At 35.9% G+C, this 144,179-nt stretch overlaps 2 protein-coding genes across 3 annotated transcripts; one reads left to right on the top strand and one right to left on the bottom strand.

The window, feature by feature from the left end:
* The first annotated feature begins 42,647 nt into the window (after window positions 1–42,647).
* Window positions 42,648–127,656, top strand: LOC131052476 (NAD-dependent malic enzyme 59 kDa isoform, mitochondrial). Of its 2 annotated transcripts, none has more exons than XM_057987130.2 (19): window positions 42,648–43,168; window positions 58,023–58,119; window positions 69,466–69,584; window positions 69,756–69,923; window positions 88,554–88,682; window positions 88,920–88,980; window positions 90,219–90,322; window positions 90,421–90,504; window positions 90,640–90,746; window positions 90,884–90,989; window positions 111,382–111,495; window positions 111,594–111,659; window positions 121,113–121,185; window positions 121,328–121,414; window positions 121,495–121,549; window positions 121,676–121,747; window positions 125,379–125,441; window positions 126,858–126,972; window positions 127,077–127,656. In XM_057987130.2, exons 1-19 carry the CDS (start codon window positions 43,019–43,021, stop codon window positions 127,146–127,148), a joined length of 1,842 nt encoding a protein of 613 aa, XP_057843113.1. In that variant the 5' UTR covers window positions 42,648–43,018; the 3' UTR covers window positions 127,149–127,656. The 2 variants fall into 2 exon arrangements, with proteins under 2 accessions (XP_057843113.1, XP_057843112.1); XM_057987129.2 differs by lacking the exon at window positions 42,648–43,168 and adding an exon at window positions 45,878–46,649.
* On the bottom strand, window positions 55,237–56,179 carry LOC131052502 (uncharacterized). The gene is made up of 2 exons (XM_057987131.2): window positions 55,858–56,179; window positions 55,237–55,757 (listed from the first exon to the last, which is right to left on the bottom strand). The coding sequence occupies exons 1-2, from the start codon at window positions 56,069–56,071 to the stop codon at window positions 55,582–55,584; spliced, it is 390 nt and encodes a 129-aa protein (XP_057843114.1). The 5' UTR covers window positions 56,072–56,179; the 3' UTR covers window positions 55,237–55,581.
* Window positions 127,657–144,179: the final 16,523 nt, after the last annotated feature.

Raw genomic sequence — 144,179 nt, 5'->3', positions numbered from 1 at the left:
ATCCCTTTTGCATGTTTACATTGCAAAAAAGTGGGTCATTGGGCCAGGCAGTGTTCGTCTAAGCCAAAGAAGGAATGAAGAAAGAGGAATTACAAGCCACTCTTAGAGAAGAGGGGTGCCCTGCCCTCTGATCCTCCTCTAGAAGGATTGTGCAATGATTCAAATGGATATGTTGATCTCTCTATCCCTCCCCCGATTATGGATGATGGGGTCTTGCCTGGAGCTGGTTTTATGATAGGGAGGCTACCTAGTTTACCATCAATTAGGATTCTTTGATGGTTGCTTCTATCCCTTCCCGGGTTCCAAGTCTATCCCTTTAGACTTATAAGGGATCCCTACCATTTGTTTGCTTATCTCACCTTCCTCAAGCTCACAAAGTAAGCTTGCTCACTATTTCCTTGCAGGGGTGCAAGACACACACACATGTGTTCTCTCTTTGCAAAACCACCCATCTTGTTTGGTTTGGCAAATACACTCCTTTCGATTATGCAATGTCTTAGTTTCAGGCGTATAGCCTTCTGGATCTTCTTCCAATTCTCAACAGATTCCTTCCCCCTGCAAGTTATCTCCTTCAAGTTACTAACACCTAGCCGGACTATCATCAAACTTCCCTAGGGCTAGTTTGCAGGAATAGCTAATGCCATCTCCTGGACTCTTACCAATAAAACCCTACTGTACATATTTGGCTATGCTTGACAATCTCCAATTATCATGTGGAGTCTCGAGTCAGATCCATGTGATTATTGCAAACAGAGAACAATAATTGAAAAGGAAATCTTTATTTACAAATTCCGAGGTTATGCATGGGTTCAAACCAGCAACTCACAAAACAGAGAAAAGAAGCTTTACACTAACAGCATACGAGAACTTCAGAGATTTTAAACACATTATTGCAAATCATGAACATAAAGTAAACTCTGATTGCAAACCATAAAATGGACTTCTCTATTGCATTTCAAAAAAAAAAAAAAAATCGTGTTCTCTGAGGCAATCAACAATCAATGACTCAACCATCAACCTCTTACTGATGCCTGTTGAGTCTTTTATAAATTTTCTCTTATGTTATTAACTTCTCCTATTGGATGAGATAAATATCATTACCAATGGTTTCCATTTGCAACTATCTCACAGGTTCCATCGGGGTAACATCCAAACAATGTTACCAATGTCCGATGACAACCTCTAACTTGTCACACTTCCTATTGGGTCTTCGGCGGAACACCAAAATGGGACTACCGATGACTGACGTCTTCACACTTTCGCTTCACACTTTCCATCAAGTTATTGTTGTAACATTAGAACAAAGTTATCGATGTCTGATGGTGGCACACACCACTTTGCACTTTTCTATCGGGCGTCGGGATAGCAAGAAATCCCTTCGTCCGATGGCCGATGCCTTCCTCCTCTTCCTGGGCGTTTCCATCGAAACTCCTATAAACATGTTAGCCTGATGGTCGATGCCATCTTCCTCCACTTGCGCTTTGTCATCGGGTCATCAATGTAACACTGAAGCATTCCTTCCGATATCCGATGACTTACTCCAGTCCATCCACTTTTCTATCGAGCGTCGGCATAGGTGAGAACCTTGCCTATCAATACCCACTACAACTGCTCCACGCCTATACTTCCTCATCGGGTCAATGGGGTAGCTTAAAAATACTCACCTCGATACTTGATACAACCACTTTGAAACAATCCACTCCCAATTCTTGCTCATCGGGTCATCGGGGTAACATGAAACCGTTCCCTCCGATATCTGATGACTCCACGCCATACTCTAGCGACCTCATTGGGGTAAGTCTTGCCGATCAGGGTAGGTCTTGTCGATAAGGAAAATCTCAAAAACTACCATAAACAACCAAACAAATGGACTTAGAGCCATTCCTTATGTATGTACATGACCACTGGAAGGTCTCAAAAGCCAAAACTGGTTAAGAGCATTCCAACCCTTAGGTGCTCCTGCACCATTTTACTTCAAATGTACCTGTGGCCCCTGCTCCTAACCCTTCGCTTTTAGAGGAGAATGTTTGGGAATCCCCTGTTGTGAATTCTCCTTATGAAGAAGGGAATACTATTAATGCTAAAGGGTTTGTCCTGGATATTCCCATTCAACTGGTCATTGATATGGGTAACTCTATTGTGGCGAAACCCCCGATTTCTCTCACTCTGGAATCATCCCAAGAGGACTCCTGTCCTTTTATTGAGGTCAAACCCAAAAATAGAAGACAAAACTCCCCTATTGGTCAATCTACTCCAGTCTCTTGGGGGGTTTCAACCAGAAATAGACAAAAAGCGGACTGTGAGTCAGATTCAAGGGGGGTGGGGAGGCCACCCAATGCAGTTAGTAGAGATAGGCAGAGTTGGGCTTCCATTGCGGACGGAGCCCAAAGAACGTTACCAGAAATGGGGATGGGATCCGGGGCCTCTCTTGCTAAATGAAAATTATTTCGTGGAATATAAGGGGATTGAATCATCCCCATAAGCATGATTTGTTATCTAGCTTGGTTAGGGATCATAAGCCAAATATTTGCCTTGTTCAGGAGACTAAAATACCTGGTAATAAAGTGGAAAAGATTAAATTGGCGATTTTTGGAGATTGTTGTGTTCACTGTGTTGATGCAGATGGTGCCTCAGGCGGTATCACCAATACTCTTTGGAATCTGAGACTGTTATGTGGTAAGGTGGTTCTCTCTTCTCCTAATCACATTGCTACTAGGTTCTATAATCTTAAAGATGGATCCTCCTAGATTATTTCCAACATCTATGCTCCTAATGGGAGAATTGCTAGGAAAGTTCTCTGGTCTTCCATTTGCCATGCTAGATTGCTTTTCCCTAATGAGAAATGGATTCTTCTGGGCGACTTCAACACCCCTCTCTCAAACTTAGAGAAATTTGGGGGCATGCCTATTTATATTAATAGTAGACAAGACTTGGCTGACATGATTAATTCTTTGAGCCTATTGGACCTGGATCTTATTAGGGATAAATTCACTTGGTCTAACAGATGCAGTGGGGATGATCTCGTTTAGGTTAAGCTGGATAGGGGCCTTGTCTCTCCTGATTGGATACAGAATGCTTCCTGTAAACGCAATGCCTTGACCCGATTAGGATTTGATCACTTCCCTATTTGTCTTTCGGTGACTTCGTTGTCTAGAAGAAAGGCGTACCCCTTCAGATTTGAGAAAATGTGGCTGATGGTGCCTGACATCCATGATAAAATTATGGAGTGGTGGAATATTGATGGCTTCCCTCTATTCTTATTTCAAAACTTTTGGCAGATCTTAAGCCTTGATGTGGTCAATGTTGCGCAAGAGTTTTTTGGGGCTCGCTCTCTTCTGAAGGAGCTGAACGCCACCTTCTTTGTCCTCATTCCCAAGAAACATGATGCCTATGCTTTTTAGGATTTTAGACCTATTAGTCTTTGCAATTCTATCTATAAAATTTTCACCAAGATCCTGGTGCTCAGGCATAAGAAATACCTCCCCTCTTCAAAACACCAAAATGGGTTTGTTCCTGGGAGGCAGATTTTGGATTTCGTTATTGTGGTTCATGACAACATTCACTCCTTATCTATCAATAAAAAACTGGGTTTTTTTTGAAATTGGATCTGTTGAAAGATTTTGATAGAGTCAATTGGATTTTTCTTCTTACGATTCTTAGGGCGTTTAGATTTGGAGATAACTTCATCCAGATTATTGATCAATGTGTGTCCACTCCCAAATTTTTTGTCTTGATCAATGGAGTTACCTCTGGTTTCTTCTCTACGTCAAGGGGCATTAGACAAGGGGATCCTTTATCTCCTTTTCTCTTCATTCTGATGAGTGAAGCTCTCAGTAAAATTATCCAAAGGGAAGTTAGAAAAGGTAATCTTTTGGGCTTATGACCCTCTTCTTAGGCCTCTACCTGCTCGCACCAACCATTTATGGATGGTACTTTGTTGATGGGGGAAAGTTTGGTTAAAAAAGCTAAGAATTTAAAAAAGAATCTGGATACTTATGAGAAAGGCACTAGACAAAAAATTAGCCTGGCTAAAAGCTCAATTTTTTTCTTTAACACCCCAGAGCACAGGAAAATGAAGATTGCCATGATTCTAGGGTGTAAAGTTGGGGTTCTTCCCGACTCTTATTTAGGTCTACCCCTATACCATGGTCCAGCCCCAGATTCCTTCTGGGTGAATCTTATTGATAGATTCTAGAATAAGTTGGCTGGATGGAAAGGTGATTTGTTAAGCAAAGCTGGTAAGCTCGAGCTGCTCAAGCCACGCTACAGAGCCTCCTGGTGTATGCTATGAGTTTATTCAAAATTCCCGCCAAAATTGTTGATAAAATGGAAAGAATTCAAAAAAAAAAATTATGGATTGGGACTGAAATTAAGAATAGGTTGCATCTTGTAGCTTGGAAATAAGTTTGCCTTCCCAAGTTCATGGGGGGGTTGGACATTAGAAATCTAAGAGATTTCAATAAAGCCTTGATGGCCAAGAAATTGTGGAGATGTCTTAAAGAGAATAATGAATGGATTGACATTTTCAAACATAAATACCACATCTAGGGTATCCAAAACATGCTGGAATCTTATGAACTTCCCAACCCTGTCTCTGACTTATGGAGCAATTTCTTTGGTTCCACCAATATTATTTTGCATGGTTGTAGATAGGTGCTGGGGAATGGTACTAAAATCAGATTTTGGGGGGACTGGTGGATTGGTCATGGCCCTCTTTCGGATTCTGCTTAGGCTCCTCCTTTCAAAGAATTATGTCTCAGAAAAATTGGCTCCTGGGTGGCTGATTATAATAGAGATGGAGCCTAGTTAGATCTCAAATCTGTAGATAATGATTTGATACCTTTGCAACCCTGGTTAAACTATATTCATATTCCTTGCTCCCATGTGGAGGATTAAGTGTTCTGGAATTTCTCTTCAGGGAAATTCAAGGTTGCTGATGCCTACAAGTTCATCTTCAAAAAAAATTCTCCCTCCCCCTTCGGGGTTGGTATCTGGAATAAGCTTTTAATTCTGAAAATTAACCTCTTTTTTTGGCATTTCATGCAGGGTAAGATTTCTACCATTGACAACCTTTGTAAAAGAGGTCTTCCCATTACTAACAGATGCTTCCTATGCAAAGAAGCGGAGGAAAATGTTGGTCATTTGTTGTTGCACTGCTCTTTTGCCATGGATATCTGGAGTTTCTTCCTTGATATCTGAAACACTAATTGGGTCTTCCTTGATTTCGTTCAAAGGTTGTGGTTTGAATGGAAGTATCCCTTCGACAATCAGGTTTTGGGAGTCCTCTAGAATGTGTCTCTTCCTCATATTGATTGGGGTATTTAGAAAGAAAGAAATAATAGAGTTTTTAGAGATTTGGAATCTCTTGCGCTTGTTGTGGCTATTAGAATCAGAAATGCTATTAAGGAGATTTTTCTTCACTCTTGCCCCAGTAGAAAGAACGACCATCCCCTCCCTACTCTCTTGGAGGAGTGGATACTATCAAATAGTGGCAAATTGGTTGGAATATCTCCATTCATGTGCACAAAATTAAACAGTGCAGACAAAATTTTCTATGGTATCCCCCCCTGTGGGATGGATCAAAACAATGTGGACGGGGGGACTAAAGGTAATCCTGGTCCGACTGGGTGTGGGGGAGTGGCTAGGAATCATATGGGTCTACTAATTTATGCGGTGGCACTCCCTCTGGGCACCCAGTCCAACCATTTTGCAGAGGCCAACGCTACCCATTTTGGGTTACACATGGCTAAAAGTGAAGGTTTTAGAAAGGTCTGGCTGGAATCTAACTCACTCAACATTATCAATTGTTTGAATGGGCATATGGATCCTAGCTGGACTATTGCCAACTTGATCAAAGATTGTTGTGATGTGATTAAAGAGTTGGATGAATTCAAAATTTCTCACGTATTTCAGGAAGGCAATAAAGTGGCGGATTTATTGGCCAATATGGCAGTGGGCTACGTGGCAACAAAATTGTGAAGCAATCGGGACTCTTTCCCAAAAAGCTTGTGCGAATTGGCATATGATGATACCATCCACTTGCAGTAACCAATGAAGAACAATCATGATTTGATTAATTTGTTGGCGACATGGTTTCCTTTCGATTTCCCTATTCGAAGATCTAGAAACTTCCCTTGTGCCTGGATTTTTTGTCTTCTTGTGTGGCCCCTGTCCTGCTTTTGTTTGGAGACTTGTCTCGTGTGGCCCATTTCTTGTTTCTATTTGGTGACCCAGACCATTATGGGTGGGGAAAATAATAGGCAAGAACCACCCACTTTTGATAAATGGAAGAAAAATAAGGAAGTGTGGCAGGAAATTGTTGATGGGGGAACGGTTCCCTTCGTGGAAAGACTCCATGGCCCTTCTCCTATGCTCACGGAAATGTTTGTCAATAGGTCGAAGAAAGGGGTTTTGAGGGCTTATGGTGCTAATTATCAGCTGGATGAAACCCTGGTGGCTACGGTTACGGGTTTGGCTATGAATGGCAGAAGGTTTCACAGAGACAGAAAAACAGGGGAGGAAGACATGGCGAATTTTTTTTATAAAGATAAGGAGCGTTCAAGAGTTAATAAAATGGCTGATGGTGGCTACAACAGAAAGGATCTTATGGCTCCCTCGGTGGACATGGCCAAGTTCATCATGAGGTACATTACACTTGATGGCAGATATGCTAGTATCTTTTCTTATCATTTTACCATCTTGAATCACTTTAGGCATGACAAATCCCTAATACTAATGTTCAAGATGTCTCTGATTCAGATATGGAGATGGAGGATAGTGGGAGTGCAAAACCCCTTGTTGACCCTGATTATAAGCTGGTTGAAGAGGGTGAGATGTTGGTCATCCTAGAACCCATAGCAGTAAGAACCCACCCATATGGGATACAAGTAAATATAAATCGACCAACAAGATTTCTAAAACTGAGCCTTATTCCAAAAAGAAGAAGTTGGTTATTAAAGACTATGCTCCCAAGACCCTGGACCAGGATATCAAATTGGACATTCCTCTTAATGTCTTGAAGGAGAAGCAGGGGACTCTGCCTAAAGATGTGGATAGTGGTTTACAGAAGGAAAGTTCTCTGATGAATCTGGTGATGGAAGCCACTAGAAGCTAGGAGAACTGCTAGAAGTGGGTGGGGAAGGAGATTGATACCCTCAAAGAGGGGATTAATGAGATAATTGATATCTTCGCTGATTCACCTGAGCTTAGCAAAACAAAGAAGCTCATGATCATGACCCAAAAGCTTTCCCATGATATCAAGGTTAGGAAATGTAAACATGAGAAAACAATTGAGAAGGTCGAGCAGTCTATGGAGGAGATCGAGAATAATCTTAAGAATCTTGTTGACATAAGCAAGGAGGCCATTAACAATAGTATGGAGGGGCTGGAGAAGATCAATGCCATTGTGGTGGAGTAAATATCCAATCATATTGACAGTGATCCTGATGACATTAACATAAAGAAAGATCTGGGCGGTGAAGACTCTGTTGTTGGTGGCAATAAAACTATGGGCCCTAGTTCCAAGACCAGAAGCAGGAGCAACAATAAGGGTACCTCCAGGTTCATTATGGAGGAATTGGAGGCAATCAACAAGGCTACCATCCAGAAGAACAAGGAGCTAGTGCACTCACTTAATTGAGTGTTTGTCTGTGTTTTGTTTTGTTGGTTGTTGTTTCTTTTTGCTTTTGTGTTCGGTTTGGGGTGTTCCCCTATTTTGCTATTGGTTTCAGTTTGATTGGGTGATGGCCAGGTTCTGTAAAACTCTTGGTTTCAGGTCCATGTAAAACCCGTTTATCTTTATCAAAAACATTGTTGAATATGAATCCCTCGTCATAGGAATTCACATGGTTATACAGTGGAAGATAACAAAATTACATGTCTATGGAGACTCGCAGCTCATTGTCAATTAGGTTAATATTTATTATTCCACCAAGGATGACAAGTAGATTCTCTACAAATAGATGGTTGAAGAATTCAAGTAATTTTTTTGTCACATAACCTTTGAGCAAATTCCTAGGCTACAAAATAGAGCAACAAATGTAATGGCGATTGTAAGATCTCTTCCAGACATGCCAAATAATGAAACTTAGTTTGAGTTTATAATCGAGTAATTGATGATACTAGCATATGATATCCCATCTTTTGAATATGTGTGCATGATAGTGGGCCTTGAATCCCTATGGTACAATGATGTATATGCATACCTGCATGACCAATACATGTCTCCTAATCTTTCAATAAATCAATGAAAAACTGTAAGATCTTTCTAGACATGTTATCATTTCCAACACTTTGTACAAAAAGAGCTTAGATGGAACCCTTCTTTGATGCCTAAATTTTTAAGAAGGCCAATTAGCCTTGAAAGAGGTACATGATGGGATCTATGGTGTCCATTCCAGTGGCCCTGCATTAGCAAACAAACTATTGAGAATTGGATATTATTGGTCGGTCATGGAGAAAGACGCTTATAAATATGTGCAAAAATTTAGACAATGCCAAATACATGGGGATCTAAATAATGCACCTGCCCAAGAACTCCAACCAATTACATCACCATGGCCACTCTCACAATAGGGACTGGACCTTGTAGGGAAAATCAACCTTGTCTCCTCTAATAGACACACGTTCATTTTGACAACCACCGAGTATTTTACCAAGTGGGTTGAGGAAATCCCTCTCACTTATACCACCAATAAGCAAATAACAAAATTCATTCTCAATTATATCATCTATTGATATGGAGTCCTAATGTGCATAGTTATTGATAATGGGAACCCATTCAAAAATAAAGAAGTGTGCAAACTTTGTGATAAATTTTTGATCCATCAATTTACAACTTCCTATTATCTTCAAGGTAATGGTCAGGCAGAGGCAACCAATAAAACAAAAAATCCTAAAAATCTTGAAGAAAGTTGTCAATGAAGCAGGACAAGATTGACAAATTCAATTAAATCATGCACTTTGGGCTTATAGAATAGGGTTCTCACAACTAAAAGGGCTACTCCATACTCTTTAGTCTATGGATTAGAAGCTATTTTTCCTATTGATGTAGAATTTCGATCCTTGAGAGTCTCTTTGAAACATATCATATTAGATAAGGATTACATAGTAGCCATACTAAAAGAGTCAGAATTATTGGATGAAAAAAAGATAAAGCGCCCTCAACCACTTACAAGGGTATCAAAATAGACTTAAAAGGAGCTAAAATAAAAGAGTCAGGGTAAGGTTTTTTGAACTCAGAGACCTAGTCCTGGAAGAAAATTAGAGAAACTTGGTAGAGTGAGAACGACCAGGTAAGTTTGAACCTAACCAGTTGGGCCCTTATGTAATAACAAGAGTAGTTGGTAATGACGCATATCATCTAGAAACAATAGGGAGATCCACTCTCAAAGCCCACTATCAACATGCACCTCAACAAATACTATGTCTAATTGTTGATAGGCCATATTTCTTTGCATTTCATCTGCATGTAGTTTCTTTCGAGTGGGTTTAATTTTGCATTGTATTAGTATAAAGTTTCTTTCAAAAACAAAGATGCATTCAAAAACAAAGATTGCATCGCATTTGCATATGGTTACATAGTAAGTCTATTCATATTTAATAGAATTGGCATATAGTTGCATCAATAAAATAAAGACGACTGTCAGAATTGGTCAAATTATTTCCATATGAGAAAGTCAAGGTACATTGCATTTCTTATATACTCATTTGTGTAGTGTTAGAAACTCAAATGTCGATCATTGTTGGCGTTGCCTTGTGGTTAGGATTTGTATTTGGTCAGGTAGAGAGTTCATTGTTGTTCTTTTCACAAAAATATATCAATTTCTATATCTTACACACATTAATAAGTTTCTCTAAGTCATTGTAGATACCTGGTTGATGACGGGGCTAGTGAAAATCTAAAATCTTACTTCAACGCCGCTATAATTGTCATACCCATATAAGTTTCATTACTTACAAGCCAATGCAAGGAAAGAAAAAAATATGCCTAACAATATATCCAAAATGAAGGCCAAAATAAAGGAAAAATAAAATATCAATCAATGTATTGAATATCAAAAGCTTGGCTATGGAATATGCAAGTAACTCCATTGGGGCTATGGACGCCTGACTAGCAATGGAGCAATATTTGAGAAATTACAGTGATAACCTTGTTGGGCCTATAGACATCTACTGGAAGTTAGGCTCTATCCATGATGCTTTTGGAGTTAGGATGACTCACATAGCTAGTCATACAAGATTCTAAGCATCGTCAATGGTCATAAGAGTTGGAATAAATTCAAGTGCACACATAGGCAATTGCAGACCAAAGTCTCCAGGATTACTGAAGGAGTCTTTTGTGTCTCCTTTTGTAAATCATAATAATCTGGTATGCTAGGTTGATTCATCTAAAGGTTGTCGAGAATGGAATGGGTCCTTATCTCCAAAATGTTCTACGACCCCAAATTTATCAGTGTGTAACAAAATGCCAAGTCACACAAATGTGTCCTTGTTCAAATACATGATTGCATTTCATTTATCATTTAGCTTTCCATTATTCAAACATTCGTACTATGTTAGTCATCATCATGTAGACATAGGCATAGTTCATCAATTATATTGCTCGAATCTGTAAACTGGGGGAAAGTCTTAAAAAATCCTAAAAATCTTAGAAAGCTGGAAAAATCCTAAAAATCTGAAAAAGTCATTAAAAAATCCAAAAACATTAAAAAAGATCAAAATCCAAAAACATAAAAAAAGAACAAAATAAAAAACATCGAAAAAGAACAAAATAAAAAAAAATGGGAAAAAGGAAAAAATTCAAAACATCGAAAAAGAGCAAAAGCCCTAAAAATAGAAAAATCATACTACAAAATCATCAAAAACATTCAGAAAAAAGTCTTGAAAAAAGCACTAAAAATTGAAAAACCCACAACAAAAATCTTGTAATAAAATGTCTCGCAAAGATCAAACAGTTAAGCAGATACCCAGTAAACACTTTGCATGAAGTTAACAAAGGTTAAAACTATCCTATCAAATTCTACAACCCTGTTAATCAAACTGTCTTATCAATCGTATCAACCAACCATATCAATCAATCATCATCTTGTCTTAAACAGGGAAGGTTACGCTCGAAATCAGACAGATTAGTCTTAAATAGGGTATTCAATCTCTGAGATCATACATTATCAACCATCGCATCAAACAATCAAAACGAAGGCATAGATCAAAATGGATGTTGGATTTTGTCCTAGTTAGTTTTTATCTTTTATCAATTGTTGACAGATCATGTTCCTATGCTACTCAAGGATGTCAACAAGTGACTAGAGGAGTCGGGAAGGCTCATGATACTTTTTCTTTGTTTATTGTTTGTGGTGTGAACCGATGAAGTTCAAGGGAAATGGTACCTTAGGTGTTTGTGTTGGTATGTTCATTTGACAAGTATCCTATGAAAAAATGTCAAGGATAATTATGCTTGTGACTATTGCACATACCTCAACCCTTGGCACTACACCCATAATGGAGGGGTTCACTCCTTATCGGCCAAGTGTTTGTTTCCACAATGAGATATCATTTACACTTTGGTTCCTTATACTATGGTTTACAAAGCTCCATCAATACATAATAAGGCTCAATGATGAATCATGTTGCACTAAATAAAATAAAGGCACAAGAAGTTGTGATTATCATCTCTTTTCAAATCAAATTTTGACATTTATCTATCATATCCTCACATCTATTTTTTTCTCATCTTTCATCCTTCTTTTACTAAAAATTCTTCTCATTTAGTTGATTCAAGCGATAGAAAGAATATTCTAGCACATTTCAAAAAAAATAATTATCATATAGTTATGTAGATCATTAAGTTGCATTCATCCAATCGCATTCGTTGTATTCATTTATATTCATTCATTAGTATTTATTATATAGTGACATTTCTCATATAGTTATGTTGCATTAGGTTACATTCATTTTAGTCAAGATTACATCCATAAATTCATTGCATATCATAATATAAGATCAACCCATAAATCATTGCAACAAGTATATGCACGATTACTCATTGCAGCTCATGTAGATCAAATCATTACATCATAGAAATGCATAAGTAGGGAAGCATACAACATATAAAATGCATCATCGAATAAAAATGCATCAATAAGCATATACTGCATATAGATCAAGCATCACATAAACACATAGATCATGCATAGAGAACATTGTCAAAACTACATATCATATATATATCTTGAAAACTAATAACATGTCAGAATACAATCTCATAAAAAGGCCCGAAGGCTCAATAACATGTATAAATAACAAGTGTCTCAACCAACACTCCCCCTATCAGATGTCGGTCTCGATGCCTAACCGCTCGATCTTGCCCCAGGATGACTTGGTGGTGCTTGAGGTGGACCCACAGCTCCTCCATTGCTAGTATCCCGAGTCGTCGATCTGCTCTGTGACCTATAAATGTGATAGCTAGGTATTCTCTAACCCTTAGGAATGATCATATCATATTGTTGTCAGTAATACATCCGATAAACTTATAAAGCACTGAGAGGGGGGGGTGAATCAGTGAAAGCAAAAGCAATAACACTTTAATTCCAGACCGATAAAAATATTTAACCAGTTTACCAATGACTTTGCATATAATCCTAAGTGTTATAAAAGTATTCACCACAAGCAAAACATTCACCATAACACAAATATTTATATGTGGAAAACCCAACTGGGAAAAACCACGGTGAGATGGAACTCACAAGTTAACTATCTGCAGAAATAGATAACTGACCGGTTAAGGTCTACAAAGGCTGTGTTAGGAGCAGGTCCTGTTAGAGATCTCAAGACCTATTAGGAGTTATACCTGGTTAAAGGTAACCTCAGTGAAGCATTTAGATCCACGTTAACGAATCACCTTGTTAGAGGATTTGTACAATGAAGCTTGTTAGAGCTTACCCGATTAAAGAATTTTATTGTTGTAGTTGTTAGAGAACAACAGTGGGAATGATCTAAGAATAGCACCTTCTACTAGTTTAGATCCTTTTTTGCACATACATTAATGTATCATCGACATACTCTGCAATTCCTTCAATAAATCGCATCCGCTCCAACTCATATCATAAATTGCATCTTCTATATCAAATATCTCATCACAATGTCTTTTTATAGATATTAGATTTCATGTTGGCTCCTGAACCTTGACACAATTTCCTAGGTTCAATGAATCTAGATAATCTTTCTTAACATGACACAAATCACTACCATAGTGTCGATTGATGGTAACGCATCACAATCAATGATATCTCATCACACAAACTGGGAAACCAGTTAGAACACCGATACCGATTATGTGTTGACCGCTTTAAACTCACACACCAATTCACTTGAATTTATACTGGATGATTGTTTCCACACTAATTCTTGACTTTATCTGCTGCATCTCAAAACTGGTAACTTTGGAACTGATCAAAACCGATTGAATTAACTACATATACTGGTTATCTACATATATCGGTTTAGACATCTTTATACCAGTTAGACTTCTTCATACATATGATACTGGTTAACAATACAATGACTCAATAATACTGGTTTACCTTAAATGGTATGCTAAGATGACTATGACAATTAGAACATATGTGTGCCATCAAGGACAACACATAAAGTCATCAAATATAAAAATCATCATCAAGCGAACATTCTCCCCCTTTGGCATTGATGGATATACTTAGGAAAATTTTTGTCAACTAAGTGTGCAAAAGAAAAATTGACTCCATGACATACACTTCCCCTTAACAATTGCATGGAATTACAAAAATGATCATTACTCCCCCTTACTCTTAAACTAATTCTACTCCCCCTTTGACAACAATGCCAAACAAAAAAGTAAAATACATACATTACATCAAAATTTGTCATCAAAAACTGCATATATATAGATATAAGAGTTTTGAAGTCTTTACAATGCAATTCTCAAGAAAACATCACTGAAATGAAACTTCAACTATTTAAGGTCATTGTCCCATGTTTCTTACAGTGTCTCAATGATCTCAACATGTGTCAAGATAGGAGTTGCAAACTCCTCTGGATAACATCAACTGTACTCATCTCTGGGGTAGCCAAAATTGCTTCACACTCCTTGTATGTTCTCTGTAAGATTTCAACCTTCAGAATTAACTGATTCTTCAACTCCTTCAAGGATCTGATCCACTTCACCTGTTCAAAATCATAAATTTCTAATATGTGTTGTAAGGCATCAACTGATTTACCAAAAGTTATTGCAGAGTCCTGTACCAGTATGTAAGCATCACTTATCCTTTCTAGTTCCTTCTCTATATCTTCTCTCTTCTTCTTTAAGTTAGAACAAAATAATGATATTTTAGATATAGTAGCCAAAATTTTACCTCTGGTCGCTATTTCGGTTTTCAAAAGAACTTTGCTCACCGTTAGAGCCACTTTGCCTTTATCTATCTCAACCATGAACTGTTCTCCCCTTTTCTTCTTGTAATCTCTTTCTGCTAAAGTATGAGTTGCCTCTTCAAGTGATTTTAGTTGTTCACTAGAATTAACAACTAACTATCCAAGCTTATCAATAGGGGTGGATAGATTATCTGTATCAGCCTCCAGTAGGAGACTTGACAAAATGTCAACAGTAGTTTGAATGGTCTCTGCTTCTCGTTTCTGCTCTTTCAACCTCTTCTTTTGTGCTTGGGATTGCATAGCAATAGAAATCTCCATTAATTCAGAGGCACTCAAATTATCCATATCTATAGGACCTTTAATACTCATAGAGTCCCCATCATCATCATCATCAACAACAGTCAAGGTTTTCTTCTTCTCCTTTGTTTTCTTATCTTCATCCTTTTTCTCTTCTGCCTTCTTCTCTGGTTTCTCTTTCCCCGACTCTGTTTATTCCTTTTGTTTTGTTGTAATGACTAGTGGTATGTGACTTTCAATATTATGTTCTTTTACTGATGGTGGTTGCATGTCCACACTTTGTTCAATAGCTAGTGCTTCCTCTATTTTATGTTCCTTAACCATATCTGGTTCCTGTTCTTTTTCCTTAATTGGTTCATTATTGGTACCAGTTGTATTAACAGTATCCTTAGTATCTTCAGTTTCATCAACTAAGAATATGACAAGTGGTGAAATAGTGTCACCCTTATCCTTGTTAGTGTAGACTTCATATGGTGTAACTATTTCTTCAGTTTCCAGTTCTGATGGAGCTCTGGTTTCAGTCTGATCAGGTTTATTGTGATAATTCTTTAATTGTTCATTCATTTTATGAATAACTTTGGCAACTCGATGAGTATCATCTTCTACTTCCTAAATTTTTCCTTCCAATAGTCCCAGTCTCCTTGTTCTTGAATGAAATTGTCGTTTGTGTTTAGCAAGCATTGCTAATAATTCTTCAAGAGGCAATTCAGGAAAGTATTGAACAAAAATTCTATCTACAATCTCTTGATCTTGATCAATGATCATCTTCCATTTATTTTCCAAACTTAAATTCAAAGAATCAGAAATTTCCTTTTGAATTTCTTGTGGTAACCAGTTATATTGTCATAGGTAATTGATTACCTCTTGTAACACTTCTTGTTTCTAAATCTCATCAAAAGAATCAAAAGAATCCTTTGCATTATTAAATTGCTTTATTTTTAATGTTTTCAGAGTCCTCTCAAAATGACTCATTGGCTCGAAAAATGTAATATCAATAGGCATATTTTGTTTAGGGATTTCCCCTACTGGTTTAGATTTCTTACCAGTTCCCTTCAACTTCTTCTTTTCTTCCTCAGACTTCGTTTCCTTGGTTTCGTCTTGTAAGATAAGATGTCTGCCTCTCTTCCTAGTGGTCGTCAGCTTCTTGGCATACACTTTAGATTCTCGTTCCTTCTTGGTTTGAACGCTCCTTGTTACTCTTGTACCAGTTGACATAGAAGTTGCTTGATAATCTTTGTTCTTTTTCCCTTTCACACTACTGGGTTGTGCCTGTGCAATGCTTTCTTGATATGTAACCAGTCTCTTCTCCTTTGTTTCCTTAGGTGATGCCAAAAGGTTATTGGCATAACCAATCAATAATTTATAGTTGACTTCATAGCTCATTTTCTCTATCTCTTCTTCTCTGGGTTTTATAGCCTCCATTAGGCAGAAATCGGTGGTCACTATGAAATAGATATCATTTTCAAAATGTTTGACCACTTCATCTGATAACCTCATTCTCATACCTATTCATAGAAATTGGAAATGTGTTCTTGATAGCCTTTATACTATATTTAATATGGGTTGAAACAGGTGTATCATTTGACCATTGAATATCACCAATACGTGGAATAAAGTTCTGAAAAATAGAAAAACAAACTGATCAAAAGTTTCCCAACCTTGAACTTTTGATTGTTGTCCTTCTTGTTCGATTCTTGATTTAATATTAGCTGACTTCACATTGCCTCACATAGATCATAATCTGCATCTTCCTTTATCATTTGGTAGGCAACATGTACGGCAGCCGATGGCACACTGTTCATTCGGCTAGAATGAAATATTTTGTAACCGATAACCATTATAATATATTTGACTGCTTCATCTTCAATGTTACTGATAGACATAGCACGACCATCAAAAGTGGTCTTTGTCAGTTCAATAACAGTATTCTACGAAATTTTCCCCAACTTAGGAACTTCATCGGTTTGACAGAATCCGGTCACAACATGAATAGCCTCCTTAGTGATAGTATGAGACTTGTCTAAATACATGTTTCCTCCATGGACGTGACTTAGAATGATCCTGATGTGCTCTTCCTCAAATTCATCATGAAAATAAACTGCATTGTGAAAACCTTTTTCATAAACCCTAATGTATTCTGGTTTAATCTTCCTGTTCTTATCGCACAAAGATTTCAACTGGGAATAGATTGCTAATGAACCTAAATCTTCAATCTTGCAATCTATGTAACTTGACATATCACCTTTAATCAAAACTCCTTGGGGTACCTACAATAATGCATTGTACGATTCTATTTTGTTCGGCCCCACTAACTCAATGGCTTCAATAGTGATAAAATGACTCTTTGTCGGTGTAGATGATGATGCCATTCCAAATAACTTTGATTCAAGAGAGGAGATTGACCAAATACCTTGTTTCCTTCGTGCTGCTAGGGTTTTCGGTTGCTCTCTCGCTTGCACACCTAATTCGCTTTTCTTTGCTTCAAATCCTCTGTTGATCAAATTTGTTCACAATCTGATGGGAATGCTTTGTTTTGCTCTGCAAGTGCTCACAAAATACTCTTCAAATGCAATAGGGTAAAAATGACAACGAAACTGCTTTTTATTAACTTTACCCACTGCATTTATTGCACTACCGATAGGTTGAAAAAACCTAATTACCACTTGACATATATGCCTTTACCAATAGGTATACTGACCGATTGATAGCAATATCAAAATTCTCATATTCCAACTCAAAATGCAAAATTTACTTACCATACTTTTTTCAAGGGGTCCAAAAATTGATTTACCGATATGGTCCCCCTAAGCTTGTTGAGAAGCTCAGTTTGTCGGTGTGGGATTCTCCACACTAGGTGAAGTATTAGCATCCTCTAATGCTTTGTAATCACTTTTCTTCTTCCAGATCCTATTCATCTCCACTCTGGTTTCTTCAATATCAACTATCTTCTTCCCTTTCCGGTCTGCAGAGTGACTTATCGGTTGGTTCTTCTTTGTTCTGCAAAACTTGGTAATGTGTCCTGGTTTATGACAATGATAGCAGGTCATTCCAGATGCTCTCCAAGGTCCTGCATTTCCCCTTCACGTTCTTCTTCTACAGTTCATAGCCACATGTCCAAAGTTGTTGCAAATTGAACAAGTCAAATTGACTCTCTTTTCCATCTCATAAGGACTAGACCGGTTAACATAGGGTCTTTGCCAATTTGTGTTCCTCTGGTCAGTGATATTCCTTCTCCAATCACCAATAGGTCTTGGATTCATGTGAGGTGTTGGATTGTTTGCTCCATAGCTACATTCAGTTGATCTATGCCCATACATGTTGCATGTATAATAATAACCTTCAAATCTTCTAGGCACATACCTAGTATTAGGTCTATAACCAATATTAGCATTAGATCTGCTTCTACAAACATTTGTAGTATGTCCTGGTTTATGATAGTTAAAGCAAACAGGTTTGTAAGCTTTCTTACCGGTAGGCTTCTGAGCCTTAGGAGCAGTTTTACCTTCATGCATGTCGCTCTTGGTACCGGAAGGTTCACCCTTCTCATATGTATTGTATCCTAACCCAGATGTATCATCTTTCATCCTTTGAGATTGAATCTATTCATCCAACATAGAGGATCTCTTGTTGAATTTATCAAGCTTCTCATTGGCCTCAACAAGTTCCTTTGTAAGATCTGCATTCCTTTTCATGAGGGTCTCTCTAAGTGACATTGCCAATTCAAGATCTGTCTGTAATGCTTCTTTTTCTTATTTCTCCTCATGCGAATGTTCATACAAAGTTGCATTCTCTTGCTTGATCTTAAATATCTCATGATATTTATCTTTGATCCGGTCTTCAGCTGCCCTCCTAGCTTCAAGTTCTTGACTCATACAGATTGTAAGTGCTTCAAGTTCTCTCCTTAGGTTAAGTTTCTCACCATTCAGTGTTTCCACTTCTTCAACCAGTGCATCAATGTTCACCTCTTCTAAAGAGATGTTGTCAGAGATCTCTAATAATTGCTATGTTAGTTCTTTCCTTTTTGCTTATGAAGCCTTGAATTTGCCTCTCAGGGTTTCTGGCTCATCCCTAGTTTCAACAAGTTCTCTAGCCATCTCTCTATAACTCATATCCCCCATAATAGCTTTAGGGTTTCCTTCCAAGCGGTTAAGCCTTAAGTAAGTTAGGCTCTTATACCAATTGTTAAACTTATAAAGCACTGAGAGGGGGGGGGGGGGCGTGAATTAGTGAAAGCAAAAATAGTAACACTTTAATTGAAGAACGATAAAAACATTTAACCAGTTTACCAATGACTTTAAAAATAATCCAAAGTGTTATAAAACCATTCACCACAAGCAAAACATTCACCATAACACAAATATTTATACATGGAAAACCCAACTGGGAAAAACCACGATGAGATGGAACTCACAAGTTAACTACCTGCAGAAATAGATAACTGACCGGTTAAGGTCTACAAATGCTTTGTAGATCTCAAGCCCTGTTAGCAGCTATACTTGGTTAAAGGTAACCTTAGTGGAGGATTTAGATCCAAGTTAATGAATCACCTTGTTAGAGGATTTATACAATGAATTTTGTTAGAGCTTACCTGATTAAGGGATTTTGCTGTTGTATTTGCTAGAGAACAACAATGGGAATGATCTAAGAATAGCACCTTTTGCTAATTTAGATCCTTTTCTGCACATACATTACTGTATCATTGACATACTATGCAATTCCTTCAACAAATCGCATCCACTCCAACTCATATCATAACTTGCATCTTCTATATCAAATATCTCATCACACAATGTCTTTTTATAGATATTAGATTTCATGTCGGCTCCTTAACCTTGACATAATTTCCTAGATTCAATGAATCTAGACAATCTTCCTTAACATGACACAAATCACCGCCATAGTGTCACTTGATGGTAACACATCACAATTGGTGATAACTCATCAGACAAACTCAGAAACTGGTTAGAACATTGATACTGGTTAAGTGTTGACCGCTTCAAACTCACAAACCAATTCACTTGAATTTATATTGGACGATTGTCTCCATGCTCGTTGACTTTATCTACTGCATCTCAAAACTCGTAGCTTTGGAACTAATCTAAACCGATTGACTTAACTACATATATCGGTTACCTACATATACTAATTTAGAGATCTTTATACAGGATAGACTTCTTCATACATATGATACCAATTAACAATACAATCACTCAATAGTACCGGTTTACCTTAACTGGTATGCTAAGATGACTATGACAATTAGAACATATGTGTGCCATCAATGACAACACATAAAGTCATCAAATACAAAAATCATCATCAAGCCAACAACATCGCCTCCTAAGTAGCACAAAAGAGTCTATCATTATGAGAATGTGTGACACCACCTAGAGAAACATACTAATCAAAAGCATCTCGAGCTAACTGAGCCCTCTGAGTGGCATCATCTTGCTCTCATCGCAACTGATCTCTCTCAACTCAGAGTCTATCCCTTTTTGCGGTCAATCTATCTCGCTCCTAGACACAACAACCTACTCCCGATGAAAGATGGCTTGGTCATCTCTCTTATGTTGTTGCTCCCTACCCAAAGCATCCTGAAGGCTATGTATCCGAGCCATATTCATCTATATATCATCATCCTCACCCCAATTACCTTCCTATGCAACATGTACATATTTCAACTCCAACATATTGGTATCACTCGAGCTATTCCCACCATCATCACTTGATGATCATGAAGTAGAATCATCACTACCACTAATAGACTCGGTGTGTCCATTGATATCGACCTTAGTGTCAACTCCTTCCTCCTCTAACTCACCTCCTCTCCATCCCCCCTCCATCTCCCTCACAATATCCTCTTGCAACATCTCCTCCCTCCTCATCCCCCCATCGTCTCCATCATCCCCTCTTTGCCACCTTCGTTGCTTAGTCATCTGTGTTGTGATCGAAATGGTAAGATCATTAAGAGCTATAGGCCTATGTCTGGTCCACCATGCATCACACTATGGCGTGATGTAGTACCCCTACTTGTTTGAACTCATTAGACTCATATTTTATTATTGTTTGTTTTCAGTGGATACATTACCATGATATGTTATTCAGATTTGTATGACATTATGCTTTATCTGGAGATGAGATGTATAATTTATTTGTAGTATTTTAGTATTTGTGATTTATGGCATTTTATGGATTATTGCTATGTACTGACATTTTACTTTATCTATGCAATGTGTAATTATATGTTGTGTGTTTGCGAATGTATTGGATGCAAGGGGACGATTTTCCTTCACTCATTTCAGTGAGATAGGGAACATCGTGATTCTCCTTCATCGGTGTGTATGTCGTGTTTTCTATATTGTATACATATGCATGTGTGGTTTGGTGATGTAGGATATTGCAGGTACAAGTACCGGGTAGGTGCAAGGTATCGTCTCCACCTGGCTTCACAGGTCTGAGCGTGCCTTATATTTTCTGATGGAAGTGGAGGAGATAGTAGTTGACCCTATTTTACTCAGTTACACTCGTATGAGTGTCGTCAGTTGGTCGTCTTGTTAGTTTGTTCGGCCTTCGTATTTTGTTGTTTGATCTTGCATGGGTAATTGCTTGAGTTTTGTTTAATTTGAGTGTTTAGTGGATTTAATTAATTAATTAAGTTTATGGAATTATCTCATAGTTGTATTGTTTATGCATTGAGATTATAAATTTAGTTAATTAAAAGAAATTATTAAATTAAGTTGCAAGCTGCATGATATTAGAAATATATTTTTATTTAAATGGAAAAATAAATTAGATTAATTATTTTTATTATTTCCTAAAATTTTAATTAAATAAATGAATAAAAGGATTAATTAGAATTAAAATATTGTTTTAATTCTTTATTTAGAAAATTAATTAATTTACATGAGAAAAGAAAAGAAAGAATAATGATTTTTAATTATTGCATGTTAGCTTATCTTTTGTGATAAATTTAGAAAAGAAAAGAAAATTACTATTATTCTAAATTTAGGTTTTTTGAGAAAAAACTATTGAACCTAGAATTTTAGTTTAAATAGGGGAATAGGTCTTTATTTTAGTTACACAGGAAACAGGTCAAGAATTTTAGGTGAAGAAAATTATTGGAAGTTTATTGAAAGGATTAGGGCTCTTCTACAGATTTCTTCCAGGAAAGCTATCCCAGGTTGGATGAATTCTTAGTTGTGGGTTTTTAGTAAATATTTCTATTTTTCTCTGATTGATGTGTGTGTGTAAAGTTATTGTCAAATACAAACCCTCTTCTGGTGAATTTGAGTTTTGTTTTAAAATCCATGTCTGACGTGTATTTCTAGTTTATGGGAAGAATGTAATTTTGAAAAAAATTAGGAAAATTATTATAGAAAATTCATCAAGATTTTATGATGCATGGAGAATTGCAAGATTTGTGAGAAAGGGTATTTACCTGAGAAATTATCTTCTCTCGTTTGATTTTGTTTTGGCTATGGCAGTTTTGTTTATAAATGGAATCTGTGTGAAATGGTTTTATTACCTTAAGAAAATAAATTTAATTATACATTAAATTTATTTGGGTTAATTAAATCTTAAAAAAATAAAAATATATATATATGATGAAGGATTAAATTCTTTGAAAATGGAATTATTGGAAAAATATTGTTTTTATTGAAATTACTGTTAAAATTTTATTAAAAATAAAAAATAAAATAAAAATTAAATTAGAAAAAATAATAATATTAAAAAAAAATTAAATTAAAAAAAAAATAATATAAAAAATAATATTAATTTTTTTTTTTAATTTATTAAATTTTGTGGGGAGGCTATGCCTCTACCCACGCAGCAACTACCAAAGGTAGCGGTTGTTGCCTTAGGGCAGCAACGCTACCCAAAGGTAGCAGCTGCTGCCATAGGGTAGCTATTTAAAAGTTTAAATTTAATGTTAATTTTAATTTTATTTTTATCTAGTTTTTATCTAGTTTTTTTTTAAATAAATAAATAAATAATAATAAAATAATTATAATGTGTTAATATATATATATATATATAGTTGTTTTTATTTTTAATTATCAATTTAAAGATTTTTGTTATATGAATAAAGAATATAGAATTTAGTTATTTTAGGAAAAAAAACTTATAATTTTAGATTCAATATTCATGTTGGAAATACATTAGGAGATTAATTCATATGTGAATTTATTTAACTTTATTGGACAAATGACAAGTTTATGTATTATATAGTTGTAAATTCTTGTTATCTGGAAATTCTTAAATTGCATGTTATTTATGCTTTTGGCTGTTTTAAGGAAAGATTGCCTGTAATAGGATCTTGCGTATATTGTGTTCTTAGTCAAGCTTAATTTCATTGCAATTCTGGTTGATTTGTCGTTGTGTCCTATGTTATTATTTCTCCTTGGTCAGGTGTTGTTGTATAACCTTATTGATGTGAGTCATTATGTGTGTTCATCCAAATGGTCAATCTTGGGTTAGTGATTATGTATCATTCACCTATGCTTTGTTAGGATTGTTTATGGTTGTTTGTTTCACCATAGAGTTCTCATAGAGAGAGACATTTCCTATTAGTGTTCTATGAGAGAGAGTGTCTTTCGAGCGGGGGTCGTGCCCGAAGTGGATGACAGGATAACCCGTCGAAAGTTAGTTAAAAAGTGATAACCTAATAATTGATTAGGGGGTGGGTAGAGTAAATATTAATTAAGATAAATGTACCTCCTGCATAGGTGAGTGCTAGTACAGGGCTCATAATGTTACGAGAAGGCCTGGAATGACAAACTTACCACCTTGTCTTCAGGAAAGGATTGGTAGGGTCCGCATGAGACTTAGATGGAACCGGAGGCTCAGAAGAGGTTACCAGGAGAAACCCAAGATGGGGGCCGGGACCTATGGAGGTTGTACCATGGTATCCATTGTAAGACATGCGATGACACTCTCTCCTTAGAATCACCAGTGTTTTGTGAGTTGAGTCACATGGATGTTTGCGAAGTCTTGTAGTTCTTTCGTACTTGTCTTACTTTGCTTGCTTGAGGGTTTTCTACTATCTCCTAGCACGGTGGGGTGATTCCATTTCGGGATCACATGGTCGGGTGGTAGTGCCACTTCCCATCGGATGTTCTAGATTGTTTCTTCAGGCGAGGAAAGGCTTCGTTGGTGTTTCTTGGTTCGTGGTTCATGTACTAGCTCTTGTTCGAGATTATTGTTCAGTTGAGACCTTGTGGTCATTGTATCAAATTTTTTTGTAACCTTAATATTGTAACTTTGTAAATCTGTGGCAATGTTGGAAGCCATGTATTTGGGGACATTGTAAATAGTATGTCATTGGAATGTATGTTATTGCTTTGATCTTATGTTTAAATGTTTTATGGAAATTGGATATATTGGAATAATTTTATTTTTTCATTATGGAATTTGGATGTATGTGTAGTTTTAAACTTAAGCATTTAATTTATCTAATTCAATGGACAATTGGATTAAATGTGGTGTTAATATAATCTACGAATTAATCTTCGTTGGTAACCCTTAGGAAATCATATGTTAGACTTTTGATGTGTTATTAAATGTGCAATGGTTTTAGTTAGTGCACTTAGTCTTTTAAAAAATAAATTATTTCACCCTTTAGTTGCCTAGTTGTGTTGTTTTCCTTTAGGATTCCTGGTGGGGCATTACACATGGTCCCTGGACTAGTAACCCCAACACCTCAACCCCACTGCACTACCCGCAAGTTGTCAAACTCCACAAAAGAAACATGAGGATCAATATCGTCTCCCTAATCACTCACCTCTCGAGCAATCCTAAAAAAGTAAGTTATCACCTTAGGTACTCCTTGTACCTATCCAAACTGCCTTAGTACACGACCAAGGAGATAGACCTCAATGATCTACCATGTCTCAACGGTCCTACCAATTGAGTATCACTACTATCTACAAAAAGGTAAATGTTGAGCATCATCCGCCTAGATGGGGCAATCTAAGTACGACCTCCAAATAAAATTTTGTAACACATCAATGTCACATCTCTACTACAAGGTATTCCTTGTACCCCTGTGTCTAATGGAAGTAGTATACCTATAAGTATAAGGCTCCTTAGCCCATAACTGTACATGAACAACTGGCCTAAATATGGCTATATGCTCCCAAACCCAAACCTGTAAGAGCGTAACACCATAGCTAATCAACTTGTAACTCAAGTATACAACATTGTGCATCTAGTAATATAACATCGCAAGGAGGCATAGTCCCCATGCATAGACTCGTCTGTCGACAATCATCCCATACAGTACTCTACCCCAACCAACCAAAAACCCATGACATCGCATGTTAGGAATCAAGGGAACTACTATAATACTGCAGAGAACAATAGTCAAATAATCATAGTCGGCCTCTATTTGCCCCCACCCTATCTCATAATGGATGGTCATGTGTAGATTCTCCTCAGAGCACTTAAAAATATCACACAGTGCTCCAACACTTGCTCTATGATCATAGACAACCCTCTTGCCGTGAATCAAAATATGCAAAATATGTCATACATCCTCAAGGGTGATGCATGCCTCAACAGTCGGAAGATGAAAAGTGCATGTCTCTGAGTGCAATCGCTCAAATAATGTTGTAATCAAGGCCATGTTGGTTGTAACCTTTGGAAGATGGAGGGTGTGATATAAAACCACATGACGAATCACTGCTATCTCCTTTGGAGATAATTGATTTCACAATGTGAGCCCATTAGGCCTATTTTGCCTAGTACCTAGAACACGAAGCATCTCCTGCAGTGAAAGGGCAACAATATAAGACATTAAAGTCATACAATCAGAAACATCAACTATGCATAACATTTTTCTTACATTAGCAATGAATGCCACATGATTAAGACTTTTGCAACACAATAATCACTCATGCAAAGCATTTAAGGCAAATGTGACATGTTTATGACTTGTGCGACATATTTATGACTAATGCAAAAATACCAGTCATATGCAAAACAAATAATGACTTATATGAAACACATATACGCACGCCCCACAGTAAATACTTATGCGACAAGTTTACAATGAATGTGAAAATATTGACATACTTATGCAAAAAGCTTAAAAAAGTTGCTCTTGGGCAAAATTTGGAAAAATTCAACAATAGGCAAAAAACGAGCAATTTTTTTAGAGAAATCACCATGCCTCCAGTACCAGGTGGAGGCTGGTACAATTGAACTCAATCATATAGGTGAAGTCAAGCTCTGAAGCTAGCCATCGTGCTCAAATTGTTCGCAGAAGCTCAAAAATCACTATGAAAGCTATGAACTCAAAAAAAATGCAAATGAGCAAATGAGGGGTTGGAACTTCTATTTGTAGCCCAAAATTAGGGGTTTTCCCTCCAAAATAGTCGTGGTCCCCCCAAAATTTGAAGCACTTGTAGGTTAGTCAAACGATCTCAAAATCGTGCGAAACTCGAAACCATTAGTCATTAGCATGGTATCATTAACTTGGTGTCAATTCCATAATTTTTTGACCACTTTTCTAAGGGGGCATATTTACACCCTACGTCGCCAAGGCATACTGGGGTAGGAAAATCTTTCATTTTCTTTTAAACAATATCGTTTCAACATTGTCTCAAAGAGGGGCAAATGTAGACACCTAAAAAGGTCTCATGACTAACAAGCTAATTATTCATCTTATTAATTAAATAATTCTTAATTATTTAATTACTCTAATTATATTCTTCTAATTGTCACCAAATATACATTGCTAATTATTTAATTCTATCTTCATCAATTAATCTTTTAACCTATTCTTTATATTAATTAAATATTTATTATTTAATTAGGTATGATTTAATACCTTTAATTAGATGATCTTTATTATTTAACTAAAGTCAATTCCTGATGATTGAATAATTTTTTTAAATTATTTAATTAATTAACTTATTCAATTTCTATTCTTAATCATTTGATCAATTAAACACCCTTCTTATTGTTGATTAAATATTTATTATTTAATTAAGTGTCAATTAACATCTTTTGATTAAATAAAAATTGGTGTGTTGGGAGCCTCTAGTGCGACGGGAGCCTCTGCAACGAAGGCCATGGAACAAGAATGAACCCTTGCAGTTTTTGCATAGGAAACCATGGCAGTGGGAGAAGGAGATTGAACACTCCAAGTGAAAAAATAATGTAGTGGCTACAAGTGCGAACTGCATCCCAATAGGTGAGAGGAAAGACAAAATCCCACTTAACGGCCAGGAGGAATACCCTAAGCGGAAATTGATGGATCTTGGAATGGATCGGGTCCAAAGTACACCAAAGGATCCTTTAGAGCTGGTCCTAGCGCATGGGTGGATCTAAGAAGTGATTTCTGGTTTAAAAAATAAAACAAAAATAATCAATGGAAAACCAAACCATCAGGTGGAGGATTTTGTTGGCCCAACAAAATTTTGGGAAAAGCTAGATAGATAAGAGATCCAACTTTTGTGAAGAAATTCGAGAGTAAAATGGTTGTGCTTCCTTCAAACCTTCTTAAAATATCTGCAAATCGATTGAAGGATAGGGCATTATTTGTCAAGCATAACGAAGCTGAGAGTTAGTAGGAGGAGATTATGGCTTGGTGGAGAGAAACCTATCCAGGCAAGTTATGCATTCGACCCCTTCAGAATAAGTTTTTTCTTATAGAATGCATAGATCCTAATTTGAAAATGGAGCTACTATATGACATGCCTGGTTTTTTAAAGGGTTCTAGTTTTTATAGAATCAACTGGAACTTAGGGTTTGATCCTCGAAAATATAATATAGTCAAAAAACAAATATGGATTAGTCTGGCAGGCCTTCCTTCTGAATTATGGTAGGAAGAAGCCCTAATAAGAATAGGAGATGCATTGGGTACTCGTCTAGGTGTAGAAGAGGACTTCCTGAATGGTAAAGTAGGCAATGTGGCCAACTTCTATGTGTAGATTGATTCAAATCTAGGAATCTATAGAGAACTAAAAATTATATCAGAATTTGGTAGATAGAAGCAAAAACTTGAGGAATTGCAGAATAAAAATCAAGTGGGAAATGTCTAATGAGAGAAGACATGAAAGTTGGGTGCTCTAGCCCCCCAACGGGATCAAAAATCCAAAAATAACCAATATGGTCATGAAAATTAATGAGGAACAACTAGATCAAAGTAAGGAAGGGAGTTTTGCAGAAAATGTGGACACACAAAACATAGGAACATTGAATCAGGAAGTCGTTCAATTGGAGAAAGAAATTTTGGGAGACAACCCAGCTTATCAGACATATATAACCATAGAACAAACTAAAACAAATCACGAAGAGGTAAATGAGGATATAAGGATCATAAATTCAAGGGCTGGGGATTTAGATAAGATTGTAGAAATGCTAATGTAAGCTTAGAGAGGAGCCTAGGGAGTATTGAAGGGGAGATCCAAATCCCAGAGAAGCGGAGCATAAGAGAAACTTTTATTGGCAAATTAAATGATTTAAAGAAGGATAATGATGCTCTCAACGGCTAGATTTATGATCATATGAATCTCCTCAATGAAAAAAGGGACAATTGAGATGATAGGGAACTCAAATGAGGAAAGGATCCCTGAGAAAAACATGGGAACCCCTGGATATGGGAACTACCCTTCAAAATTAGATGTTGTATGTGAATTTATAGGTTCGTCCCCTTCAGCTAACATAAATTTGGAGATTCCTAGAGAATAAAATTACAAAATGGTTCAGTGTCCTGGAAAACAAGGGGATAGAAGAGATAGATCAAGCCTTACTGTGGGAGAATGAAGATCATGCTAATCTGGAGGAAGAGGAAGGAGGTTAGGCATGTTTGGGATTATGTTTGTGCTGCCCTCCGAAAGAGAAACCAAACCATGGTAAATCGGGAGGGAAAAGGAGAGGGATGAAATCTATAGTTGAACTCAAGCTAATAGATGGATTTGTTGTAGATCAAACTAAGATAACATCAATGTTGAATGCAAGGAAGGGGAATATCCTTCCAAAGGAAACATGAAGCTGCTAACTTGGAATGGTAGGGGCCTCAATGCCCCTAACAAGAGGCGCGTAATCAATAATGGTATTAAAAAGTTACAACCATAGGTAGTTTTTATTCAAGAAACAAAACTAAACAAGGAGGAAATGGAGGGATTTAAGAAGGGTCTAGGATTTTGGGAATTCAAGGCAGTTCAAGCTGAGGGAGTTGCAGGTGGAATTGCCATTCTATGGAACCTGAGAAGAGTAGATGTGGAGGTGAAAGTAGAGAGAAACAATTGGATGGTAGGCTTTGTGAAAAGTATCAATAGTGGGGTAAGATTTAGAGTGATAAATGTATATGGGCCCACTCAAACTGAAAAAAAAAGCATTATGAAGGGACGTCGATGAATTTATTAACAATCGTGATTTCCCCCATACAATAATACATGGGGATTTCAATGCAATCATACATCTATCAAAAAAAGAAAGGTGGAATTCAAAGGGAGCTACAATCACAAGTAGATTATGGGTCACCCGAAACAATCTGATGGACATTAAGTGTGAGAATGGGGTATATACTTGGAACAATAGACGAAAAGGTTTTAGTAACATAGCAGAAAAATTAGGTATATTTTTATTTAAAGGAGATGTGTTATCCTTTAAGGGAGAAATGGCTTATACTATTGCAGCTCAGGTGGGATCATATTACTATCCAGTAATGTTAGACATTGTGGAAGAACAAAGACCCAAACATAGCCCCTTTAAATTTGAAAACGTGTGGATGAAGGATGGGGAATTTTTTGATCTCATTGAGAGGTGGTGCAGGGACGAAAAATTTAATAGATCAAAATTGTTTTGCTTTGTTTCAAAAAGGAAATCAATAAAACAAAAGCTATTAAAATGGAACAGAGAAAAAATTCAAAATATTTTTACAAGGAAAAAGGAAGTGGAGGATGAGTTGAAGATGATTTCTGAAGATGTTATCAAATTAGGAATGAACATAGAGCTATATGAGAAAGAAAAAATGCTTCTTGTGGAGTATCAAAAATTACTAGCTAAGGAAGAGATTATTGGAGGTAGAAATCCAAAGAAACCTAGTTAGAAGAGAGGGATAGTAATTCAAAAAAATTTCATGCTAGCACCAAGGTTGGAAGAGGCACCAATAGGATCCTCAATATCACTAAAGAGGATGGATCAGTGGTGTATAAGCCAAAAGAAGTAGCTAAAGAAAGTGCTAACTACTTCAAAGAAATTTTTAGCAACTAGAAAGGATCAAACTTAACAGACCAAGATGAGATGTTATCCTATATCCCTAATAAGATATTTAAGAGACAAAGTCCCAATTTGATAGCAAAGTTCACTGAGGCAGAAATACATCTTGCATTGTCCCAATTACACCTAGATAAATCTCTTGGACCAGACAAGTTTCCGGCTAGTTTTTATAAAAAATATTGGCACGTGTTAAGTCATGAGATGACAGAAGCTTTATAAGCTGCTAGAAATGGAGGCATATTTCTAAACGAAATCAATAACACCTTTCTAGTGTTGATTCCCAAAAAGAAAGCCACTAGAGGTTTTGAGGACTAAAGACTAATTTCCTTATGCAACACTTTGTATAAGGTCTTGGTGAAAGCATTAGCTAATCGCCTAAAGATAATACTGCCACGGATCATCTTAGAGGAAGAATTGGGTTTTGTAACTCACAGATCTATTCTAGACGAGATCATAGTTACTCAGGAGGTAATACATTCCATTAAGACAAAAAATTTACCTAGTATGCTTATCAAACTCAACTTAAAGAAAGCCTATGATAAGGTAGATTGGCAATTTCTCTGAAAGTGTCTAGAAGCTTTTGGTTTTAACAAACAATGGATAGAGTTGATTTTATATTGCATATCTACCCCAAAATTCTCAGTGATAATCAATGGTTGTCCTGAGGGATATTTTGAGGCCTCCAGAGGGATAAGGCAAGGGGATCCACTTTCCCCTTTTTTGTTTATTATCATGGCTAGGGCATTGGGAAGAAACATTCAAAAATCACAATCGTTGGGAAAAGTTAAGGGGATTAGCATTACAAGTTATATTCCCATTGTGTCACATCAACAATTCGCATATGATACAATGCTAATGGGGGTAGGATCCTTATAGGAAGCTTCAAATTTCAAGATTATCTTGGATAATCATGTACCAAGGTCTTTAGCCAAGAGATTAGCTTAGAAAAATCAGAAGTTTTTTTCTTCTTTATTTAGCCATGGATGGAAGGAGAAATTTTGAGAATTTTGAGGTTTAATAAAGGTAGCCTTCCTTTCAAATATCTTAGACTACCTCTTGAAGGTGGAATTATATCATGCAAATTATGGGACCCATTAAAAGAGAAGATGGATAAGAAGTTGACTTTTTGGAACGACAGATGGTTAACATGGGCTGGAAGAGTAGTTATGCTTAGGGTTGTTCTATCCGTCATGCACATATATCTCATGTCTTGTCGTGCTCTACCGATTGGTGCCTCTGAAAAACTAAGCAAAAGGATGATGTCTTTATTTTTCCAAGGTTTGGAGGAGAAGAAGAAAATGACTCTAATTGTATGGGACTCTATTTGGAGACCAAAATTGTTCGGTGGGGTTGATTTGAGGAAACAAGTGTGGTAGAATCAACTTTTAGGTGCAAAACTGGTATGGATAATTTATGAGCAGGCATATCTCAAGTGGGTTAAAATATTACGAGGAAAATACCTCGTAGGAGTAGATCCAGAGTCAATATTTACAACAAACAACCCTTCTAGGGGGTCCAGAGTGTGGAACTTCATCCTCTCTTGCAGAGAACTAATCATGAAGAGATTGACATGGGATGTAGTGGATGGATCAAAGGCTCTATTCTTGAATGACTCATGGGGGGATATCCTTCTATTAGTTTTATGATGAATACAAAAAGACTAAAAGGCAGTTGTGAGAGGACTTGGGGTCCTTATCTTCAAGAATTTTTAAGTTTTAAAGGTGCAGGGAAGGCATGTGAGTGGGAATGGAAATCTATTGTAAATCTACAAGTCCCAAGAGAAGATATAAGATAGCTCTAAGAGATTCTACAGGGAAGGCAAATGTCCTTTAGGGACTCAAGGGATAGACTTATATGGACTCGGGAAAATTCAGGTTCATACTCTACTAAGGAGGGGTACAAGGATCTTACCAAGCAACAAAATTGGAGCCATCCAGAACTTCCTCTATGGCTATGTTGGAATAAAGGATGTCTTCCCAAAGCTGACATTTTTAGTTGGGCAATGATAAAAGGGAGAGTTCTCACAACATAATGGTTTAGGAGAATTGGATTTAAGGGCCCTTCTAGATGTGCTCTATGTGAGTAGGAAGAGGAATCCATTAACCATCTTTTCATGTAGTGTCCCTGTTCCCTCAAATGTTGGAAGTCGTTGTGTGCTAAACTAGGATGGGCCACTGCATTACCTAAAGACATGATAAGCCTATTCAAAAGTTGGCCATTGTTGAATATAAATGGTTTATATAATGGGTTGTGGATTGCTAGCCCATCCATTTTGGTATGGGAGATATGGAAGGAAAGGAACAGGAGAATCTTCAAAGAGGTCAAGATGAATAGTGAGTCATTACTTAATAAAATGGAAACTATCATTGTCTAGAGGTAGTTAATAGCGGAAATGAGATGTAGTTTCATAAATATTCTTTGTTCACACATTGGGATGGACTTACTAGAGGCCGATGGAATGGATTTAAAATTTCATAATTTTTTGGAAGGGGAGGGAGGGGGGAATAAAGTAAGCAGGCCGGATTGAATCACTTATGGGAACCTCCGTGAGAGGGATGGTATAAGTTAAATTTTGATGGAGTAGCCAGAGGAAATCCAGTAATTTCAGGTGTAGGATGTGTCATTTTTCAAATGGGATGGCAGGAACATAGCAAAGATAGTCAAACCCCTGGAGTCTGGAACCAATAATAAAGCATAATTTCAAGCTTTAGTGATAGGTCTCCTCATATGCAAAGTGCCAGGGATTCAAAAATTAGAAATTCAAGGAGATTCGATGATAGTTATCAATGCTCTGAGGAAAGAGGCAACTCCAAACTGGAAACTAAATGATCTACTGGAAAGAGCTTTGAATATTATCAAGTCATTTGAAGAAGTCATTTTTATTCATATTTTCAGAGAAGGAAATCAATTGGCAGATGAGATGGCAAACAAGGTGGCAGATGGAACTTGACTCAAAGTTGTTGAAGCTTTATAACATAAGCAAACTTGTTCATATTTATATGAATGTCTGACCCTTTTAATATGGTTTGTTGCTTGCAGGGTTACTAAGAGTTAATCTTATGTGTAGGTTTTTCATTTCTCCTCGATGGTGGCGGGAAAATGAAATTCAAATTCAAATTATCCCATATAACATATGGGACTAGCTTGGACTGAGGTGGCTTGTCGACTCAGCCACGACGTGGGATTTTTAGCAATCATTAATGTCTATGCCCATTGAGATGACGTGATATTATCCCTAGTAGTGATGATGATGAGCTGGTTGGAGAGGAGGGTGTTAGGCCCAATATGGAAAGCTAATGTACTGAGAGGGGAGGGGTGAATCAGTACTCCAAAACTTTTCTTCAATAATAATTTTACTGTTATGCATAAACCGAATAGAGCAGTAACATAATATAAAGCTAAAACAAATAGATAACAATCATACATGATTCACTCCATAACACATATATTTTGGTTACACAAAATCTCTTGGTTAGAGAGAAAAACTATGGTGGGGTTGGCACCCACAACTTCACTACTGCAATAATAAAGAGTGCTCGGTTAGAGCTACATGTTTAGCTATTTCTGATAGCTTACCCTGTTAGGAGTAACAAGATCTGTTAGATCTACCTTGCTAAAGGATTTCACAACACTTCATATAAATGCTACACCTGGTTAGAGGCTTTACAATTTATAGACTTGATTAGAGTCTTTTACCCTGTTAAAGGTTTCTCTTACAACTTCAAAATATTACAATAAAATCATTACAAATATTTGCAACTTTACATCTGGAATGTTATAGCTGATTCTATGTGCTCAGAATAAGTTACCTTGCTTATAGCATACCTCGGTAACCCATATAGTAACTCGGTAAACCCTTCTGTTTACTCTGTTCTTCAACTGTTCTCTGAAAACCTTCTCGGTGACCTCTGTGTCTCTGTAACAATCTTCTTAGACTCATGCACACACACACTTTTTAATTCTTAACTCATGCTGTGTAAATAGATCTCTTATGACAGTGATCCATTCATTGCTTCGATCTTACAAATATGATTTATCGAATGAATAACCATGCAAATTATTTCATTGGTTAGACGACCTCAAAATCATACACAATCTTTAAGTGCAATTTCCAATGTGATAACGGTTAGATGTGCCTCGATCTTGTAACACGTTTTCATATGTATGTCCAGGTTCAATGAATCTGGTAACACGTTTCACTCGGTGTATATCAACTCGGTGTGTCATCTTTGCTACTCAGTAAACATGAAATGATACTCAGTAGACAGCTCAGTGTATACTACGTTTTGAGACTACTTTCTTCAATAACCGACTAGACTGTGCATACTGACTGAATATCTCGGTAGAGATAACCGAATAGAGTATATAGAATAACTTTGACATGAAACTAATGGCAACTTGATAAGTAATAACAGAGGGATCAAAATCATTAGTTTTATGGCATCTTTGAGTTATGAGTTGGCTAGAAGTAGTGTCGATAGATGTACTCTATTGCCACCACCTCTTCATTGAATGATATTAGTTGGTCACACGTGAGAAGCTGCTAGATGAGATTGTCTAGGATATGTTTTGATGGGCTCTAGATTTAGCATTTATTTCTATGAGGAAACATGCTCGAGATGACTTAGCCTTTCCTTATTTAATTGATATTGAAACAATTATGACCTCATATTGCATCATTTCTCCTTGTTTGTAGTCTAATAGAGCAAGGGTTTTCATTGGAATCAAATATCAAGTTGGTAGCTGCTAAAAGACAAATGGCCTTTCTAAGTCCAATAATGAACAAAAGGATGAAAGAGGTGACTAGAGTTTCACATCCCCTATTAATGCACACCTTTAAAGATATCTTAGGGATTCAATTCTTGATCATCGATCACAAATATATAGTAAATATCGACATCTCGACTCATTTTTTGGCAAGGATTTTGACTATGAAAGAACCCAAGGTTGTGGCGCAGGAGTTGTGTGAGCGGGTGTTTAAGCACGAGTTTTTGAGAGACATAGAGAATGTCATATGTGAGACTGACCAAAATCTCACCACCACTTTGGCTCCTTACTATGGCATGGAGAGGCGAACTAGGGTTCTTGTGTCGAGGATACCAATACTATTTGTTTCGAATCATGCACAGATGTTTGGATTCCTTGAAAAGAACAATGGGATTTGCTGAAGATGGTACTCTCACTCCCCCAATTGGGGATGCAATTGATGTTAATCTACCTTGGGTTCGACAACACAAAATCCTGATGGGTTTAAGAGACGATGATGATAAATTCTCCATGAGTAGCAGTAGTCGCGATTTAGAGGGAAAAAGGACCAATATGGGCAATGGATGTTTTCCACATACCACGTCGAGGATAATTCCTTTATAGGGGTTTTTCTCTTTTAGTCTTCCTTGGATACTTTCTATCTAATTTGTTGTTATAAAGCAAGACTATATAGTGATAATGTAATTAGTCTCTGTAATAGGCTAGTATATGGATAAGGTATATGTTTGTTAATCTTTCCATAGTAGTATATGTGGTATATCAGGTAGTAGGATGGGTTGTGAGCAGGGCTATAAATCTCATGGCAGTTTTGCTATGCTTTGAATATTTAGTCTCTATTGAGTCTTGGGTCTTGGATCATGGTCAAGCATGGTCAAATTTTGGCATCTGATATAAGAATGTAATATATTTCATATATTTTAATATAAAACCTAGCTAAGGCCTTTTATCGAGCAAAAAAAACATCTTTGGTTAAATAATCTTTATCATTTAATCAAAAATCAAAATCCCCAAATTACAATTTCGTCCAATTTCAAACGCATGTGCCTTTAAATTTCACTTTTCGAAAATCAAAATTCAACTCAAAAAGCAAATCAAATTGAATTTCAAATAAAAAATCCTACAACACATGCTAAATTCGTAAATGATTAATCAAATAAGTTATCTAACCAGTTAACTTAGTTATCTTCCAATAATCTTTTCTAACTCTAAATCAACTTTTTCTAAACAATGCAATCAAATTAGTTAACTCAGTTAACTAATTAACCTATTTAGTTATCTAATCAATCTATCTAGTTGACTCATCAATCAAATGAGTTATCTAATCAATCAATGCAGTTCAACTATCAATCAGGTCTTTGACTCACTTCAATTCCACCTCTCAATCAATCTTCTCCAAAAAAATATAAATTAAGCATCAAATCTCCATTTTCAACAATCACTATCTTCAAAATTATTGTGCCATCTTTATGCAGGAATCCCAGCGCAACATCGAGAGCCACACAACACAATGATGCAAAAGAGCAATGGAAGCTTTGTTTTAAATCAACAAGAAGGTTTTGATTAGATTATCATTATTTTGTTGATTTGATTCTATTATATTGTCATTTATGGAATTGCTTAATTAGAATTGAATATTGGTGGTTTATTCATTTATTTTTATTAAACATGAGTAATTTTCCCATTATACAAAGTATACTAACTGATAGTAAAACAAAAACTTCACAACAGGTATAGAAATGGATAAGAAATCTGACTGTGTACCTATAAACAAAATTTAAAGCTAACTTGACAAGACTAGGGCATTGGATGCCTTGGTCTTCTGAGTTGTCATCTGAAGATCTGAATCTTGATGTAGTCTGAGTGGTAACCCTGAAATCTGGAGTTGAACTAGGAGGACCATGGTGCTAGGTGCCTTAGTCTAGGGATAGGGGTGCTGGGTGTCTTGGTCCTTGAGAACCAGGTTGAAATTTAGATAGGGGACTTGTACCCTCTTCTCGAGGTTTCTCGAAGTCTTTCAACTCTATTGGATACCTATAGCTGCACACAAGAGGAAAGAAAGAGGGTTGTGGATAGGGGTTTGCCTTAGGTCAAACCCCGAGTTTGGAATTAACCCTAATTGAAATAAAAATGGAATTAGAAGCGTGCCTTTTGAGTGCAGAGGCAAAACTTGGAATTGAAATGATTGAATGCAGATGATTATATCTTCAATAGGTGGTGCAATTTTCTTAAGATAAGTCCTCCATGTGTCGATGCAATAAAATGATAAATCACATAAAATCCATCATAAAATAATTATTAAAACATAATACGAAGATTACTTGATGTTGTTTGTTTCACCTTGAGTTAGGTATGCTCTTGAGGAAGAAGATTTGCTTTTGAATTGGTGATAAAGTTAGCATAAGATAAGATGATGAAAATGAATTGAGAGGGATGCCTTATATAGGGATTTTATAATTAAAATGACCATTAGGCCAAATTAGATTTGATATATATATTCACATGAAGAGGGATTTTAATTAGATAGGACCACCAAAATATCCTCCCAAAATTCGGGGAAAAAAGTGCAGGACCAAGGCAAATCCTAGTGACCTAGTCCTATCAATTTTTTTTCAAATTTCTAGGAATGCAAGATAATGGGGTTCTAATGCTGAATCTAGCTTGGTGGCTCAAATCATAATACATAGGTATGCGTAATCTGCTTTGAGAGTTGAAATTTGGGTAGGATTAAGGATAAATCATGATAAAATGATAAAGAGAACACATATAATTAAGGGCCCAAATAAGACTATGATGATGTAATAAAGTGGTATAAGACCCATAATATTAACTTAAATATTAATTAATTACAATAAAGGTCCTATAATGCATAGATGAAAGGGAAATACTAAAATAGGTGTTAGGAGAGGGTGAAATTGGACACACTAATAAAGGTGTACAATTTACGATGCTACAAATCCAAGTGAACCATTTATGGCGAAATCTAGAGTTTTTTTTTGTGAATAGGACCAATCACACCCATTGAATTTCAACCAAAAATTCATTTATCAAACTTCTCATTTCTTAATTTAACTTGGTTATGCCATCTACAATCTATGTGATGCTCTACCTTGTTAAAATCACCGCTAATCACCCAATCAACTTGGGGTAAATAATTATTCATCCTTTCCCATAGTTCACATCCTTCTTTTGCTATATTCAAAGCATAAATAAAACATAAACCAATGAGCTTCCCATTGGTAAACAACACTATCCACACACAACTGTGTGATGGGTCTTCCCCTTTTATCAATGATAAACTTATTGATCCAAGAAGCTACATTTATAACAACACCCCCTTCCTTCTATATGTGACATATGGAGAAAAAAACACCTCTCTAAACATTGTATAGAGAATAAAAAGGCAGGTACCATTGAGCTTATTTCTTGTGTAAAGATAATATCAGGTTTTCATTTATTCAAAGCCTCCCTAACTTCATATTTGTGATGGGGAAGTTTTATCTTCCTAACATTCCAAGAGTAGACTTTAAAGTTCATGATTAAGTAGAAGTAGCAAGGTCCTCCCCTTGTGGCAAGGCATCAAACCTATTAGCCGGTATGATTTCTTTTCCAGATGAATTATGCTCTTTCCTAGAAGGAATTGGAGACATAGACCTTTGTATCACAATTGTAGAAGAAGAAATTTATCTCATAGATGGATAAGGGGATCTTTTCCTCATAGAAGGAGAATGAGAGACAATCTCACTATTTTTCATATTATTATGAAGTAGTAAAGTGTGATGGATTTGCAAAATTGTCTGTCCATTATGGGAATCAAAGGGCCTTGAGGGCTCTTTTATTTTCCTAACCATTCTCCAACCATTTACCATCATAATATCTTTATATGGTGTAGGCTTGTCGCTAGTTTTATCATTTTTTCCTCTGCAAGGCTTTTGTTTTGTTGGTTCAACTATCGCATTGTTGAAGGAAATTTTTTAGGCTGAGATCATATGATCATTTGTTTGTTATTAGGTGTAGTAACTATTTGCATATAGCTATATTTGCTCTTCCTGACAGGGCAATCTTTGATTAAGTGGTGTTCTTGATGATAAAAAAGCATGCATTGGGTTTATTTAAATATACTATTGGTTGGAAGAATTCAAACCTTGGACCTACCAATTTAATGTTTTTAGGAAGTTTATTGTTTAGATCCATTTCAACACAAACTCTCGGGTGAACTCTGAGACTAGAACACTTTTCAGTATTATCTTTGCACCATAGAACTCTTCCAAGTTGAGAGGTGATTTCCTTTAAAAATGGTCTAAATGTAAGGTTTAAGAAGGTCAATTCTACCCACATAGGGTATTTGGATTTAAAAGGTCCCTCGGGATGAAAATCTAGAGACCATGCCTGCAAATAACAGACTTGGCCACATATGACCTAGTTACCATACTACAACATTGTTTGAGCGTGTTTTGCAAGTTTAAATTACAAGATACATACCCTTTTCCGAGGCCCCTCAAGATTTCAATTTCACATTCTCTATTTTCCCAATCATTGTTTGCTTATTTGAAAATATCAGACTCAGATGGTATGCCTCTAAAAAAACAAAATCATAGACCTATATTGATATTCAACAATAGTATCAAACACACCATCAAGAAATAAAAATTATAGGGTTTTACCTTCATCCCTATTAAAGGAAGCCAACATTCCAGTATCATCATCTTTTTGTTCTTTATTGATTGCTTCAATAGGGCTGGTAATCTTTTCACTAGTTACCATATCTTTAGTTGTCATAGTCGCTCTTTCCTGATATGCCATATTCTCCTTCAGATAATCTCGTCTCAAGGGATCCTTTCTTTTTGACAAAATTGCCTCCTACTCTTTTTCCTCCAACTCCTCGCCTGATCTTCTTGCTTCCTCTTTAAGTTGCGTGTTAGTGTTTGCAAGAGTCAAAATTTATCGCCTCATAACATAGGTAGGAAACACCAAATTCTTCCTTCACTCTTGTTTCTTAGGCACTTACGTGGCTCTGAAGACTATTGTCATGCCAAAGAAAGCACAATGGTATACAACCGTTGTGTTCTTCCTTCACTTGCTCTTGCTAGGGTTTGTAGTCGTTGTCTTCTTGTCTCTCTGCTCGATTTGGTAAGTTGGATGGTTTTTTAAATTGTCTGAAGAGTATTTTTTTAATGTTAATAAATTATGTATGTAATTTTAGTACTTTTTTATTATTATTTTGAAGTAAATTTATTTTATAAAAAAATTAAATTATATATAAAAATTCAATTTAAATGAATTAGCAAGTTTTTAGTAGAAATGTACGTGAACTTAGTACTTATTATTATTAGTTTTCATTAATATTTTAGATTTTTATGATCAATTATAAAATGTGCTTTAAAATATGGATGTACACAAAAAAATGTTCATATTTGCTATTAAATTTTTTTTCGTTTACTATAATAGTTTGTAGAAATATCAATGTCTTTAATCAATTTAATTTGATTAAGAAAAAACATTGTATTGATATTAGTCCATTTCTACATAGAAACATTTGGTGTGAGGGGAACAAAACCACTTTGCGATATTCTATAAACATGGATATCCATTTGAATTTCAATTGAACCAAACAAGACCTTTCTTTCAATTCAACACCTTGCATCAAACAAAGCAATTGGAGTAGTTGAGCCCCTCCATGCTACAGATGTTTTTGTAAATCTTATTGTTTCCGATTAATATATAATAATTATGGTTTTTTTTTTGGTTCACCCCATAGCGTAGTGGTAGAGCTGCGAGCCTCCCGTAGGGGAGGTCATGAGTTCGAAGCTCGGGGCTTGGCCCCTCTCTGCTCCTGCCAACCCTCACCCTGTTGACCGCCCCCGCCGGCCCCCGCTGGTCCGTTGACTTGGCCATTCATTGTTGATCGCCATCGCCGACCCCCGTCGGTCTGTTGACTTGGGCAAAGAGGTTATTCGCTGTTGGTGCACGCCGAGGAGTGTGGGAATGATAAATTTGGAGCGTGTTCTTGGTCCCCCCAATGCTGGTTGGTTGATTACTCTCCGTTCGTTGGTTAGGAAATTGACAGCTGTGTAGGTGCTCTCAAGCTGTGTAGGTGCTTCAAACAGGATGCCTTGACCATCGATTCGGAGATGAGGTCCTCCTTGTGATCTCATTGGTTCATAGCTCCAGTCAAAAGCACTTGATCATTAAAATAAATAAATAAATAAATAAAAATAAAAATAAAATTATGGTTATTTATTCTTCAATATAGAAACATTTTCCTTGTGACTTCTAAACACATTTTATCTTTTAATTTGAACAATGAAGTTAAAGTCTAGAGAATATTGGTTAATATCTAATATTATATTATATTATATTAACAATATACTTAAAAAAGTAATGTTTTATATACAATATAATATAATTTTAACAATAAAATAGATTTATAAATTTAAAATTTTAAATATTTCATATATTTATTATGATCTTTTAATCATAAATGAATAGTTTATTTCAAATCATAAAAACATATAATACATATACCAAATATTATATATTTATAGCATATAAAAATAATATATAATAATAAACACTATAATATAATTAATTATAATAAAATAAATTTATATTTAAACAATAAATAGATATAATATTTTTTATCTCACATATTTACCAATTCTCTTACCTTGCATTAAAATATGGATAACATTTAAAAAAAAAATGATTCCATATTATTCATTGATTAGAACTAATTCAACATTCTTATTAATATTTGTATACATAGATTGTAGTTAAATGTGGTAAACAATCAATAACCTATACTTTACCTCAAATGACATAAAGTAGTGGAGAGATAGTGACCCAAAGATGAAGAGTAAAAAGAGTAATGGAATATAAAAGAATGTGTGTACTATGTCATTCATGTGGATATAGGACAACTATTTACACCTATCCTTTTCTATCCATATCTCTCCACCACTCTCTCTCTATCTCTCTCCATCTATATCACTCCCTCCCTTCCTGTCTATCTATTCAACTATCTCTCCCTCTCGCTCCTCCCCTTCCATCTCCCTCTCTCATACCAAATACTTTTTAGTTTTCTACTCTAAACTAACCTATCTCTCCCTATAGCTCCTCTCCTTCCATCTCTCTCTCACCAAATACCTTTTTGTTTTCTACTCTAAACTAACCACACTATTGAATACAAATCAAAATCTCTTGTTATTACAATATTTGAAAACAAATACTGACCATTACCATTAATTAATAATATTTACATTCCTTTATAATTTTTCAATTTAAAAAATACAAAAGTCCTAGGTAGTGCCCACGATAAAGTGCAAATAGTAATATTACCTAAGAACAATAAATAGAATATTTGAGCGGTTGACAAGCGACGCAGTGCCTGGTCTGGGCAAAATGAAATCGGGAAAGTTCTTGTTCGACAGATTTATTATGGCTGGAAAATATTCAGCAAATCAGGGCCCACATTCAATCTAAACTGTCACAATATTTAGGATCTGAAAAAACCTGTCCGATAACGGAAGATCGAATTAATAAACGAAAGCGAACAGCATTTCCGGTAAGCAATCAAATTTTAATCTGATTACGATGAGCACATCCAACATTTCGAATCCTGAAAGCCGGTTGATTTAATCTCTTTTTAGGGGCAAATGACGGCGATTCGATTCTCACTTATTGAAGTACCAAATCTAATTCGCACGAAAACTCTAATTGCAATTTGGTCTCACTTTTATTGTACTAAAACCTTGAACCAGCTCGGGTTTCCGATTCTGCATTGCACGCGTCAAAACACGGAGCTGAAAAGAAGCAGAAGCGGCTGCCCGCCGTATCACTCAAATCAACACAAGACTCTTCGCCGACAGTTCGTAAAAGCTAAGCAGTCTTAATCTTTATTCCACCTTTGCCTATTTAAGGCGGGATTTGGTTGCCATTACAGTGTCTGTAAAGAAGCTCTGAGAGAAACTAATCTTTATTCCACCTTTGCCTATTTAAGGTAGCATTTGGTCGCAATTTTAGTGTCTGCAAATAAGCTCTGAGAGACATGAATCTTTATTCCACCTTTGCCTATTTAAGACAGCATTTGGTCGGCATTTTAGTGTCTGTAAATAAGCTCTGAGAGACATTAATCTTTATTCCACCTTTGCCTATTTAATGCAGCATTTGCTAGCGATTTTAGTGTCTGTGAATAAGCTCTGAGAGACATTAATCTTTATTCCACCTTTGGCTATTTAAGGTAGAGTTTGGTCGCCATTTTAGTGTCGGTAAATAAGCTCTGTGAGACAACAGAACAGAGCTGAGCTGAGCTTAAAAGGCATAAGATATGATGCGCCAGGTTTTCAGATCGGTCTGTTGCAGAACTTACCAGCCTGGCAATGGTGTGAGGCGGAGAAGTTCGACGAACAGAGTCAGCTGTCCAAATATTGTTCATAAACGCGGCAACGATATTCTTCACGATCCATGGTTTAACAAGGTGCTCTGTTATTTTGTCGCTCCAAAACCCTAATCTTTTCAGTTCTTCTGTTTAGATTTGATTTTGTTTTGCTTTCATACATACTGTAGATTGCTGAACTCTTTGAAAATGTCAAGTAAAGGTTAATCTGTGATTTTAGTCTGAGTTTGTTGACTGATTTTTATATTTGATGTTTTAAACACGTATTAATTCTCATGACGTTTATTATGGAATACATATGCATGCGCTATATTGGGGAATATGTCCATATGCCAGACCGGTATAATTGTCAAAATAAATTCCATACGTTTTGCGTAGTGGGACACTGATGGGTGGAGAATGAAGGGAACTTTAATAATGTTTTAGGATAAAGCAGATGATACTCTCCATATTTCTTTTTATAAAATTAGATTTAAAAGTTTGTTATTTTCTAACATTTTTTTCAAAATAAAATAGTCATTGAGTCATTTTATGTAAATTATGAGGATTTGACTACATCTTTTTACTCAAATCTATTGATTCTTATTTCATGAATTGTGATTCACAATTCATGTCTAAGAGTATGAATTGTGATTGGTAAATGGACTAGCAAGCTAATTATACTTGATCTTGGTAGAAAGATACATATCAATACAATAATTAATCTTGAAAGAACAGAGGATATTATTCTAAATGAGAAAAAGGAAATAACGCCCTTAACATTTATATGGAGTGTGCATTCTAATTTTTTTACTTTACATGAAATTATGATACGATAAGTTGTTGAGTCACTTTGGTTCAATGTTGTGAATATTAGGTTTATGATTAATAGGTTTATATTTTTTAAAAGATTAATAGGTATTAAAAAAGTTTGGAAGGCAATTCTTAAATACCTAAAATAATAAGGTGAGTTGAAAGTGTAAATAATTTTGTAGTTTTAAAATGGTTTTAATAAAGTAGTCAGCTATGTTTTTAAAGTGACCTTAAATAGAAGGTAATGTTGTATGATATATATATTTTATCATTCTAAATTATAAAAGTCAATTTGAAGATCACATTTTTAAGGTGATAAATTTCAAGATAAATATATTTGAAAAATTTGTATCATATTTTATATATTTAGAGGATTTTTTCAATGTTTTTTTATTGAAGACATGGGTTTGAACAAAATGTTAAGCTATTTATAGAGAATATAGAGTGTGGTATCTAAAATGGTATTGGAGAAAAAGATAAGTAAACAAATACACATGTAGATGAAAATATTAAGTCAATAAGTAAATGAAACATTAGCATGCAAGAGTGTGGAAATACCAACAAGGAAATAAACATGTATGTGGGAAAAAAGTCAAGGCAAACATGTGGACAAAGCATCTCATGCCAAAGAAACAACGCTATGTTAGAAAAAATAATCTCACTTGTGATCGTGAACAAAAAAAACATATATAGGAGTAGAAATAAAATAGAAAATGAAAATGTTGATAACCCACATATCGTCCAATTCACATCATCTTAGATGTAAGTCTAAAGGTGGAGAATGCCTAAAGAAGATCAGGTAGATACAAGAAACTCATATGACATATTAAAGATGCAACCAAAGAAATGTAACTCACTCAATGTATGCGATGGAATTATGAAAAATTAGATTTGAAATATGTTCACATCTCTTAGGATAATTTTTCCATGTGTTGATAAATTTATTATTTTCACATTTTGAGTTTAGTGGAATGAAACAACATAGTATGGAATGCTCAACTTACAAAGATACTTAGATTGAATTCATATATTCTTTGAAAAGGAGAGATAAGTAAAAACGACAAACATTTTTTTGTATCAAGATTTATAACAAAAGATCCAAGCCTAAAAAAAGAACTGGATATCACATATATAATTGGGGCAACATTCTTGGGAGGGTATATACGCAAAACAATGTTACTACTATTGCACAACTAGATGCAAATAAGTAAGTGGATGGAAAATGCCAATGGGTATGTGTTCCAATTGACATGGTTGAGTAAAATAAAACACTTTATTTTAGATTACAAAGCTTACAATATATATTAAATCAAATGTGACAAGTTCATATGTGAAAATCCATTCAGGAAAAAGAAACATTATTAGATTGCTTTGTTTTTTGATTTAATTATACAAAGTTTATTTTCATCAACATTTCGGATCACACTTAGTGATCCATCATCAGGATGAGAATTGTAGGAGAATGAAGGATCATTGAGTGTGATTCAAAATGTTGATACAAATAAATTTTACATAATTAAATCCAAAAACAAAGCAATCTAATCATTATGAAATGTGGAAATCTAATCTCTCTAAGACACATTATCTCAACGAATTTAGTTACCCATTATGATCACCACCAAAAGGTTTAAATATACCATAGACAACGAAAATCCTTATAGTTCAATTGAAAACTAGCTCACACCATCTTCAATGTGAACAAGGTGTGTAGAAAAGACCTAAATAAGAATGAAAAGAAATAATTAATATCTTTTCTAAGAGAGGGGGAAGTTGAATAAACAATCTTTGACCTGGTAAAAATAAACATAAATTTATCATTAAAATAAATAATAAAAAAAATACAATAAAATTAAAATTAACTAAATCATTTATTCTTTAAACTATTTTATAGCTCAGAAGCATTGAAAACGTTTCTATCCTATTTTATTCTTTAATCCCCAAAACCAGCCTGGATTAGCAGTATAGGTTGTATATTGGTACCCCTAGATTTGCTCTCCACATCCCGCCCTCCCCCGTAAAATCTGAATTCATTGGTAACGAACGAGTCCACCTTTTCATGCCGTCAAACTTTTCTGGTCGTCGTTTTGTCACCAACAAATCATATTTGCCTTTTGAGATCAAACGCTTTTAGACGTGGCGTATCGTCCCTCCCTTTATTATAAACTATTTAATCCCCTCCCAAATTATGCTCTTCACAGGTCATTTTCATTCACTAAAAGGCAAGTGCCGTCATAAAATCTAGATCTCAAAGTCTTCCTTTTTCTGCTTCCTATGATTAAGTGCACCAGGTGGCACCGTCGTGAAGTGGGAAATCGAGGAAGTGGCTGCCACTGACAGCGTGCCACGCCAACAGATTATTCCAATTGGAAATGGGGAGGGGCCCTTGTTGGGCGGGGGTACGGTTAACGGGACCGTTTCTCTGTCTGTTGACACGGGTAATCAAAATGATTAGAAGTTAATTATTCTTGTTTGAGTGAGTTTGGTGGAACAGAATCCTCCAGGACCTGCGTAAGAGAAAGAGATAAATAACCGTTTGCCTGCCTGTGGGTGTGGGAGCGTTGTAGCGGATCACAGCAAAAAACACAGCAGTGGGGAGTTTATTGGAAAATAGAATAGAATGTGGAAGATTCTCAGAGTCGGGTGTCATCGGGTGAGGCAGAGTGAGCATAAGAATGGGGCATGGCGAAGAGGGTTATCCAACAAAGTCACTCGCCCCAGCATTGTCCACAAACGTGGCAGCGACATTCTCCACGATCCCTGGTTCAACAAGGTACTGCATTTTTCTTTCCTTTAGGTGCTGGATTAGGGCATTTATGTCAGTTCTTTTTCTTCCCAGAATGGTTTTCTCTTTTCTGAGATCTTGATTAAAACACAACCATATATTGCGGAGAGAGCATTACTTATGTTGTTATATTTAAAGATACTTTGCAGATTTTGGAAATTTTAGGACAATATCACTTTGTTCAGATGTTCCAAAGTTTCTGATTTGGATTCTGATCCAAAACCAATTAAACAAACCAGCCATAGAAGACAGATCAACCATCCTTAACCTTGGCTCCTTTTTTTTGGTCCTCAAAAGTCTATCATGGGGACCACAAAGTGTGGGACCTATAGGGCATTTAAGGATTTTGATAAATAATCACAATACTAGGGGCCCCACAAGGTGTGTAACAGGGACAATTTTTTTCCACTAACCTGATGGCTAAGATCTATCCCATTCCTTGGTCTCACAAGCCTAACAAGGGATCCTCGATCCTGAAGCTCTACCTCTCTTCTTGGTTTGCCACTGTACAAATTATTGAGAATTGATAATAATTACGTGGCAAGGGGCCCATAGGGTGTACAGAAGGTTACTTTCTCGTTAATTTAAAAGAATTTGAACTGCAGATTCTGTTGGAGGCTGCTGTCTTCAGAGCTTTGTTCTATTTTTCAAAGTAAAAAGTTGTTATGGGTTTATGTTTTTTAGAGATAAATTTGTATGTATACATGTGTGATTACACATGAAGAAGTTGAGTGTAATTATGTGAGAGTATAACAAAATCTATTGAACAACTGATATATACTATTGAACAACTGAGATATAAAAATAATAAAAATAAGATATAATTAATATATATTTCAAAATAATTATTAACTTTGTATAGAATGTGACAGCATAAAGTAAGAGGACCTCTCTTTATTTCCATGGATGAACTTAACCAACTACATTAAACTTTTTGACATATATGATATTAGAGAATTATGATTTTAATAAAAAAATTGTATGCTATTCAAAAAGTGAAAGATTAAATAAACATCTTAAAATGGGAAAGATATGTATTATATAATTATTATTGCTAAAGATTATGTGTACTCATCAAATAAAATCTTAATTGATATTATTTTAATGTAATTTATAATTATGACTCTGTGATATGAGTTAGACTTGTTTTTGATTTATAAATAAAAGAAAAAATTAGTTATAACCTTTATGTATTCAATTTTATGCGTACTTCTCAAAATTATTTTTTCAAATTTATATGTTTTTAACACAGGAATTCTACCAAATTTTTGCTCAGTTTTTTATTTTTGTTTGGGTCTGCCAATTTGGAGTTTTTCCACTATGCTATGCAGTATGTACTGTTATATAAATGCATTCTACGTAATCTATATTATATTATATGTTTCTTGTATCTGAATGTCCTGTAATCAGGTCGATTGATTTTACCAATGTTTTGGTTCTAACTTCAAGACCTCTCTTCACCGATGCATTGGATCATTGTGGTTATTTCTGCATTAATTAATTTGAAGTTTTTATATTAGCTTCATCTTTTTGCGAAACGTTTTACTCAAATTTGTTTTTGCGAGAAGGTGAAGAATATACGTCTTTAGGTAATTCCTTTCGTTAACTATGATTTTAAATTATTGGTGTTAAGTTGACATTATCTTGAATTTCTTCATAAATCATTTGGTTGGCGCACCAAATGTTTTTGAGCTTGTGAGGCACAAGGCTCTAATGCTAGCTCACGTTTGTTGGATACCCATTTACATTGCTTATTGCTAGTTTGCGTAGAAAATTGAGAGGCCAGCAATCATAGCGATTTATCATTTAACCTGGTTGATTTAGGGTAAACTTGTTTGGGCTCTGCGTTGGGCAATTTATAGAATAATAGAAGCCATCCCTTAATATGTGAATGGCTATTACATTGACAAAGTTTATTTTTGGGCCAGATGCCAAATCACTCACTTGTATAAGAACATATTTTCAACAGGAACATAGCCCTTTGACAGATCAAAGAGAGTGAACTTTTCTTTTGAAAGGCTCTATTATATTCGATTGCAATGAGTATTGAACCACTTCATCAATATATATACTTCTAGACATATTGCCCCAATATTGAATTTTTTCTTAAACGCTATGGCATTGAGTGAATGTAGTGAGGTCTGTTTTAGCTATATAAGATTTCTGCCTACTGCTAGTATGGTTATAGTAATTCATTTTGTAGCACTTTAATCTTCACTTGCAAGAGGTATGACAGAGATGCAATTGTGATTAAGATTCACAATTTGCCTTAATAACAAAAATAAATTATTATAATTATAAATATAAATGTATGTTCGAAGGGCATGAATTTCAGTTGGTCATTGTATGTATGAATTTATAGAGTTAAGCCTTAAGGTATATATATATAATATATATATGGTGCTGGTGTGGAATTGCTTCTGCAAATAATATATTATATTCTATGATATTTATCCAATGAATAATATATTATTCCATTACAACTTCTAAATTATATTCCATAACATTTTTTCAGTGAATAATATATTATTCCATTATAACTTCTAACGATTCATTTGAAAACATTATATCCTAATCAAAGAAATGGGACTCTGACTACTCGACAAGGCCGAGTCAGACCCGGACTTGGGACTCGGAGTCAGACCCGGACTCGGGACTCGGAGTCAGACCCGACTGGACTCGGGACTCGGAGTCAGACCCGACTGGACTCGGGAAAGTGAAAAACTCAAGAAATCTACAGATTTTTAAAGATTTAAAACTTGTTTCATGCACCCTTTATTGAATATACCTTAAAGACACAATAACATCATCAAACTCGGCTAATTTGATTACATACACAAGTATACATCAATGATTGCAACTTCTAAATTATATTCCATAACATTTTTTCAGTGAATAATATATAAATGGGAGTCAGACTCAACAAGGCCGACTCAGACCCGGACTCGGGACTCAGAGTCAGACCCGGTTGGACTCGGGAAAGTGAAAAACTCAAGAAATCTAGAGATTTTTAAAGATTTAAAACTTGTTTCATGCACCCTTTATTGAATACACCTTTAAGACATAATAACATCATCAAACTCGGCTCATTTGATTACATACACAAGTATACATCAATGCTCAATCACATAAGCATAAACGTAAATTGTAGCTGAAGGAAAAAACAAACATAGATATATAAATATTGTCAAATGTATACAATATTACAAAACTCATGGAATAAAAAATCCATGTCTTTATATGATCATCATCAAATGTTCCATACAAATACCAAAGGTAAATACAACTACAAGCCTATGGCTTAGAGGAGCATGCACCCTTTGGCCTCGGCCCCCTGCGAAGGCATCTAAGGTAGGTCCTGGATGATTCGGCAGCCATAGCCGCTCCCCGTGACACCATGCCATGCTCACCAACATTAGGAACATCTGTGTCGCTATCTGCTTCTGAATCTTCTGTCTCTGCTCGTGCTCTCTGCTCCTCCTCTGCCATTGCTACAACCTCAAAACTATGCGATCTATACTCGGATCTCTGCCGCTGTTTTGCCGCTCCCATAGAATTGTAGGGGTAAATTAATCTAACCCGACTATAGTAGGGGCCCACCCAACAACATAGAATAGTAGGGGCATTCTGCACAGCCGCTAAAGTGCGAAGCAGTTGAGTGTTCATCCGGCCCTTACCTCTGCATCGAACTCTGCAGGGGGATATAGGCGATCAGAATAGACTAGTTGTCCCACCCTCTGCAGATGAGCCACCCTCGCTATCTTTCTCCCGCTGCTATAGCCGCTGATGGTGAGCTAGCCCTTCAAAACTATCGAATTCATTGGTTGGTTTCTGGGAAGGAGAAGCAGTAGTAGGAGGTGAAAGCCCCTACGGGCGGCTTTAACCCCACCCCTATATTACATACTACACATGCCCACAACTAAGAGTGCGGATAAGAGAAGGATGGACGAAGGAAGGTTCAATCAGCAGGTATAACTTTTGCCCGGAGCATCTTTCTTGCAAGGATAATTAAATTGTTGATCGGAGGGGAGAAGGATTGATCCAGGGATGGAACAAGGATAGAGGGAAGCACCCCTGCTACTCAAACCTGTAGCAACAACTCATCTCATCACTAACCCATAGTACATTTGAAACCTGTAGCAACAACTCATCGGGGAAGGATGGCCCCTATCAATTCTATGGAGGATGGAGGGAAGGAGGGAAGCAAGGAAAGGCAGATATGCGCAGCTACTCCCTTCTCTTTTCACTCTTGCCCTAGCAATACTCTTCCCTACCCAACCTAAACTACCCCACTCGTGTTACTCCCTTCTCTTTGAACTGATCTTGCCTGCCTAAACAATACTCTTCCCTACCCAACCTTACCTACCCTTACCACCTACCTTACCTAACCTTACCACCTACACTTGCACTTGCACCTACACTTGCACCTACCAGAAGGTGGAAAGTGCCGTGCCGTTGCCCCTACAATAATATGAAGGGGGGGCGGGTAGGGGTGATTCTATACTACACATGCCTCCCTCGCCAACAATAGAAGGCTTGACTGGGCCACCCTGCTGATGAACCCAACCTACGCCTATAGTTCCCACCCATGTTACATATAGAATCGAGAAGAGGAATCATCGCTACCCCTTTAAATAGTAGGGCCATAGAATTGAAGAGGCAGTTTGGTGCTGATCAGCAGCATGCAGCAGCACTTTTCATGCTGATCAGCAGCACTTTGGTATGTAGTACTATGAGTGAAAACTTAGAATGAATAAGTTGGGAGGGCACCCCACTATAACGCACTGCACTATAACGCCCCCCACTAGAATTCTGCACGGGGATAGTTGGGGGTGGGCATGTGTAGTGTATACTATGACCTAGTACCAAAGGGGATGTGATATCCCTACAATTCTATAGATCAGAGACGAGTAGTATTTTGCCTGGGGGGATCGCCCAGTAGGTGGCTATGGCACTACTCAAACTTGGACTTTCTAACAACTCCTATTCGATCCACTGCTACGGCACTGTAAGAACCCAACTTGGCTCTCCTCTGCTGATTGTTTCTTTTGAATGCAGTAGATTTGAATTTGTTTTGGTTTTTGAATGTTTATGGATTTTTTTTGTGTTTTTTTGGTAATAATGAGCAATGATACAATACTGAAATAAACTCCTATGCTTAAAATAATACTGAAACAATAATATTACTACTGGAATTAATTTACGAGACTATCAAGGGAATGTTTGTTCTGTTTTATGGCCAATATGCCTGAAAAACAAATTCATTACAATGTAAGATAAAAACCTGATTTTTGCTGTCCCAGTAGATGAAAAATCTGCAAACTTCAAATTTTAATTTTTAAATTTTTTACTGTTCACGCGGTACTATAGCAGCCCGTACGGCGACACTGTTCACGCGGCATTGCAGCAGTCCGTACGGTGGTACTGTAGCAATCCGTACCGTACTTGTTAATCACAAAAATTTCTTCTATAAATCTGCAATAATTTCTCATGAATTTATTCTTCAATTCTGCGCAATTAGATGCAAATAAGACCTCTGAATGAAGTCTTCCCGAAACCAAATATCACTGAATATTTCATCAGCTCAGATGGTGAACATTGAAGCAACTACGTCCTCCAATGGTGGCTGAAAACCCTAGTCTCCAGAGCAAAACTCTTTCAATTTCACAAATGCCAAAATAAAAAATAGCAATCCTCCCCTTCTTTCCAAACTCAACGCTATATATCCTTTTTGCAAATCGTACCCAAATCCTCTTAATTACAATTTTGCTTGTAGTTTCATTTAATTTCACTTTGGGTGTCAAAACGATTTTAATCATTAAATGGGCATTTAATTTTAATATTTCAATAGTCTGGCTCAGATAATTTAATTAAAAACATGGCCCGTCTAATGATGAGTTGACCCTCAAGTTAAGTGATTATAATATAAAGTCACTTTATAACTTTATTATTAAATCACTTAATAATAAATGCTAAGTTATTCAAACTTGTCTAACTCCATGAATATTTTGAATTTAGCTATGCCGTCTGAAACTGGAGCTCACCAGTTGACCACCCATCTGACCGTGATGTCTGCTAAAAATAGCAGGGGTCCATCTCCAACTGCTAAAAATAGCCTGGCCAAGCCAAACTCAAAGCAAAACTCATCATAAACAAACTCTGGCAACCTAGAAGTGTACTCTGCTCTGTCCCCGGAAGATCTCCACGCCAAGGTGACCCTCTATCCAATCCTACTAGCCTACGAGGGTTTTTGATAGGCTAATCACAAGCTAGAGTGATGTCTCTAGCTAGAAGGGGACATCACAGGCACCATTGTAGCGATGTTCCTGCCATCAAGCACCTTGCCATTCATATTATCGATGGCATCCCTCATTGGCTGCTTGGGAAAGCTGAAGGTCATAGAAGCCGAATCTGTGGGATAAACTAGACAATAGAAACGCTACAGCTCCTCACGACTGGGCTGCTCACACACCTCTTCACATGGATCTAAGATACTCACGCATGTCCTCCAATTCGTGGCCTTTGCCAGCATTCTGGATTGACCTCCCAACTAAGAGCAACAACCCATTCTATAGCATACTGTAATGGGAGGCCCTTTATAGGCTAGGTTATCAGAGGAGAATTTACCATCCCGCCCCCTTCATGATATATATATAGTAGGTGGCCATCATACGATCTATGAGAGTTCTCTATTGGTTTCCCTAGGTCCCCCAGCGAAAAAAGAGATGACAGGGAACATATGGATCTGTAACGGGCTGTGCTCCTGATACTGCGAGTTTAAGAACATGGTTTACTCGGTTCAATTGGAATAAGTAAGCACATTGAATGTGAAATGGGAGCTGCGTATGGATTAATTGATTCATCAACAGCCTCTGCCTTTGTATTTATTGTTGGTGTCTCTGCTTTTGATTCTTCAATGGGATCAATTCGGTCGACTACAGGCTATGGCTCTCCAACTGGCTTAGATGCCGGAACAAGCTCTCGATTCGCTCCTGTAGTTTTTGGTGGATCAACGAGCTTACTGGCTTCATAAACTGGCTCGACTGGATCAACCGAATCCACTGCTTTTCCACCCAAACCTATCTTGAACTGCTGTGCCCTTTTTCTGACCCGACTATGCCCCAACCTTCCTTCTAATGCCTGCTCACCTTTTTTCTGTAGGGGTGAGGACCATTCCATTCAAAGGTCTTGCGGAAGCTCTTCATCGGAGAATAGTCTTATAAGTAGGGGGTGGAGGGCCTCGATCGATACCCCCCAATTTAGAAGACAATAAGGACACATCCCAAAGGCTTAACAGTGAGTGCTTTTATTTGGCTGGCAGCTACTTTTCATCAATAAGGAGAGGAAGGTTAATCATTGTCCAACCCCAATAGAAGAGAGAGAAAGGGTCCATACCGTATCGCTGAAGTACCGGGAACCAGCGCAAAGAGAGGGTTGCTGAAGTACCGCCCTACTCAGTAGCGGGGATCACCTCCCTCTTTCCATAGGTGCCTCTATATCTACCGGGTCGATCCAATTAGTGTCATCATCACTAAAGATAGCTGCAGGATCTGTCTCAGTGGCCCACTCTGCATCAGGATCAACCTCATCTAGAATGATAGGAGAGATGTCAGCTAATGCATTCTTTCTCATTCTCAGGTGGAGGTTGTAGTGAACAAAGACGAGATCATTCATCTTCTCCATGGATAATCTATTGTGCCTCTTGGAGTGTATGTGCTCAAACATACTCCAATTGCGCTCACAACCAGATGTGCTGCATGGTTGGCTCAAGATGTGAATTACCAACTTCTGAAGATTTGGTGTCATTGGGCCAAAAAAGATCCACCAATTATCTGTGTTTGAAATGAGAAAAATAAATAAAATCAGTCTCACTCATAAACTCATTTAACAATATACAATAAAACTAAAATTACGCCTTACAATTTATTTTTACCTGGCATCATAGTTGCCCTACTTTCTTTGGCGATAGGATGAGAGAAGTTCTCCCCTTGTGCATTTGAGAACAACTGTAGCTCTCTAATAAGCTCTGTCTGAGTAGAACCAATAGGTACCATCTTCTTCATGATTGAGTATAGCCCATTAAGGACCTCCACATCAGCCTTGAAAGTAGGGCTAAAATGGAATGGCGGATTTAGATAATAGGCTGCTGCATGGAAGGGCCTATGAAGCTGATGATGCCATCTCCTATCAATGATCTCCCAAATGGGACCATACTTGCTCTCATCTCCTCCATAGACGGATTTGATGCCCTCCTTCACCCTATCCATGCCCTCATATATGTAGCCCATTGTGGGCTTTTCTCCATCTGCAACTCGCAACAGAACCACCAAGGGCTTAACAAATTGCAAAATTGAAAATATTGTGTAATTTAGAAAAATGAGCAAATAAGAGAATATGATGAATAAGTTATAAAACAAAAAGTTAAATTGTAGAATTTATAAAAAATTTACCTTCACTATCTCATCACAAGGGATCCAAAAGTCTTGCTCATAAACAATGCAGTCTGCCATATCTTTCCCTGTAGGGGTGGCAGCATAGGATGAGGAAGAACACTCTTCACCAACAATCATACGTCTCAAGGCTGACTTACAGCGAAGCAGGGACTGCAATGTGATGAAGTTTGTGGCAAATCTTATGATTCTTGGACGAGCTAATTCCTTCTGCTTTGTGTATTGTCTCATAAGAGCCAACACCCATGAATGATTATATACAAATTTGCACACATTTCTCACCCTTTCTACACATCTCTTGACCCATGGGAGTTTTCCAATGTCCTCCAACATGAGGTCAATGCAATGGGTGGCACATGGAGTCCAAACTATAGATGTGTGCCTCTCCATCAATAGTCTACCTACAACAACATAATTTGTTGCATTGTAATTAATGAAGTTACAAAATAGTAATTAATTTGCAAACAAAATTAGTTTGTAATCAAAAGTTTACCTGCAGCAACATAATTTGCTGCATTGTCGGTCACCACCTGTACCACGTTCTCCTCACCCACCTCATCAATCACCTCCTCTATCTGCTCACATAGGTAGGTGGCATTCTTGCAATGGGTGGAGGCATCAATGGACTTGATGAAAACGGTGCCCCCTGAAATAAAAAAATAAAGCAAGATCAATGATCATTCAATAAATCATTAAATGAAAAATAAAAAATTAATGACTAAATGAAACTAAAATTAATCTATCACCTGCGGAAGAAACAAGAAAATTAAGGAGAGTTCTATATCTCCTATCCGTCCAATCATCAGTCATGATTGTGCAACCTTTAGTGCTCCATATCTGGCGTTGTTCACCTAATTCCTTCTTCACATCATTTACCAATTGAGTCAAAATGGGTCCCCTCAAATCAGACTCAAAAGGGGCTTTGAACCCTTCCCTACATATGGTAAGGGCATCAACCATTTCTTGCCAATAAGGAGACCCGTCACAAATAAATTAAATGAGATAAGTTAAGTATGCACTATGTAGTATGTACGGGAAAAAATAAAACGAAGAACAAATAATAAAAATAAAAACAATCAAACATAAAACATTCACGTGGCTGTAAAGAATGGAACATTGCCGTAGACCCAAAACCTACCAACTGCCATTTTAGCGGCATCATGGACCTCCTTGTTCCAACCCATGCTCTCAAGCGACTGTAGGGACCCAGGAGTAGAGCAAGGCGCAAAGAAGGTTTGCAACCTAGATTTACGAATTCTAGGTCCAATGCTAACACTCCCACTACCATTGGCAGTGCTAGGAACATGAGTAGTGGCACCTGCAGAAGTAGAAGCACTAGCACCAGCAGTAGCATGGTGAGTGGGACGATATGGAGGCATGGAAGAGGGCCCTCCAACACAACCTAAAGCTGTCCCACTTCCAATGGCTGCGAGATCATCCTTTTGCTTCTTTTTGTTTTCAATTGCTTCAACCATTACATAGCACTCGCGTATGGCCTCAGTCGTTGCTTCAATGCATTGGTCGGCATCATGCCCACGCACACCAGCAATATGGTATTTCAATCTATATGTGCCTCCATGGAATATTGTTTTGAAAAAAAATCACTTTGTCTGCCCCTCTTTTTGCCCTGGAAAATCCTCATCAAATTTCCAGGTCGGGTCCTTTCTAATTGGGGGTCTAGAAGAAGACATTGTATGATAGTTTTGTGAAACTTGAGGCAAATAAGAAAGTGAAGGTTGCTGCAATAAGAGTCACAAGACATTATAAATACAAAAAAAATTAATACATTCATTCGTTGTTGTGAATTCATTCTCATTGTAATACATTCATTCTTTGTTGTGAATTCATTCTCATTGTACATTTTTTTCAAAAAATCTAAGGTAGGGTTTGTAAATTTAAAAAAAAAAAAAATGTAGGGTTTGATCAAAATTTCAAACCCTACTTTAAAAAAATAAAAATTTACAAACCCTACATACAACCCTACATAGTAACATACAAAAGATTTTAGAAAAAAATGTAAAACTTTCAAAAGAAATGAATAGAAAATGAAATTTTTGCATACAAGAAACAAAAAAAGCTCAAAAACTCAATCTTACCTCTTACAACAAGCTTGAAATGAGCTGCAAACTCTTCCTTTCCAACTCTTGATGCACCAAATTAAAGTATAATGCAGCCCCAATGTGATGAATGGATGAAATCTTGAGCTTCCTCCTTGCTGGTTTTTCTTCAATGAAACCTTGTTTTTCTTCACAACTCACTTTTCTCCTTATATTTTGCCAAATGAATGAAATGAAGTTCACTTTTAGGGGCATAGGATAATAAAGCAAAAAAAACAACAACTTAAGAAAACTTTTAAAAATTTGTTTTTTTGTTGCCTTTTTTCATTTCCAACGCAACCGAGTCTACACGACAGGACTCGCCGAGTTGGGCGAGTTTGCCCCTGGACTTGGACTCGGCCGAGTCCGAGTCTGAGTTTGCTGGACTCGTGGGGGGTGACTCGGACTCGGACTCGCCGAGTTTGGGTGATTTATGGCAATTTTCGTTTCTCTGATCCTAATTTAGTTGTAGATGGTTATATGCTAAGCCGTAATATCTATTTGGTGGAGCATTTTATGTTCCTGTTCTCAAGGCATTTTGTATGACTAGCATGTTGCTGAAACAAATATAATAATCAGAGGTGGAGACTAATGAGATTGCTAATTTAGGTTAGCATGTTGTCGGTGAAGGACTGAATTCCAGTCTATCTATTATATGTTTTTGCAAAATATAACTATGCCAAAGTGAATCGTTTTAATTTGTATTTCAGAAAGAAAATTATAAGGACTTTTGTTTTGAGTTGATTTATCTCCACTTTTTCCCTAAATTTATCATAGAATATTATCTAATGTTTATCCCCTCTTATTGATGGCAGGAGACTGCTTTTCCATTGACAGAAAGGGACAGGCTTGGACTTCGTGGTCTTCTTCCACCTCGTATCATTTCGTTTGAGCAGCAATGCCATCGCTTCAGTAAGCACTTCTGGGAAAGTCTATCTCTACTTCTCTATTACTTATTGTTCCTTTTTTGAAATATTTTTTACATTCATATCAACAAAAATTACAAAAGCAGGTGATAAGTACCTTGTGTAGTTTGATTCGGAGCAGTACCATGGAAAACAGATTCATTACTTCCCCTAATCCCATTCAAACACACAGAGGGGCTGTTACATATTTTAGTGAGGAAATATCCAACCCAACTCCGCCTTTGGCTGCTACAGCCAACCATTCGTATTCTACCCATTCCTACATCTTTCAAAACTGAACAAAATTGAAGAAACATAGTAAATACCTTTACGAGGGCATTTATCTTAGAGCACCATAGTGGCTTTATGCATGATATCTGTACTAGCTGAATGCAATTAACCTAAGATTGAATTGCACTTTGCTTAGGCTCTTTGAAAGCCAGTATAGCAGCAGCTCAGAGGCAGTTGTGGCTACTAAGCTGCAGACTGGACATCCAAACCAATGCTCCTTCCCTTATACACCATTTTCCTTCATTATATCAATATGGGGATTCAAGTTTTTGTTCTGTATTGATGCTTATCTACTATGTTTCTGTCTTTCTTATATATGTATTCTTAACAAAGATCAGTTTTATCTCAATTATCGTATGCCAGCCAAAAGCATGAAATAGTTATCATCGACATATATACATTCCTCTTAAACTAACTGTTGTGCAGAGGAGAAGGAATTTTTTTTTCATATAATGATTGTGCTCAATCCTGGAAATCTTAAAGAAGAGATGTAAAACTATGCTCGTTTGATTTTGGAACTTCAGTCATGCATCTTTATATAATTATACACGATAGAAGATAAAGAGATGCATGCAAGGAAAACTGTGTGGTCAACCTCACACTCAACTCCGCAAAGGGGGTTTAGAAGGAATCAAGACTAGGGTTTGTGTCGATTATGTTGGTTCTGTTGATTTGGAGGTTACTGCAGCTTAAGGACTCTTTTTTGTATTACTATTTGGCTCTCCGATGATGTTTGTTGAGAGCTTGGAATTGAGGATCAGGGATGCGAGAAGAAGGAATAGGCTAGATGTCTTTTTGATGAAGATGCTAGTCAACACAGTTCTAATTTGAGGCACAAGTTCAGTTTGCATGACACAAGTGATTGGCCTGGTTCTTAGACATTGATTCTGATCAGATATGGTCATAAAATGACCAGAAGGAGGAGGATGAAGATAGAGCAAGATGACCTCAGGAAAATCCACTAAAGAAAAGATTTTGAAATGATAGGGTAAGAAGGAAGGCAGGAAGAGTAGCACATGTTAATAGAGCAGCTCTAAAATTAAATAGAAGTACAAGAAAGTAAAGTTTGAGCAAAAAACAGCAAGGAATAAAACCAAAAGAATCTGTGAACAAAGCATATGTGCTATGATGAATGAAATGACTGGTAATAATGCTAATTGTGTATGCTAAATCTTTAAACAAGCAAGGAAATGGAAAAAACAAACAAATGTGTGATTAGACTAGGCCTGTGATTTTTTCAAACAACAAACAATCCTAGTAATAATTTTGAAATGACAAAGAAACATGCTAAAATCAATGGAATGCCCTAGACCAGTGGAAGACCTGCTTCCTAGTCCACAAATATCTTCCAAATTAGATGTACGCACTCTTAGATAGTACAAACTGCCTAAAGACACAATCATTGAAGTAGTAACATTGAAATGAGTGACAATATCGGAAGGTGGAAATAGAGCCTAACAAAAGATAAAGAACAAGAAAAAAATATCATCTATGTATTTCTTCTCATCATGAATATGAATATTTGACCTATCTGTATTAAGGTGATTATGTGAAACTAGGTGAGAATGTACATATGTATTATAATACATCTTTGTTGTGTTTATGTATGTATTCTTATTGGGAACATGGATCAATCCATATAATATGGCAAAAATTGGTGAAGCTAACTAGCAGTAAGCACTAAATAAGGGATTACAAGTGAAGGTGAAAGAAGGAACATGGAAGCTCGAAGTGGGAGGCAAAGTGGAAAATTAAAAAATAGAGAAATCCTTGATTCATGCCCTAAATCTGTTTTGAGCAACTGGAATTCAAATTGTGCCCTAAATCTGTTTGAAGGAACTGAAAAATATTTGCCTCTATTTGTACTGTATACAGGACGAGTTTTTACAGCAAGCAAAACCAAAATATTGTGCAAGATGAAGAATAATTATCATCAACCACTTGATAGGCAAACTTATTGGTAGCAAATGTAACGACTGATAAATTGAAATTCTGATCTTTGATTGCAAGCTATATTCTGTATAAGATGCAAAAATTGTTTGAAGTGACTTCTGCTATGAAGAAGCGATACCTGAACCTCTCAAATCATCAAAGGAAGCTGATGCAAGCTAAAATGTAATGGAAATCAATTAAATTACTGCTCAACTATTCTATAAATAATCCAAACAGAAGTAAAACAAAGAAAAGAAAGAAATTTGATCTGCCAGTTGGTGGTATGGCAAACCAAGATGTAAGTTTGCTGGATAAATTCACGGGCCAGCACTTTTACAAGACAATCATTCTGGAGTGTGTCAGAGTAACAATCACCTGTGGATGACAGGTGTGTATTTGTAAATATGATTCACTGTGAATTACAGAAGAGTTATGTAGGATGTATTAGTTCAAGGTCAAAGGCCTATTGTCAATACCATATTATGTTTTCTTAATGGATATTTTGAACTCATTAATGCAAAATATAATATTTGTGCTGCAAGTGATAATTTTTCTGTTTATCGTAGCAGATGCATCTTTATTTCCAATTAAGTTAAAGAGCTCTCAGGATCCTTCTTTCAGCAAATAATGTGCCCAAAATCGAAGAAGAAATTGAGAATTGAGTTAAGATAAAAATATGAGAACAGTTATTTCAATTTTCAATCACGTGTTGTTTAGAAACTAGGCATTTTCATTTGAAACAGACTATTATTCTCAATGATAAATGTTAAGGATAGAAGAAACTAAATATAGTGGAGAATGTCCTTCACAATTAATAGAAATGATTTAAAGACACAAAATTATATTCTTTAATTATTAAAGGCATACCCATTTTCAAAGGAAAGGGACTGCAACATTGGCATCAATTGCAAACTTCTCTGTGTTCATTCTCTTCATATGTGCATATTGAAGCATACTTGGGCTTTAAACCATTAACTTGTTGTGAATTGTCACGTTGGTTATTGCATTCAGAAACTATAGTAGATCAGTTAATCATAACCTAAACAGAAAATATATACACAAGACATAGAACTAATTAAACATGCTAACGTTATTCATAGAACAAAGCATATACAAGAAAAGTATTCTCCAGAAAATGGAACAATACCACCTCTGAGAATAACACAGAAGAGCTTTCCCACTATGTGCCCAAACATTTCATGAATAAGTCATCTTGAGAAGGCAAATAGATCTTGGACAATGGGCAACAACTAGCTCTTCTATGTGGCAGGACCAGTAGTCTTGACTCTTAATGAAACATTAAATATATCCTTACAAACACATTCATGTTAATCAGTACTTATTCCTTTATCGAGTGAAACAAACATAGCACCCCTTTGTTGTGCCAAGTACATTAAACAATGTGTATGGTATGCTGTATGCAAAATCATGTCTACAGCAACATAACATCGAGATAAAGTAAACTGAAGTAAATATTCTTTATATTTTGAAAATTTTACAATTACCAGTTAAATTTTTTATTTGCATCTTGAATGTAATGTTTGGTAGTATACCATGAGAAAAATAAAGAATTTATCTCATCACTTAATGGATTGTGCCATATGAAGATGGAATTTTTTTGCTTTCAGTTATTATGTTTTTTTCTTCGATATTAGCTATTTTTCCTTGTTCTTGAGAAGGCAAATATTTTCTGTTCAATTATATTTAATAATCATCATTTAAGATTCAAAAGAGTTGAAACTCAAATAAAATTTAACATCTATGGCATTGAACAATGAACATTGATGACTAAAAAATCAAAATTGACAATTGAGTGAAATAATGACAGACAAATACAATGGTACGATAATATCTGATTGTTATTTTGTCATTAGTCATGAAAATACATGTTTTAACGGTATGAAACATTCAATATGGGGTGTAGAGGGAAGCGGACACATCCTCCTGGAACACTGGATGTTAAGTGATGACAGTTAATATCTTGAAGGCTTTTTTCAGTTTCAACCCAGGATTTAAATTGGTAAAATTGTTTTGAACATAGAGTTATATCTCTAGAGACTACCAGCAATGGTATTAGGTCTATAAGTAATGTTAAGCACAAGAAGACATGGTCCCTTTGGGACTTCAAGGAAATAAGAATTGTGATATTTCTAAGATCTTTTTCATCAGGGGCATTTATTTTCAACAATGAATTCTTTTTAATATTGAGGTATGCTATTCTTTAAAGGAAATTTATTTTTAAATTTCAAATAATTAGTATCCCTTCTAAATAAATATCATAACAAGAATTGTTCTCTCCTTGTCGTTGAAGATAATTTGAATGATATCATGTCTTTTCAGTGAAGTTTGCAAATTTAGCATGTTTATTAGATATTTAAGGATTTGCAACCCCTTGGTAGTTTGCAAGCAAAATTAGAGAAATTTGTAGCGATTAGCATTGGCCTAGATTAAAAATGAAAAGATTAATTTGATTTACATTGCTCTTTTGAATATATTGCAAATTATTAGTTTATTGGACTAAAATTGTTTGAATTTGTTCCATGCATCGATTCAAACACCCTTTCGTTTATGTAATGAGCAAAATTTTATATTTTAAAATTTAAACTCAATAAACTTTTGAGGATGTGTATTTAATGCTTTAGAATTGTTAGATTGCAAAGGATTTTGTGACACGTGAACTATAGGCTTTTAGAGACTCCACAAGAAAGAGAACTATAAAAATATGGGTCAGTAGCCTACATTTAGTTACCTAGCTTGTTCCTTATGTTTTAGATACATTTCAGAAACTATAATACAGTCATCCACGGGCAACTAACATGTCTAGAACTGTTCTATGAGGGGATAAATTTGAATAATAAAGCTAAAGGTAAAGTTGGTTTTTAGTAATGCACTAATTTGGTGTATGAGATACTCCTTATCAAAGCTTACAAGGGGATTGCTTTTCCATGTAAGTTAAATTATTCAGTAATGGAACTCTTTGGGATTGAACTGTTTGATCAGGTTTGGGATAAATTGAACCAAAGATTAAAGGAGATACTAAAGCTAAATAAAAAATACCCTTGAAATGACATGAAATAATTTTAATGACGTCCACATGACCAAGCAATCTAAGGGATCAAGAGCTGTATCCATAATACATTATCGAGTTCCTTTTAATATCGGCTCGTTTGCTACAAATTTTGATCAAGAAACTGATCGTTTTGTGAAGCCTTGCTTCCTCAACTAACTCATTTATACTACCCACCTTCAAACTGTTTTCATACTAAATACATATATCCTCATATGCTGTGCAATCTATATGATGAAGTGCTGTTTAGTTTCAACCACCCCTGTGCTGCAGAAAATGCAAGTTTTTTCTCCCAATCTTCCTTGGGAACCGTCCATCTACCAGTCTCACACCTAAGATGATGTGAATCGGTTCTCAATTGTGCGACTAAAAGCTTAGCCTTTCCTTGAATTGCAGCCTCTAGATAGACTTTTTCATTATGTTCCCATGTGGGGTTGAACTCTTTGACATAATGTGTTTTTTTTGGCCAATATGTTTTGTTCATATGGCAGTCGTGATTTCTAACACACATTTCCTCATTCATGTTAGGACATTCTTGCAAATTAATCTCCCATTTGATCATCTACTTGCTGTTTTGTTTTATCTATGTCTTCTTACTGTTTAATTCCTCCTCAACAACCATTTTGGACCATCAATGCTTATTCATGTTAAAAAGGATCTCATAGGGGACCAAGACTACTAGTGATTAGATGTTCTTGGATTCTTTATAATTGTCTCCACTTGTGATTTGACATGCTACTCCCCCAAACCTCACAATCATAGAGGACGCCTACTGTGACAACAAGCCAAAAAGGGTTTTCTTGGTTTTGCAATCCCATAGTTTTGTGTTCCTACATTTCTAAAGTAGGGAAGAAGCTCTCCATCTTCCTTTTATCCTTTTTGTTCCACATGTCTCCCAATTTAGTCTATTGTGAAAATGATTTCGTTGGTACTTGTATTCTTCTACTATATCCTTGCCTCAAAAAATGAAAATAATCTGCTTCTTCTTTCTTTTCCATGAAAAAATCATACTTTGGACTAGCTGTTGCTCACTTGTATTCTGATCTCTTGTTGAAAAAGTTATAAAGTCTTCAAATGTTCAAGAAAAAGTTTGAAACCTAGGGAAACATGGGATTCTTATATATTGTTTGAAAGATTTTCAATGTCATTTATAATTGTGTATAGTTGAGTTTATGTTAACATATTTTCGCTCCTTGGGCTATTATCGAAGAGGCTTGTCAATAGTCTTCCAAAGCCTCTTGTTTTTTAGAATTTAGGAAGGCTTCTGATTCATACCTAAGGAACTTGTTTTTTCACAAGTTTCATGATGTTGGTATTTGTGATTGTTTCATTGCCACCTTCAGGAGGCAATGAGATGGTTACTGTTTAGATTTTGATTTTCATGGTCATGTTGACTTTGTTAAGAGCACCATTGTAGTCAAGCAAGGTTGCTGTCTGTTATTGACTTTCTTTTGGAGCTTGAAGTTTTTCTTTGATAACATACCTATGTTGATAGTTATTTTATGGCACACCATATTTTAATTGCCATACCACTTTTTGTTGATTATGTGGTCTTCTCTCATTCTCCTCATTGACTACAAAGATAACTTGATGATCTTGCTCACTTCTTTGAACTTCACCATATAGTAGTGAACCTTCGTAATACTAAGGTCATGGTATTTGTCATCTCTATGTGCCCAGGATATCAGAAATCACAATATCATAGATCTACTTTGGTGTATAGTTTCTTGGGTTATATCATAGTGTAAACTGTAAACTCTCCCTCACAATCATGTCTTTGTAAGGGGTATGGCTGACTTGTTGTTTTACGACCCTTTCAGATGCATGTTTAGGATATACCTTCAAAGATGTGCTACTTCAATGTAGTCACTAGATCCATAGTTCTTCATTGGTTAGAGATTTTGGCCTTAAATTTTAGTGGTTAGAAATTAGAATAATAGAAACATGTTGAGTGGGTTTATCGTATCATGCTTTGGCATATCATCCATTCTAAATGGATGATTCCTTAGGGCATTGTTTCAGGTGAGTTTTCTGACCAACCCCTTTAGCTTGAGAGAATCTTTAGGCTTGCTTTCATTCATAAATTCTTATTCTTCAGTGTTTTAGCTTGAGGTCATGAGAGATGCCCATATTTAACCCTTTGATTTTTGGGGATTGGTCATCTTTTTGGGTCTTGCTAGACACCAATGTAGTTGATATGTTGAAATTGTTAGCTTTCTCTCTCTCGCCCCTTTTTAGCAACCTATAGTGTTGGTAGACCTTTTTAGCTCAAGAGAATCTTTAGGTGATTTATTCTTTTTTTTAGGGTAGATACCATATTCAACCCTTTGTTCTTTAGAATTGTTTGCCTCCTTAGGTTTCTCAAGTGTCGACATACTTTGTATGTTGAGAATTATTTGCTCCTTTCACCCATCTACATCTTTATAGATACTCCTAGTATGCATTGTCATGTTTTCTACCCTCTAATAAGTGACAAATATGTTTTTTAGAGAGGAAACATACCAACAATACATACATGTCTTGCACAATTGGTCACATGGCTTAAGGAATCTGCTTTGTTGGTAGAGGGTGTACTCCCATCAGCCATGAGATGAGACAGATCAGCATAATGTTATCTTTGTTCCCTATAGGAGTTGTAGATTGAAGAGAAGTTTATTAATTGTCTTAGCTACATCGATATTTAAGGGGTAGTATCAAATTTGTTTTATAGGCTCAAATGGTTCTTGACCCACCTTCTGCCATCTTGATCAATGATGTTTGGCTTTAATCTTTCAACAGGTTGTCACTTTCAGGCATAAAATCTTACAAGGGACCTTTAGGGTTATTAGGCTTATTACCTTTCTTTGTTGATCTTTGTAATGATAATAGACGCTAAGCACCCTTTAGATCATAGGTGAAAAACTCAGAGTTAACAAAAGGTCGAAATTAGGATTGGACAAAACTCAAATTTTTTTAGAACATGAAAAATAGGTTTAAAATTGAAATTAGGGGACTGATAAGTGTTTTTTAATTCATTTATAGATAAATCAGAAAAGAAGTACAATAGACATCAAAGTGCCATTATATATGATTATAAATTACATATCGTATTACAATTTGACAAATTACTTCTAGAATAACACTTATAAGTGGATTAATTGGTGCCTGCGAATTGGATAGTAATGATTCTTATTGAGAAGTAATATCTTCCTCAGGCATATAGTGCAACCACATCCAATGAAAGGCCCAAGTGACACCTTGCCTTCTGTCCTCTCTTTTCTGCTATATTTGTTGACCATTTTGCCACTTCTCCCTCAAGATTAGTGATGTCATCCGCAAACTATGGGCTCCATGTCATTAGTGATCCAATCTGAATACGGTTCTAGCACATCAGGGTCAATGACTTCATGTGTGCTCACTCCCTCCACCTTTTTGGTATGCAAATAAAAGTTGCACCTCGAAAAAATAAGGTTATTCAGAGGCTTTGCAGATAATCTGTTGTGTTTCTTGGTGTGAATGGCCTCAAATGTAGTCCAATTGTGCTCACACCCCTAATATTCAAAACGTTGTCCACATTTTGTAAATAACTTAGTAAATTGAAAGATAAACTTAAATTGAATCTTGTTAAACTAAAGTCTTAGTTAATAATGAATACCACAAATCTACAAGGACGAAATTTATAACCATGTAAGTAATGCAGTAAATTAAAGACAAATTAACATTTGTAACTATACAAGCAATGTAGTAATTAAAAAAATTAAATGACATTAAAGTTTTAAATTTAGCTTATTAAACTAAAGTCATAGTTTGTGTGTGTGTACAGAACCCTCACTAAAGGTTTTGACACCTAAAAGAAAGCAATATATAAAATAAAGATCTGACTTTGAATGACAATTATGGAATACCAAGTCGATAATTTTGTAAGTTACCTTGAGAATCTCATTCATGTGTTTGACAAAAAGATCACAATAAACAGTCATTGCTACCCTTACTTCCCTTTGGCCTTCTAAACGAGTTTGTCCACCCAATGTCTAAACGAGTTTGTCCACCCAATGGTCGCAACATCCACTTTTTTTCATCCCTGATGGCATGTCTTGATCTGCCTTATCTACATGCCTCATTTTTTCATGAGTGTCCTTAACAACCTTAGTTATATGCTTAGATGTTGTGGTTGAGGTTTTAATCATTTTTGGATTACACTCTTGCTTTGTTTCTTTGCTTATGCTTTTGTATTCTTATATTCAGTAACTGTTATATTTGTGATTTTGTACCCTACCTCTTTTCTATCAATATTGGTTATACTTCTGAGCACCCCTGACCTACTTAATCCATTTATGGACGTCGATGTTTCTTTTTTTCTCTTTATGGGGATTCTTCACAACAAAAAGATTTAAACAATCTTTTTGTTGTGTACAATTTTGGACAGTATCTGAGCTAGACATATGATTAAAAAAAAATAGTCTATCATGCTTTTGGAGCGTTAACAATGTACATGGTCAAGCTGGTCTATTTAGGTCTTGGCATACTGATTTATCAACATCTCAACATATTTGGTGTTTTTTGAGGATTCAAATGGTCAGTAGGTGTTATGATCATCCGATTGGTGTCTTGTTGTCTCTGTAGGGCTCTTACATTTTGATACATCTCTGTTTTTCTTAACTAATGCTTTCATGTGCCATTGCAAATTCTAGTCCTGTGCCGTTGATATCTTGTAGTCTTTTTTTGGAGCTCCTCAAATCATCCCAACATGTTTGGAGCTCCTTTTTTTTGTGCAATTCTAAGTGTTCATATTGTTTGTGTACTTCATTTCAATTCACGTATATTTTGATATAGAAGTTAGTCCTTCTCTGTTCCTTGGTTCAGATGTAGGACAGCATTGGGCTCCTATCATGGTCTACTGCTTTGGTCTTCCTCAAATCAGACATAGGAGAGTGTTGGTCTCCATTGATTGTCTACTGCTTTGAGCTTCATGAGTTGCTTAATTGAGGGGTCATCTGGCATTGCTTACATGGCTGATTATACTTGTAGTCTTGTTGTGCTTGTTTTATAATTTGTGTTTAGGCCGTGTCATTGGTTTCACCCATTGTGGTCCTTGTACCCGGTTGGAATGGGTTCTTTGGGGGTCCACACTAAGCACATCTTGGATGTCCTGAGTTTTTTGGGCGATGCCCTGGGTGAATCCACAAGCAGCATTGCTTTATCTTAATGTTGTTTCAGTGCCACACAAATAATTTTCCCTCCAATTCTCAAGTAGCATGCCATAGCATAATCGGCTGTTTCGAAAAGGCTCTGGCCATTGCACTCCTGCTTTGGCATTTTAAATTGCAGGAGAAAACAAAGCTTTCCTAGATGCTAGTCACAAAGGTCTGTTGTCCAGATGCTCTTTCAATAAAGATTAATGGGTGCCTATATATATATAGATGACCTTGAATCCAAGTCTGGACCCAAACTGGCAAACATAGCATATAGGTATTTTGATTACCTAGGTAATGTATTTTTTTCTTTCACATCTTTTCATCTGTCAATAATTTTTTAATATATTGTGAATGGTTATAGTCACATTTTTTTAAGTTCTTTGTTTTTGACACTTTGCCGCTTTGATCTCGTCTGTTTGCATGGTTTTCAACTTTTAAATATGGAATTGGCATGTTAGTGCCACACAAAATGTCAACACATCCTACTGTGTACAATTAAAAAAGGACTATCTTCATTTTGAGTTTCAAGCTTGCAGCCTATAAGGGATATGTGCTGGTTTGAACCAAGGATAATTTTAATCTGAAACTATTTTTTGTTGTTAATAAGTCAAGAAAGATATATTAACAACTTTTTCATTAGTGTCTAGTATGGTTGATTGTAGTTTCCTGAGTTGTTGGTTGAAATTAAATATGGCATTATATAATACCTTAAGCTACTATTTTGTGGGTGTGCAGGCCTATATTGTTGAGTTATATAGTATGCATCAATTCAAGGATGATAAAAATAAGAATAAGATTGTAGGGAATTTTTCAAACTGTTAAAGACATCCTTGTGTGGCACTAAATGCAGTACTACTTACTTGTTTACTAATAAAGATGTTGGTTACAGTGGATTCTTTTCGCTCTTTGGAGCATAACACTCGTGATGGACCAGCTGATTCAACTGCATTAGCAAAATGGCGAATTCTTAATAGATTACATGACAGAAATGAAACACTATACTACAAGGTAAATTTGGCCAGTGGTCAGTTCTGCAAAAGATCTAGAGTCTATTCATTGACTCCACTTTTACAACTCATACTCTCCAGGAGGTCTTAACAATCTTGTTAGTGGTGGTTTTCATACCAAGATTGTGAGATAACCTTTATAACATATGGTTTTTGCAATGGATTTTGACAGGTTCTTATAGATCACATTGAAGAGTTTGCTCCAATAATCTATACTCCAACAGTTGGCTTGGTTTGTCAGAACTATAGTGGTTTGTTCCGGCGTCCACGTGGAATGTATTTCTCTGCAAGTGATAAAGGGGAAATGTTGCCCATGATTTACAACTGGCCAGCTGAGCAGGTATGCGACATAGTTTTGGCATTGCCTACTTCAAAGCCACAAACTGGTATTTGTAAGGGATAAATCAGCAGTTACCATTGCTCATCTTATATATAATTTGAAGTAGTGTTAAAGAAGATGCACTTCCTTTTCTCTGCAAAATGAACTGGCTGAAATTTATCTCAAATAATCTTGATTGCATTAAGGATTGAAGTATAGCTGTCCACGAATCTTATTCAAATGCCATACAAATTAAATTATCAATTTATAAATGTTTTGAAGTAGTGTTAAAGAAAATGCACTTCCTTTTCTCTGCAATATGAACTGGCTGAAATGTATCTTGAATAATCTTGTTTGTATTAAGGACCAAGGTAAAGCTGTCTATGAATCTTATTGAAATGCCATACAAATTAATTTATCAATAAAATTGTGAGCATGCAAGGAAGTGACCATTTTGTCTCATTTTAAAGTATGCACCGGTTAAATTTTTTTTACTTTAAAAAAGGGTGGGAGAGGATGTTGCAGTTCAATCCATGAATTGATTTTCACAAAAGCCATACAGCTAAACAAAGATTGCAACCTTGGAATTGTGAGTTCTCAATGATGAAATGGATCCTAGAATTTGCAATACTTGAGTGCAAGCAACTTTTGGAAGGGGGTTTTTGTCATGTCCCATTTCAAACATGCCTAGAAAGGGACCCAAAAGCTCATTCTTGAAGTATTTCTCCTAGAATAAAATCAAAAAATAGAAAATAATCATAATAATGTTTAAATCCTTAAGGTACATAAAAGGGGGACAACTTAAATGTTATTATTAGAAGAGAAGTGACTTTTATAACCCCTAGAGATACTTTAATATTAAAAGTGAGAGTTATCATTTGTTTTAGCCAAGAATATGAAATAGACTAAATGAGGAATTGAAAAGTCATCTTTTAGAGGGAAAAGAGAGGAGCCAAGGTATTTATACAAGTAAGGCAAAGGATCAAGGGAAAGGGCAATTATGAACCAGTTTCTTCATATTGTTTGAGCCTTGTGTTAACAAGCAACCCAAGGATGAAATGAGATTGAGGAGATCAGAGGAGAAAAATGCTGTGGGTTTCCAGCAGAATTGGGGGACAAAAACCTACTGTTACTTTGGGGTGATTTCAGTTAGAGATCACTTGTGTGGCAAGTTTGTAGACATTCCAAGTGGGCAGATTGCACCTGTAAGTTGGTTTTTGATTGAATGTATGTTGGACATTCAAATAAGAAATGTTTGTGAGGCCACTTGAGCAGGCCCAATTCTGAATTGGCATTGTATTGGCATATTCTCATAAAGAACATATCTTGTAGGCTGTGGAGCATTGAATCTAGTTATTATATTTCAAACATTGTATGCAGTCCCATTGATTATGATTGCTGCCTGTATAAAGAGATTTGGATCTCTGATTATTAAATTGTAGGATCATTCTGAATTTTAAATGTTGTTATCAGAGTTTATGCAGATGCAGCCTCATGCAACCCATAGCTTTTGAGAAGATTGTTTCATGATTCTTCTGAAGGCCAATTGATAATCCTATCTAGATATTGCAGCCGCATCCTCAAAGAGTATCGTGGCATCTAGATCACAGGAGATTATTCATGATAATTTAACGTGTATTGAGTGGATGTATTGTCGCCATTACAGCCATTTCCATTAGCTGTAGCATTTCCTTGTTATTGCTGTGGTCTATAATGAGATTGTGTTCATCACAACATTAATATTGATATCAAATATTCCACGTCGTGATATTGTGTGGTCTATTATGTATTCCATATATTGTAAAAAATATTTCTGTAGTAAGGATTAAGAGTATCATTTTGAAATATTCAGTATGGGCCAACATAAATAAGCGTGATTGAGATACATGCATAAAAATAAAGTAATATTTATCCACCACATGCTCTCACGTTGCCCATTTAGGAATCTTGGTAACCAAAAGGTGATAGATATTTAATTTCAAATTTATTCAGGAACTTCTAATATTTGCATGACTCCCAAAAATCACCAAATGGAGACATTTACATCCTCTCTATTATGTTTGTTTTACATACAAACAAATGGGATTGCAACCATAGCAATGTGGCACCTGTATAAATTTTACAATGGGACATGGTATGATTTTCTAGTACTTCTTTGTTCGTACTTCTTAGTATTCATGTGGTTAGGTCATCCCTTTATTTAATGTTTTTTTTATCAGATGTTCACCATTTATGAATTGATGCTATTTTCCCAAACATTTAGTTTTAAATGCATAGTTGATATCGCTTGTGTAGTAATTTGGTTGCCTCTTTGACAATGTGAACCAGCCCCGAATTGCTAGAATGGTTTAGAAGTCATCATGTCTTGCTTTTGCATTTGATGTAGGAAAATGTCCAAGATTAGTTACTTCTATGTATAAATGAAAGAAAGGTAAACTGAATACTAACAGCTGCCCTTTTTAAAAACCAAAGCAAGAAAATTGTTGAGAGATCCCTAAAGCATAAACATTGGTTTGAGATCCTTAAAGTGCTTTGCAAATCCTCTCATCAATATGTATGTAGGAGACCTCTCATTACAAGGAAGCAAGGAACTCTTATTTGGAATAAACCACTAAAGATGACCAAATAAGGCCCCTTTGGAAACAATGGGGCTTTTAGTGTTCTCAATGTTGCTCTACTCAAGAGCTTGGAGATGAATGACACATGTTTTCTCGTCCTATTGTAACAGCGCTATTGCAGCTTGGAGAAATAATAACTCTGCTTTTTAATTGACTTTAGCAACTTGCATCATGAGATCTTGCAAGCCCTTGGACCAATACTCCTCCATTACTATATATTGTGTGCCAAGTTATCTACCTATTCAAGATTGTCAACTCTAATATATGCTGGAGCCTGGGAACATCTGATGCTACTCAACCAAACACTTCTAAATCGGTCTAGCACTCTCATTTTTAACCATTCTGTTCAACCTAGAGACACATTTGATCACTGGCAGTGGAGGCTTCGCTTTACACACTAGATGGGCATGGAGTTGGGCAGAGCTTGTCAAAAGGAAGCTATTATCAATTTTCCTATTGTGAACAGTGAGATCATCAGTCACAGAGGCAGATTTCATTACAGCAGGGATAGAATAAGAAGACAGTTGCTTCTGTTTTGGACAATGCCGACTAATTTTTGCATAAAATCAAAGTTGCATGGACATGGATACGGATACAAAGATGGATATGGTATTGGATACGGATACGGTCATTTTTTAAGACCCCCAATATGGATATGGCTGGATACGTCATTCATAAAAAATACATACACATATTTAATGCAATTTTCTAAGTTATTCAAGGTGATTTTCATTACTTCAAAAGCAATATAGACATATAACTGCTACTTAAATAATGATAAGTTAATTTAATATTTTACAATATGCAAAAAAGTAGAGTTGCATTGGAAAATAACCCAAAAAATGGGTGACTGAAATAGAAAAACATTTCATTTGTCTTTCTCATTTGGTGAAGGTTTTGTTTATACCAATTTTTTTCTTTTTAATTTGCATGAATAAAGTTTTTTAAAATTAAATTTAGGAAGATTTACATCAAATTTTTAAAAAATCAGATCACGTAATATCTAGCATGGTTGGAAATCAATGTTTTTAAGGCACGTGTGGGTACAGTATTCAATGTGTATCTGGACTGTATCGCATACGTATCCATTTCGGAAACGGGAACGGATACGGGGATATGCGTGCCCAAGGAGGGACACAGGAGTTTCCGGCTACTCTGCATAAAATCCTATAGCCAGTTGAGATTGTATTGTAAAATACTGGTGCCATCATACAAAGAAAATGCCTTTGAATATTTGACTAAGAATTCATGGAATGAATAGAAAAGAATAATGACTATCAAATAGTAATGAGGGAAAATATATAATGATTTTCTATATACATATTGCCTTTCTTGACTGTTTGTACAAGTTCTGATTATCTATTTAGCCAAGTCAATCCACAATATCCGGCCTTGAACATGTGTCCTATACCACCTTACAGAATGAATTAGACATAGTTTACCTTTCTTATTATATTACTGTTTGCTCAGAATAGGCCCCCAATCAGGGGTCTGATTTGTACGTGGTTTAAGGTGGGTGCAGACAGGGCACTGCCAAATTCACCTAGGTTTGTTGTGGTGTGCCCTGCAGCATACCAAGGGAAGTCTGAGGGTATTTTACAGAGTCCAGGTTGAATCCACAGCAAAAAGTAATGCTTATGACATCTGTAAATGAAAGACCAATGGAGTCACCCTCAGAACAGTGAGCAAATTGTCTTGGAACCAGGTGATATTTCTGGTTGTTTTTGTGATTATGTGCACTATGTCTGTCAAGTTTGGCTTATGTTTTCGGCTATCCAAGGTGGAGAATGGCATGAAAAGTATGGAGGAGTTGAGTGACAATGGATCTAGTGGGCATTCTGTTTCTGTCTCTGACTTGAGAGGAGTTATAGCAGGAATGGGCAGAGAAGGACGCTTTGAGTACCTTAGAATGTTCAATGAAGAGCCCTGTGACAATTATCGCTGGATTTGTTATTATAATATTAAATATTGAACAGTGAGTATGAAAAATATATCAGTACATTTGAGTTCAACAAATTAACATCCAAGTATTTTTATGGCTGTTTTGTTTGTTGTATGCATGCAATGTTACTATGTGGTATTCTGGACTTAATTCTTGTTTTTATGCTGATATATATATCTGGACTTAATTCCTGTTTTTAAGCTTTAGCTCTATCGATTGTTTGTATGGTTGTAATTGAAGCAGAAAGTAACTCCTCGTTCAATCTAATTACTTTCTTTAATGATTAATATAAAAAATTAAATATCTAGGTAGTAAAACACTCCATGCATTCTCGCTTCTCTCCCTTCATTTATAGCCTTCATTGTCTCTAGAGCTAGCATCAATACCTCCTACTCTTTTTGTGACTCTCAAAGAATCCCTTTGAGAGGGCCATACCTCTTCTCAATCACCCTTATGCCACTTTCCATCTACCCTTATGCCACTTTCCATCTATTTCCTTTAGAGTGGATACATTTCAGATTCAGATTCAATTCATATAGAGAATGTCAAACAGTTCATTCATAATTATGCAAAAAATGGATATTGATATTTGAATGCAAAGTGCAAACTACTCCTATTGCCCAGTTTTACATGTCAGAAATGGAAAGTCGGCTTTGGCTACATAAATAAACAATGTTGACCTGTAGATTAATGTAGGCTTCTCTGGGGACCTTACATTAAGGGTGTGGGTCCAAGACAGTTTGAATCCTTCGATATGGCTAGGGCTTCTCATTACGTGCAGACAATAATTTTTGGGAATCTCAACCTCCAAAGACCAAAATGAACATATCTTTCAAGTTTCAGGGTGGATTGTAGTTTATGAAAATATGTGGCTTATCTATGAAACATCAGTGCCCTGCATTTAACCCAACAAAGGGTTTTTCAAGCACTTCCCTATTTGGATACGCGTTTTAGTGCTCTGAAGTGAATATAATAACGAATACTCACTATGGAAAGTTGTGGTAGCTAGTGGATAATAGATTACCATATCTGATCTCTACAAAACAACCATTGTACTCAATTATACCAAAATATTTGTTACTGTAGATCTGGAAAAACCACTTCTAGATGAAATATTGTTAGATTCAGAATGTTTTGAGTGGGAACAAGTGTTACTATGAAAATGTACCTTTCAGATGCAGATACTGTCCTGAATATGGACATCTTGCACGATTATACAAGTTTTGTGCATTTCTCAAGATGAGCAAGATATCCATGAACCCCCTCAACTGAAACCCAAGTAATTGCTGTAAAATCCAAAGAAACAGATGGTTAGTTATACCTTCTTCATATGCTCAACTACACATAGAGATGAAGAACGTGCTGAAAGTTTCCAAAGAGCTTATTAAATTAAAGGGAAAATAATTTTTTTGCCCACATCACAGATCCAAATTTCAAATCCGTTGGCTTTAAATACAGAACAACATGCCCATAACAACAAAATGTTTGGGGCAAAAGAAAGACCATAAATTTTGTTATAGAAAGTTGAAAAATATTGAGAGCATGTAGAACTATAATTATATCCCCCAGAACCCTAGTGTCAGGCAGCAAGCTGTTGGATGTTTTCTAAATTGAGGATGAGGATGTCCCTCCCTACATTGTCATGCCTTTGGAATGTCTCAAAATTGTGTTGCTCCTTCTAGATAAATCCCTTCTATTCCCCCCTTGCACTCTTATCCTTAGTTACTAGGAGACTCGTCTCCTACCCCTGGAGACCCATATCGGTACCAGAGACGTACTGGAGATGCGTCTCCAGTACCGGATACTTCTCCAGAAACTTCTTGATGCATAAGGTGCTTTTGGCTGCCGTCTCCTTTCGTCTCCGAAGTCTCCTGACTAAAAATTGATGTCTCCTCCTAGAAAACTTAGGGCAAATTGTAGTAAAAGGCAAAAAAAATAAAGAAAACAAATAAGATAAGCTTGCAACAAAGCAAAGTCGTAGGGAAACGACTAATAAGGAAACTATTTCACAGAAAGAGTAAAATCCATGCAATGTTATAGTGATCGAATCTATTGACAGTGTAGACTTTTTGAGAGGACTGGTTTTTTATCATTGTAATAATCTAAGGAGAAATTGCCTTTACTTTTTAGCCGACAATATTGAGTGTGCTCAACATCTAATTCTATATTACCTTACTTCCACTAAACAATTTAGCCTGGCTATGGTATCAGCAATATAAGCCATTTTAAATTTCAATTATTGTTCTATTTTTAAGTTACTGTTAAACATTACCACTGTTCTTGTTTTCAAAGTTCTCTGTCACGATATGTTTTGGAAATTATTAAATATTATTTAATAAAAAATTTGGTGTCTCCAAGTGTACCCCCGTCTCCTATTTTTGAAAATTAGTCGTACCAGTACCCGTACCAGTCTCCGGAGTCTCCAAGTACCCCCGTCTCTTGGTAACCTTCTTATCCCAAACCCCTACCACATCCCTTGACTCACTAGATCCCAGTCCATGAGAGACAACACCTTGGCTGAACTTTTTGCCTTCAGGATTTTTTGTTCTCCCACTGATGTGTAACTGACATCCAACCCCTCAAACACTTATCCATGTTAAAATAATATTAATATCTATTCTATAATGGTCATCTTCAATTTTTAGTAGTCATCTTAGTTGTCGGCTTTTTTAGCTATTTAGCTTTTTAGTCGACTTATTTAGCTTGTTTAGTTAGCTTTTTATTATTTAGCTTTTAAAGCTATATTTAGCTTTTTAAAGCTTTTTAGCTTATTTGATTTCACTTTAACGACTAGTTCTTATTTTAGAACGTCGTCTTGTTATCTCTATATATACGCTTGTATATTGTTGAATAGATTATCCAATTATTTTGAGCAATCAATTTTTCATGGCATCAGAGCAGGATTTAAATTTTTTTTTGGAAAATTTATAATTCGAAAAAAATTTCTTGTTGAAATTTTTTATTGAAATTTTTTCTCAATTTTTTTCCTAGGCGAATTGGATCAAAGTTTTTTAGGGCACAATCTGAATACTTTGGATTTTTGGAGGGCTTTGTGCTAGTTTTTTTTGGCAGAGTTCGCGTTTTTAGAGGTTTATTACTAGCAGCGGCGACGATTTTTATCTGTAAATCACGATTTTTGTGCATTCTCTACAGATGATATTCTCTCCATTTGCGTTTTTCGGTGAGGGTTGTGCTGGGCGGTGCGATTTTTGCCCGCGATTTCTTCTTTTTTTTGGCGGCGATTTTCGGCGGGTTTCTCTCGCAAATCCGCGAATTTGGACACGATTTTTTCGCGTTTCTCCCTCTTCCGGCTGTGGAATTTTCCTCCGAATTTTTGTGCAGACATTTCGTGCTTTTCCGCCTAGGGTTTTTCGTGATTTTCGGTTTTGTGGCTTCCACGATTTTTGTTGGGTTTTCTATGCGCGACGAGCTCTGTTTTGCCTTTTTGCGATTTTTAATTAGTCGGATTTTCTGGGGTTCACGTTTTTTAGGTGGGATTTTCCTGCGGGATTTTTTTTTCTGGTTTTCGTGCTTTCCGTGATTTTCTCATGATTTCTGGTCTTCAAACTAATGCCTAGGGTTTTTCATTGAAAAAAATAAAAATTAGAGGTATTATTTTATGCAGATTATTATTTTCTGATTTTTATCAGAAAATTTATAGGTTTTAAATTTGTAGATAAATTTCAATTTTTGAGGTTCTTCCAAACCTCAAAATTCGTGCCATGAATTCCACTCTAGGGTTTCGGTGTTTTTTTTTGTAGTTGCTTATATTTTTGTGATGGCGTCTTTGACCAACATCATGTTGGAACACAGTCAGAAGTTCAACGGTCTCAACTACAACACCTGGAAACAGTACATGTTATCGATATTTGAATATCGTTGCCTCGATCAGATTGTTCTTGGCAAGGTTCCTCGTCCTACAACGGTAGGTGAAGATCAAGACAAACATGACACGAAAAATCGAGAGGCTATCATGCTTATCAAACTCTCAGTCACAGATGATCAACTCCCTCAAGTGCCTTAAGGTAAAACAACTAAAGAGTTTTGGGATCTTTTAAAGAATCTTCATGAAACGTCTAACAAGAGCCAAGCTTTCTTTCTGAAGAATATGCCGTTTTCTATCATGATGGATGAGAAGTCATCTATCTAGGCACATCTCACGAAGATCAAGGAGATCTGTGACCAGTTGGAAGCTATAGGCCGAACCATGGTGGAAGAGGATATGGTAGTGATCACGCTGAAAAGCCTTCCCAGATCCTACGAGCATTTCATTGATACTCTCAATATCTCATCTACTAGTGTTGATTTGAAGTTCCCTGATCTCTGCAACAAGCTTCTACAACAAGATCAATGGAAGCAACAGTTTGGAAGCAACGCTAGTTCGTCCACTGAATAGGCCTTCACAGTTGAAGTTTTGGATAAGAACAAGGGTAAAGGTCAGTCCTTCCAACAGAAGGGGCAAGGTCAATATTTGTAGTTTTTGAAGAAGAAAAGTGTACAGTGTAACTACTGTCACCAGTTTGGCCATATGAAGAAAGATTGCATGAAATTGTTGGCATCCGTGCAATCTAGGTTGGGAGGGTCTTAGGAACAGGAGCAAGCTCATGTTGGAGAGCAATTTGGACAGAAGGAGTCAGCCTTCTATGCTTTGGAAGGAGTCAGCCTTCTATGCTTTGTGATAAGCAAATTTCCTGCTTGGTTGGTTTTCATATTTTTTCCTCAAAAATTGTTGGCAGGGTTTAGAATTTTTTCTTGAAAAATCATTTGTAATACGCGAAGTTTGCGTGGGATTTGTGATTCGCGAAGTTCTCTGGTTTTGATCGATTTTTCTCCTCAAAAATCGTGTTTTGTTGTAGTCAGTTTGGGTCGCACCTACCAGGGCAAACATCTGCAACCGTGGTATCTTGCAGTTTGTTTTGGAGTTGGTACTCTTCTGCAAAAGGGTTTGTTGTTTTTTCCTCAAAATCATGGTTTCAGGCATCAGTAATTCGCATGTGCCAGAAATCTAATTCGCGTGTGAGAGCTACATTACCTAAGATGGCTTTTGGTACTCTTGGTCATTTACATTCTGCAGATCCTGGGAGGGTCTTTGTAGCAACAGAGTGTTCTTTGCATTTGTGATCATAACACCTACAGTGTCTTCTGTAGGGTATTGAGTACGATGAACATTAGGGAGGGTGCTAAAATAATATTAATATCTATTCTATAATGGTCATCTTCTATTTTTAGCAGTCATCTTAGTTGTCGACTTTTTTAGCTATTTAGCTTTTAGTCGACTTATTGAGCTTGTTTAGTTAGCTTTTTATTATTTAGCTTTTTGAGCTATATTTAGCTTTTTTAAGCTTATTTGATTTCACTTTAATGACTAGTTCTTATTTTAGAATGTTGTCTTGTAATCTCTATATATACGCTTGTATTCGTTGAATAGATTATCCAATTATTTTGAGCAATCAATTTTTCAATGCAGATATTGCCTTCACCCTCCTTAGTCACTTGATGAAGGAAATTTCTACTTAGTAAATGAAATCTTGGGTTTTGGGAACCACAATTCAATGGGAGCTTGGGCCTTCATCCCACTTTCACTCAAATATGCAAGTTGCCCCCTCTCTAGGAGGTACTTTAACAGCAAGCTAATTCTCAGCCAATTATCAATGTTGCTGCCATGGTCAACACAAGTTAAACCTAGGAGACAAGTATAACTGGCATGGCCAAAGAGGGCAAGAAAAATGCCTAGTGTTTGTCTTTATCTGGTGGCAAGCAATGAAATACTTGTTGCCTGCAGTCAATAACAGCAGTGCTGGGATGATGAGAGGCAATCCCAGTCTCCAACAGACAACACATCAAATAAACATTACTTTGCATCTCCAGGATTTTTTTGCTCTCCTATTTCTTCCTAACCAACATATTAATGTCTTAACTACCATCCCACAACACTAAATTCAATCCCCCAGTCCTTTTCAATGGATGATGGGTCTTTCATCTCATTTTCACCCGACCATGCAGGTCAGCTTGCTCCCCCACCAAAGGAGTTACTTGAACATTAAGCGAATCTTGAACCTGTTTTAAGGTTGCCATCATGGCCAACTCAATTAAAAGCTGTGAGGCAAGTATAATTGGCATGGCCAAGGAGATCAAAGAAAATGTGCTCAGTAATTGTCTTACAAACTTGTACTTCAGTTGGTGGCAAGCAATGAACTTTTTTTTGCCTGCTGTCAATACCAGCAACATCACACATCTTGATGATTGAATGTGTTGTGCTGTAACCTGACAAATAAATATCGGATTTGAGGATTTCCCTGTTCAGTCGCGATTGGAACTTCCATTGCATTATTAACCCAGTGTCTCCTGTGACAATTTGGGTGATTCCTGGTGTCAGTCAGAGCATTAAACACTAAATATTGGTGTTGTTGAATCTCTCTTTATACCTTGTTTTTCTACTGTCATGTGTTTTTCAAACTGCGAACTGGTTATGTTTTGCTTTTAGTTAACTGTCCCTGATATTGTTGAGACGTGGACCAGCTAGGACTCGAACCTAGGACCTTCCATACGCTGCTGGAGTGCTCTACCACTGAGCTACTGACCCCTCTTAGGCCAGTCCATCGTCGGTCTGGGTGTGGCTTATTTCCAACACCAACAGCATGTCTAGTAGCAAAATAAATCTACCATACCATCAAAGATTCAATCATTATTAAAATTGGATCAGATCACATCAAGGGTTAAGAATCATGAAATATATACCAATCTAGGGTTTAGACCAATTCTGAAAATCAACAACTCTAAAGGTCTGAATAAGGTAATAACTTCACAGTATACACTTTGCATTCCAGAGATCTAAAAATCTAAAAGAAGAAATATCAGTTACTTCCTTCTTTGGTTCTTCACTCGAATCTCCACAATCTTTAATGAATTAAAGAATGACTCCTTGATGAGGACCCGATGATGCCCTTTAACTTCACCCCTGTCATTATCTTAATAGAGGACGAATAGCAACCTGAAGGTAAGAGCTTACTGAAATCTGAGGGTTAGTATAACCTTAGCTCTGATACCACTTGTTACAAGCTAGGGTTGTCGTTGCACCAAAACATCGACCTGTCAATGCCCGATACAACCACTAGACTTATAGAATCCACAGGAGGCTGTTAAACCATGTTGCGAATCTCCACGAGGGACACTGGCCCACTGCCAACAATCCCCCTCCTAACGTCACTCGCCACGGCCTGCATGATTCGAACCTATGACCAAGCTCTGATACCATGTTAAATTTGTGCCCTAGATCAATAATCAGATTTGTAAATTAGTAAACTATAATCAAGCAAATTCAAGAGTGAAACAAGGAATCAAGAGACAAAACACAAATACCTTAGGAAAACCTCCAAGGAGGAAAAACCCAGCATTAGAGACCCACAGGTCAGGTTATGTATTCACTCTTATTGCACAATTACAATACTTAGCTTGCTTTTCTGAATCTGATCTTTATGTATCAGATCTGCCCCTTTTGCCTGCTCTAAGACTGCACCAAAATGCCCTATATCCTCTTGAATAAGTTCGCCCAATCCTTGGACAAGTTTGCCCAATCCTTGGATAAATTGGCACAACCTTCTTTGCTGATTTCACACCTCTTGTTTGCAGAGCTAATTCGCTGATTTCATAGATAACTGAATTGTATTTGCAAGTTAACTTAATTTATATGAGTCCTTAACCTTTATTAACTCCAAGTCGGCCTTCCTCCTTTTTGGCGCCAATTTATTTATTGTGGCGTGGAGTATTTTAGGATAGGACCCAGTCCTATATGGGTTCGGATGTTGCCTTAAGGCAATCCGAACCCATCTTACCTAGTTACAAACAACAGATATTATGTAGCTACAAGGTTATTTTGCTTTGCTGTTGTTCAGATCTGTTTTTTGCCATTCTGCATATCATTCTTATCACTTCATTCATATTCTGTGCTGTCTGTGCCTGGAGTAGTTTTTCCAAAATTTCTTTTTAACTAACATCCTTCACCTTATTTGGAAAAGAAACACAAGATCTGTGCAAAAACCACACCTGTTAAAAGGTTTTATGTTTATTAACCTATCTGAATGCTGGAGAGATTGTAATATTGTATTTGGTTCTTCAGAAATGGTCACACCTTGACTTGTGAAAGAGTTTTTATTAGTCTGTTTTCCCAGATTCCAACCAAGATTTCATTGTTTAGCTTTGGCCATCCATTTGTGGATGTTAGTAGTCAGCGATGTCATTGTTTGAGATGACTTTGTGAAATTTTCTTTCCAGTTATGATTAATATCCTTTGAAAAGATGTGCAAAGTTATGACTGTTAAGAGGTTTTCTTTGTTGTATTGATTAGCTTTGACTTCACCGTTGCTCTTATCTTCTTTTGAACCTTTTTTGGAGGTGTGATGGGCACTCTTGTTGTTTTGCTGACTGTAGGACTTTTGTTTTCAGGTATAGATTTGAGGTTTGGGTTTGTAAAACACGAGTTTTTTCCTGGGTTTGGATTTGGGTATTGTTATCACAAAAGCTCGCACCCTTGCTGAGCTATCAACTCAGCAACCTTGTGAAACATGGAAACAACCCGAAGTGTGGGACCTTGCGCAAGGGGTTGAATCTCTGGAGAAGGCCGACTTCCTTCTTAATCCGGGTGTAGGTGTTGAACCATCTCAACACTTCAAAACTTACTCCTAAGCCTATCCTAACAACTTGCAAAGGTAACAGGAAGAGAGAATTGCTTGAAATAAAAGGAGGTGATGCACCAAGAAGAGATTGTTCCTCTCCCTACCCGAAATGACACAAAGAATCAACTGGAAAACCCAGGAGATGCACAAACTTCAGTTGTATGAGTGACCCCAATGCATGTATGGAGGTTAGAATTCGCCGAATGCCAAGAGGAGAGAAGGTTTCCCACAAGTCACACTCAGAAATAAGTTAACACAACATAAATGAGAGAAGAGCCACAAAACATACACCTATGATGAAGGTAAAAAAACATACTCAACATACATAAGTTGAAAGAAGGCAAGAATGGTGATTTCAATTAATTATAAGGCCAATGGCCAACTTACATTTGCAAAATACAGAATAATACAAGAGAAGTGAGAGAGCATAGAATAGCTCAAGCCAGTAGGGAGAGAACACTTTACAATGAGGCTTAACAACCTTTATATAGAAAATTGGGTACAAGAGTGATCATGACCCTTGTATGTCAGTCTGGGAGTGCAGGGAAGTGCATTCACTTGACTTTTTTACATGCAAGCAACCTAGCCATTCCCTGAAAAGGCAACCCTGAGAAGGGTGGATTGACTGACCTTCCAAAGTCAGAGCATGCAAACATGACATAAGTCACCATAACAAGCATGGCCCCGTACCTCTCCTGATGGAAATCCTGCCAAAAACATTAAATGCACCTTTGTGGCTCCACAAAAGAAGGTGCACAAGTCACAAAAGTCGTTGAAGTATTTAAAGCTTTGAGTGTTGATCACGCCATCCGGAAGTGTTGCAAGCCAGAAGGAGTTTGGAAGACTTCGGAGACCTGGGTCACCGAATTTGGGAAGACTTAGGAACTTGGGAACCTGGGGGTTCTAGAGTTCCGGGGTAGAAGAATAAGGAACTTGGGGGTTCCGGAGTTCCGAGGTTGAAGACTACGGAACTTGGGAACCTGGGGGTTCCAGAGTTTCGGGGTTGAAGACTAAGGAACTTGGGAACCTGGGGGTTCCAGAGTTTCGGGGTAGAAGAAGAAGGAACTTGGGAGTCTGGGGGTTTCGGAGTTTCGGGGTTGAGGAATAAGGAACTTGGGAACCTGGGGGTTCCGGAGTTCTGGGGTAGAGGAATAAGGAACTTAGGAACCTGGGGGTTCCGGAGTTCCGAGGTTGAGGAATAAGGAACTTGGGAACCTGGGGGTTCCAGAGTTCCAAGGTAGAAGAATAAGGAACTTGGGAACCTAGGGGTTCCGGAGTAGAAGACTTAGGAACTTGCTTCTGACAAGACAACACTTCACACTTCATGATTCCATTGTTTTCTCTTTGATTGTCTGGGGCAGCTCTAGTCCATGGAACATATCTCTAATCGATTCTCACTGATGGACCAAGGGTGTCATAAAATGACAACAGGTATGATCATAAAAAAGAATATATATATATATATATATATATATATATATATATATTTGTAATGGAGTTATATTTTTATTGATTATAAAAGAAATATTACATATGTAAAGTCCGAACTTCACCAATTTCTCTGAAAACACCATCCGAAACAAACCACCATAGCTACCTTGTTCTACCTTCCAGACCACCATATAACAGAACATTACAACTTCAAAAAGCCATTTTTCAGCATATCATAGTTACCCTACAGACTACCCTCCATGCTAGTACTACTTGAAAGTTCTAAACATCAAACAACTAAACCCTAAACAGCCCGAAAGACACTACTAGTTACTATATTATCAAAATTTACAGGGTATTCACAAAATTCTGGTACAAAATTTGAACAATTTTAAAACAAATAATTTTTTCTTCTTCAACCCCAAAGGACCATTAACCTAGTAATCGTTTGGGTCAAAAGTAAGATGCCTCTTACCATCTTTTGTCGCCACCTCCCGCACAAGAGCCTGCTCCGCTTCCTTCTCTCGCAAAAAATACTTGAGGGCACTCCATCCTATCCGTGCTTCAGTGTTGCGCTCATCCTTGTCTAACATAGCACTCCAACGGATGAAAGACCGAAGTGGGGGTTCTAGTGCCCCCACCTTCATCCATTCCCCTTCTTGGGCCATGAAGTCGACACCTGGTTTAGCCATGGCAAGAAGAGATTTCATGCCATACTGACAGTCCTCTTTAACACATTTCTCCATTACCCAGAGGACTTCCTCCTTGCCCTCCAGTTCTAAACCCCATGCCATCACCAGAGAGACAATGTCGATGTTGGTACAGTAGCGGTGTTCAGCCCTCATGAATTCCTCTCTCGAAAATATATCCATTATCTGCACAAAAATTGGCTCATCAAACTTGAAAATGCTTCCCATCCTTTTCTCTGTCACCTGGCCAAGAAAAGCCAGTTATTGCTTCGTAGTGATAAGGGTAAAATTTGTCTCCATCCCTGCCATTTCCACGCCACTCGTCACCTGTAATGTCCCTTTTTCTAGGCGACATGATTTGAGCAGGGGTTGACCTACCATTTGAGTTCCCGTTGGTGAACGACATGGTTAGGGGACTCATTTTGAGGGTCATGGAGCTTTGCAGGGGCTCTGTGAGCCGTTTTGGACCTTTAGAGGACAATTCCTACTTTTTAGGGAGGTCTCGTATTTTTTAGGGAGAACTGGTAGTTGACTGAATTACCACCCGGGGAACCAAGGAGCAGAGCAGGATCCTTTTGAGCAGTTACGGGTGTTTGGAGAGAGGTTCCTATTTTTTAGGGTGAGTCCCTACTTTTTAGGAGGAACTGTCAGTTGGCCTGCAGGACTCGGACAACATCAGCGATCACAGTGCTTCAAACGGAATTCAAATCTGAGTCGCGGATTTCATGTTATGAATAAATTAATATTTCCTAAGTTGGATTAAATAAATAATAATAAACTGAAATAATACAATCACTTTATATTAATAAAGTGGCCCCTTGGCACATTTTCCTAGAAGTTATAACTTAAATATATGGCCACTTTTAATGAGGAATTAGACCCTCAATGGGTCAAACCACTTAGGGGAAGTATTTTTTTTTAATAAAAAAGAAACAATATAACATGTTTTATGATGCCAAAAGTACAACCCTAACCCCAAATTCGAATTTGGGTTTGAGGCATGTTTAAAAGACATTGGGGTCAGCATTTCAATTATTATTGAAGTTGTTTTTTTGAGAGCATTGGTAATTGCAGGTCTGCAACATTTCTTGCAGGGTTGGTTTTGGGATTTGGAGGCGGAAACCTTTAGATCTTGGGTGAGAGGATGAAATCCCCCTCATCTACACTACATCTATTTGTTTGGGAAGCTCATATCTTGCCAAAAAGGGCCAATTTTCTGAGTTTTGCAACTGCTACAGCAAGGAGACAATCTGATTTTCAGATCATAGCAGGTTTATAAGTCATTTCAGACTCTATTTTATTAATTTAGTTCAGCTATTCATCCTCCAACTGAATCGTACCGTTTGGAGACAGCCTGGGACACCAAAGAAATAAATTAGAGGGTTTTAACTAGAATTTTTGTTACAAAAATCATTGTTAGGGGCTAATAAGAAGAATTCCAGTGTTTGTTTGGGAGAATTGATTCATACTGGAGCTATAGGAGCAAATCAGTGGGTAAAGAGCACACCAAATTGGAGCTTCTCCTGGCAAGAAGTTGGAATTCCATCCGGGTCTGCATATTTCTTCGTCAATTGTTTTTGTTAATTCATGTTAGGGTCAATAAAACATTTTGGAGCTGTTGTCTCATTGTGGAAGCTCCAGTTTCAACATATTCTTCAGTTCAGGCAGTAGAATAAGCCTTACCAGGCAAGCTCAGGACACTTGGCATGTTAGTTTGTCTTTGAATGATAGCATTTAACTATTCTTTGAAATTATTCATTGCTGATAAATAAATCAGAAGTCTGAAAACTTGATTCCAGTCAGTATTTCTTTATGTATTGCATTTGTATTCATTCTACATTGTCAAGTTTCAAGCATTAACCTCAAAAATCCAAAATAACGCATACGCTGGCCAAAGAACTGAATTAAACAAACAAATCAGCAATCCATTCAGTGGTGGGTATCTTTCATCACCACTCACACTTCCAACGTTTTGAGAGGTTAAAAACGAATTTTGATATGGTAAAAATCAAATTTAACACCCGACCTTGCCCGTCTTAAATGCACATTACTTGCCATGATTAAAATAAGGTTGGCGGCATATGATCTCCTTATAATTGAGATCGAGATCTCGAAAATCATCCCACCTTTCCTCCTCTTGCCCATCATTAAATGCGGTTGCCTGTTTTGACAGCACATCTGCCACACTATTGCCACCCCTAAGGTTGTGTGAAATTTTAAATTTTTTAAAGGCCTTCAAATAACTCTGGATTTAAAAAATAAATTTATTAAGCCTCCAAGCAATCACCTCCTCTTTGATGATTGCATTCACAACGATCAAAGAATCCCCCTCTAGGTGAAGTTGTTCAATTGCTAATTTCTCAGCCATTTTAACAGCCAAGAGAGTGGTCTGGCACTTGGCCTCATTATTTGTCCCTTCGACCAATTTTTTAACCCCCATGGCAATGATATTCCCACTCCAGTCCTGTGCTACATACCTTCCACTGGATGGTCCCAGATTTCCCTTAGAGGCTCTGTAAAAAATTACTTTGATCCAACTTTCTTTTGGTTTCACCCACTCGACTTCCTCTTTATTGTTGACTCTCAGTTTATCGCGAGCCAGGCCTTGCGGATGCCCACAACCTGTGAGAATGACAACCCAGCAAAGGCACATATTCTGTGAGAACATTAGCCCAGCAAATCTTGGTCGAATGGGGGTTTCGAACCTTGGTGACTCACCAACAAAATGGTTTTACACCGACACTATGCCTCAATTGGCATATATATATATATATTATCAGTTCTTATATCATTTTTCCTAGCTACATATAATTAGTAAATACTAATTCATATCGTATTGCTAAGGGTATACTTAAACTCACATGTTAATATTAATCATAAATGTCAGTGTATATTCATATGGTTGTACTAGTAGTCTAATACAGTAGTATAAATTCTTAGCAGATTGGGATTTTAGGTTGGACCCTAAGCAAACCAAGGGCCATCCTGAACCTGAACGCATATTAGAATTGGATTTTTGAAATATGCTGGCTTATGCAGGCAAACTTTGCAATTTAGATACTGATATAGAGTCAATAGAATAAGAATTATGCCGGTCTCCTATTTCTTCATTTTGCTCACAATTTCTTTTAGGGATTTCCTAATAAATTCTTAGGTTTCTTGAGTACATCCTGCTTATTTCAGTGCCATTGAAACTAGAAATCCTTGGTAACTGAATGCAATGTGTTTTTAATCTTCTTTGCAAGACCTTATTGACATGATTGAAATTATATTATGTTTTTTGCTTGTTTGGGTGACAGGTGGATATGATTGTTGTCACTGATGGAAGTCGAATATTAGGTCTTGGGGATCTTGGAGTGCAAGGAATAGGTATACCTATTGGGAAGCTTGATATGTACGTAGCTGCTGCTGGAATGAGTCCTCAAAGAGTAAGTACTACGTGATTGCTAGCCATTTTCTTTTGTTTCTTTTGATGTGCATTTGATGGTAGTGTGGATGATCTATCAAATTCTGCAAGGTTTGAAAGAGAGTTTTGGTGTTGTTGTAATAAAATATGATTTATTCTTTACCATTACAAACTTTGCCCATAAAATACTTTCATTTAATGATTGTTTTGATTTTAATTTGTTGATTGTTTGTAATAAAATTGGAACCTATACATACAGATCCTGCCTGTTATGCTTGATGTTGGGACCAACAACGAAAAGCTTCTCAAAAATAACCTTTGTAAGTATACAAATTTTGATCGTCTCCGTTCTCCTTAAAAGGTTTCTTTTTTGTGTGAATTTGGTACATCAAAAGAACCTTAATGATCTCACATGCTTTTAAATATAGTATAAACAACATGACAGAAACAAATGAAATCTTTATGGCAACTTTAACCAAGTACTTTCTATTTGACAAGTGCTTTTAATTGTCTGACTGTATAAGGGTTGCTCAGTGAGAGTTGAATGGGTCACTGTTCACATGTTTAGACTGTTGTGAAATGTGCATGCACTTGAGCAATATGAATGGTTGCATATGCTTTGGGAGGATTTGTTTTCATTTGCATCCACCCATTATATGAACAAAAATTGTAAGTCACACCCCTTCTATTGTCAAAAGAGGCATTGTTGTGGTCGTTATCAAGAACTTTACTAATATATTAAAACAAGACCTTGTATGGGGAGGATAGTTTAGCATTGTTTTACACACCATGCATCTTTTATTTGCATCATTACACAGTTATTTTCTAGATAACTTAGTCTAGTCATATCAAACCAATATGGATTTGAACACAATGTAAGAAGAAATTGACTGGAATCCATCTGGGCAATCATTGATAAACTTTAGTTCTATGAAGATCTCTATGGTATACATTTATTATTTGACAATGAAATAGGGAAATAGGTAAGGTTTAAATAAAAATAAGCTTTGTTTTAGTCTCGTACTAAATTCCATTCAAAAGGAAATTCTTTCATCTGAAGTCATATGAAACTTGTTTTACAATTTATTGTAGGGGATAATAGTGGCAGTGGACACTAACTAGATAATGGAATTACCGATGCTACACCTAGGAATTATCATAATAATTATGCTGCTTTCATGCTGGAAGAGTGAGCAATAAACAGACACATAAAATATTGGCTCATGTTATATATAGTCATGTACCTGTAGTAAATGTAGTAACAACTGTAGGAAGACAGGATATTTTCATTTTATGCATTCACAGTGATTTCAAAGTTGTGGCCATCATTTCTAATATACATTACTTTAGATGCCATTTATGTTTTTTGGAAGTCTAATTATTCTCTTGAAAGATGTTGAGTTTGTCTGCAATCTGCAATCAGATTTTGCTAATATTCAAATAAATTATACAATGGAATTATTAGAAATTATTACTTGTTTAGATTGAAATTTAAGATATTCTTAGCAATGATCACTGAGAATGGTTTTTAACAAGGTTACAATTTTTTTTGTTGTAGATTTAGGGTTGCGTGAACCCAGACTAGAAGGAGATGAGTACCTGGCTGTACTGGATGAATTTATGGAAGCTGTGTATGCTCGATGGCCAAAGGTTATTGTACAGGTGGGTTTGTTAGGTTATATGTCTAGAAGATTACTTTCTTGTTTGTAATTTTTCCATTGAGTGCCTTGCTAACGTTGATTTGTTTTTGCTATTAACAGTTTGAAGACTTTCAAAGCAAGTGGGCATTTGAGCTTTTGAAGCGATACCGTAAAAGTTTCCGTATGTTCAATGATGATGTTCAGGTTTTTGTTTGACTACATTGCTTTTTCTTGTAATTGTTGAGGTTTTTGTTAAGTATGTCCATTAAATATTTTTCTTCATGCCAAGTGAAGGCATCCTTAAAAATAATATTCTTGTCTGTTTATTTCTTTTGGCAGGGTACTGCAGGGGTTGCACTTGCTGGGTTATTAAGTGCAGTTAGAGCTCAGGGTCGACCGTTGACAGATTTTGTAAAGCAAAAAATTGTCGTTGTTGGTGCTGGAAGGTACTTGAAAATCTTTCTTGGACAGACTAAAATTGGTCTTGTACTCTCAATATAAGTTATTTTGTATAATACCTCAAGCAGTTTAAAGAACGTTTATACTTTTGTTCTTACTCAACAATGGAGCTGGTATTTTGCAGTGCTGGGCTTGGGATCCTCAATATGGCACAACAGACAATGTCAAGGATGTTAGGTTCCCACCAAAAATCACTGGCAAACCATCAATTTTGGCTTCTAGATAAATCTGTGAGATTATCCTATCATCTTAGAGTGATGCATAGCAAATTTTGGTTAAACATTGTTAATTGAAACTTCCACCACATAGACATGTATATGAATGGTTGTTGCATGGAAGTTATAATTGAATTTGTTTGTTCAATTTATGGCACTGATGATATGTTTGGAAAGGAAAATCATAGAATTTAAGCACATGATTATTTGATACTTTCTAGGTTTCTAAGGCCTGGAGAACTTTGTCTTATACTATTTTTTTTGATTGATAGTAACTTGATTTTGTGTCAAATTTTGAAGTATTTCATGGTTTAGAATGTGGACCACTACCTTTCTGACAATCACCGTTCTCACTGTGTCATGAAAATCATGAATCTGTTTAGTATGCTTAAATTATGTGTATTACACAAATATAGAAAATATGTGCAAATGTTATAGTTGCTGTTGTGAGTTTGTGACCACCATGTCCAAATTTTGGTTTATCAAAATTAACAATCCTCGATGTTTTTTCGTTGAATTTAATTCTTCCTGTGCTTCAGTTTCAAGTCTTCTCCACGGTGGCTATGTTTGCTTAATTGCTCAGCTTCTTATGTTTACAGTCATCTTAGTTTTTTTAATTATGATTCATCCATCTTGATCAGATTAGGATTGTTACTTCTTGGGTTAGAGATTTTAGTTGGCCATGTCTTCTTTGGATTAGTCTATGTCCAATTTGTAATTAAACAGGCTCAATTGTTCTATTTCCTGGGAAAATTATTTGAATTTAAATCTGGATGGCAATGTTTGTAATGCCTAGTTGAATTATTTTTTGCATCTAGAGTCTCCTTTGTTTGTCACTCGGTTTACCATTTGAGTATTCAGAGCTGACGAGACTTTAGTTTCAAGTTTTAAGGTCTTGTTAATTTAGATTTTTCTAAGGTTGTGTCTTTCTTGTACCTGATCTAAGATTCAACTTGTTTCCATAAGAAAACTTTACATCTGGAGAAGCTTTGCACTCCATTTCCTTAGGTCTTTTTCATTTTTCCTATGACGTGGATTCAAGACCTGATCTGGTTATGTGCTTTAGGTTAATGTTTGGGTTATGTGCTTTCATCGTTTGGACTTGGAATGGGATTGGATTTAAGCTGATTTCTTTTTGTATCCAAATTCAGCTCAGATCATATCACAGTTGATTTTTCATCTTTTTGTCTCTGAGGGTTATTTGTACCTGGAATCATCTTTAATTGGGGTTTAATCATTTTCTACATCCAAGTTTCTCTTGTTATGACATGGCCTATTCAAATTTGGTACTGGTCTTGACTTTAACCCTATTGGATAACTCTTTTTTGCATCTAGATGGGTCATGCACACAACTTGACATATATTGTCTTATGGAGGTGCAAAGCAAAATTAACTTAAAATAAGATTTAATTTGATTTCACATTCAGATTCATCTCAAATCATATCATGATTAATTTTCATCTTTTTAGCTCCAAGGGGTATTTGGAGCTGAAATGCGTTTTAACCTAGAGTTTACTTGATTTGCATTTGGGTTTATAATCTTGTGTTTTAATCCTTTTGATCTTTGATGATTTGCTAGGTATAAAATCCTTCAGATCATACTCGATTTTTTCACCTTTAAAACTTTTGACCTACAAGGATATCTAGTTCCAACATGGGAATCGATCTCAAATTTAATTTGATTTTGCATCCTGTCCATTAAAACAAAGAAAACAACATACAATCATATCAAGAAAGAGAGAAAACTAGGACTCTAATGGCCTCAATGACCTCTTGGGCTCTCTCTAGCTACTTAGGTGAAAGCAATTTCTCATTTTCACTGGTCATATATTCATGTCTCCATATTGTTCCACCTCAGATAGTCTCCCATAACTACAATAGTGTCTGCCATATTCCCATCCTTAATGGCCGCCTCAATATTGATGGCATCCGCTACCTAGCACTTAAAGCATTTTGTTTTCAGCCTCTTCAAAGCCTTCACTACTAGCTCCCCAATACCTAGAATTACCAGTTGACAAACGACCTTCTTAGTCATCTCATAGTCCCCAGTGGTCCTTGCAATGTTGTACATGAAGCGCTAAAGCAGTTTATGCGCATGAGGGCCGTCAAGTACCTTGTCTCCTATAATGCTACGAATGACTCCCTCTTCCACGCCTCCACTATAGTCGAAAATCTCTTTTAACTGCTCCCTTCTAGAATTCTGTGAGCATTTACATTCACATTCAAGGATGGAAATAAACTCCACCTCCTCCACACTGGACATCGAAGAGGCTGCCATTCCATTGTGCACAAAATTCTAATGCTATTTCCTTCTTTGAACCGGTCTTTATAGAAAAAGATGCTGAGAATATCTACAAATTCATGATTCTAATCTTAGATCAAATCCCAATGAGAATGGCTACCAATTCATGCGGGCTACATGTGGATTTGTATTTTCTTGCCTTTGGGTGTTTTCGTCTATCCTTACACGTGACACCTGCAAAAGGGATGGGCATAATGTCTTGCCATGTCTTGGTGCTACAGTGGAGGCGTGTGAAGCTGCAAACTTGCTGTCATTCAAATCCAAGCCACACTAGGCTATTGTGACATCCAAAATGATTGCTTCACAGTCTTGATTGATTGCATGGTTTGAAAGATAGTCAACTTCTCAGCTCGCCTCATGGTAAATATGCTTTACAATTAAAAGTTTTTTTTGCCTAAAATCTCCCGAATTGCGTTCAATTTCATGGTTGATTTCCAACTTGGGGCTTTACTAGTGATAACTGCTCTAATCACATTGAGAGAATCACTTTTGATATCTATTTGTTGAAGGTTCTTCTCCATGCATAGCTTTAGGCCGACAAGAAGAGCCACATATTCTGCATCATTATTGGTGCCATTAGGAAGTTTTATCAATCCTCCCCAAAACAGTTTTCCTCTATGGTTCTAGTTAATGAAGCCAACATCAGACGGTCTAAGATTGCCCCTAGAAGCATCGTCAAAATTGAGTTTCAAATGGAAAATATCTCTATCTCTCTCTCTCTCTACACACACACACACACACACACAACAAAACATGCAATTTTGTAGGCTTCAAGGAAGTGTCAATAATAAATCCCTCGCCTAAATACACACATAACTAGATAAAGACATGCCTAACTAGCGTGTGTTTGTGAAGATTTTAGAATGTCTATTTCCTTGCATTTTAAATTCCCCCTTTTTAATAGTTGTCCCTGTTGTGACCATTCACACATCGCCAAAAGTCTGACTTACAATATGATTCCAATGCCAAAACACTAGACAAGTCCGCCTAGCCAAGAGAATGAAAGTCCAAACATAGGGTGAAGTCCGACTAGGCACATGTAAAGATGTCTTAAGCATAGATGAAGTCCGCCAAGGAAGAGGTAGGAAGATTGTCTAATGAACCTCCAAGTCTGCCATGCCAAACAAAGGTGAAGTCCGCCCCAAGCAAGGTAAAGTTGATCGTTCAAAACATGAGCAAAGTCCACCCAAGGTATAGACAACATGGCAAGAAGATATGTCAAGCCTGCCTAGGCATCAAGAGGAAAGGGCTGATAAAAAAGAAAGCATGGTCTAAGCACTTATCAAGTCCGCCTAACAACTAAAAGAGCATGGCATAACAACAGCAAAGTTCGACCACCTTATGGCCAGTACACCTTAAAGTCTGCCTTGCATGGTGTCAAACCAACCTGAAAGTCCGCCCAGCCATGAGGTCTGCCAAGGCTAAACTTAACATGGCTTGGCAAACATGAATTCCGTTCTATCCAAGGAAGATGGCCTAAAGATGATCAAGTTCGCCTTGGCACTTGACCAATGTCCAACACATCAGCATATCTGCCAAGGAGGGAAGCAAAGAGAAGATGGCATGAAGTTATCCAAGTCCGCCCTAGCAATGTCCAAGACACATGAAGTTCACTAAAGGGTTAGAAATGGCATGGAAACACTTAGGCTCCGCCATGAGTAGAGTTGACCAAGTTTGGAAAGTCAAGAAATTTGCCTAACACTTAGAGAAATTTCTTCTTAAAATTTTTCAAAGTCCTACCCAAGGAAGGAAATGAATTTCTAAAGTCCAACCCAAGTGTTGGAATTTGCGAAGAGGAAAAAAAATAAAAAAAATGTTGTTGTGTGGAATTTTCCACAACAAAAGAATCAAATTTTGACTGTGTTGGAGGGGAAACAAGAAGAAAGAAGAAGAATAAAGAGGAAAAGTAAAGAGGAAATGAATAAAATCCTTGTCGGAGGGTGGAGTTTGTCCTACTTAGCACAAGCCAATTTCAGAATTGAGGGCAAATCCATAGGCAAAGTGCATCCGAGCATACAGATGGCCAAAATCTCGGCTAGGTGTTGGAAGGTTCACATGAAGGTGTCACAAAATGAAATTGAATAGCCCAAATTTGGGTAAGTATGGGAAATACTTCAGAGAGAAAATTCCAATTTCCTCCATTGTGGTGAAGGCATAGGGGATTTCTTCTCCAAATTCAGGGCACATGAAAGAATTTCAAGGCATCAAGAAAGAAAAGTCTTCAAACTTGGCGAAAATATAGAAAGAAATTTTGGACTTCTTGAAGGATTTCATTTACAAATCCCAAACCTATTGAAGCAATCAGGGCAACTTCTTGAAGGATTTCATCTTCTGAAGAATTAAAGACAAGCTCCCAATCAGAATTGGATAGTGGAAAGAAGAGTATTCCAAACAAATTTCCATACTTGACAATTTCTTGACACAAATTGGAGAATTCAAGGACCAATCAGATTGTTCCCAGTTAGCATGTCCAGGTTCAATGAACCTGACTTATCCAAAAGCTTCTAGAGGGCACACTTCATAGCGCAACAACCTTCTATTTTATCATTGGTTTCACCCCTCATTTGTAAATCATGGTAGCATGTTGCAAAACATGTTGAGATAAGTAAATTGTTGTTTATGATTGCCAAAGTAATAAGTAATGCATTGTTCAAATTGATGGTGATTACTTCCCTTATATGGGAGTTTGCATGGTTCTTATCCCTCATCGTAGTTTAGATTTTATTTCATGTATGTTAGACAAATGCAAGATCTAATAAGTATTGATTTTTGGTGAATCTTCCACTCATACTTTTGATGGACAAATGATTTTTGTTCATTGTGTGAAGTTAGTTTGAGCTTACTTTGTGGATGCTTAACTTCTGCCTGAATGAATATTGTTCGATTTGATGGTAGTTATTCACGACGTGAAAATCATAAGCACATCCCTTGAAGATTGCACCCACTTTGTGTAGTTGCCCTAGCGTGGTGAAGCAAAGTGTTGTTATGGGTTCACCTAGTCAATACCATCTCTTGAATTCTTAGGAATAGATTAGAACCTCTTAACCCTTATCTCCTTTTCAATTTTCTTAAAGTCCATGATTCAAAACCCAAATGATGGATCTTCATTGTGAATTGAACAATCCAAGCGTAAGTCCCCTTTGTATTTCAGCATACATAACCAAGGTAGCTATCCAACGCAAAGTTGCCCATTCGCACATATAAACCTTGGAGTCGCTGTGTGGTCTTTCTCGCAATCTTGGCACTCGTAGTGATTTTGTTCTGGAGAGGGTAGAGTATCCTTGGATATTTTATTCTAATGTTCGGTAAATGATAAAATGTGAACCAATAGTCCCCTAAAAAACGGGCTTAAAAGGAACCCATCCAAGAAATGTGTTCCTTGTCATCCCCATTTTGAAAACTTGGGGGAGCATAGTTTTTGAGATGGAGATGACAAGGGATGCTTTCTTGAATAGATTTTTTTAAGGCTATTTTTTAGGGGACAGTAGGGGATGACTATTAAAAAAAATATTAAAAAAAGAGTTTGACAGGTTCATATCAAAATGAGATCATAGTATTTGTGCTCTTCAAGACCAATAAAGGAAAGATGACCATACATGGCAGTACCTCCATGTGCAAAATTACCCTAGCAAAAAAGAGTTTGATAGGTTCATATCAAAATGAAATCACAGTATTTGTGCTCTTCAAGACTGATAAAGGAAAGATGCCCATACATGTTACCGCATAGCAGCAAAAATTGTTTGGGGAAAAAATTGGCAAACCAGAAGTATAATTTTTTTTTTGAAAAAATAAGGAAAAAATCAGATTAGAAAAAACAGAAAAATTTGTAAAAAAGAGAAATTATTTTTAATAAAAACATGGCATTTCCATAACATAGAGATATAGAGAGCAAATAAAATAGAGTTTAACCCATGAATGTTTTGTTGTTTATATTCATAATGCTGATTACATAGGCAAATATTCAGTTAACTTTTTAAGAGTGCAGTCACCAAATACACCAAATAATTGTCTAAGTCTGAGATCAAATATTAGCTAAGTCTACCAAGTAACTGAGATCAAAACTTAATAGCTAACAATCCAGCTACTGTTAGGAATTTAGTAAAAGTGGAAGCCATTTTGAAGTGATCCAAGAATTTCATTGTGATTGAGGCAAGGAGTTTTGTAGGGTTAATTCAATATTTTAGAAAGCTTATCAAATCATTTTCCACAATTGCAATGCTTTATATCATAGCAGCAAAAATCATTTGGGGAAAAAATCGGCAAACCAGAAGTATAAGATTTTTTGAAAAAATGGGTAAAAAATTGGATTTAAAAAAATCGTAAAAAATTGTAGAAAAATAGACAAACTACTTTTTGTTAATCTTAAGGGCATTTCCATAGCATAGAGATATAGGGAGTAAACAAAATAGAGTTTAACCCATGAATTGTAAAAAATAGATTTTTGTTGTTTATATTCATATTGCTGATTACATAGGCAAATATTCAGTTAACTTTTTAAAGGGCAGTCACCAAATACACCACATAGCTGTCTAAGTCTGAGATCAAAGATTAACTAAGTCTATGAAGTAGCTGAGATCAAAATTTATTAGACAATGATCCAGCAATTGTTAGGAATTTAGTAAAAGTGGAAGCCATTTTGAAGTGATCCAAGACTTCCATTGTGATTGAGGCAAGGAGTTTTCTAGGAGTAGTTCAATATTTGAGAAAGCTTATCAAATCATATTCCACAGTTGCAATGCTTTATATTCCCTAATGGCAATTGATAAGTCTTTTATATGGGGTAGAATTCAACAAAAGGCATTTGTTTAGCTGAAGTAAAAGATTAGCAAGCCATTGGTTTTGGCAATACCTAGCTTGCAACTGCTATTTTAGGTAGAGACAAATTTTAATGATTGTGTTGAGGCTATTTTATTACAAGTATGTAAGCTTGTTTGTATGTAAGATTTTGTGGTGCACTTTGGATATATTGCTCGCGTAATGAATTGTATGTCTTTGTTTTAGCAAAAAATAGTTATATTAATTATAAATTAAAATCGTATATCTATATCTATATATGTTATATATGTCTTCGGGCGTTTAGTGTTGTAGTAGAAACACTTTGTTGGTGAAGCAACCACCAAGGTTCAAACCCCTGCTGGGCCATTGAGCTTGTAGGCCTTTTGCCTTCGTTGAGCCATTGAGCTCATGGGTCTGAACAAGTGAAGTGCGGGGAATGATGACTCCTTGAAAATGGCCTCGTGGGAAGAGATCCATTGTAAGTGGTCTCTCTGGGATCAAACCAAGCTAAAAACTTGAGTTTCCACCATCATAAAAATATATATATTATATATTAAATTAAAAATTAAATATGTACATTATAAATTTTACATTATTTTTAATTTATAGTTTATTATATAACTATTAATATATATTCATTGTCTATAATATTTTAAATTTTAAAAGTGCTTTATGGTATTAATTATAAACTATAGGGGTTCGCTCCTTCCTCGTCAAAATGCCATCTATAATAGTGCATAATAGTATTAATTTTAAAGTTAGTGTACAATATGGCCTATGAATAGGCAGTGTTGGTGAATCCGATTGAAAATCAAAAAAAGGAAGAGTGGTCTAAACCAGACAAGGGATGGATAAAAATAAACTTTGATGGAGCTTCAAGGGGTAATCCAGGGCCGTCAGGGATTGGGTTTGTAGCTCAGGATTGGCTGGGGAATATTTTGGCATTTGGTGCGAAACGTATTGACAATGGGACAAATAATATAGCGGAGGGAATGGCAGCATATATGGCAATTCGGTTTGCGAAGTTCCCGAGCTTTTCCAAAATACATTTGGAAGGCGACTCATTGATAATTGTTAATGCGATTATTGCAGGGGAATGTCAAGCATGGCATCTGAACAAGATAGTATCGACAGTTAGGGATGAGCTGGCAACGGTACTATGTTTTCGAGTGGGTCATGTTCGACGATCAGCAAATGACGTGGCTGACACTTTGTCCAAATGGGTGGTTGGGTTTAATGAAGTTGGTGAAGTACGATTTGAAGGTTTTCGTATTGCAATTCTCGAGGATTTTTGAGTTGGCACTCGCTTTCATTGTGAAACATTGATGAAGTAATAGGGAAGTTATTGTGTGATGGGACAACGCATGTGTGAGGGATAATAAATCGGCGGTTGGTGGGTATTGTATCATTGTTTTTCTCATTTTTTCGTGGTTACAATTTGAGGTGGTAGGCAGGTATGGAGGCGAATTTCCCTCTATACACTGATAGACTGCAGGATTCTTTTTTTGGTCTCATTACGCCGCTAAGAATGAAGAGGTTGTTCAAGGTGAAGGATGACGATTTCATCCATATTATGGAGTCGTTGTTCGGTGAAGTCTTCCTGGACGCAAGACATAGATACCGGTCGAACATGGATGTGGTGACCATGGTGGTGGCATGGGGGCTTGAATTGGGTGACTCCATAGAAAATGATGCATGGGTAGTGCGGACAATTTTGGACGATGAATGGTTAGTGGGGTTGAACTCGATTTTGGAATGGGCCATTCCAGGAGCAGGATTTGATGTGAGCGAGTGCTTTGCAGACCAAAGGATGGCAGACCTCCACGAACTTGTTCCCTTTATGCGATGGCCGACAAGGTTTAATAGAGACGAGCGGCGTGCGGAGGCGGTGATTGCATGGGACTCTTTGAAAATTCTTCTGCGACAGAGGATGGCTGTGGGTGGCAGAGTGGTGGTTTTGGTGGCAAATGCGGGTGGTGGGAATGCAAATGGAAGACGGGGTCGACATTGTGGAAGGCGTGCTCAGGGCCAGTAATCGGTATGCTCCTTGGATGGTGGTTGGTGCTAGCTCTCTTTCTCAACTCCCTGTGAATGAAAATTGGTGTTTTGTTGTTATTTGTACAATTTTTGATAAATAGTTTCCATGGGGACATGAATGTAACTCGATGTATATGTGAAGGGGTATGTATTTTTTGGTATTCTTCGATTCTATTGTAGGTGGTAGGGTCTGTAAATTGTCAATGATGTCTAGGGTTTATGGTGTATTTTCAGTAGTGTCCCCATTGTCAGAGTTTGCAATGATGTATATGGTGTTATGTGGGCGGATGTCCCAATTTTGGTTTGCTATTCGGAGGTGGGTGATATGGCAGGTAATGATGCTGGTTTCTGCCCTGACTGGAAGAGGCCTATAGGTGTTTTTTGGGCAAAAATGGTGGTTAGGGTTAGTTTTTACAGTTCGGTCTCTGTTATTTTTTCTCTTATAGAGTCCAATATGGTACTCAACATTGTAATACTTTTGATTAAATATTAATAAAATTAATACTTTACCAATCAAAAAAAAGAAGCTAGTGTACAATATTAATTATATCCTTGTTCGCATCAAAATCCATGGGGCGGGGTGTGCAGAGAGCTTGGGTCATATCGAAGCTGTGATTTAGAGCAGATTTGCCAGCTACTTTGATAGTATCTCATATGCCCCCCACAATTTAACATGATTGAGGCCCTTTCAAATTTGGTTGATGACCACCATTGCTCATCACTCCTTTATTTAGGGATTTTTGGAGGTCGGAAAGAAAACTAAGGGACAAAATAACAAACTTTTTCAACATTGATTCCACATTGACAATATTAAGAGAATGATTGTCGAAGTAGGTTTGCCCCGCAGGCTGGCAAAAGCATGCTCTGATACCACTGGTATGTCCCCTAATTAGTTATACTTTTAATTAACCTAAATTCGCCCAAATCTAAAATAGGTAATTAAGTTTATGGGAGTACCTTTGTATATTGTTTTCCTGCAACACAAAATTAGAGAACACATATGAAGTAATACTTATAAGTTGAAACATATACTAATCAATTAGATTGAGTGATACCATTCCTTATGTATAAATTACCATTAATATTATATTTGTTAGATAAAATCAGATTGTAGGTTAGTTGCCATTCTTTATTATCCAATTCTTAGTGCACTAGGGTAGGCTAATTGGATAGGGTGTCCAAGAGACCTTCCACCCTAGGCCCAAGAGCTGATGCTACATCCCTCTTGGCTCCATGTGGCAGGTTTTAAGCATCCACTATAGAGTGGCATACCTAAGAGAGGGTCCCTTATATACAATGAACAATCTTGTTTATGATATTCCAATGAAATTATATTTATTGTCCAACTCAGTCCATCACAGATATACAGTTACTATAACTGTTTATACTTAACATTGTCATCACAAGTTCCATTATATTATGTTAGTGCATTATATCAGGTTATCATCAATGCTTTATGTTAATAATATCTTGTTATCATCATTAGTCCTTTATTTACCATTATTTCATTATAATTGTTACGTTGTCCCTGTTGAAGTCATGGCTCAGACTTTCAGAGAGCTTAGATTTGATGAAATTGATGTTACCCTAGATGAGGCACATGAGATGACTATGAAAAGTGATATGTTAATTATTCTAGGAATATATATATATATATAAAATTAGTTCTTTAATTACCAGTCCTACAGTATGTAATTATCTTAATATAGACTTGGATAACATTTGCTTCCCACCCTTATATCGTATTAATGAAATCTATCTTAATTAGGATTATATTTAGTAATTTAGCTTCAACAATATGAATGACTTGTTATGCTGCAATGCTAGATCAGAATGTTGAGTCAGAATCCTCTCATACCTGTTGCTGACCCTATTCGCTATTAATCCTTGCTGGCAACCTTCCTATCTTATCCGATTCCCCTTTCTTCCTCCTCATGTCTATTGGAAGGTATTTATCCTTCCTATCATGGGTGGAGAGACCACTACCAACGGTCATGCGTTTTAGTGGCAGCGACCCTTTGGAAAGGTCGCTGACTTCTTCATCGCATTTGTCAAACCATGGCAACCATTCATAACAAATCATGAATGCCAATAATTATTAATGCAAATACATTAATCGGGATATTATAATAATAAGAATCAATTAATAATAATCACTATTACTTAAGGATATATGTAATCAGAATATGATTAGTAAGAAATCAATTAATATCAATATTAGATATCATTATTGGTTTTGCCCTAATCTTAATAACAGTTCTGATCTGATCTGGTCAATGGATGTTCTCACTGGATGCTTTGATTCCTTTCATTTATATCTCTCAATGTGAGGGAGGGGTCATACCTTTTCATCATGTATGCCCTTTGGCAAGAGACACACCCTTTTACCATTAGCACCCTTTGAAAGAGTGCAACTCCTCATTATTTCTGCTCTTTGAAAGGGACACAACCTTTCACAATCAGATCTGCACTTCTTATTAAATCAGATCTGCATTTCTGATTCCCCAAATTATCCCCTCTCAAATGAGGTTCTCTTCTCCCATTTTATACCTCATTTTTGGGAGAGTCACAACTTATCATTTCATGCCTTTTGTCCATTCATTAACTTAATTATATTTTCAATTATATTTAATTATATTCTTTTATATTTTCATTTTAATTTTATTTATTTTTCTTTTAAATACTAATTTTATTATTAATATTTACTACATATGATCCTAATTAAGATAGATTTCATTAATACGATATAAGGGTGGAAGCAAATGTTATCCAATTCTATATTAAGATAATTACATACTATAGGACTGGTAATTAAAGAACTAATTTAACATAGTATATATATATATATATATATATCTGTTGATGTAATCTAAGGATGAATAATACCACCAAAATCTGTTTATAATTTGGAATAATACTGTATTTCAATGTAGTGCTGATAATATAAGGGACAACGTAACAATTATAATGAAATAATGGTAAATAAAGGACTAATGATGATAATGAGATATTATTAACATAAAGCATTGATGATAACCTGATATAATGCGCTAACATAATATAATGGAACTTGTGATGACAATGTTAAGTATAAACAGTTATAGTAACTGTATATCTGTGATGGACTGAATTGGACAATAAATTTAATATCATTGGAATAATCATATGTTGAAATAATATGTAGCAACGGTCGGATAATTCTAACTGTTCTAATATCTACTTGGCCTAATAGCCTCAGACATCTGTATGATAAATTCTTTTATTCCTACCCTTGATCATGCTTCACTGTATATGCATATTCTGATCACAGATCACGATGTTATATGATGATCGATTTGCTCCATTATCATCAATATGTTAATTGGATTATACATAGCATTAATTATGTTTTTATATCGATTATCAAGAGCGATGATTAAATGTTGTTTATTAAGTCATAGTAATTATACCGATTACTAATTGTTTAATCAAACATTGCGTATGTTTATCAATGGTCGTTGCTCCACATAGGAGTCATGACTCTATGTTGATCTTCGAGAGTTTATATCTCGGCTCCATTCCATTCGATGATCTATATACGAAGTTGTTGATATAACAGGAGCAGTCGATATCATTGTGCATACATCAGTGATTTGCAATACAATCAGTTGTAACATTATACAGAATATTGTGTGATCTTCAGTCACATTAAATAATATAATCTGAACTGTGTAATCAGCTTTAAAGGAAATTCTGATTCACACATACTATTGTGTATAATTCTATACTACATTATAATTTAAAAATTACCTATATATAAATATGATCCACTTTAACATGGTATCAGAGCCAACATAAGAAAAAGATCAGATCAGATTTATATAGGCGATACTACTCTCTATATACTCTCGAATTCTTCAACTCCCTTCTATACATCAAAACGGTGAATGGTGTTAGATTTGAGGATCGACTTGATGGAGCTTCCAACTTTGTATCTTGGAAGTTTAGGATTATGCTTGCTTTAAGAGAAAATGAATTAGATGAATTCGTAAAGAAAGCTATACCTGTACCTGACAAAGAAAGTGCAAAGCCCCAATGGATGAAAAAGAACAATAAAGCTATGAAAATGTTGGTGGTTGCAGTGAAAGATCATATTGTACCAATTATCTCAAAATTGGAACGGCCTATGATATGTTCAAATCATTAGAAAGTATGTATGAGATAAATAACACTAGTAGAGCTCTTGCACTAAAGCAACAATTCCACCATGTTAAAATGATCAAGGGCGAAACTATCACCTCATACTTCACGAGGATAACAGAACTAAGAGACCAACTCTCCACCATTGGTCACATAATTGAAAGTAAAGAGTTAACCATGTTGGCCCTCTATGGTCTCCCTTCTTCTTGGGAATCATTCATTCAAGGGATAAGCACACGATCTAAACTTCCTAAGTTTGATCTTCTAAAAACTGATTGCATTCAAGAAGAGTTGAGACTAATCACAAGAGGGATTGGACAAAGCTCCACGAATGATGACATTCATGTTCTAGCCACACACTCCACCAAGAAGAAGGAAAAGAAAGGATACTTAAAAAGAAACAAAGACAGAGAATCAAATGATGTTTCTACGTCCAAGAGAAGGAAGGATATGTCAAAAGTACAATGTTTCAGATGTGACAAATATGGTCACTATGCCATGAAATTTCCTACCACGACCATGCCTCAAGCTTCCATTGCACATGTTGACGAAACCCTTCCTCAAGGAGATGCAGATGGATTCATCTTCTATTCGGCTCTTTCAAGTCATGTGGCTACCGGTCACAACACTTGGATAATTGATAGTGGGGCATCACGCCACATCACGGGATTTAGAGAACATCTAGATAACTTGGTGGAGAATACATCAGATGAGAAAGTTACCATTGGAGACGACTCTAGCTATTCAGTAAAAGGAGTTGGGACCTCTACTCTATAGCTAAATTTAGGCATCTCCATACAGTTGATTGATGTATTATTCGTACCAGGGATTAAGCGAAACTTGGTCTCCATATCAGCCTTGGAAGACAAAGGCTACCGAATTGCTTTCATGGATGGCAAGGTCCTAGCATGGCCCAAGAAGACAAACATCAAGAAGGCTCAAATTATAGGAGTTCGCCATGGATGATCCTATCAACTTTGCACTACTTCTTCTCAAGCACTAATTCATGATTCTTCAAACACATGTGAGATTTGGCATAGAAGATTGGGGCATCTTCATTTTCGTGCTCTACCTTTGATGGAAAAGATGGTGACTGGACTTCCCAAGCTTAACCAAGAACGTGAAGGAACTTGCAAAGGATGTGCCTTGGGGAAGAACACTAAAGGTACTTTTTATAATAGTGAAAGTAGATCTAAATATGTTTTAGAACTTATTCATTCAGACTTATGTGGGCCTATGACAATAGCTTCCTTAGGCGGGTTCTTGTACTATGTTACTTTCATTGATGACTATTCTAGGAAAACTTGGATATATTTTTTGAAGAGTAAAGAATCTGATGAAGTACTAATGAGATTTAAGGAATTCAAAGCCCTAGTAGAAAATATGTCAAGGAAAAGAATCAAAACCTTAAGATCAGATAATGGAGGAGAGTAGACCTCTAATAACTTTAGAAACTTTTGTAGTGATGTTGGGATTAAGAGGGAGTTTAGTGTTCCCTATAACCCTCAACAAAATGGTGCGGCAGAAAGAAAAAATAGGACCATTGCAGAATCCGCTAAAGCCATGATACATGGCCAAAATCTTCATGCCTCTTTTTGGGCTGAAGCTTCTAGAACTGCTGTTTATATTCAAAATAGAAGCCCTCACAACATTTTGGGAAATAAAACACCTGAAGAAGCATTCACAGGAGTAAAACTTGATATAAGCCACTTGAGAATCTTTGGTTGCCCAATATACATTCACATACCCAAAGATAAAAGATCAAAACTAGAACCTTCAAGCAAGAAGGGAATTTTGTAGGCTACAGTGAAACATCTAAAGCCTATAGGATCTATATTCCAGGACAAAAATTGACTGATTTAAGTAGGGATGTAATCTTTGAAGAAAATGTTGCATTCAGAAAATCCAAGGATATCCATGAGATAGAAGATCGAGAGCCTCCTCAAAATATGGAAGAAGACCATACTCCTGAGATTCAGAGGGAGACTCATGAACTTGTCATAGATGTTAATCCAAATAAACCCTTGGATCCTATTGATGGGCCTAGAGACATTGTTGTAAACCGGAAAAGACCACTTTGGGCAAGAAAAATGATGCAAGAGGCTGAAGGCTTTGCAACACCAAAAGGAACCTTCACAGATTCTTCAGCTATGTTGCACTAATGAGTGAAATCATTGAGTCAGAACCCACTAGTGTTGAGGAAGTTTCTAGTCTTCAAGTTTGGAAAGATGCTATGACAGAAGAATACCAATCTATTCTAAAGAATGATGTTTGGGACATTGTTCTAAATGGCTCTTCAAAATTAAACATGCTGCTGATGGTAGTATTGAAAAATATAAAGCCAGATTTCTAGCTAGAGGATTTTCTCAAAAGGAAGGAATTGACTACGAAGAAACCTTTGCTCCTATTGCTCGATATACTTCTGTCAGAACCGTGATTGCTATTGTTGCATCAAAAGGGTGGAAGATCCATCAAATGGATGTAAAGACTGCCTTCCTTAATGGTGTAATTGAGGAAGAAGTATACCTTGAGCAACTTGAAGGTTTTGTAATACATGGAAAGGAATCTCATGTTTGTAAATTAAAGAAGGCATTGTATGGTCTTAAATAGGCTCCTCGTGCTTGGTATGAGAGGATTGACCATTACCTTTTGAGCTTGGGTTTCTCCAAGAATGATGCAGATTCTAACCTATATTTCAAGGTAATTAATGGAGAAATCGTGATCCCAATTCTTTATGTTGATGACTTATTAATTACAGGAGAAGATCATCTAATTATCAAATGTAAGCAAGAGTTAGCATCTGAATTTGATATGAAAGATCTAGGTCTTACACTATTTCCTTGGTTTAGAAGTATGGCAAAAATTTGATGGAATCATTCTAAGTCCAGGAAAGTATACCATTGACATTTTGAAAAGGTTTGGAATGATGGATTGTAAATCCATGTTTACACCTATGGAAACAAACTTGCATAAGTTAAGAGAAGATGCAACTTATTCAGACTTGGCAGATCCCACTCTTTACAGGCAAATGATTGGGTCCTTGATGTACTTGGTCAACACTAGACCAAATATTTGTTATGCAGTGAGTGCACTTGGTCAGTTCATGAGTGAACCAAGACAAATACACCTAGTTGCTGCAAAGCATATTCTGAGATACCCGCGTGGCACAATCGAATATGGTTTAAAATATGATGATGTGGACCTGAACCTTCATGGGTACATTGATTCTAATTGGGCTGGGAGTGTAATTGATCGAAAAAGAACATCAAGATGTTGTTTCAGTTTGGGCTCAGCTATGATTTCCTGGTTCAGTAGGAAGCACTCAGCTCCACAAAAGTAGAGTATATTGCAGCATCCATGGGGGCTCGAGAAGCTGTGTGGCTCAGAAAACTTCTTGTAGGATTGTTTGGACAATCCTTAGACCCTACTATTTGTGACAATCAGAGCTGTATAAAGCTTTCTGTCAATCTCGTGTTTCATGACAGAACAAAGCATGTGGAGATCCCTTATCATTATGTTAGAGACATGGTGGAAATGAATGTTATTCAGTTGAGATATGTTAGTACAAATGAACAAACTGCAGATATCCTCACCAAGCCTCTTGCTAGAATAAAGTTTGCATACTTTCGAGGTAAGCTTGGTATGGTAGAAAATGTAGCTCTAGTTGAGATTGAGTCTTAGCAACATTGATCTGTTTTAATAGTAGTAATGTATTCTTTAAGATGTTTAAAGTGTAAACTCTTATTAATGCAATCTTATTAATCTGATATGGTTCATGATTAGTGTCATGTGTTTGACTCCATGACAACATTGGTTCAGTGCTTGATGAGCCCTTGTGAACATTATTGTGAGGTGACGATCTCTGAATAATGAATACTTGTACATCTGATCATTATCGTAAGGTGACAATCATATGATATTGATTGATCATACCATTATGATGGATATCATGAGACATGATATCTATGGACATGTCATAATGGTTTATATCTCTAGTAGTAATATCTATGGATATGCCATAATGGTGGATATCATGAGATGTGATATCCATAGATAAGCCATAATGGTGGATATTACATAAAGAGATTCTCATGGTGGATTTCATGTGACATGAAATCCATGGATATGCTATGAAGTAATATCTTTAGATATACCATGATCGTGGATATCATGAGACGTGATATCCGTGGACAAGCCATAAATGGCAGATATTATGTTAAAGGATTTATGGTGGATATAATGTGACATGATATCCGTGGATATGGCATAACTCCTAATATCACAGTGAGGTGATATCTTTCTCTCACACAATAGATGAAGCTATTGTGTTCACAATATGGTGATATAACTTATTAGGAGAGAAGTATTCCTCCCTAGCTGAGAGGGAGTGTTGAAATAATATGTAGCAACGGTCGGATAATTCTAACCGTTCTAATATCCACTTGGCCTAATAGCCTTAGACATCTGTATGATAAATTCTTTTATTCCTACCCTTGATCGTACTTCACTGTATATGCATATTCTGATCACAGATCACGATGTTATATGATGATCGATTTGCTCCATAATCATCAATATAATAATCGGATTATACATAGCATTAATTATGTTTGTATATCGATTAACAAGAGTGATGATTAAATGTTGTTTATTAAGTCATAGTAATTATATCGATTACTAATTGTTTAATCAAACATTGCATATGTTTATCAACGGTTATCAATGGTCGTTGCTCCACATAGGAGTCACGACTCTATGTGGAATCATGCCGATTCCACATAGAGCCGTGACTCTATGTTGATCATCGAGAGTTTATATATCGGCTCCATTCCATTCGATGATCTATATACGAAGTTGTTGATATAACAGGAGCAGTCGATATCATTGTGCATACAGCAGCGGTCTGCAATACAATCGGTTGTAACATCATACAGAATATTGTGTGATCTTCAGTTACATTAAATGATATAATCTGAACTGTGTAATCAGCTTTAAAGGAAATTCTGATTCATGCATACTACTGTGCATAATTCTTTACTGCATTATAATTTAAAAATTACCTATATATAAATCTGATCCACTTTAACATCATAAACAAGATTGTTCATTGTATGAGGCAACAAAGGCACATAACATGTTTATAGCAAATAGTTAAGGAGATGAAAGAATGTATCCTTAGTAACTATAGTGGCCGTTAAGTAGAAGAAATTGAAGCATTGCACATATGATGTGCATAATTTGTTACTATTGTAGAACTAACAATTAACAACTGAAGAATCCTACCCAATACCAAAATGTTCTCTTGATGAACATAGGATAATAATATTTCCAAGTTTAGAATACAATGAGAATGAGTGTGTGATCTATGATCCCAACAGCATATTGTTTAAGAGCATCAAAACATATCAAGCAACTGTAGCGTACAAACATTCTTGAGGTGTCTTGTGGTCACTTATATATTTTGTAGAAAATCATCATATTTGGCATTAAGCTGGTTATGTTTTTGAATTTTATATCTTCAACCTTGAGTTTCATGTGTTTGTAAGTGTGATTATTTAAGGGTGCCTAAGCATAATTTGTGTATACTTCATTTTTTTCCTTTGTTCTATAAGTTCATTGTCGCAAGTGCACAAATGATTATGGTGATTGTGAATTCCTTACTCGTAGGGTGTGTTCAAGGTTTCATAAGGAGTGTGGGAGGGCTTGTTGGCCCCACACACTTTTTAATTTTGAATTAAAAAAGGGGGATGCCCAAGATGGGAACCTTGTTTCCTTAAGGCTAGGGGATGTCCTTGGTCATTGTTGTGTCCAAGGGATGGGGATGTGAAGTTGGCAATTTGAGACCTGCCCCCGTGTATCTCCTAGTTCTTCTGTAGCATAGAAGGATCATGGCGTTTTCATTGGAAGTGCTATCATGGGGATTTAATTACATCATTTTTACATGTACTCGATGATTTTGGTTAAGTGGAATATTTGTAAAATTTTAAAAGTAAAAGTTGTTTTATGTTAATTTGATGTATAAGGCCCCCTTTGGAAATCCACATAGGAGCTTCTATCCATTTACCTTATATATTGTTCAAATTTTGCACTCATGTGTCTGCATCTCATGACATAGCTTGGGGGCAAATCAAACCTTGCCTATACATGTACAGCTCAAGCATGAAATCCACTTTTTGTTATACTGTTATTTGTATCAATGCCCTTTTTTTTTTGTTTTGTTTTGCAAAAGTAATCATCCCTGAAGAGTTTTTTTCCTTCATTAAAGAGGAGCCACCTTGTGTCAAAGAAATCAGAAAACGTGTTGTACACACCCTAAGCTTTTTATTTCAGAGACTCACGGTATTGACATGGTCCTTCAGGGAAATGTGAACAAATCATAACTGATACAGGTGTCTTGTGCATAGATGAATGAAAACAAACCATTTGAATGATCCCCTACGAATGAGATAGAGCTTGAAAGCAATTTATTCTAGGAGTCTTTTGAGAAAGGACCTAGAAAGTGCAAAGATTCATTCAATGAAGGACCTGAACTTGATGCATTATGTGATTTTGCTAATGCACATTCTTTTGTATCTTTAATACAATTTCTTAATAAATTATTTATTGTTTACTTTTTTCTAGGTTGAGTTCAACTTTGCAGTCTATATAATCTCAATTCTCTTGGCATATTTATAACTCAGTATACTTAATTGTTTTGAATAATTATATGTAATCGTATATATATTATTCAATTCAAAAGTGACAAATATATGGAATAATTTAGCATTTAGATGCAGCCCCCTATTTTATTTTTGGAACTCTTTAACCATGCTTTCTGGGGACTATGATTTATATTGATCTTATCTTCTTTGGTACAGGAAGCCTTGACTTTTTAATTCTAGCATATATTAGATGTTTGAATTCATAATTACAGAGAGCCCATATGGGGATTTGGTTATTCTATTGCTTTATGTTATTTCAACATTCTGAAATTCTCCTTTTCCTTTGGACCTTTAGCATATTGGAAACTGATAAAATATGACAGAGATTTTCTGTTTTGACTGTGTCCAATGTTTGTAGTGTATGCTTAGATTAACATTGGCTTTTATTAACTGTATCTACATTTTGAAATAGGGACTTGTTACGCATGCTCGGAAATGCCTCGATCCAGAGGCAGCACCATTTGCAAGAGGGCCTGGAGCTGAAGGGTTTGATGGCTTGCATGAGGGTGCCAGCCTAATTGAAGTGGTATATTCCTTTTCTAGCTGTCTCATGCTAGTTTATTTTAATAGCACATCCATCAATCAACTGCAGTTAATGATTTTGAGATGATGTTTCGCGTTTAGGTGAAAAAAGTAAAGCCGCATATGCTTCTAGGTTTATCTGGAGTTGGTGGTATCTTCAATCAGGAGGTGAATGTCTTTAGCCTATTGATGAATGACTTGAAACAATGAGCTAATCATATGTCAACTAAAAAGCAGTATATTTTAAAAGACTTATTTTTGTAATCTTTAAATTATTTATACTACTTATATGGATATAGTAATAGATTGGTTTTTTTCATATGTGCCATACAATTTCTGATAAAAACAAAGCTTCATGGGAATTCGCTCGGTATTAAAGGTACATTACATGAAATTCTTGCACAGCTTGGATTGAATTCAACTTGTAGAACAATCTTTTGTCAGAAACAAGGTTTCGTTTTGGGTTTTGCAAACCATTTTGTTCAATCATCTAATGAGCTCATTTAGGCTATCTTTCTAGAACTTTCAACTGTTAACATGCAACAAAGGGAAGATGCTTTCTATGCCATGTTTAGTTATTGCAATTTATAGTGTTTTCTATTGATTTTACAGCTTTAAATGCTGAAAATAAGAAATGAACTCCTTGCAAATGACTCTTTCTATTCCCAATTGAGTAATATTTTTTTTTTAACTAAACAGAAACAATGTTTAGAGAAGAGAACGAGATTCACAGCAATCTTTGTTAATTCTGACCCCTATATAATGTAACTTGAATGAATAGAATCAATATTGATTGGATATAGTCTGACACTTAGTAATTTGCTAATTTACCTGAGCATACTACAGGCCACTTTACCAATGTATTCCACTGACTTGTTTCTCTTCAAAGGTAAATATTCAATTGCTTAAGAGTCATGTAGAAGAAGTCAAAACATGATTGGTTAAAGGCAACAAAATAAGACTCACATCATAAAATTGTATAGTAATTTGTAATTTGGGCCAAAAATCTTCAAGGTCTATATTTTGTTTACTTTAATTAGATTATTGCACACTTGTACCTTGTGGGTTTTAGTATTGTCCACATTGTTAGCATTTTGATTTGTCTTGTGTGATAAATGGAAAATGGACAGCGTGTGAAGCTGGACCTCCCGTAAACATCTAACACCTGGAACAATATTATGGGGTTTGTTAGACTCAGGCTGCAACAAGATCTAAACAATTCATGCAAAATATTTTTATGATTTTTTGGAGTACAAACATGTAAGCAATAATTTTTGAATAAATCACAAGATACAAAATTATATGTTGAGAAGAAAAATATGGTTCAATAGAATAAAACGCAAATATTATAAGATCCTTTAAATCAGACAATAAATGGTAAATTATTGACCAAATATCATTCATATAACTAATATATTTCTTTGACTTGCAAAGATCTTTAACATGAAATTGCAAACAAGATTGAACAATGAAATTACACTTAGCATAACAAAATTCACCATTGGGGATTACAATGCGTATTGTTTCGCTAAATAAATTTGCTATTTAATTTTAATATTCTAATTAAAAATTGAAATTGTATGAATGTCATCTTAACATAGCTCCCATTGTTCTAAAAATAATAATATTTATAAATATCCATAAAACTCCACAATAATAGTTTGAACAAAGTAATCTTTGCCTCTCTTACCGTAATAGTCTTTCTTGAAATTAGATCACTTTCCAAAATTAATGCTTTTAAAGACCGATCTTACTCGTCTGGAGCTGAGGGCATGGCTGCATTGTCTGCATCTATCTTGGTTTTGTAAAGCTGACATTAATCATTGTTTCAATGTTTTTGCATCATTTGGGTTAGGCAGATTTATTTTTTGAATTCTTCACAATTGTTTTGTTGCACTTCCTCTAGTCTTGTTCTTAATATATTTTATTTTGGCCAATTCCATTAAGTTTTTGATTTTGTTTTGTTGCGCTTCCTCTAGTCCTATTCTTCAATATCAAACAATGGGTTAGAAGTTGACCCCAAAAATGATGTTACATTATTTTTCTTCTTCAATTTGAATGTCATGTTTACCAAGGGAGTTGTGTGTGATGGAATTGGAGACTAAAAATATTGTAAAATCAAATAAGATTCAACCACATAGAATCCTAGTTCTACAATGAAATTCACCATACACCAATGAAAAACCTAAAACATGCAAACAACAAATATGAAATTATACCTTCACATGCTCAATAGGGTATGATCTCCATTGATCTTGCTTGATAATATGGTTGCTCTTAGATTTGTATGTGCACAAGAGCTCAATAAAGAATGGATTGTGGTTGTGTAGTTCGGAGCATGTATATGCTTGATTAAATGATTGAGATATTGAAGGATAGGGAAACAATCTTTTATAAAGAATGGATTGTGGTTGTGTAGTTCGGAGCATGTATATGCTTGATTAAATGATTGAGATATTGAAGGATAGGGAAACAATCTTTTATAAAGAGTACCCTAAAAATGGAGGGCTAGGATTAAGAGGTGGAGGGATAAATGGTCGACACAGATTAGAGGGTAGGTATAGAAAATAGGAAAATATTAGAGAGGTGGTTAAAGATGAATTAAGAGATGAATGACAAATGTCATGAAGGGAAAAAACTAATGAATTAATTAAATAAATGAAGATTCATTTAATTAATAGAAGAGGTGGGGCCAATTAAATAAATAAAATATTTATTTAATTTAGTAAAAGGATAATTTAAATAAATAAAAATATTTATTTAAATCGGGAAAGGCTAGAAGAGGAAAATAAATAAAATATTTATTTGATTAGGCTAGGACAATTTTAGGTGTCTACAGGTGTCATTCCTAGTTGTAATCTTTCCATTGCAAACTTGGCAGTCTCATTTCATTCAAAGCTAAGTTGCTAGTCCTAGTTTAGGGCATATATATATATATAATAATAATTAACAATCACCAAAAACTTTGCCCCGGACAAACAAGAAAGAATTAATTTGCACCACTTATAAAAGCCAAATCAAAATAAGATCTTCATTAGAAAATTCCAATTCACTTTGTCATATGACTTCATCATATCCAATTTAATGACCATTGCTGAGTATTTATTTTAGTGAATGGAATGAAGCATTTCATGAGCTATAAGAACCCCTTCTGCTCTTTCCTTGCCAAGAAAAAATCCCCTTGTTTGTCTGAAATGATTTTAGGAATGATTTTGGCGAACCTCAAAGAAATTGCTTTAGTGAAAATTTTGTTAATTGTATTACACAAAGATATGGAAGTGGGTGAACTTCCTTTCAGAATAATTGTCGAAAAGTAACATCAAATTGCTTTAGCATAATTCCATTTCTTTTTGACTCTTCCAAAGCTAACCAAATATCAATCCCAATAAAGTCCCAACAACTTTGAAAGAAAATCATAGTGTAACCATCTAGCCTAGGTGCTTTATTAGGAAGTAAGGAGAAGACAACTTTTTAAACCTCTTCCACAGAAAAAGGTGTGAAGAGGTTAAAGTTATCTTCTTTTGAAACCAATTTAGGAATATATCAAGTTACTCGGGGATGTCTTTCCTAGGAAAAACCAAGTGTCCTGAAAAATGGAAATGTACTAGAGACGGAGGGATAGGTAGGGGACATCTCCCTTGCCATCCCCAAAACCCTACAAAAAAACAGAAACAACTGGTAAACAAGGAGATTAGGTGGAAGGACAAGGAAGACGGCTGGGGATGTCTCATGTTAGTGTACCCCAAGGACAACAACTTGCAAACTAAACAACCTTCACAATGCAGAGAGAAGCAATTTGAACAATGCTACTTAACCAATGTGAGAAATGAAATAGAGATTATACAGATTCTATAAACACCTCATATAAATAGCAGAGGTGTGATGAGGTAGCAATAACCGTTATCAAACTACCAACTAAAAGTATTAAATGCACTATGAATGTTATCAAATTTTATGATGTCAGCCACCTAATGAACTTAAGTGTATGTGAGTGGGATAAAACCACTTTCACACCAACACCACCCTTAAGTGCAACTTATGGAGTGAAATTATTATGCAATATGAGATGTAAAATGGGTCCCAACAACTAAGCCATGTTAGTTACCAATGTAAAATTACAATGCAATGCAATCTCATGGGAGTAAACTCCTCTCCAAAAGAGAGAACCATGAAGGACTAAGAAGCCTCAGAAACAATGTCCTAAAAACAAGAACATGAAGAACATCATTGAAGCATGAGAAAGGTGCAGACAACTATCAAAAGAAGACTAATATAATGTTGTAATTAAAGAATCTCCTCCGAAACAAGATGATGTTCAGGATCAAGAAGACGACAATCTGCAATAGTGCCCCAAACGACACTACTTGATCAATTGAAAATACAAATGGCACATAAATCTTCATGAGTGACTCCAACAACACTACTCAACCAATGAAGTTGAAAATATAGGTGCAATAGTCTGAAGAACCATGATCAAATGAGGATAGAAAGTTTACTCCACAAATTAAGAATACAAGAGTGTCTCAACTCACTCCAAGCGAAACCAAGGAAGCATTAGCACGAACAGTATGATACCCCCTCATAATGGTGACTAGGGAGAGGCATGACATGTCCACTGAAACTGTGTCACCAAGTAGTGCATGAGGCACAACCAAAATAGAGTACTTGCAACTGAAAAAAGCTTGTGCAACAAAAAAGCAATGCATGAGGTAGAATCTCGGAGATCCTATTGTTGTTGTGGAGGGACACTACCTTGACAAAGCTGTGATTGACAAACAACAAAAGCACTACACAACCCCCATGGCCCTTTATTGTGCAAGTACAGTAATATGGCACATTTGTGCAAAATCCCCCAAAATACATGAACAACATGTGGCACTTTGTCTCATTGTGTCTACCAAATAAGGTGTTTATAAAAGATGCTCAAACAATGCATAAGGACAAAAAAGCTGTATATACATATGAAACAGCCAAAATGAAGCTACCCTATGCAAATAGAACATTTCCAAGTGCCAAAACAACCAAGCAATTAACCAAAGTGTCAAAACGCAAAATTATGAATTAATTGTACTTGAGGCAAAATCTAGAAAATGTGCATGGATAGATTGAAAGTGCTCTGAAAGACCTTTCCATCATTGCATGAATCAGGAGAAATGGAGAAACTGGTCAAAAGATACAAGCTTAGGAGCCCAAAATGCACTTTTGACTCCAATGAACCAATTTAAAAGAAAACTCATGCAAATGCCAAAAGAAAAACACTTATTTTATTCTTTGAGTGGCCCCCACAACCCAACTTGCCTTAAATGGGTTAAAAAACCTAATTTCTATCAACTAGCAACAGCAACAGCAAGCTGCAGGGTTTTAAGGAGAGAAAAAAAAGAGGAAACAACAGGATTTGAAGGAGCATTTGGAGCAGTTGGAGCATTGAGACCACTCCAAGTGAGTCCTTTGTTTCATTTTTGGTTTTGTTTTATTCAATTTTTTTCAAATTTTAAAGAAGAAATGTCCATCAAATGCCTGATTTTTTTCTCCTCATATTTCAGTACTTTAAACTTGCATTATACTCATAAAACATGAACAGCAGTGGCACTAATAGTAGTGACCAAGAAGGGAAAGAAGTTGGAAATGAAATAAATATATTTGGGGGTGGGAGTGAGGGTGTTGGGGGTGTGAAGCACAACGTCCACAAAACCAAATTTTACAGCGGAAGTAGCAATGCATTCTGATTATTGGAAATAACATCAACAATTACAGATTTTTGATGTCACAGAATTGCCAAATACGCCGATGCTCCAAAAAAAGGAGACGTAACAAAATTCCATTTAAACAAATATCATGACCTTGAGTGGCTGATAACTTTGTTTCTTGAAATAACACAATATGTGCCGCACAAGCATCAATTTGATGCATGATGAGGATTCTCTTGTTAGGGGCTCTAACATTCCAAGATATGATCTTCATTGTGCTCGATATCTAAATTTTTTGTCCAGGGGAGCTTGAATTCCAGCTTCAATTGCTTCTTGAGTCTTCTTTTTCCTCTTTTAGGAGTTGTAAAATCCTTCTTTTCTTCCATCTCTGTTTAAGATATAGAAAGAGTTTTTGCATATTCCTTTCCGTGTTCTCATTAAGGACCTCATCAACTAATTCATTAACTACTTGTAATCCAACTTTCTGCACCAATTCTTCCACCATTTTTTCTAATTTGTCTTCTTTAAAAAGTTTCTAAATGTTTCAGAGGATTAGATATCCTTGAGAATAGATTGATTGTCAAAAGTATCCTTAGAAATTTCTTCATCTACATCTTGACCATCACCTAAAATATGATCATTTTGAAAACGGAGAGGTGAAGCTCCCAAGATGGAATGGACATGTTTTCTATGGGCTTCTCAGGAAGCTGTTCATTTGGACCCAATTCAGAGGGGAGAATTTGCACATATTTCAACCTGGTCCTTTTTATTTATTATCTTATTAGAAGCTCTAATATTTCTTGAGTCTCAATAATTGGGGCTAATCTAGTAGACTTTAAAGGTATATCCAAATGTTCTTGTGCCTTCAAAGGAGAACCCACAAGTCTTTATGAATCCTCATAAACCATTTCAATAGAACATGTATTTTGACAATCATTGGACAAATGCCCATAATGGTGCCACCAATAACATCCTGGATTTGAACCTTCAATGATGATTCTCTGTTTCCATTTACCTTAAAAGAAAATATATCCATAAATTTTGGAGGTGGGTTGTTGGTGGAAGCCGAAATACAAAACTTGACTAGTTTTCCTGGGTTGCTGAAATTAGAGCAATTGTGCTTTTTGTTCTTGTTTTATAATCTTGTGACAAAAGCATGCTTGGCACATGCCCAAGTGCAATTTTATCACAGGTTCTAAGGCAAAAAGGTGTCAACAAAGTGTGCTTCATGCACTTCTTATTTATTTTTTATAAGTTCCAATTCATTATTATATCTTTTAAATTATACTCTAAGTGAGCAAAAGTTTGCTTGATGCAGCCTTTTATCTTTTTCCTCATTTTAGAAATTTTAGTTTATTTTTCAAACTTTTAGGAAAAAAAATTCTCCATATTTGAACTTTTTCAATTGATCACTTTTGACTTTGGTGAGGCCATTCACCCAGGCCATTGCTTGACCAATATGAGTCGTTGAAAATGATAATGACCCCTGGGGAAACACTAACGATGAATAAGGAAAGGATGAGTATAACAAACAATCTACAAGGGTGAACTGGAACTGGAATAAATGGCACCTCTTATGATAATATGAAGAAAATCAAAAGTTTGGTAGGGTAGATGGGTTTGCCTATTCTGGAATAGGTGGGTATTCTTCCTATAAATATTGAGCCAACTATAAGCAATTGATTAACATGAAATCTGCTCTAATAGGAAAATGACTTGGTGTGCACCTTTGTATTGATACCAAGAACCAAATTTTTCTATCATGTTATTAAACATTCTGATATGGTATATTATTATCTCAAATGGTTATGATGTCTTGCTACTGACAAATTTATTTGAGTGCAGCACTTGCATTGTTATGTGATGATTTCAAAGCCCTTGTTGGCATCTGCCATTTATCAATGAAGATATATTTTTATGAGATATCCAAGTGTAATGTGGCATGGAAGCTGGTAGTTTACGTAGGAACCATACATGCAAATTAGTTTGGCTTGATACGTTTAGTGCATAATTTCAAGGATATGGGGACTAGTACTGGTACAGAAGACAAAAATGCTTTCCGGCACATTATTTTCGAAAACATTTGTAGACAAGCACTTGGAGATGGTAAAGATTAAAAATAATTATATTAATTTAAAATTGGAAAAGAATTACTCAGTAATCATACAATGGATATGTAACTTTAAATAATGTACAAATGCTAGAAATAAAAAATAATAAACATATTAAAATATGGAAACAAAAGGAAACATCAATTATATTGATATATGATTATCATCATGATGGTATAACATAATATTTTATACCATAATATCTTGGAGATGGTAGACAAAGACTAGGAGGAGAATGCCATTATTTTAAGAACATTGTATGAGGCTCCTCAAGAGATGACTATATTTTCAATCAATTGATAAAATTTCAATACATGTACACATTTAAGCCTTCTTATTGTTTCTTCTTACTATTATCTCTTTGAGATCTTATACGAAAATTTTCTGCTGCAAAATAACTCGTAAATTTTAATGCAAAATATAGAACACTGTAAGTCTATTACTGCATTTCTATAGTTCTTTTAGCTTTTGTCAACCACATGTCACCACCTTAAGAAAACCCAATGTAATTTATATGATATCTTTAAGAAACCTATATAATTTCCTGATTTTAGAAAGGATGCTTCTAGGATACACACATAAACCCAAAGAAACTTCATCTGAAGTATCCTAATGTTTGTAGACGTCTCCATCTAGATCTCCTAGACAAGGATTTGTTTCCGATACTTGAGATGAGGACCAAGGATCAAGGTACAACCCTTTGGTAAATATGCTTAAAATATCATTCTACCATCAATGGAAGTAAAGTTCGTTCTGCCATAAAGTGTTGGAGCTAGGGTCTTCATATCAGCACAATATGAACAATTAATCCCCAATGTCCTTGATAAACTTAACAAATCTAAGATGATGGATATGAGCCTTGAAAAATATTTAAATTCTACCATATGCTTGCATTCGTTCAGGACATTAAATTCATATGTTTGGCCCAACATCTAGCAAACTGGGTATATGTTAAAAACCAGATATATTAAGTTAGGAGGAATGAAAGATTGCAGGTATATCCCATAATGATGACATTGACTCACACAAGCCCTTATATTGGGGTACAGGGGCACACCAGATTTCTTCTTGAAATACAATTTTTATTATTTTTGGGAACATTAAAGTGGGTACATCTTTGAGGATATACAAATGCTATTATTTTCTTTTAACCTTGCGGAAGGTTTGAGATTTTATGTTTCTTTTATTATGTTGATCTAAAATACTTATCCATGCAATGTTCTGAACATCATTTAGCATCAGACTAGAAGAAATGGAAACCTCAAGAATTGCCTCAGAAAGTGCATAATCAAATAGATTTTCATGTTGTGAAGTTGTGCATGTTTTATTTTGTTTGAAAACTCTCAAAAACTTATGTTGGTGTAACAAGTTAGGGACTTGTCAAATTTTCATTTGACACTAGGGAATGTCGCTTCTATTCAAGTGGTCTTGGAAAAGAAGGAATTGAAATAGGGCAACAGACACAAACACGAACTCTTTCCAAGGACTATCCGATGTTTGACACATATAGCTGTAAACCAAAGCAGTAGATTAACATTATTTGCATCAAGATAAGGGATAATCCTTCTGAATTGAACTTTTGTCCTCTTGGTTTTGGTGATAGCACCTAATTCCATTTCTAACATTGTCATTCTTGTTCTGTCTTCTTCTTAGATGGTGTTTTAAGTTACATCATTTATCTTTTAAATTAAGAAGTTTGATTTTATAGCTTGTTTTACAGTATTAGGGATGACATTCCTCTGTAATGAATTTGACCTCAGTGAAATAATTGTTTCAGTTATATTTGAAATTAATGATTTTTCTATATTGGACTTTCCATACAGGTCCTGGAGGCAATGAAAGAATCTGATGCTTCAAAGCCTGCAATATTTGCTATGTCAAATCCAACAAAAAATGGTGACGTTTCCTTCTATAAGCACAAATATGAAAATTTTGTTGTGTCTTCAAAGTAGGCTTATTGAGAAGAGGCTATTATTTGTTAATATTGGTTCTGTTTAATTTTACAATCTAATTTGTGCATATTATTGGTGTAGAACAGCTGAATGCACAGCAGCTGAAGCATTCAAGTATGCTGGAGAGAATATAGTTTTTGCAAGTGGTAGCCCTTTTGAGAACGTTGATCTAGGTTTGCCCCCATTCCTTTACCTTGAACCAGTAGCTAGTTTAATTTCTATGGCTGGTATTTACAGGCTGTCATTCATGCAGGAAATGGAAAAATAGGTCATGCAAACCAAGCAAATAACATGTACCTTTTCCCTGGGTAAATGGATCTTAATTCATTTGCATACAGTTTAAAGATGATTTTCCACTTAAAAACAAACCCTTCAATAGTTAATCATGAAAATTAAGGATTGTTTATATCACGCTAAACAACACCTTTTTGTAGAATTGGACTTGGAACACTTCTTTGTGGTGCTCATCTTATTTCAGATGGCATGCTACAAGCTGCAGCTGAATGGTAAGCTTTTATGGAATGAAGTGTTACATTTTTTATTCTGTGTACTATGGCCATGGCTTTCTTCTTTGGCTGATGTTTAATGAATTGTCTGTAGCAGAATATTAAGTTATTGATCAGTAAAAATGTTCATAAGCTATGTTGAAATTGAACATCATATATTTTGAAATAAAATTGTTCCTTTCACCAGCAGTGTAAGAAGCAGAATTATAGCATAAGATTCTGTAGTACAGGTCATAACTATTCATCTATGCATAGCCAGCTCTACTATATTTGTGGGCAGGGATGTTTCAGGGATGCAAGGACTTGGAGGAGACATCTCCTAGCCATCCAACTACCTCCACTGCCAACTTGGGAATGGCTTGATGTTGTAGAAAACAAAGTGATTAAAAGCTTATGAGTAAGCATATAGGTCCTCAGTCCCCTTGTCCTCAAGACACACCCCCTTATCTCAAGACTCCATGGAACATAGCTATATTGTTAAAATGAGTGAAGAAATAGTGTTGGTACTGAGCAGAGAATCTGCTTGCTTGCTTTCATCAAGCAAACTACACATAATAATGCTTTACGATTGTGAGAAATATATTTTTGAGGCACTGCTCATACAAAAATCTTCACCAATCTGGAAGCAGGCTGTAGGGTGCAAATTCTGAAGTTGATGTCTTAGCATTGACCTTGTCTACTAACATCACAAAAGGTTTCGGTTTTGTGCCTTGTGGGCCACCTCTAGCTTGTCATTATCATTTACATAATGCCCTTAGGTTTACATGGACACCATACCATCCTTCACCCTCTAGCGATGTCTTTTAATTCTGTGTACCTTTGTTTTATTATTTGATTTTGTTTACTTTCTTGGGCTTTGAGTTCATGGGATGTTACAAGTTGCATGTAGTGATTCATTTCCCAGCAAGTGGTGCCATCATGATCATTTGTTAAGTGAAAACCACAAACCAAGTTATTGTTGTGGCCAAGTGCAGGTGATGCTTGAATTTCCAGCCACTGATTTGGTGCAGGGGATGGCCAAGGGACACTTGGGAGCCCCTTGACTGCCCTAGGAACGGCAGGGAGGGCCCCCTTCCCAGAATTCTTTTTAGCAATTTTTAAATTAATTAAATCATTCAAGGTATAGTCCAGTCAGTTCAAATATGTTCAGTGTTCCACGGGCGTTGGGGATGGGGGGACGTGTTTCCGGGATGGGGGGACCAAGGGCCTAAGTTTGGGGACGGCAGGGGGATGACGGCGGCGGGGTGGCGGGGTGGTGGTGCTGATATAGTTATACATATACATATAGTACTTGAAAAACTAGTTTTGAAAAGATGTATGACAGTATTACAGTATAAGAATTACATTTTCAAATGAGACTAGGAAATTTGAAGTACTAAATCTAAATACCAATTACCAAGATTTCTAAGTTGTGTTGTTATATGGAGCCCAATCAGACTCGAAGGTTAGATTTTCCCTACTTCTATCGGCGCGGTTTCCCCCTATATTTTTCAACGGGGGTCAAGGGGCCCCTTGCGCGTTCCCTGCCGCAATACAGGGGGGGGTCGAGGGGCAGCGCCCTGCGAGGTCAAAAATACTTTTATTATTTTCTAAAGGTGTCGGGTGTTATTTTTCTATTGGCCCACGTCCAATTAGAGTTACCCCTTAACCCCCAAAAAGCTTAAAAAGTCACTTTTAAAAAAAAAATTAATTTTAAACATTGCATATACGTGGGGGTGACAGGAGACGTCTCCACGTCTCCCTGGGAGACGCAGAGACATTTCGGCGTCTCGGCGGCGCTTGGGTGGCGGTGGCGGGACGGCGGGGGACGTCGCTTCCCCACCCCCCCGTCCTCGAGGCGTTTCTTATGGGGAGACGTGGCCAAAACGGGGGGGGGGAGGGACGCGTCCCCATGGAACACTGAATATGTTTTAAATGATTCTGTTTGTCAATGAACTAATAATTCTGGAACAGGGAAATTTCTACAGTAACAAAAAAATTGAAGCAGATGAAAGAACACCTTGGAAAAAGAGTAAATTGATCAAGTATAAAAAGTATTTCCAAAATTTTGAAAAAATAATAATATTAACATAAAATATACAAACCTGTCTAGAGTTATACCATTTCAAACACACTGCAGATAAAGAAAATAATACAGCTATGGTTGAACAGCTAACCTTCAATCCCCAGAAAGTAGTCCCCAACACCTCAAACATCATTCTGCAGTGCTACAAATTTTCGTCTGCAATTGAATTTTGCAGAATATTTTCTTGAAATCTCAGGGGAAAAAAAGGGCTAAACTTGCATTAATTACTTTGCACACCATAACAAAAAAGAGGATTATGGACATCCAGATCTTGCAAATATTAAATCTGAAAAAGCAAAAACTAAATTGTCTTTGATGGTGAGAAAATATTTACTATGGTTATGGTGGTGGCCACTCAATCCCCAATTTCCATCCCCCACATAAATGTCATTTGTCCTGATTATGTTGGTAACCTGCCTCATCAAATAAAAATAACAGAATTTCATTGTTTAAGTCCAAAGTTGCATAGACACGGATACGATATCGGATATGGATACGGTCATTTTTCAAGATCCCCAATATGGATACGGCTGGATACGACATTCATAAAAAACACATACACACAATTTTTCAAGTTATTTGAGGAAATTTTCAGTACGCCAAAAGCAATATAGACACATAATTGCTACTTATAAATAATTATAAGTTGATTTAACAATGTACAATATGCAAAAATAGTAGAGTTGCATTGGAAGATAACCCAAATAAATGGGTCACTGAAATAGAAAAACATTTCATTTGTCTTTCTCATATGGTGTAGATTTTGTTTATACCAAAAAAATTTAAAAATTGCATGAATGAAGCTTTTTTCAATCAAATTTAGAAAGATTAGCGTCAAATTTTAAAAAAATCAAATCACATAGTATCTGGCACATTTGCAAAATCAAGGTTTTTTGGGCACACGTGAGTACAGTATTTGACACGTATCTGGGCTGTATCAGATATGTATCCGTGTATCCGTTGTGGATACAGGGATACGCGCGCCCAGGGAGGGATAAAGGAGTATCCATCTATTCTGTAAATTAATTCTGGTTTGATTGATTTGAATCTTTGATTGTGTTTACACTTTACAGTAACTTTAATGATGTTTGCATAAAGAAAAATTGCAATTCCTTATACATTTGAAACTATGTTTAAGTGCTATATTATATTTGTGCTGCCGGTCTCCTCTGTCTTAAAATTTTAGTACCGATCCCCTCATTACCCCATTTCAAAATTCCATGGAACCTAAATTTAACGCTTTGTTGAATTCTGTGATTTAATCAATGAATACTATTTGTTAAAATTTATACAGTATTCATGCTTGTTCAGAACCTTGAGTATTACCTACAAACCCCCCTGTCATAGGGGTGGAATATCATTACGTTTAATTTTTTTAGCTGGTTTGCTCCCCATTGTGGAGGATTATGGTTTATAGTTCAGTGCAATGTCAAAATTAACAAGTTTGAACATAGATAAAAAAATGTTTTACACCTTTTTAATAAACTTTAAATATTCGCACGAAAATTTGATGTTGCAAGTTGAATTTTCTGTGTAATCGTTTTAACAACAGCATTGGTTGCGCAGTCTTGCCGAGTACATAACAGATGAAGAGATCAAGAGGGGTGTGATTTTTCCATCTATTTCAAGGTATATTTATCTTCTGGATAAGATAGTCTTTTTTATTTGTGACAAATATTAAATTAATGATTAAATGGAACTGTTGTCTTGCAATCAAGGAAAATGTTCATGTTACAAAATGTTGTAAGAAGTGGAAAAAAACGTCGTGGATTTTACATGGTTATGTTACAAAATGCTGTAAAATTCGTGGTAGTGAAAAGAAAATCATAGAGTGTGCATGGTGAACTATTTGTAACTAAAGTTACTTTTACCATAGAATTTCCAAGGGGAAGTATCTGCTCCTTCTATTTGAGGTATATTTTTCTTCCCAGTAGTAGGATTTTTGGTTTTCACAGTGAAGATATTGCTTGTTTTAATTTGAGTTTTTTTATATACTGGTGATTGAATGCAACTGTTATTTTTAAGTAGTGAAATAATTTAGGGGAAATTATTTAGATTTTGACATGTCACATTTGTGGTAGTTACAAATGCAAGATTGAACAAATATCTATAGGGAAATGTGAGAGATTAAGGAGACAAGAATTGACAATCTGAGGAAGCTGGAAACTCCTAAATCGTTTTTAACATTAAAAAATGATAAACCTCTAAAGAGAGATAAAACAAGTGCTAGGGCTCCCTAGTAGCAGCATTCAAAGATAAACGCCATCTCACTAATCTGCCCCAAATTGTGTGTAATTGAGATTCCCGTTAAGTTTTTATGGCTGAAAATGAAGCCTATAAACATCTCAAATACAATGCTAAAATGTTCAATCACTGTACACTGCGTTGGAACTTGGAAATGATACATTAATGAATGATGTAAAAAATATGGATTCATAGAAGTAGAGACCAATATTTACTCTGTACTGACCCAACTTTGGTTAAATTCCAAAAAGGCTATGCTTTATTGCTTCAATTTTCTGTTCTCTGTGAACTTGGAAGCTATTCAATCCTTCAATTCTGGAGGGTGCAGCAACCTTGTCTCTTTGCTCTGTACAAGGATAGCTTTCTGTTGCATAAATAATAAGAAAATAATAAAAAGATGATTTTTGTCCAAAGATTTTGTAAGTTCAGATTGTATAATATTGCAGCTGCCATAATGCTTGTAATTATTACATTCATTTATATCTGCAGATGTGTCAGACTCGACATTAGAATTTTTCTAGGCATAATTAAAATTTTGATGTATATTATTATGAGGGAATGTTTTGAAAGATGTTTTATTTTGTTAGGATGCAGATTATTACAATTGTGGAATTGCATGTCATTATTGGTTTGGTAGATGTGGTTATTGCATGAGATTTTTGGTATCTGTAGCCAAAACTCTTTAAGCTCGTAGGGTTGCAAAATGTTATTTCAAAGGTTTATAGTAGAATTTTCAGAGGCATAAAACTTTGGTTCACAACATTACAAGTAGATTTTCTAAAGAGATGTTTTATTTTGTAGGATACGAAACATTACAATGAGAGTTGGAGCAGCAGTTATAAGGGCGGCTGTTGCGGAAGACCTTGCAGATGGGTATCGAGAAACAAGTCCCAGAGAACTCCGTGAGATGTCTGTGGTAAGCTAGTTGTATATATTAGAAATTAGAGCTCTGCAGTTATTTCATTATTCAATTTAATGATTTGCATAGCTTACTTGGACAACCCTTTTTCATTCTTCCAGGAGGAAACAGTGGAATATGTTGGGAAAAATATGTGGTTTCCAGATTACTCGCCTCTGGTGTGTGAGAACTAAGCAATGGATTTATTTAACTGAGAAAAACTCTCAGGGGTCTAATATAGATATCAATATTATTTCAGATGCATATCTGAAAAGTTTCAAGTGGGTGCTTTTTCCCCTGAATATAAATTATGGGAGATGGAGCATGCCTTAGTGTATGAGGTTGTTTTGGATTAGTTCTCATTAGTTTCTTGATCCCTATTGTATCCACAAGTTACTAAAGCTTCTTTAGGCTAATAGCTTTAGTCAACATGCTGGCAAATGACAAGATAATGCCGAAAAAATCAACAGTATTGTCTACTTCTCATCCAAATTTGTCACTCCTTATTTCTATGTGACAAGGTGGATGAATTGTTGTAGCAATCCGAGAATATTATTTTTTTGACAAAATGATTGGAGAATCATCACTTTTAATTGTTCTCGTTTGGCAAAGATGCCAAATTTGAGTTTCTTGGTAGAATGCATTTTCTGAGAATCTTCACTTGCAAGATGGATATCAAGAAGAGAGATGTGTCGGTTATCATATCCACACATGTTCAAGTGATTGTTTATGTTTTCCTTACATCCTTTTGTAGAATAATTTAGTTTTTAGGAAGAACCAAACTGCAGGGTTAAAAATAGTGGGTTTGGAATCTTGCATATTTTCCCAAGATCCATCACTTCATTTTTCGGTGAATGATAGAAATCAGTATCAATATGCTCAAATGGTAACATGAATATTTTGATTAAAATAAACAGGTATTTCAAAAGGGCCCAGAGCCTTGTACAGTAAGGCGGAGAAATCAATAAAGCTTATCAAAAACACTAGAGGGCAACCATGAGAAACCAGCAGCAAAATAACTACACCAAAACTAAAAACAGCTAACAAAGGGGGTGATACGATACCTGACAAATGACCAACCCAAAGTGCTGGTGATTTGAAGCCAAATTGTTCCAATGATCTTTGCTAGAATTCTTCTGCACAATCCTCCTATTATTGGAAGAACCAAGAAAATCCAAAGGGCTTCAAGCAGTTCCATCTCCCAACCCAATTTGAGTTAAAGGGATCTCCATCACAATAAAATATTCATGAGCATCCCCTCTACTTCTTTTTGGCATCCTCAGTGGTGGTGTTGTAATCATCATCGATGGTCAGGCTTGTTCCTTATTCTTCCAAATGGAATGGTAATTCTTGTTGTTCAAGCAAACAACGTGGCTTGCTTTTAAGCAACAATAGCAAACAACTAAAGGGTTTCCAAATTGAATCCACTTCGCTCAATTACTCAACTTGTAAGGTAACTTGTGAAGGGAACACCTTATTTTCCTTCACAAGAACACATAATCTAACAAAGAATAAACACATCTTGAATTTCATGACCACATCTATTGTAATGTACTATCCAAAAGTATTGCCAATACCCATAAAAATCTTTTCATCCTAGTATTCCAATGGCAGCCTTGTCAATCTAACCCAAATTGTAAACTTGATGATGCTATCTTTCATTGAATTAAAACTCTGACCAATTTTTTAGACAAAGGCCATCCTATCCAAGAAACCAAGGTCCTTCTAGAAGGATCTTTGAGTAATCATCCAGTTTGTAAAATAGAAACAAGGATAAACTATTCAATAGAGCAGCCATTTTAAAGCACCCTTCTTATAGCCTCAATGTTGGGATGATTACTGTGTAATTTACCAACAAGAAATCCCCTGAGCTAAGAAACTGACCTATCAATGAAAGAATCAAGGATGATGATTTGGTGTATCAGCATGTACCTCATAGCTAGGGTAAAGTAGCATCAGCAACAGTCAACACCTCGAGAGGGCCTTCAAGAAGGAAGGAACTCAATCAAAGTGAGAAATTTGGAATTCCCCACTATAACTTGAGCAATACGCACATGCAATATATGAGACAATCGCAGTCATGCAAGGAATGACTACAACATAGAAGACAATCGTTTACCAAAGGATAGTTGCTGGGAACAAATATTGAAACAACCAAATGTCTTTACAATTTAGCTCCAGTCTTTTTATTCAATCTCAATAAATAAAATGGTATATGAATAGTTATAATTCCTTTCAAGTGGTAGGCGTTGGATTCATAGTTTGGGAAAGTATGTTAAACTTTTTTGCGGCGAACATTCATACTAATGAAGTTCACATGAAGTAGAATAGGCCCATGTTATGTTATTTAAGCTACATGATCTAGTGAGCACTTAGTTGACCATTTAGGATCATAAAAGGTGGCTTCTTGTGAACCCCCTACTTTTAAACAAGGAGTCATAAAGAATGACTCAGTATTAACTTGTAGATAATTTTCAACAATTCATGTTACAAGGGACTTGATAAAATAAATAAATACAAAAACCACACAATTGTAAAATATAGACACAAAGGGTTGAATTTGATTGCCAACCTTGCTCAAGTAAATGTTTTATAATTTTATGCGTAATGCCCATTCAAAGTCATAAAAGATTGCTTCTTGAGAAATGACAATCATAAAGGAGGAGTCATTAAGAATGACTCAGTATTAGCTTGCAGATAACTCTCATCAAATGATAATGTTATATATGATGCAAGTTGAAGAGGGTTAAATTTTCTTAAGTGAATGCTTTATAAGGTTATATATGATGATGTAATGTTCCTTGTAGGAACAATGAAATATATCCCACTAAAATTGCAATATATTTAACAAATCAACAAAAAAATGAATAATTAAAATCTTAAAACTCTCTTGGATTTCTGATATAAAGTCTGATTTGTATGCACATGAAGATGGTGTTGATTTGTGTCAAGCTCTGATTGCTTATTGTGAATAATGTCCTTAAAACCATGCATAAACTTGGATATAGGTCTACCTATTTGAGATACTGTTGTTCTTGATTTATGACTCCAAAACCATGCATTGAATTGTGATCAGTTTGCCTATACAAGATAGATTTATAAGCCTTGAATCTCGAATGCTTTTCCTGATTGATATCCTATTATGCAGTCCTATTATGAAGCCTTTCCTAATTTATGTATTTGAAACATATGCTTCCATGTTGTAAAATTCTGCCCTACTAGAGCGATCCACAATGGGAAATAATAATAAAAAAATGTTTTCTTCTCCCTATACTCCACTCCCACTATATTGATCTTATACGTTCCTTTTGCCTCTTCATAATGGGAGGCAGCCCTTTGAAGGGAGGTGTCTAAATGAAATGACCATCATTTTAATTTTAATTACTATTCTTAAAAAATGTGTCCTAACTATAGTCATTGCTTCATTATTGTTTATTACTAACAAATGGTCTTCTCTAATATAGTCGTTCTTTCATATCCTTGGTTTCATGAAAATGATCATAGAAGAGTTATGCATATAGCAAAGTCAAGATCTCTTTACATACATCAATGCTCCTTACTATTTCGTTGTCTTATGATGACAAATTACTGCATAATGTATTTATTTATGTTGTCTTCTTTAACCATTTGTTGTCTATATGATTATCGTTGCTTATTGTCTTCTAATTGATGCATTGAATAAGATGATTGTCGTTGTCCATAATGGTCTTTAACTAACAATAGTGATTTATGAATGATTGCTCATTTAGATCATTGCCACTTAATGCTCTCTAGTCGCTATCTATTTGCATTATACTTGTTGGATGGTGGTTGGCTCAGATAGAATAGTTTAAATCTTTAAATTTATTTAATCGACTATCTTTTCTTACATCTCTCGTTGCTTTTATGGTTTATTCAATGACTTAGTTTAGGGATTGAATACAGACATTACATCCTCTTGTCCTTGGAATTGCTTGCCCACAAGCAACTTGTTAGACTTGTGCGAATATTGTCATTGTTGTAATTGAGGTCAAACCCGATTATCCGGTTAGGACCGGATGTGGTATGTTGTTGGATGCAGTTTTGGTATTGTTGGTCGAGCATCAATGGAAGGAAGACGTGATATGAAGCATTAAGGCATAGATGATCTATTGGAGTTATTTCCAGGAGATCCTCATCTCCGGAATCCCGTGTTGTACTCATTTTGGTTTATATCTTGTTTCGCAATAAGCTATGTGAGGTTTGGTATCAGTGGTATCAACCATATTAGTTGTGTATCTGTTGTATCTATCATGTTTCGACATTTGTGGTATTTGTGGTATCTGTATCTTGGAGTTAGGAGTTGTGCTTGGAGTTTTGTGCTTATGGGTCCATACATATGGGTCCTATAGACCCCTATTTTGTTTCGTTAATTAAGGTGTATGCATCGGTAAATGAAATGTGTGAAGGAAGCGTGTAGGAGATCAAGTGAAGGCCGACTTTGTTATCATGTTTTTGGTCTACAAAGCGGTTGCAATAAGAGAAGCAGTTTTATGAGCGAAGAAATATATAGATGTTGAAATATGTAGCTTTGGTCGAATAAATCCAATAGATCTACAAATGTCTAATTGGCCTTTTCGGCCTTAGACATTATATATTAATCTTGATCTCTATCCTTCATTTATATTTCACTGCATAACCGACATACTATAATCATTTATATCGGCAATCTGTTAACATATATATATATATATATATATATATATATATATATATATATATATATATATATATATATATAGTCGATAACAGTTATATTATATGATCGTCGATCGCTATTAATGATTGTTCTAATTAATATTGATTATTACTGTTGTCGGTTTTATTATTGCCAACTTGTTTGCTAGACTTCAATGTGTTTAAGGTTCGGTTGCTTTGCTATGGTTGGATGTGGCTCCACATAAGAGTCACGACTCTAAGTGGAATCACGTCGGTTCCACATAGAGTCATGACTCTATGTGGTCTGACCCACTATCATACATTATCGACTATGGATTCAGTCGATAGTAGAATGAATGATTAAAATACTTACAACATTAGCAATCGACCCCTGCAGTTTTTGGATTACCTTGTGTATTGTCGACAGTGAATAGTCGATAAAAATATATGCAAAAATAAGTAAGTGGATTACTTTGGGTATTATCGACAGTGATTAGTCAATAACTCTCTCTCTCTCTCTCTCTCTCTCTCTCTCTCTCTCTCTCTCTCTCTCTCTCTCTCTCTCTCTCTCTCTCTCTCTCTCTCTCTCTCTCTCTCTCTCTCTATATATATATATATATATATATATATATATATATATATACTCTGCAGATTAAATCATAAAGTAATTTGGAGTATATCTATCAAATAAGTAACAATAAAATTAAAATATACCATATATATAAATCTGGTCTAAATTTAACATGGTATCAGAGCCAAGTTAAGGAAAGATCAGATCAGATTTATAAAAGCGAGATTATCCTTCTACTACTGTCTTCAAAATCATTGTCTCCTATCAACATCAAGATGGTGAATGGGATTAGAGTTGAAGATAGATTTGAAGGAGCATCTAACTTCGTATCTTGGAAGTTCAGAATCATGCTTGCCTTGAGTGAAAATGAATTAGATGGATTTGTGAAGAAATCCATACCGGAACCAGAAGAAGAAGATGTAAAACTTCAATGGATGAGAAATAACAATAAAGCCATGAAGATGTTAGTTGCCTCAGTAAAAGATCATATTGTGCCAACTATCTCCAAGATGGAGACTGCCTATGGCATGTTCAAATCACTAGAGAACATGTATGAGATAAACAACACAAGTCGATCTCTTGCTCTAAAGCAACAACTCCATCATGTTAAAATGACAAAAGGTAAATTCATCACCTCATACTGCATGAGGATTACTTAATTGAAAGGCCAACTCTCTACTATTGGTCACACAATAGAGAGAAAAGAGTTAACTATGCTGGCACTAAATGGTCTCCCCTCCTCATGGGAGGCATTTATTCAAGGGATAAGTGCAAGATCAAAACTTCATAAGTTTGATCGATTAAAGCAAGATTGCATTCAAGAAGAGTCTAAATTGGCTATTAGAGGCATTGGCCAAAGCTCCATAAATGAAGATATTCACGTTCTTGCCTCCCACTCCACAAAGATGAAAGGTAAGAAAGGATATTCCAAAAGGAAGAAAGATAAGGAATCTAATGGTGCTCCTACATTCAAAAGAAGGAAGGATATTTCAGAAATCCAATGCTTTAGATGTGACAAATATGGTTACTATGCAATGCAATGTCCTACCAGGACTATGCCTTAAGCTTCCATTGCAGATGTTGGTGAAACTCTTCCACAAAAGGATTAAGATGGATTCATATTTTGACTTGAAAGAGATAAGTTTTTATGATTGAATAATGTTCATGATTTTCATATGTAGTTATTAATTCATCCAATTACATTATGCATGTTATTTGTGAAACAACATTATCAGTAGATGTCCACTTACGACAAACTGCATTTGGATATCTTGTTTTTTAAATTTCTCCAATTTACTATGAGAAACTTATCCCTTACATATAGGACATCTTTAGAATCACAACATGTTGCCTTTCAAGTTATAGAGTTTTCAAGTTCTAATTGTGATGAAGAGATTGAAATTCAGGAGGAATATACAAAGGACTTTAGTGGAGATTTTGAGATTTTACATCTCCATTTTTATATATTTACCTACTAAAGAGCAATAGTCCATTGGAGGTAATTATTGAGGCATTCGTACAAGGGATGATGACATCTAGGGTTACAAAGCAAAGTTGAGACAAGAGGTCTCTCTAAGTGAGAGGGAGCATACTGCTAGGGGATTTTGTTCTTAATCTCAGGTCGGTCATATTCCTGTCTAGGGCTCGATCTTATGACAACAGTTCCATTGTGATTTTGGATCTTGCACTTTCAGACATATGAGGATCTTACTAGAAAATGAGAGTCTCTTGAAGCAAGATATCTTCTATTATTGGGTCCATGTGAGCAAGGGATGCTTCTGTGACAGAGAGAGAAACTAAGAAGATATGCTTCGATTGATATTCAAGAATCTTGGTCATATTGATTCAGAGGGAGTGGACTATGTCGAGATGATTTCTCTAGTGATCAGTCAAAAGATTATGTTTTATGGGATGGAGTCCCATGTAGACTGAGAGGCCCTTTATGCTGACTCCTAAGTCATGATATTTTTGGATAGATGAATACTTGATGAGCTTGGAATACACCAAGAGTGATGCAGACTCCAACCTTGTATTTGATGAAAGGGCAAAACATGTGGAGGTCAAGTGGAAAGGTATGTTATTCAATTAAGAAATATTAGTACTAATGAATTGATGGCAAACATTCTCACCAAGCCTCTCTCCAAAATAAAGTTTGTGTACTTTTGAGATAAGCTTGGTATGGTAGAGAATGTAGCCCTAGTTGAGATTGAGTCTCAACAACATTAATTTATTTTAATAGTACTAATGTATTCTCTTAAGATGTTTTATGTGTAAACTCTTATAATTTTATTAATTTGATATGCTTCAAAATTAGTGTCACGTGTGTGACTCCATGACTTAATTGGTTCAATGCTCGTTGAGCCCCTGTGAACACCATTAATAGGTGACAATCACTCAATGATGAGCACTTGTACTTTTGATCATTATTGTAAGGTGACGATCTTGCAATATTGATTATCCATACTATCATGATGGATATCATGAGACATGATATCTATGAATATGTCATGATGGTTGATATCTCTAGTAGTAACATTTGTTGATGGTGAATATCATGAGATGTGATATCTTTGGATATGCCATGATGGATGATATTACATAAAAGAGATATTCATGGTGGATATTATATGACGTAATATCCGTGGACATGCCATGAGTTAATATCCTTAAAATGCCATAATGGTGGATATCATAAGTCGTGATATCTGTGGACTTGCCATAATGGTGGATATTATATTATTTGATTATGGTGGGTATCATACGACGTGATATTCGTGGATATGCCATTACTTCTGATATCAAAGTGAGGTGATATCTCTCACACAATAAATGAAATTATTGTGTTCACTATAAGGTGGTATTACTTATTGAAGGAAAGAAGGATATTCTCCCTAGCTAAGAGGGAGTGTTAGAAATATGTAGCTTTGGTTGGATAAATCCAATTGATCTACAAATGTCTAATTGGCCTTTTCGGCCTTGGACATTTATAATCTTGATCTATATCCTGCATTTCTATTTGATTGCATAACCAACATACTATAATCATTATTGAATGATCGTATAATCATTTATATCGGTAATTTGTTAACTGTATATATATATATATATATATATATATATATATATATATATATATATGACTCTATACATAGACGATAGCAGTTATGTTATCGACTATGTATAGTATCTACTATATTATATGATCGTCGATTGCTATTAATGATTGTTCTAATTAATATTGATTATTACTGTTGTCGGTTTTATTATTGCTGACTTGTTTGCTAGACTTCAATGTGTTTAAAGTTCGGTTGCTTTGCTATGGTTGGATGTGGCTCCACATAAGAGTCACGACTCTATGTGGAATCACATTGGTTCTATATAGAGTCGTGCATGACTCTATGTGGTTTGACCCACTATCATATATTATCGACTATGGATTCAATCGATAGTAGAATGAACGATTCAAATACTTGCAACATTAGCAATTGACCCCTGCAGTTTTCAGATTACCTTGTGTATTGTCGACAGTGAATAGTTGATAACAATATATGCATAAATAAGTAAGTGGATTACTTTGTGTATTATCGACAATGAATAGTCGATAACTCTATATATATACATTGCAGATTGAATCATAAAGTAGTGCTCCTTTATCAGATTTTCTATGAGTTTTTTGAGTTGTTATCTAAGCTTAATCTAAAATTGACCCCATGCATTAGGAGATGCAATTTTCCTCAGTTCAACTTCTTTCTATTGCAATGAGCCACCCTTTTGTAAACACCATATAACTAGTTATATTATCTTGAAAGCTATCACTCTTCGTGGTTTTTCCCATTTGGGTTTTCCAAGTATAAAATTTGGTGTTCAATTTGTGGTTGTCTTATTTCCTTATTATGTATTTGTTGTTTCATGTAGATGAGCTTAGTTGATGAAATTGATATATCATCAAAAGTTTTAGATATTGTGGGAATGTTGATTCACCCCCCCTCTCAGTATTCTAGTCTATTCAACCAATTCAACAATTGGTATCAGAGTTTCGGTCCCTTTCTTGAAATCTTAACTGCTTGAGGGAGATTCTTGTTGGTTGAATCATGGCATTGATAAGTATGACCAAAGAATATCAGTTGGATGAGGAATTATAGATAGCTCTTGAATATTTGGAAAGTGTTGAGTTTGAGAATGAGGAATTGAAAGAGAATGTGAAGGTAGCGAATGAATGTGTGCAGAAGCTAAGAAAAAAAATCTAGAAGTTCAAGTTGAGACATAAGAAGTTAACAATCAGTTGAAGCAGACGAATGAAACCATTAGAGAATCGATGCAGAAGACTGAGAAGAAGAATAAGATAGAGGAAACCCTAAAGGAATCAATCAAACTGAATACAAGAGAATGTGAAAAGCTAGAACAAGAAGTGAAGAAGTTAGACAAGACTAGACTTGGATTTGAAACTGGTGAATGTTTCAAATCAGAATGACAAAGACAAAGGTAAAGAGGTTAAGGCAGAAGCAAAGGAGAAATAAGAAGATGCAAGCAAGACCTGGAATCAGAGAACTAATGCAAGGAGACTACCAGTTCGTCAACCGAATGCACAAAGATACCCATAATTTAATGGTTATTGTTTTCAATGCAATAAATTTGGTCATAAGGTTGCAAATTGTAGAAGCATTCAGTTTTACAATTGCAAGAGGCACTAGTACATTTGGGGCTCAATTTTGATGGTCGTTCGTCGAAATTCTTTCTATTTTTTGTCGGACAGTCGACAAACGCAATTATCAAAAACTTGTAGTCGGAGATTCTGATGGTGCTCGCCAACGTCGGAATTTTGACGGCACCCGAGACTCTTCTGAGGACTGCCATGACCGCTCATCAAGCGAGAGAATGTCGTCAGGCATACAACATCCTTGTTAGATGTTTCTTGGGTGGACATCGGAATTTTGACACCCGTCCGACAAGAGAATGTTATCGGACATACAACATCCTCATTGGATGTTTTGTTGTCTGGCATCAGAATTCCGATGGCACCCATGACTCTTCTGATGACATCCATGACCGCTCATCCGTCGAGAGAATGTCGTCGGGCATACATCATGCTTGTTGGATGTTTCCTGGGTGGACGTCAGAATTCAAATGCAAAGTCCATATTAACTCTTCCCAAAGTTTCTTCAGTATTGGTAATGGCCAATACATATTACAAACCAACATTTCAAATACTTCCTGTTTTGAACTATCAAGTTCTACAACTTTGATCAAATTTCTTGATATTCTCGTATATTTGCACCAAAAAATAATTGTTGCTCACCAATGCAAATGCCTTGTCTACTCCAAAGCGCCTTGCTAAATTGCCATGCTTTTCCTTAATTAGACTTTATCTCATTGAACTTCTTGGTATGCACATTCGACTTAAACATCTCATTTTGAATCAAGCAATCTAACTACTTACTTCTATCAATGCTTATTGATTCCTTACATGCCTTCCATGCCTCTACAAAATTAGGATCAACTTCATACAAATACTACTATTACCCTGATGTCCACCCATCATACCTAGTGACAACATCCCTCCCTATGGGTTCGAAGTAGTCAAAAGCCAAATTGAACCCACAAGTTGTCACCAAATATAACAGGATGAATACTTATGTAACAAGCAACATGGTTTCAATAGAGAATATAGAACATCACCATCAGTGATAATTCATTTGTTAAGCCACTTAAGAAAGGTAGAAAATATGGCTAAGCATCAATGGCCCAAAATGGTTGTGGAGGAGGAATTAAACTGTAGGAAGAAGACTTGGAAGAAGTAAAACAACAAATGGATGGACAAATGTAACATTAATTTGCAAGAACTTCCTAATACTAATGAGAAGATAAAAGAGTTGGTGTTAGAAAAATTCAGTGATGTCATGCAGACAAAGTAGATTGGACAAAAAGGTACACTATGTCAAGAATTCAGCCCTAGGTGGAAGCATAAGGAAAAAGCCTATTTGATGGCTGCAACTAAAGAAAAGGTTAAAATTTTAATCATGCAGTTGAGTACCAATTCTCATCATCTTAGATGTGAAATAGGTAGATGGACAGTCCCCATGGAAGATTGGGAAAAAGAACTTGCACCTTTTGTAACAAAGGGTTGGTTGAAATCAAATGGCACTTCATCATTGAGTGTGTTGCTTAAGAGGATATTCTTATTTGGTTCAAAAACAATTTGAAGGTGGACAATTTGAACTAGCTATTTGATAAGACAAGACTTCACAAAACAATGTGTTTCTTGATTAAAATTCATAATGAAAAAGCTGACATCCAAAAAGAATTTAAAAATGTATTAATTTTGTGTCTCTTGCTCCCTTAAATCTCTAGTAGACATCATTAAAAATCTTTCATTCATTCGTGCTTACCCCACATGGACTTAAAAGCCTCCTAAATAATTAAATTAAAATTGGTAATAAACATGAAAATAAAATAACTATTATGTTTCATTAAAAAAAAACCCAGCTATGAAATCAAGTTCAAGAATTACTCTTTATTAGCAATGTGAATAGCGGCTACCAAATCAACCTACAAATAAATGAAAACCATATTAGGGCTGCTAGAAAATTTTAAGTATAAAAATTTTAGATATATAAAATGAAAAAGAAATTATATTTTCACTATGAGCTGAAAAGATGAATTATATTTTCAAATATGAAAATCAAACTAATTTTCTTTTAAACTCAAGAATGATAATTCTTTAACCTAGAATCCGGGTTGAAGAATCGACTACGGTAATTTCTTGTGATAACTAACAACCGCAGTCTACAAATCCTCTCCATTGAATTCATTTTTATGGAGCTTGGTAAAATCTGCCAAAGAATTAAATTCTGGATTTTTTTCGATGTAAATACCTTTCCCATTTTTTATCTTTAGTCGATTCAAACCAATTCGAAAATGCTCTTACCACGAGCAATTTGATCAACTAGAAGAGCTATAATGTAAAGAAAGGAGCAACTAGAAGAACCTAACTTTTCAACTCACAAAGCAAACAAGCTTACCTTGATCAGACCAGTCTTTTTGTCCAGTTCATACTTCACTTTACTTCCCTTACTAATTTCCACAACCTAGAGTATCAAAGAAAACATTTTAGTCTCCTAAATATCAAAGGACAAAAAACATTTAGCTAGTGACCAAACATCAACCTTTGAATATCAATATCAATATCAATTTCTTAATGAATATTTGCAATGAAAGTATGGTGCTAAAGTTCAATTGTTTAATTCAATCCTGAGAATCATTTCATAGGTCAAGAAGTATGCAAATAATTGTGGCTACTGCTAGGATCAAGTAACAACTTAAACATTGAATGATGGGAAGGTTCTCCAGCCAAAAACAACATGTTTGTGGAGCATATTTTCAAGTAGATTTATTTAGACAATCATTTATTCAAGAATAACATCTGCCAAAGAATTTTAACAAGAGAAAGGCATACAACCCCAAAGAGTAAAGAAATAAAGAATGGAGTTACACAATGCAATATGTACTTACACAATTAAAAACTGCAGGAGCTTCAGGTCCTGCATCCATATGTTCAACATAAAGGGGTTAAAATGATGTATCCAAATATAAAAACAAAGCAAAACTGTGAATTACCAATAATTCCTGTCTTACAGGTACATGAGAAACAACATTTAAATGCACTTCCTTCTTCATCTGAAAAGAATATGTGAAGATACCAAAAGACAAAGAACACCCATATATTTTTTAAACCAGACAGTTATTGGAAATTAGTGGATAACAGAAGGGAGTTAGATTCTTTGAATCCCTTATAGATTTGCAATAAAAGTTGTTTATTGGCAACCAAAGTGTTTACCATTAGAAGATAATGGTACACATGCAGTGTAAACACTCCCAGCCTTCAACTTATTCATACATATGAATTATAGCAGGCAAACATTGAGTTATCATTAGCATACACAGTTGTGACATTATCCACACCATCCAACATCACCCTATAATTGAGTGCTACTAAAATAAGACTGTATATACAAACATCTTAATGTGCAAATATCTCAGCTAGAGTATTAATTAGATGTTTGTATAAACATAAATGAGCAAAAAGTAGATGGACCTTACCAATCTCAAGATCATGCCAAGGATGTGCAACAACATACCTCTTTGACATGGATGAAAGAATTATTTCATTCAAAGGTGGATGAGGAAGGTGTGAATCCTTAGTTGCGTTGCCTGCAACATTGGTACTAGGGGTAGTCATGGTTGAATCCTATGACATGGGCTTCTTTGTTTCACCTATTTTGGCTTTGAAGAAAGATGCTTAAGAAGATTCCTTGTTCAACCAGTGGAAAGGGAAACAAGTAAACCCAAGCCTCTGATTACACTTTTGATTAACAACAATCAACCAATGATTGAGCTTAAATTTAAATAGATCCTACATGGAATAATAGTATTGCATATATGTCATTACCCGTTGATTGATACAAGAAGCATATTCTAAGTATTTACTTTCAATAAATAATGAGTAATAACGAAAATGATGTAACTAATTGAGCTAAAAATTTGTAACTGCCAAGCAAGAGGGGAAACGAGCAAGTTCGGGCCATAATTATGCACAAAACAATTAAACTTTCATGATCCTGCAAAAGATTCTCAAACCTACAAAAAATAAAAAATCCTATAGTAATCATGATAGGGGCCATGCTTTAATTAAAAGGTTTGTTCCAAGACACTTCCTCGAGACAATAGAAGGTAGTGGAGAAAAATTTTTAGAACAAAAGATTGCAGTCGTCAATGGTATAAAAATAGTCCAATGAAAAAATGTCAGTCATAGAGGGTAATTATAACCTTAAGACAACCCAAAGTAGGTATGATTCTCATGAAAAGCAAGAGCCCTAGTAACATTTACGATTTTGACAGGACAATACAAATATTTAGATCCAATCAATTATAGTATGAAACAAAGATGCAAGCTAGGCCCAATCTCAGTTAGCAACCAATCCATGGAATGAATCAAGTCAAGGGATATGATGGAAAGTTTCATTCAAAATCAAAGAAAGTAGCCTTCATGAAAGAACATTTCGGTTTTAATGAATGTGAAGTTTCAAAAGAAGACAATATACAGTGGATAGAGTATGTTGAAAAGACATTATCTGATAATAAGCCAGACAATGGATAAAGAGACATCAACAAGTTTGTAGTCCTAGAGTAGATTAGAGATGATACAATATAGAGATTTAAAGCTCAAAAGCTCAAAAGGGAAAAGGGCTTACAAAAATCTCCATAGTCTTGTGAAGGCACATGGGCACAAAAGAATAGCTCAAGAAATGTTATTTTGAATGTTAGAAGAAGAAATACAAAGTCATAAGTCTTCAAAAAAAGACAGGGTATACCATAAATGGCTATCTTGTGACTGTTACAAAGTAAAATTTGGATGAACTCAAAGAGACATTTACAAATACAACCTACCCTTTATAATACCTAATTGAGAAAATGGATGCAATGCAAGTCCTTGTATCAATAATGTCTGGCAGGTAGTAAAAAACTAGAACAATAAATTCCATATAAAAGTGGTTAGACTTAAAATGATAAGGAAAATTTTAAAATACTAAAGAAAATGTCAACTAATTAAAAAAATTACAAGGATGAGGCATATTCACAACTTTTGCAGTCACGCCACAGATATCAACACTAGAAGCAACTCATAGTGTTAGTGTACATACAAGACAATATGGGAGTTCATTATACCCAACAACTTGTGTTGTTGTTGTTTGTGTTGGCTCTATTGGACCCTACAATTAGGATTCAATATACATTAATCAATAAGATTAACTGTGGAACATATTGAAATATTGAAAATTATGTTATCTTATTGAGCTTCGCTTTGTTTTGAGAATAGTTTAATATTCTCTACTTAACAGGGCCAACCACGTGAAGGTGGAAGGTCATTTGCCCCCCACCCCCCTAACATCACTCTAAATTCCCTGTTAACGTCTAACATTCATTCATTCTTTCATCCATTATTAAAATATAGCATTCATTCATTATCACATAAGGTTCATTAACACAAAACATCAAGGTCATCTTAATCATCATGATCAGTTGTGCCAGTACTAAATGTGTCATGGATCAATGTATTTGTACCATCATCTTCAATTGTGTTTTCTAGCGCATGATCATCATCTTCCATGGGATCATTATCTTCAGCTTCGATATTCACACCTCCATGTTCCTCCACTTTGAAAACCATATTTTTGGGTTGTGTTGGTCCATATCATGTGCCCTGGGGTGCTCGACCTATATAAAAATGATCAACATAAATAAACCATGATCATGATCTCATCATCAAGTAATTTCTTATGTATATAAATTGTTAAAATGACATAATGAACAACTTACCAATGGATGATAATCATGCCCCCCTTCAATGTGACCATGCTACCTATAATGTTTCTTAGTTGTTTTGATTATAAGTCTTCTATTCTTTAAGCCCTTATAAATTTAGCAGGGACAATTAAATTTTCCATCACCTTTTCTTTTCAAGTTAGACCACAATCTAGCAATTGTCTCCTTATTTTGTCCTTCGGTGATATTATTTGGCATGGTCTTTCTTCACAGGCAAAAAAATCAGGCTATGAAAACTTTGGTGCATAATCTTCACAAACTACGCAAATGGATATCGCAAGTACGAAAGTCTTCTTAGAACTAGTTGTAGTCACATAAATCTGTCCAATTTAATTAAATGAATATTTCCTATTTATTTGATTAAAAATCCACTAGCCATCAGTTAATTAAATTAACATTTAATTAATTCATCTTCAAACATTCTCCTATTAATTAAATAAATTATTCAATTTATTTTAATTAACCCATTATACCAAATTCACAATCAATTAAATGAATAAATCATATTTATTTCATTTAATCCCCTATTCCTCTTTTAAATAAATTAAAATCAAACATTTATTTAAATCATTTATCCCCCCACTTGCATTTTCCTACAAATGCAACTTGCACACATTTATTGAAATAAATAAATTTATTTTAAATAAAAATCCTATTTTTCCTCACCCATCAAATCCACTCGCAAATCTAATCCCCTTCTAGATTCTTCTAACCCCTTCCTAATTAACCTAATCCATCCCCTAATTATTGTCACATTCCTAAGCAACTTGGAGTCACTTCTCAAAGACTTCAAAGTCTTTGAAAAGCATTTAATGCTTTGTGTGTTCAACAATTTAACCTCCAAAATCTTCCAAAACCACTAATGGCTCTTACATGACCATTAATGGCTCTTACATAACCATTTATGGTTATTTCAACTTGCACTCATGGGTCTCCTCAAGCATTTATTGCTTTGACCATGGTTATCCCTTTTGCCTTTGCACAAGAGTTTATCCATTGGATAAAAGCTTTAATCTTTGAATAAAGAATTTATTCATTCAACCCAACCTTGACCTTAACTCCCAAGTTAACTCTCAAGTCATGTCAAGCATTTAATGCTTATTCCCTCTCCTCTCAACCTATCTCATATTGACACGTCATCCTGGGATTGGGTTGAAATCCCTCACATGGATGTCAAATCATTCAATCCCGACCCTTGTTGAGATTACTCAATCTCAATCATCCATTGCTCCATTTTACCTATAAATAGAGCTCACATTCCTCATTTTCAAATCCTCAAGCATTTAGCATTCATAATCATAAATCCTGAAAAACTTGTATGCATCTAAGTTATAGAGAATTTTAGAGAGCATTTAGCATAAATCACATATATTGTCATCTTGGACTAAAATAAATCTTAGTTCCTTTTCATAATATGTTTAATTAGTTTGTTTTACACTTGCATAGCATAAGCTTGAGATCATCTACAATCTTGAATCTCCATAAGCATCCATAGTGCAAAAAGCTGCTGAGAGCTACACTATTTTGGAACTTGGAGAGGATAGGAACAAAGGAGAATGAGCTAAGAACATGTTAAGAGGCATTTGGAGATGCCTTC

This window comes from Cryptomeria japonica, chromosome 8 (assembly GCF_030272615.1).
Source record: "Cryptomeria japonica chromosome 8, Sugi_1.0, whole genome shotgun sequence".
NCBI classification, from domain to species: domain Eukaryota; kingdom Viridiplantae; phylum Streptophyta; class Pinopsida; order Cupressales; family Cupressaceae; genus Cryptomeria; species Cryptomeria japonica.
The sequence above is the reverse complement of the archived record's forward strand: the minus strand, read 5'-3'. Positions and strand labels throughout refer to the sequence as shown.

Excerpts from the sequence above, each read along its gene's own strand:
- LOC131052476 (XM_057987129.2), top strand. The coding sequence starts at position 46,497 with ATGTGGAAGATTCTCAGAGTCGGGTGTCATCGGGTGAGGCAGAGTGAG. Across the intron at positions 111,496-111,593 it reads GTGCCAGCCTAATTGAAGTG|GTGAAAAAAGTAAAGCCGCA; the intron begins GTATATTCCTTT and ends TTTCGCGTTTAG. Across the intron at positions 121,748-125,378 it reads CTACAAGCTGCAGCTGAATG|TCTTGCCGAGTACATAACAG; the intron begins GTAAGCTTTTAT and ends TTGGTTGCGCAG.
- LOC131052502 (XM_057987131.2), bottom strand. The coding sequence starts at position 56,071 with ATGGTTGATGCCCTTACCATATGTAGGGAAGGGTTCAAAGCCCCTTTT. Across the intron at positions 55,758-55,857 it reads TTTTCTTGTTTCTTCCGCAG|GGGGCACCGTTTTCATCAAG; the intron begins GTGATAGATTAA and ends TTTTTATTTCAG.